This window comes from Saccopteryx leptura, chromosome 2, assembly GCF_036850995.1.
Source record: "Saccopteryx leptura isolate mSacLep1 chromosome 2, mSacLep1_pri_phased_curated, whole genome shotgun sequence".
Classification (NCBI taxonomy): Eukaryota; Metazoa; Chordata; class Mammalia; order Chiroptera; family Emballonuridae; genus Saccopteryx; species Saccopteryx leptura.
In genome coordinates, this window is record NC_089504.1 from 343,064,980 (window position 1) to 343,176,137 (window position 111,158).

General features: G+C 51.1%; 5 protein-coding genes and 1 pseudogene across 18 annotated transcripts; 4 read left to right on the plus strand and 2 right to left on the minus strand.

The window, feature by feature from the left end:
• Window positions 1-1,617: 1,617 nt before the first annotated feature.
• Window positions 1,618-11,301, plus strand: FAM171A2 (family with sequence similarity 171 member A2). 3 transcript variants are annotated; one of them, XM_066363964.1, is made up of 9 exons: window positions 1,650-1,885; window positions 2,712-2,746; window positions 5,215-5,442; window positions 5,672-5,764; window positions 7,859-8,017; window positions 8,095-8,274; window positions 8,368-8,484; window positions 8,610-8,736; window positions 9,322-11,301. In XM_066363964.1, the coding sequence occupies exons 3-9, from the start codon at window positions 5,298-5,300 to the stop codon at window positions 10,802-10,804; spliced, it is 2,304 nt and encodes a 767-aa protein (XP_066220061.1). In that variant the 5' UTR covers window positions 1,650-1,885; window positions 2,712-2,746; window positions 5,215-5,297; the 3' UTR covers window positions 10,805-11,301. The 3 variants fall into 3 exon arrangements, with proteins under 3 accessions (XP_066220059.1, XP_066220060.1, XP_066220061.1); XM_066363962.1 differs by lacking the exon at window positions 2,712-2,746 and having other exon boundaries at window positions 1,618-1,885; XM_066363963.1 differs by lacking the exon at window positions 2,712-2,746 and having other exon boundaries at window positions 1,618-1,885; window positions 8,631-8,736.
• A 111-nt stretch (window positions 11,302-11,412) lies between these two features.
• GRN (granulin precursor) lies at window positions 11,413-17,912 on the minus strand. Of its 2 annotated transcripts, XM_066363966.1 has the most exons (14): window positions 17,830-17,880; window positions 16,200-16,351; window positions 15,208-15,352; window positions 14,966-15,088; window positions 14,774-14,858; window positions 14,172-14,284; window positions 13,942-14,077; window positions 13,754-13,848; window positions 13,397-13,523; window positions 13,045-13,142; window positions 12,709-12,954; window positions 12,269-12,499; window positions 11,952-12,182; window positions 11,413-11,862 (listed from the first exon to the last, which is right to left on the minus strand). In XM_066363966.1, the coding sequence occupies exons 3-14, from the start codon at window positions 15,343-15,345 to the stop codon at window positions 11,725-11,727; spliced, it is 1,761 nt and encodes a 586-aa protein (XP_066220063.1). In that variant the 5' UTR covers window positions 15,346-15,352; window positions 16,200-16,351; window positions 17,830-17,880; the 3' UTR covers window positions 11,413-11,724. The 2 variants fall into 2 exon arrangements, with proteins under 2 accessions (XP_066220063.1, XP_066220062.1); XM_066363965.1 differs by lacking the exon at window positions 16,200-16,351 and having other exon boundaries at window positions 17,830-17,912.
• Window positions 17,913-36,744: 18,832 nt separating this feature from the next.
• Window positions 36,745-41,421, plus strand: SLC25A39 (solute carrier family 25 member 39). Of its 3 annotated transcripts, none has more exons than XM_066363975.1 (12): window positions 36,745-36,901; window positions 37,788-37,887; window positions 38,020-38,079; window positions 38,203-38,247; window positions 38,491-38,621; window positions 39,322-39,389; window positions 39,523-39,647; window positions 39,820-39,993; window positions 40,334-40,443; window positions 40,603-40,684; window positions 40,763-40,843; window positions 40,930-41,421. In XM_066363975.1, exons 2-12 carry the CDS (start codon window positions 37,803-37,805, stop codon window positions 41,043-41,045), a joined length of 1,077 nt encoding a protein of 358 aa, XP_066220072.1. In that variant the 5' UTR covers window positions 36,745-36,901; window positions 37,788-37,802; the 3' UTR covers window positions 41,046-41,421. The 3 variants fall into 3 exon arrangements, with proteins under 3 accessions (XP_066220072.1, XP_066220074.1, XP_066220073.1); XM_066363977.1 differs by having other exon boundaries at window positions 38,512-38,621; XM_066363976.1 differs by having other exon boundaries at window positions 36,755-36,895; window positions 37,786-37,887.
• Window positions 41,422-42,082: 661 nt separating this feature from the next.
• Window positions 42,083-52,551, minus strand: RUNDC3A (RUN domain containing 3A). Of its 7 annotated transcripts, none has more exons than XM_066363969.1 (12): window positions 52,206-52,551; window positions 47,279-47,394; window positions 46,779-46,912; window positions 46,510-46,595; window positions 45,653-45,742; window positions 45,486-45,566; window positions 45,001-45,166; window positions 44,735-44,892; window positions 43,860-43,997; window positions 43,643-43,749; window positions 42,577-42,674; window positions 42,083-42,369 (listed from the first exon to the last, which is right to left on the minus strand). In XM_066363969.1, the coding sequence occupies exons 1-12, from the start codon at window positions 52,310-52,312 to the stop codon at window positions 42,274-42,276; spliced, it is 1,377 nt and encodes a 458-aa protein (XP_066220066.1). In that variant the 5' UTR covers window positions 52,313-52,551; the 3' UTR covers window positions 42,083-42,273. The 7 variants fall into 7 exon arrangements, with proteins under 7 accessions (XP_066220066.1, XP_066220065.1, XP_066220064.1 ...); XM_066363968.1 differs by having other exon boundaries at window positions 46,779-46,915; XM_066363967.1 differs by having other exon boundaries at window positions 46,779-46,927.
• Window positions 52,552-56,883: 4,332 nt separating this feature from the next.
• LOC136392318 (vesicle transport through interaction with t-SNAREs homolog 1B pseudogene) lies at window positions 56,884-65,604 on the plus strand (annotated as a pseudogene).
• A 17,629-nt stretch (window positions 65,605-83,233) lies between these two features.
• SLC4A1 (solute carrier family 4 member 1 (Diego blood group)) lies at window positions 83,234-99,716 on the plus strand. Of its 3 annotated transcripts, XM_066363979.1 has the most exons (20): window positions 83,234-83,373; window positions 87,789-87,871; window positions 87,996-88,086; window positions 89,036-89,097; window positions 90,123-90,303; window positions 90,403-90,538; window positions 90,960-91,083; window positions 91,206-91,290; window positions 91,448-91,632; window positions 92,113-92,323; window positions 92,562-92,774; window positions 92,951-93,099; window positions 93,206-93,400; window positions 94,148-94,321; window positions 94,778-94,867; window positions 95,345-95,511; window positions 96,035-96,288; window positions 97,147-97,316; window positions 97,408-97,584; window positions 98,243-99,716. In XM_066363979.1, the coding sequence occupies exons 2-20, from the start codon at window positions 87,857-87,859 to the stop codon at window positions 98,321-98,323; spliced, it is 2,760 nt and encodes a 919-aa protein (XP_066220076.1). In that variant the 5' UTR covers window positions 83,234-83,373; window positions 87,789-87,856; the 3' UTR covers window positions 98,324-99,716. The 3 variants fall into 3 exon arrangements, with proteins under 3 accessions (XP_066220076.1, XP_066220077.1, XP_066220078.1); XM_066363980.1 differs by lacking the exons at window positions 83,234-83,373; window positions 87,789-87,871; window positions 87,996-88,086 and adding an exon at window positions 88,654-88,714; XM_066363981.1 differs by lacking the exons at window positions 83,234-83,373; window positions 87,789-87,871; window positions 87,996-88,086 and adding an exon at window positions 88,726-88,784.
• Window positions 99,717-111,158: the final 11,442 nt, after the last annotated feature.

Sequence of the window (111,158 nt, forward strand, 5' to 3'; positions counted from 1 at the left end):
AGAAAGAGAGAGAGAGCCTGACCAGGTGGTGGCGCAGTGGATAGAGCGTCAGACTGGGATGCGGAAGGACCCAGGTTCGAGACCCTGAGGTCGCCAGCTTGAGCGCGGGCTCATCTGGCTTGAGCAAAGAGCTCACCAGCTTAGACCCAAGGTCACTGGCTCCAGCAGGGGGTTACTTGGTCTGCTGAAGGCCCGCGGTCAAGGCACATGTGAGAAAGCAATCAATGAACACTAAGAAGTCGCAACGCGCAACGAGAAGCTGATGATTGATGCTTCTCATCTCTCTCCGTTCCTGTCTGTCTGTCCCTGTCTATCTCTGCCTCTGTAAAAAAAAAAAAAAAAAAAAGAGAGAAAGAAAGAAAGAAAGAAAGAAAGAAAGAAAAAAAGAAAGAAAGAAAAAGAAATTGGTGGTTTTGTCCACAATCTCAAAACAAGATCCTCTTACTTCAGATGACCCAAGTCAGAGGACCCAACCAGGAGAGAAGCCCGCGTTCCTTAGGTCCTTGCCATAGGTATCCAACCCCCTCCAGGGCACCACATTTTGAGAAAGAAAAGGTAACAAATCAGAGAGAACCCGGAGAGGGATACCAGATGAGATGAGGATTTGGCCACCCAGACACTGGAAGGAAAGAGAGCTTGGCTGGGGCTAGAGGGCAGGCCAATAGCTATCTTCAAATGTGGGGTTCAGTGGCTGAGGAAGAAGGAAAAGCCTCAGACTGTCATTCATGAACCAGAACTGGTGGGACCAAGCAGTGATTCCCAGTGGGAGAAACAGGCTGTTTCTACCTCTACAACTTCCTAATCATTATGATAGCCCATCAATGGATCTTAGCACCTGCTCAGGCATGTTCGACCCTTTACATAATTTTCTCACTTAATCTTTACAACAAGCCCACGAGGTAGAGATTACAATTTTCACTTTAAAGGAAAGCTGCCTGACCTGTGGTGGCGCAGTGGATAAAGCCGTTGACCTAGAACGCTGAGGTCGCAGGTTCGAAATCCTGGGCTTGCCTGGTCAAGGCACATACGGGAAGCAACTACAGTACTACGAGTTGATGCGTCTCACTTCTCCAGTCTTCTCTCTCTCTCTCTCTCTCTCTCTCTCTCTCTCTCTCTCTCTCTCAACAACAAAAATAAATAAATAAAGGAAGGCTAAGTAACTTGCTCACGGCTTAGTAAGAGGCAGGAACTAGACAAGAACCAGGACATTACCAAGGCACTGCCCCTTATCTCCCCAGCATTGAACTAATGTTGTGTGGAGAGAGGAGAGCAGTAATGCAGGGCAGTTCTTAACTTTTGGAGACATTCATGACGGTATCAACCTCTTTGAGTGTGTTGCACGCAGTAGCTATTCATTCTCTCCCACCCGACCCCCCCAAAATTTTTTGCACCAAATTTCGGGGGCCCTGGAGCTCCCAAGTACCCTTGCGATTGGACCGTGTTCCCTACACTCCCTTGCAGCTCTGGGTCTGGGAGCCGCAGGATGGTGGCCGCGGGGTGGGCTGAGCTCAGACGGGGCCCGCGGTGGCGGGCGGAGCGGGATGGTGAAGAGGCGGTGAGGGGGCGGTGCCCGGAGGCCCGCAGGGTGGGGCGCCGCCTGCAGGGGGAGCTGGCGGCGGCTCCGGGCGGAGACAATCGCGCTGAGCTGCCGCCGCAGCCAGAGCGGGAGCCGGAACGGCGCGGCGCGGCGCAGAGCTGGGCTGAGCGGGGCGGCCGAGCGGGGCCGGGCGGGCGCCATGGGCCGCTAGGGCCGGGCCGAGCCCCGCGATGCCGCCGCCGAGTGGCCCCAGCGTCCTTGCGCGGCTACTACCGCTGTTGGGACTGCTGCTCGGCGGCGCCTCCCGGGCTCCCGGCAAGTCGCCCCCGGAGTCCCCCAGCCCGCAGGGTGAGTCTCTTCCAGGAGGGCCCGACCCCCCCCCACCCCCATCGGATCCCCGCCCGCCAGCCCCCTCTCGGCGGCGCTCGTGAATTGGGGGCTATTCTATTCCCTGGATTTGGGTGGGGGAGACAGGCGACCTGGGTTCGGCGCTTACCGGGGAGAGGAGGACCACCGGGGAGAGGGTCTCGGGAAGACACAATAGGGAGGGCGGGGGTCCCCAGGCTCTGCGCCGCCGCCCCCCGCCTGCCTTGTTTTTCTCCCTCCTGGTCAGCAAGGCGCTGCTGCCTGAGCCATTGTCTACCGAAGACACCCGCCCAGGGGCGGACTGGGGCGGGCGCCCCCTCCGCAGCCCCCTGCGGGTTCCTCGCTCCAGACCCCGGCTGGGTGGGGGCGTAGACATCGGCTGCCACCCTGGGCCCGGACGGGGGCTGGGCGCCTAGAGCTAGGTTCGATGGGGGGAGGGGAGAAGGGGGAGTGGGTGAGGCTGTGGGCGGCTTGACTGTTCGAATGGGGTTCTTCGCCTTAGAGCCTGACAACCCGTAGCCGGACCCCCAGGTTCGGATTTTGGGGTGCACCAAAGAAACGCTGCTCAGCCCATGAAGGAGAAGGGGCTGCAGTCGGGGGTGGCTCTGAAAACGGGGTACATTGTGATTCCCAGCTTAAAGCGCATGGCAGGGCTTTGATGGTGGAGCCATGCTGAGCAGGCTAGCTGGCTGTGGGCAGTGCCGGCTGGGAGGGCAGGTGCCTGGGTCCCGTCCAGCAGGCCTCCGGCCACTCCTGTCCCCAGTCCGCTCCCAGATCACCCCCTCCTCATCTCACCTTTCCATCGCAGTGGAGGAGACCCTCCCAGCGCCTCACCAGGCCCAGGTGGGTGTGTGAGGTGGGGGTGGGGTCCGCTCCTGCAGCGGGAGAGGGTGGGAGAGCTAGACCATGACTCCCTCCATAGCTTGGGTTCTGAGGGTACTCCGCTCACTCCAGCCCTGCACCCCTCTTCTAGCCTCCTGCCCCCACCACCCTTGCTGCTGCTCTCCCCTCTCCCACCTCTGGGCCCCTTCCCTGTCAGAACCTGACGGGTGCTCTCCACTCCTTGCCTTCCCACCAAGGAGCTGGCAGGAAAAGCAGGGTGGGGGCATCTGGATGAGGGAAGTAGGTCCGGATGAAGGGAGGGGGTCGGATTTCCTCCTGGAATGAGGCAGGACTGAAGCCTGGAGAAGCGGATACTGGATGGAATGTCAGGTTTTGGGGAATGGGGAAGGATCTCCTCTGGCCTCAGTCTTCCCCGTACTCTGGGGGACAAGAGGAGCTTTGATGGCTACCAATGGGCCCTAGTTTCTCAGAAAGCCTTTCTCAAGTCCTGCCACCCGAGGGGAGGGGACCCAGGGAATTAGCTGGAATAGAGCCAGGATCAAGGCTCTCCCAGACTGCTGGCTGGAAGCCCAGCTGAGGGGAAGGGGAAAGGCTATCTACTAGGCACCTGCCCCCTCACCCTCAGTTTGGCACTGATGCCTCCTTTAGGCCTTACCTGCTCACTGCTGTTTTGTTCCCTGGGCTCTCTTTCCTTTTCTGTGGACCTGGCCTTTCAACCCAATACATTTCCTCAAATAACCACAATGCATACTCCTGGGTTCCCTCTTCCCAGCTGCTCCTAGCCTGGGGTGAGGGTAGGGAGTAGCCAGGCTCCTCTAGCTTCTCAGAATTCCTACCAGGGCTTGGAGGGAAAGCTGCCAGTTCCTGGCAGTACCAGAAAGAAGGAAAGAGTCATATGTGTGCATCCACCCTGCAGAGTTGGGCTTTGGCCTGTGAGAGGAGAGGGTGGTGGGTTCAGGAACAGCTGGATGGGGTGCCAGGGGCAGGCATGGCGCTGACCTGGGGTTGGAAGCCTGAGATAGGACACCTGTCACTGTTAAGTGTTAGGCTTCACCCGTTAGGCACCCTGACCTTCCCATGCCCTGCGACCCTCAGCCCCCTAAGCTTTGGCTCTTGCCTCTGTACTTAGACTCCTCTAGTTTTGTGTCCAGCACCCAGCCCACTCCCCACCTGACTCCTGGGGCCCACACTCAGGTTTCTGTACCTTTCCAAGTATGACACCTCCTCCCCATTATTAGCAGCAAGGTAGGAAAGAGACATGCTCTCGTGGGAAGGACTGCGCTTAGTGGGAAGGGGTAGATGGTGCTCTGGATCAAAGAGGCTGCTGGGGAATCCATGAGAACAACTCTAGGCCTGGGTTCCTCCCTCTCCTCACCCCATCTGAGATCAGGACACCTACAGGCCCATGCCAGCTAGACCGTCCATGGGCTAGGGGCAAAGTAGGAAAGCAAAGGACTTGGACTGCCCTTCCCAGCCCCCTTCACACCAGTTTCCTTTGGGCCTGGGTCACTGCCCCCTCCCCCCAGGTCTCTTTCCCTTACCAGGGCCTCAGCTCCCTGCCCATCTCTTGGGAGGAATGAGGGCGTTGCCATGGTGACTGCCTGTAGCTGACCAGCTGGGAGGGGGCCAGCAGTACACATGTGAGGAGGAGGGGTCAGGAGGTACTTGTTTGGGCTTCCAGGTTGGGGTGAATCCCTACATCTGAAGAGAAACAGGTTTGTGCAAAGTGTTCTGGGAAAAGGATGAATGATGGGAATGACCAATTCCCTAGTTTCCCCTTCTTAGTTTTTTCCTGAGAACCCAAACTCTGACCTAGTGCCCCATCCTTTCTTCCAAAGGGCTGAACCTTGACTTCTCTCCTCTCCACTTGTAGCCCCTGGTTCTCCCTCCACTTACTCATTCTTTCTCAGGCCTCCCTTCCCTCTCCTCTCTGACATCAGCCCCATAAGGTCCAGTGGTTAAGAAGTTGGGTCTAAAAAAAAAAGAATTTGGGTTTAGAGGTCGATTTCCAGGTTTAGATCCTAGATCTCTCACTTAACTGCACTGCCAGTATATAAATTCTTTGAGGCTCAATTTCTTTATCTGTAAAATGGTCTAAGAGCATGTTTTATCAAGTTAAATGCATCATCGACTGGAAATGCATCATTATTTCATGCACCAGTAAGAAAGGGGGGGAAATGCTGCCAATTATAATTATGACATCATCATAGGCATAGCCTGAGTTCAGAAATGTAAAAATGTGGAAAATGTCTTGATGAAATATGGTAATAGTACCACCTACCTCTAGGCTGATGTGAAATGAAGTTTAATTGAGGGATCTGTAAATGCTGGCTTTTATAATATCTTGTGTAGCCCTGGCCCCAGAGTTGCTCCCAACCCACAGCCCCCTCCGTTGATCTTGGAGCTCCCCCTACTTCTCTCATCCCCTCTCCCTCCTCCTCACTCTCCTCACCCCATCTTGCCCACAGAGATCCTGATCAAGGTGCAGGTGTATGTGAGCGGGGAGCTGGTGCCTTTGGCCCGGGCCTCCGTGGATGTGTTTGGAAATCGAATGCTGCTAGCCACTGGCACCACAGACTCAGAGGGCGTGGCCACACTGCCCCTCAGTTACCGCTTGGGCACCTGGGTGCTGGTCACTGCTGCCCGCCCTGGCTTCCTCACCAACTCCGTGCCCTGGCGTGTTGACAAGCTGCCCTGTGAGTGCAGGGGCAGGTGGAGGGGGGAACAGCAGCTGACCCCATCAACCCCTTCCCAAAATAGTCCTCCGGGGTGGAGGGGGTAGGCTTTCCAGCAGCTGCTGCCTGGGCTGGGGTATGCAGAGGGGACTGAAGGAGGATGAAGTCACTAGGTTTCGGATGGAGGGAGTGCCCTATCTGGGGGTGGGCAGGGACTTTCTCTGGAGCTGACAGGCCACCCCTCCCACAGTGTATGCGTCAGTCAGCCTCTACCTGCTCCCCGAGCGGCCGGCCACCCTCATCCTCTATGAGGACCTGGTGCACATCCTCTTGGGTTCTCCTGGTAAGGCTCCCCTCTACCCACCCCCCAGCTCCTCTTCCTCCCCCCTGACCTGGGTATAGAGAGCTCTGCTCTTCCATACTAGCTGGGTACCCTTGGGCAAGTCACTTAGCCTCCGAGCCTCAGATTGTTCATCTCTAAGATGTGGATATTGATAGTATCTGCATCATCAAATTGAGGTAAGGATCAAATATTATCAAGCATGCAGAAAATAGTAAAGAAGGTGGTCAATAAATGTTTATTGTTACTGGGGCTTCTCGTGGTTTCTATTCTCCCTCTACTCCTACCATTAGAATCCCCACTCCCTGCCACCTTTACCTTTAGGGGGTCTTCTCATCCTTGTGCACCTACTGGGAGCCTGGCCATGTTAGAACACCACAAGAGGGTTATTCCAAGGTATTGAACCCCGATGTAGTGTAAGGTCTGGGGCAATCTTATAGTGGCCCTGGTGTACCCAAGCTCTCAGACTCATCCAACTAAGACTTACCGCAGCACCTAGGCTGTGCCAGGCACTGTGTCTGATGCTGGGAACAAGGGTAAGGAAAAAAAGACATGCTTCCTGCCTTGTGGAGTTCACAGACAAGCAGGAAGACACACAAACCCTGAAGTAATTATAGAGCAGGCGGGGCAGTGGAGTAAGAGGGCAGCTGCATTCAGTATTGAGAAAACTCTATCCTGTGAGTGCTGCAGGATGAGAAATTTTGGTGAAGGGAGCTGTGGAACTACACGGGCTTGGGAGTTGAAGAGGGAGCAAAGACACCTTCACTGGAGAGGACAGCCTGGGGGCGTCTTCCAGATACAGGGGCAGAGGGAGATAGGAATTTTTCAGGGAATGCTCCTGGTCTGGCTGTGCAGGAGGGGCACCTGGTGCAGACTGGCTGATGAAGCTTGGCGAAGGGGAGACTCCATCTAGGTAGTACTAGGGAGCCACAGTAGGTTATAGAGTAAGAGAAGCCCCTCCTCAATTTATATTTTTAGCTTGAGCCCTTGTCTCCAAATTACTTATTTGCTCATCATCATCTCTCTGATCCTGAGCCTTCCTCCTAGAAGTCCCTCTCCACTTGCATTCCTGGTTCTTACTTACCCTGCAAGGTGCCAAAGGGCCTTCCCAAGCTGAGAGGGCAAAACTGCCTTTGCATCCTGCTATTGTAATAACGAGGCAGGATGGAATGATGGGTGGCAGGATGTCTCCAGACACCAGACTGTCTGGGCTTCAGTCAGGCTCCAGGACCAGGATCTTGGGCAAGTTACTGAACTTCTCCCACCTCCATTTCTGCATCTATAAAATGGGATTGACCTATGTCAGGACTGTTGAGCGGATTACAGGGGTTTTAATATAGGTAACTGGCTTAGAATAGTACCTAGTATATCAAAGCTTAACAAATGTTAGCTATTACCACATTGTATCAGAATTCTGTTTCATGTTGTCTCCACCCCAAGACAGGCAGATACACACACAAGCGCACACATAGCCTAAGCTGTACCAGTAGCTACTAGCCACATTTAGCTATTTAAATTTAAATAAATTTAAAATTCATTAAAAATTCAAAATAAATCTATTTCCTCAGTCACACTACACTAGCCACATTTTAAGTATTTAATAGCCATGTGTGTCTGGTGGGTACCGTAATGGGCATGACAGATATAGAACATTTCTATCTATCACAGAAGAAAGTTCTAATGGACACCCTGATAGACCATACCACATTAGACTGTGATCTTGAAGCCAGGGAATTATGAATTGTATCTTACTCATTTTTATAACCCCAGCACCTAACACAGTGCCTATCACACAGTAGACAGTACTTGTTCGAGGACCTGAACCTCATCACTTCATAGATTAGTAAGGAAACTGTTTCAGAGAGCAAGTAACTTGCTCAGAGTCACACACCCAGGACTAGGAGATTTCTGGTCCATGTCCCTTCCAAATTAACATCTTGTGACTGCCCAGTTCTCTCCCCAAGTCACCGTCCTCACTAGTCTCCAAGTAACCTGACCCAATGGCTCCCCCTCTCCTTAGATACTTGCTTTCTTCTCCAGTTCCTGGGCAACCTTGTTCCTGGCCAGGCCCCTGCAGCCCCTCCTCTCTCCATCCAGGTGCCCGCTCCCAGCCCTGGGTGCAGTTTCAGCGGCGGGCTGCCCGCCTGCCTGTCAGCTCCACCTACAGCCAGCTCTGGGCCTCACTTACACCTGCCAGCACCCAGCAGGAAATGAGGGCTTTCCCTGCCTTCCTGGGCACTGAGGCCTCCAGCTCAGGTATGCTGGGTGCCAGGCATGGAAGGGATGCCCCCCACCAAGGATTCAGCCCTCAGCCCTGTGTCCCTTTTCCCCAGGAAATGGTTCCTGGCTGGAGCTGATGCCCCTGGCTGCAGTCAGCGTGCACCTGCTGACAGGCAATGGAACAGAGGTGCCACTCTCAGGCCCCATTCATCTGTCCCTGCCTGTGCCCTCAGAGCCTCGTGCCCTTGCTGTGGGCACCAGCATTCCAGCCTGGCGTTTTGACCCCAAGAGTGGTGAGTGCCTCAGGAGGTTGCCTGGGCTGGAGTTTGGGCATAGAGACTTAGATGGCAGGACATCGAGTCTGATGCAACCACTGCCTCTCCCAGGGTTGTGGGTACGCAATGGCACTGGTGTGATCCGGAAGGAAGGTCGGCAGCTCTACTGGACCTTCGTCTCCCCTCAGCTGGGGTACTGGGCAGCTGCCATGGCCTCCCCCACAGCGGGTGAGAGTGTGTGTGTGGGATGGGATGACCGGGTAGTGGGAGAAGGGTAGGCTGGGAGTGTGGACTCCTTCTGAAAGGCAGGAAGGGCACCCACACCTGGAACACTAAGCCCTTACCTGGCACAGGGCTTGTCACCATCACATCAGGCATCCAGGATATCGGCACCTACCATACCATCTTCCTGCTCACCATCCTGGCAGCCCTGGCCCTGCTGGTGCTCATTCTGCTGTGTCTGCTCATCTACTATTGCCGGTGAGTGCTGCCCAGATCCCCACCTTCTCTCATCCCATGCAGACGGAGCCCTGCTCTAGGCCTGGCTTTGTGTTGGGCATTCAGGCCCCCAAAATGCAGAAAAGTAGAGCCTGATCCTCAAGGTGCTTACAAGAAATCAGGGCATATGCACATTGACTTGGCAAAAACTGAAAGACTGGTGGCTTGAGAAAAGTGGGAGAGAGGAGGCAGAACCTGCAGGCCATGCCCCTCCTGAGACAGCCTGCAGCTGCTCCTACCAGCCCAGCTCGCATCCAGGGGTCCTCAAGCCCTGGTTGGCTTAGGCACGCTCCCCAAGTTCTCACTGCACCTCCTACATGCGAAGCGTGCAATTTACCCCAGAGGGGACCCAGCCTGCACAGCCAATGCGCTGGCTGGACCTCCCACATGCAAGCTCTTTACACAAACCTCTCCCAAGAGGTTTTTGTTTGTTTTGTTTTTTTGAGCCGCAGGCATTGTCCTGACCCCTCCAACTGTGTCAATACCTCCTCCTGAACCTGTGAGGGTCAGGAAACTGCTCTGGCTTTACCCTTTCCTAAGGGTCCCGGTCTGCCTCCTCCTCTCCAGGAGGCGCTGCCTGAAGCCGAGGCAACAGCACCGCAAACTGCAGCTCTCCGTTCCCTCTGACGGCAACAAACGAGACCAGGCCACCTCGATGTCCCAGTTACATCTCATCTGTGGGGGACCCCTGGAGCCCGCCCCGTCGGGGGACCCCGAGGCTCCACCTCCAGGCCCCCTCCACTCCGCCTTCTCCAGCTCCCGCGACTTGGCCGCGTCCCGGGATGACTTCTTCCGTGTGAAGCCGCGTTCTGCCTGCCGTCCAGCCACAGAGCCTGCCGGTGCCCGCGGGGGCGAGGGCGCTGGGCTGAAGGGCGCCCGCTCCGTTGAGGGGCCTTGTGGGCTGGAGCCAGGCCTAGAGGAGTACCGGCGGGGGCCCTCTGGGGCCACTGCCTTCCTGCCCGAGCCGCCCTCACCGCCGCCGCCCTTCGAGCACTACCTGGGCCACAAGGGGGCGGCCGAGAGCAAGACCCCCGACTTCTTGCTCTCTCAGTCGGTGGACCAGCTGGCACGGCCGCCGTCGCTCAGCCAGGCCGGGCAGCTCATCTTCTGCGGCTCCATCGACCACCTCAAGGACAGTGTCTACCGCAACGTCATGCCAACCCTCGTGATCCCCGCGCACTACGTGCGCCTGGGCGGCGAGACGGGAGCCGCGGGGGCAACCGATGAGCCTATCCCGCCAGAGGGCACGACCCCCGGCCCAGCGCGCCCTTTTCCGCAGCCTGACCCCCAGCGCCCGCTGATGCAGGGCCACTCGGGCGCGGGAGGCGACGGCAGCGGGGGCGGCGGCGGCGAGAGCTGGGGTGGCGGGCGCTCAGCGCCGGTCAGCGGTTCGGTCACCATCCCGGTGCTGTTCAACGAGTCCACGATGGCACAGCTCAACGGGGAGCTGCAGGCGCTGACCGAGAAGAAGCTGCTCGAACTGGGCGTGAAGCCGCACCCTCGCGCCTGGTTCGTGTCCCTGGACGGGCGCTCCAACTCGCAGGTGCGCCACTCCTACATCGACCTGCAGGCGGGCGGCGGCGGCGGCAGCGGCCGGAGCACCGATGCCAGCCTGGACTCGGGCGTCGACGTGCACGAGGCGCGGCCTGCGCGCCGGCGGCCCTTACGCGAAGAGCGGGAGCGCGCCCCGACGGCCGCCCCGCCGCCGCCGCCGCCGCCCCCGCCCGCGCCCCCGCGCCTGGCTCTCAGCGAGGACACGGAGCCGAGCAGCAGCGAGAGCCGCACGGGCCTCTGCTCCCCTGAGGACAACTCGCTTACACCGCTGCTGGACGAAGTGGTGGCGCCCGAGGGCCGGGCGGCCACGGTACCACGGGGTCGAGGCCGCAGCCGCGGGGACAGTTCCCGCAGCAGCGCCAGCGAGCTGCGTCGCGACTCGCTCACCAGCCCCGAGGACGAACTGGGGGTTGAGGTGGGTGATGAGGCCGGCGACAAGAAGAGCCCTTGGCAGCGGCGGGAGGAGCGGCCGCTGATGGTATTCAACGTCAAATAGGGCCTCTTTCGGGCCTGGCATCGCCCCATCCGCCTGGGCCCATGCCCAGGGTGCGCGCCCCAGGGGGTCGCCGGGCACTAGCTTTTAGCCCTAGGCTTTGAAAGGTGTCCAGGGGCCTGCAGAACTGTCCTGTGGCATGTGCTGGGTAATGTCTTGGAAGGGACCCCATGTCCGCCTCGAAGAGGGCGGTGGGAGGGGTCCAAACCCCCATTGGGAGGTGCTGGGGAGAAGGGCTGGGTGGGGGGAAGCAGTGCCTGTATAAACGTGGCTGTACATAGAAAGTTCTATTGTGGGAAAGCAGGAAGGGCAACCAGGCCTCAGCTGCTAGTGTGAGGGCCAGAAAGGGAGGGGCATTCTGTGGACCCCTGGGAGGGGAGGGGTGCTGCTTGCTGACTAGCCTGCCTTTGGGCTATCAAGTCACAGGGCTGGTGGCTGGGGCGGCTCTGGGGAACAGGCTAATGTGATGGGAATCACTGTGGGCAGCAGCAAATATAAAACTGGTGAAATTAACTGTGTCTCTGGAGTTGTGGGAATGTGGGTACTGGATGGGGCTCTTGCTCCGGGGTCCCGTGGGGAGGGCAGGCAGGGTAGCCAAATCAGACAGTTAAGAAAGTGTACAAACTTTATTGCAGCACACACACATACACACACACATACACACCTGTGGATAGGGAAGAGCACCTGGCCACAGGGTCCACAAATTGGGGGAGGGGATGGCAGCTTGTAATGTGGCTTTTGCCACAACCCCCCATCTGATAGGGAAGGCCTTAGATTGAGGCCCCACCTCAATGACAGGGGACTCAGAATGGGGGGAACCTAGGAAAATTTGGTGAGGGAGTGGTGCTAGGAGGCCTGAGCAGTGGGTACTCTCTGAGCAGGGTCCCAAGTGCTATGTGTCCTCGGTCCTCAGTTCTTCCTCCTCACAGCAGCTGTCTTGGGACTGGGTTCCTCAAAGGAATGTCCCAGCGCAGGGGTTTCCTGCGTAAACACTTGGTGCCCTTGGCCCCACAGCGGAAGCCAGTCGGACAGCAGTGACGCTTATCTGCGCAACAGGTGCCCTGGATGGTCAGAGGAGGATATGAGAGTTAGACGAAACAGGACCTGGCCCAGGCCCACACCCAGCCCCAGAGAAGGGGGTGGCACTGACCTGGCGATACGGACAGCAGGCCCAACTCTCCTGCCTATCTCGGCAGCAAGTCTGGTTGTCATGGCAGAAGTGCCCTTCCCCACACTCCACATTCCCCACACCCACATGAGGGCGGAGGGTCAGCTGGGCAGCATGGTGGGCAGAATCCACCTCCTTCTCACAGGTTCGGGCCTTCACATTGCAGGTGTACCCAGTCGGGCAACAATGCTGGCGGTCCTCACAGCACACGGCCTGGGGTGACAGTGGCATTATGCTCTTGTCCCCCTCTCCCCTGGGAATCAGCTCCCCTCTCCAGGGGCAGGCAGGTGGGCACTCACATGGGGTAACTGGCAGCAGGCCCAGCTCTTACTCAGGCTTGGGCAGCAGGTCTGCCCAACTGGGCAGCTAGTGTTGTCACAGCCCAGGTCTTTGGATTGGGACAAGGAAGTCTGATGGGCAGGCATCTTCTCCAGTCCAGCCACCATCTTGTTTCCCTTCTGACACTGCCCCTCAGTCAAGCACGTGTAGCCCTGGGGGCAACAGTACAGGTGGTCCGGGCAGCAGACAGCCTGTGGGGGAGGGGGCAGAAAGGCTGGTCTAGGAAGCTACACCATGTGGATGGAGCAGAGTCCCTACCTACCCCCCAGCTGGGAATAAAATCTGAGAGCTGGTATGCCGCTGGGCTAGGCAAAGAGCGGAAGAGCAAGGTAACAAGAGTCTGGCCACCTGCCTAGGCCAAAGCACTGCTCCCCCCCATGATATCACCCTACCCATGCACCTCTGGGACGGGGCAGCAACCCCACTCTCCAGATGTGAGTCGACAGCAGGTACTAGAGGAGGGGCAGCTGGTGACATTATCACAGGGGACGTCACTCTCCATGGCCTGGGGGTCTGGCAGGCTGAGGTGAGCTGGGGACTGCTCCATCCAGGGCAGCTGATGGGCTTCCTGTTCACAGGTACCCTTCTGTGAGTCACACTTAAACCCAGCTGGGCAGCAGTGTACATGGTCCTCACAGCACACAGCCTAGGATGGATAGAGAGGGGACAGTAGGCACAGGGGCCTAGCTGGCTGCCACCCTCTGCTCAGCCCAGCCCACCTACCACGCCTGGGTACCTGGTCAAAAGGGCAGCAGCCCCACGCCCCCGTCGCTAGGCGGCAGCAGGTGTAACCATCTGGGCAGCTCATCTCCATGTCACATTTTACCTCCTGCACTGAGTTAGGCAAAGAGGACAGGTCAGCAGTGGCACTGGGGACCCTCTGGGGTGCCTACCCTTTGCCTGCTCCAAAGGTGGAACCAGATGTTGAGCATGGAGGGCCACCCCTGGCAGTGATCCTAAGGTGAAGCTCAATGTGGAGAAAAGGGGGCTGTACCTGCCCGGCCCCCATGTGTTCCTGGAATAGCCCGGGGGGGGGGGGGCTCCTCCTCAGCGTGTAGGGGCAGTAGGCTGTGGCCTGCTTCTGGTACCTGTGTGTGCTGGCAGCTTGGTGAGAAGGTCCATAGTAGCGTTCTCCTTTGAAAGGCACTTACTCAGGACCAGGTCACACACAGTGTCCTGAGGGCAGCAGTGCAGGTGGTCGGAGCAGCAGATGGCCTGGGTGGAAGCAGGGGTGTGTCTTTGTGACTTCCAGTCTCCACTGAGCAGAGAGCAGGCTGACAGCTGGCACTGCCCCAATACCCCACTAGGGGGTAGCATAAGTCCTCAGCAGCCAGACTCCCAGCAACAGGTCAGCCTGCCTCACTCCCCTGGAGTCCCTTCGAGGTAGGTGTCCAGGTTAGGTGGGTGTGGGCAAGTAGCCCAGCTGGCTGTGGCCCCTCACTCACATTAGGCATTGGGCAGCAGCCATACTTCCCACTAGTCAGCTCACAGCAGGTAGAACCATCCGGGCACTGGGACTGTCCATCTGGGCACATGACCCCTGGAGGGGAGAGAGGTGTGAGGGGCCGCTAGAAGCCAGGCAAGACCTCTCCTCACTCCCAACCCCAACCCCAATGTTCTCCCACCTCCTCACCTGCTCTATCAGTCCTTCGGGCGGGGATCTTCTTTGCCAAGGGGTGAGTGCCCGTGGCCGTGAGGCAGCGGGCATGAACCAGATCACAGGAAGTACCATAGGGGCAGCAGTGTACCTTGTCTTCACAGCAAGAAGCCTGAGAAGAGAGGGCCCTTACTCTGTCTTTGCCCCCTCCAGCCCCTCACTTTGCCTCTGCTGCTCCCCCACCCACCATCTTCCCAAACCCGTACCTGGGGCATGGGGCAACATCCCCAGGAGCCATCAAGCGTAGCGCAGCATGTGGAGGAGTTAGGGCACTCGAACTGGCTGTCAGGGCACTGGACAGCGCCCGGGGAGTTGGTATCTGTTGATAGGATGACCCAAGATTCCACCACCCAGTCAGAGAAGGTCATTGCCCCGATCACTCAAGGAGCTGTGGGCACCAGGCCCTGCAGACCCAGTGACAGAAGAGTGGGGGGCTGGCACTAGGGCTGTGTTCTCTCAGGCACTCTTAAACCTTTCTCCCAAAGCCAGGACTTGCCTAGGCAATGTGGCACAGGCCAGGGGAATCCGTTGACTGGGTTGGCATTAAAGCAGCCCAGCTTGGCCCCTCTCCACCCTGGCAATGCCTGGCCCCAGGTCAGGGGTCGTGTATTCTCTCCTACCCTCCTAACCCCAGTGCTGCCCCTCTGTCCACAGCAGGAGGGCTGCTTAGTATAGATGCCACATGAATGAGGGCACGAGAGCAGGGATCAGGGTCTAGCTTTGATTACTCCCAGCCAGCTAGACTCCTGGGTGCTCAAGCTCTACATGCTGCCCGTCTGCATGCCCTCCACCTCCACCCTTATTGCACCTGATCTTCGGAAACAGGACTGCCCGTCGACACTGCAGTGGAAGCCCCGTGGGCAGCAGTGGCGGCCATCCGCACATGACACGGCCTGTGGAACAGAAACACCTGCATTGACTAGGCCCTTTTACCTGGTGGTGGAGGAGTGCAGGAAACATGTAAACACAGACCCCTCCATTGAGCTAATGGTACCCTCACCTCTGGGAATGGGCAGCAGCTTGAGGTCCCTGAGACAGTGAGGAGACAGGAGTAGCCAGGAGAACAGTGGGCATCGATCTGGCAGGGTCTTCCCAGATGCCTGCTCAGCACTGTGGGCTTGTCCTAGGGAGAGAGGAGAGGATAAATCAAAGGTACAGAGTTTGGCCCCTTCCTCTGGCCCATCCGAGATGACCCTTGGTACATCCCAGCTGCCAGCTCCTGCCAGGGCTGAGGGCACTCACTGGAATGGGATTGCAGCAGCTGTAGGTGGCTCCTCCTGGGTCCAAGCAGCAGGCCACAGGGCAAAGCTGACCATCTGGGCACTGCGTTCCAGCCACCAGCCCTGTCACTAAGGCCACCAAGCTCACCAGGGGCCACATGGTCTACCTGCAAAATATTAAGAGGCATTTGGCAACTAGCTCAAGTCCATGCCACCCTGATTCTAGGACCAGTCTCCCCCAGACCCAGGCCCGGGTCCGGGACTACCGGAGCCCCCCACACAACTCATTCTCCAAAGAGGAAGCAGGATGAGGGCCTGAGATTCAGCTTCCTACATGTGTCCTGTGTGTGTGTGTCACATGTACGCTAACATGTATACACCCATGAGCTACACCCATGAACATGAATGCTGGCAGGAGTGTGTGTGAATCTGTGTCCCAACCTGAGTCTCTGTGGGTGAGTGGGCAGAGATGTGGTCATGTGAGAGGAAGAAGATTTGTGGGTTTTGTGGGTCTGATCTGTGGAAACAGGGGCCACCTCTGGGGCGTGGGGGAGGCATCAGTAGCCATGGGAGGACGTGGCTGGAGGGCAAGGAGGGGCTCCTCCTCTGAAGAAAAGCCAGGGTTCCACTTCCTCAGCTAGCCCCGCTGTTGCCTCCTCGCTTGATCTGTGCTCACACCTGCACACTGCTAAGGCCTGTTGGTGGGAGAAGGTATGTCACATGACGACACGGGAAACCACAGGGTGGAGAAAGTTGAGAAAAGGGAAGTAAAGTGGTCAGTGGAGTCTGGGCTGCCCTCCCTAGAGGCGAGCCACCATCTGCTCACTGACTGTCCCCTCCTCACCAAGGGGAAGGGACACATGGGCTAGGTCAGCCTTTGAGACACTGTGTTCTAAGGGCCTCCAACACCACCAGTACCTTTCAGACTCCCCAGACACCACCCACTCACCCCTGCCTCTCTCGCTATCTGGGAGCCAAAACCCAGTGCACATAAGAGAAACCACAAGAGCCTACCCCGCTGCAGCTCTGGAGTCAGCACAAGGAACCAGCCTCAGTCCAGTCCAAGAGGGGGTAATGTGCTGCCTCTTACTTCCTAAACAGCTTTCCCCTCAAGATCAGCTGACCCCACTAGCTCAATGGGGCAGGCCCAGGGGATGTTACCCTGCCTAGAAGGGCAAAAACAGTAATGTTTGCTGAGCCTCTTGGGAGCAAAATTCAACAGCCTACATTATTTTCTTTCTTCTTTGCAACCACTATTCAAAGTAGTAATTACTACCCTTACTTTTCAAAGGAGGAAACTGAGGCTTAGAGAGCTTTGAGTAACACACCCATAGTATGTATCAAGTCATAGAGATACAGGCTTTGATGGCTCCAGAGCATATTGTACCTGGGTTCATTTCACATGTGACACCACAGACAGTGCCTGGGAAAAGACCCCAGACCCCAGGAGGGTCCAAGCAGAGGAGGGGGACAGAAGCATTTCCTGGGCAGGTGGACAAGGCAGGACAGAAACCCGGAGAACAGAAGCTGCCTGGATACTGCACTTGGGTCCTAGTCCTAGAATTGCCACCAGTTATTGTGAGGGACTCAGAGTTGCTCCCTGTCTCAGTGTCCCCTCCACACCTCAAAGGGCATTCCCAGGAGACCATCTCCTAGCCAGGTAAGGATGAAGAAGGCCTCAGCCCCTTATCACTCTTTCCTCCACACCCACAGCTCCCAGGCAAGGCAGCCAGAGCTGGCCCCAGCAGCTGGCCCCACCCACTGCTTGGCTGAGGCCAGAGGGGTGCTTGACTGTACAGATCTCAGGTTGTTTGCATCCTAGTGATTTATTTATGTTTATTTTCCTTCTTGGGTATCCTGAGGTGAGGAAACATAGTGTATGCCTCTATGAGTATGCATGCAAGCACATATACACTCAGGACCAGGGATGAGGTGGTGGGGCCCAATTGCTCAGGAGGGTTTTGAGGGGGGGGCCCTCTCTCACTGCACCCCATCCACACTGCCATAACAGAGGGTGGACAGGAGCCTCGTTAAGACCCCAGCTCTGTCATCTTCCACTAGGTGGCACCCCCCCCCAACTATGAGTGTCGGGAGCAAAAGATTCCTAAAATGCGAACCGGCCCAACTGCGAGGCCAGTGAGCAGGAAAAAAAGAGTGGCCAGGAGAGGCGGAAGTTCGCTTGTCCCACCCTGCAAGAGAGGAAGTAAGGGACAGCCAGACACAACCATTCCCAAGTCCTTTGAAGAGGCCAGGGTCTCAAGTCCCACCTCCAGTCCTCTCAGCTCTGGAACCAGGACGGGCACCTCTCCTACCTACCTACCACCACAACCACCACCAGGCGGGGGGCGGAGCCGGATCAAAAACAGAGTGGTTGGTCCCTGCTTTGGGGGAAGGGGCTGCAGCTTCCGGGGACGCTAGAAGGTAGACGCAGAGTGCCCCTTCTAATGGGGGTCACTGCCATTCTGTTTATTCCCACCCTTCATAAAACTCTATCCAGTGCATCGCAAACCCTGAATAAGACTCTCTAAGCGAGCCCTCTCTTGCCTCCTAAATAAACCCCCGGAGGAACCTCATGTCCCCACACCCCCATGGCCGGGGCCTTCAGATGGAGAAAGCGAGAGATCTGTGCTGCCGACCCCCTTACCTGCGTCCGGCTGTACGCTCGCTGAATAGCAGCTACCCTGCAGCTCTCTGACCTGGGCCTGGCAGCGCGATGGCCCACCCACCTCAGTTTCTATTGGCCAGGTATACGGGCTGTCGCGCTCCGGTTGGCTACTTGACGTAGAGGCGGGGCCATCTGGAATGCTGTAGGTTTCTATTCAATTTACTCTCCTCCCTCCCTGCGTCTCTCTCCCTACCCCCCCATTTCTAAGGATCATGTGATTGGAGAATCATGTGATGGATGCCGGGGCTTGCTCCTTGCCTCCTGCGGGCGCGTGGTAGTTTGCCGGAGGTGCGGCCGCGGCTGTCTGGAGACATTGACAGGCAAAGGATCTGCCCCTTAGAGTGCGCCTTCAAGAGCGTTTGCAGGATGTCTGCTTCTGGGTTTTGGGACACTTGTGCATCTTGGGTTTTGGGGTGTTTTTTTTTTTCTATTCAACAAACTCAAAAATTAAACTTTGGGGTTGAAGGAGAGTTGTGAGGGCAGGGATAAACAGTCCTCAGGCCCTTTCTTCAAGGTGCTCACTCACATCGGGGATGGGTGGCGAAGGAAGAAAGACCAGATTCCATCTAATTTAAGGTACATGATTGTGTGCCAAGTGCATGGATGAGTGTAGGGAAAAGGTAGTAGAGTTAGCTCTAGGCAGGAAGAAGAGATTTAATTGCACCTTAGGTTTACCTTTTTGAGCTGAGTCTGGGAGGATTTTAACGCAGGTGGGAGAAGTTGTATAAGTGGTTAGACAGCGGGTGTTGGAAAGAGCATTAGGAAACCAGATAGAAAAGGCAGCCTTGGGCAAGGATTGAATGCCAAGTTCAATGTAATGGGACTTACGGAGCTGTTGCTGGGTGCCTGGTACAAGGCCAGGCAGGGGGATGGGTGCATAGTAGAAGTAGCTTTGTAGTTTCAGATGGCATTGCCTCCCAGGAATTGACATGGCTGGTGAAGGTAGAAAAATCTACTACACAGGACAGAGTAGCCAACAATACTAGCCGGGCTGTTCAGTGCCTGGCCCAGGAAGAGAGGGATGATGAAAGATGCACCAGGAGGGAGGAGAGGCCCAGAGAAAGCCTGGGGCTGGAATGGAGGAAGGAGTGGAGACGGCTTCAGCTTAAGCAAAGAACTTGCGCTGAAGGTGAGGCGGGGGTAGGGGACAAATCCAAGTCTGGGTAAGGAGGGAGTGGCAGGATTGAGGAACTGTGTGGCAGTGGTGCTGCGCCTGGAGCTAGTGAGGGTCCAGACAGTGGAGAAGGCTTCTCCTGAGAATTGGGACTAGACAGCACACTGGTGACATTTGTGCATATTTACCTTCCTGTGTGTCCTGAGGCAAGAGGGTACATACAGCTTTTGCTTCTATCGATGAAGCATGCACATGCACACACACACATACACAATTTCAATAAAATGTTAGGAAAATCAATAAAGGAACCTATTAATCACAACCACACAGAATCAGAAGAAAAAGAAAACCAGAGTGACTGAAACAAGTCCACCCAGCATGTCAGTTCCATATTTCATGTGTTCAACCAACTGCAGATCAAAAATATTTGAAAAAATGTTACATTGTTGCTGACATGTACTATGTAGTTTGGCCTATAATGGTTGTGAACATATACAGACTTTTTCTTATTATTCTCTAAACAATACAGTGTAACAACTGTTTACATGGCATTTACATTGTATTAGGTATTATAAGTAATCAGAGATGATTTCAAGTATATAGGAGGCTGTGCATAGGTTACATACAAACACTACACCGTTTAATATAAGGGCTTTGAGCATCCATGAATTTTGGTATCTGTGGGGGGTTCTGAAACCAATTCCAGCACTGATACTGAGGGATGATTGTATCACAAAATTCTTTTTTTTAATTGTTTTTCTTACTTATTAATTTTAGAGAGAAAGGGAGAGGGAACATAGATGTTTCTGTATGTGTTCTGAGCAGGGATTGAACTGGCAAACTTTGCACTTCAGGACTACATTCTAGCCAACAGAGCTGTCTGGGCAGGGCTGTATCACAAAATTCTTAAAGGGATAATTTGCCCACCAGGGACATTTGGCAGTGTGTGGAGACATTCTGGGTTGTCACAACTGGGTGGAAATGCTATTGGCATCTAGTGGGCAGAGGCCAGGATGCTTGTAAATACCCTACAAAGCACAGGACAGATGCCCCCAGCAAAAATTATTCTGCCCCCAATGTCAGTAGTGTTGAGGTTGAGAAATCCTCTTTTTTTTTTAAATTTAAAAAATAATCTGCTTCGAACACTGCCACATCTGTTTGGGAAGGCACATACCCCTCGATGTAGCTCTTGTCCGCCAGGTAGTCGTTGAGCACCTGGAGGCCGGTGGGGCTTTTCAGGTCTCCAAAACCCATGACGTGGGCTGACCCGGGAGCTGGCGGCAGCGGAGGAAAGGGAAAAGCCGGCCACCCGCGCTGAGCGCTAAGGGGAAAAGAAAGGGCGAGAAATCCTCTCTTAATCGGTCATAAACTTTCTCCCTGAAAGAACTCAAAGTTTTCCTCACACAGAGGAAAATGTATTTCATACATTTTATTTTATTTATTTATTTTATTTAGAAAATTAAATTTAACAGGGTGACACTGATCAATAAGAGCACATAGGTTTCAGGTAAACATTCCTATAGCATTTAAACTGTTGATTATGTTGTATACCCATCGCCCAAAGTCAAATCATCCTCTGTCACCTTATATTTGTCCCTCTTTATACCCTTCTGCCCACCCCCTATTTCATATATTTTAAATAAATGTTTTCATCTGATTTCTTATCATCAGTAGACTATAGAAAGATCAGGAGATGTGTAACTGCATTGAAGTTTCGAGAAGCAGTCACTTTGACTTTACCAAGGATTGAAAGAATTCAATAGGGAAAAATGCAAAAAGAAGACTAAAGAACATAGAAGCCAAACATCCTGAGGACGCTGAATATAGGAACACACCGTCCTGGATGACTCAATGGGATATATGGGCATAACTCTTAGAGAATAGTAATGAGTAGTCAAGGTATGAGCCTGAACATTCAGAAAAATTGGAATCAGCAGCAGCCCCTCTGATTACTATGGCAAAGAAATGTGAAATATATTTACTAAAATAGTTGGTCAAAAACAAATGCAGTGAACCTCCACTTCTGTGGAGAGGGTACAAGTTGCCCAGGGACTGCAGAACCTCTCCCTGTTCCTCAAGAAACACTCCAGTGTCCCACATCCTCTGATTCAGGAATCTCTCCCCCCCCCCCCCTGCTTTTTGCTTTCAAGGAGAGAGAATCATTTTGTGACCAGGGAAGCAAAAAAGAAGCAAATTTCTAGAATCACTATCAAAGAGTCCATCCCCATCTGCCCTATTCCCTGAGCTCTCCCAGCCCCCTTTGACCAGGCCTTGTGATATTTAATTTTGACAAAATCAATTGACTGTAAATATTTCCAGACTCTCAATTCTATTCCATTAATCTATGTGTCTGTCCTTATGTCAGAACCAGACTGTCCTTTTTTATTTTTTTTTATTTTTAAGGCAGTATTTATTCACTTTAGAGAGAGAGAGAGAGAGAGAGAAGGAGGAGGAGGAGGAGGAGCAGGAGGAGGAGGAGGAGCAGGAGGAGGAGGAGGAGCAGGAGGAGGAGGAGGAAGCTTCAACTCTCATTTGTGCCTTGACCACGCAAGCCCAGCGTTTTGAACTGGCAACTTAGTGTTCCAGGTTGATGCTTTATTCACTGCACCACAGGCAGTACCAGACTGTCTTGATTACCATAGCTTTGTAGCAAGTTTTAGGAGAAGTGGGAGTCTTCCACCTTCTTTTTCAAGATTTTTCTTTTGGTTATTCTGAGTTCCTCAAATTTGTTTGTGAATTTTAGGACCAGTTTCTGCAAAGAAGACAGCTGAGATTTTGATAGAGAATGCACTGAATCTGTAGATTAATTTAGGGGATATTGTCGCCTTAATGATATTAAATCTTCCTATCCATGAATATGGGATGTATTCCCATTTATTTATTTCCATTAGTCTATTTTTGGCCGTTGCCAAGTATTTCATGCTATAAATGCTACATAGCTTATTTAACCAGTCTCACGTAATGAGCTTTTATGTATTTCCAATGTTTTAAAGTTACAAATAATTTTTTTGTGTGTGACAGAGAGAGAGAGAGAGAGGGACAGACAGACAGGAAGGGACATGAGAACCATCAATTCTTTGTTGTGGCACCTTACTTGTTCACTGATTGCTTTCTCATATGTGCCTTGACCCTGGGGAATACAGCAGAGCCAGTGACCCCTTGCTCAAGCCAGCAACCTTGGGCTTCAAGCCAGCAACGTTTGGGCTCAAGCCAGTGACCTTTGGGCTCAAGTCAGCAACCTTGGGGTCATGTCTATGATTCCACACTCAAGCCAGCATCCCTGGGCTCAAGCTAGTGAGCCTGCACTCAAGTCAGATGAGCCAATGCTTAAGCCGGTGAGTGTAGGGTTTCGAACCTGGGTTCTCCGTGTCCCGGTTTGACACTCTATCCACTGTGCCACCACCTGGTCAGGCTAAAGTTACAAAAATAATTATGTGATGAATATTTGTGAACATTTGCCTGAGAATGCACATGTGAGGGTTAAATTCCTAAATGTAAAATGCTGAGTAAAGGGTCTGCACATTTGAAATATCAATGTCAAATTGCCTTAAAGTTTTCCAATTTACACTTCAGTCATGGTATTTGGGGGGACCTTATTTCCCATCTACTGAGCAACATTGGGTATGTCAGTTTAATTCTTCTTTTTTGGCTAGTCTTATGACAGAAGATATTTCCTGATTGTTTTATCGGCATCTCCCCACTCTCTAGGGACGCTGATTATTTGTGCGTATGCTTATTCTGCTCATGTGTTTCTTCTGTGAATCACCTGTTCTTATTCATATTACCAGTAGTCAGGGTTCTCCAGAGAAACAGAACCAATTGCTGTGTGTATAGAAAGAGATCTGTTAAAAGGAATTGACTCACATGATTATGGGAGCTGGCAAGTCAAAATCTGCAGTGTTAACCAGCAGGCTGGAGAGCGGATGGTGCAGATGAAGTTCAAAGGCAGCTGCTGAAGAATTTCCTCTTGCTTGGAGAGGCCAGGCTTTTTGTTCTATTCAGTCAACCCTTCAACTATTTGGGGATGGCCCACTCACATTATAGTGGGCAATTGCTTTAGCCAAAATTTATCATATTAAATATTAATCTCATCCAGAAACACCCTCCAAGTTGATAGATAAAACTATTTCATTATCCTTTTGTTCATTTTTCTTTTTTAAAAAAAATTTATTTGTTTGTTTATTTATTTCAGAGACAGAGCGAGAGTCAGAGAGAGGAATAGATAGGGACAGACAGACAGGAACGGAAAGAGATGAGGAGCATCAATCATCAGCTTTTCGTTGCAACACTTTAGTTATTCATTGATTGCTTTCTCACATGTGCCTTGACCGTGGGCCTTCAGCAGACCAAGTAAACCCTTGCTTGAGTCAGCACCTTGGGTCCAAGCTGGTGAGCTTTTTGCTCAAACCAGATGAGCCCGCACTCAAGCTGGCGAGCTCCGGGTCTCGAACCTGGGTCCTCTGCATCCCAGTCCGACACTCCATCCACTGCGCCACCGCCTGGTCAGGCCTTTTGTTCATTTTTTGACAGAGTTTGACTTTTTCTTCTTGAACTGTGGGAGCTCTTTATACATTTTGGATATTACAAATGTTGCAGATGCCATTTGTCTTTCATCTTTGTTTATGATAACTTCTGTAGTCAGAAGTTGTGTTACTGTTATGTCACCTGAAATGTTGCATTCTTTTCCTTTTTGACTTCTGCCTTTCTCCTCCTTACTTAAGAACTTACAAATATGTTCTTTCTAGTCCATTTCTATTCCTGCTGCAGCCCCAGCTGGACTAGACCTCAGATGCTATGCCTGTGCTGGATTGAGGCACCACAAGTGACAGGAGGTCCCCCTCAGGAACCTGGTGTGGAGAGATTCCTGGATGTGTCCCTCTGGCTAAGAGGTTCCTGTAGGGCAACCCTAGGGTTGCTTTCAGAGCTGGTGGTCTGGACAAAGAGTTAGAGAGCTCCTCTCTCTCTTCCTCTTTCCACTTCTCTCAATCTTTCTGTTTCTCTCAACCGCCCCCTTCAAGGTTTTCTTCTAGAGTTACTGTTCTGTTCCCATAGAAGAGTCATAGCTGCCCCAGAGTAGGGCCTTTTCCCCTGAGATCCTGAGTTGTCAGAACTTTTTTTTAAAGCATAAGAATGTCTCAAGTGGCCCTGGCCTGGACAGGTAGCTCAGTTGGTTAGAGCATCATTCTGATGCATCAAGGTTGCGGGTTCAATCCCTGGTCAGGGCACATACAAGAAACAACCAACGAATGTATAAATGGGTGGAACAACAAATCGATGCTCCTCTCTTTCTCTCTCTCTCTCCCTTCCTCTCTCACTAAAATCAATAAATAAGCCTGACCTGTGGTGGCGCAGTGGGATAAAGCGTCGATCTGGAACACTGAGGTTGCTGGTTCGAAACCCTGGGCTTGCCTGGTCAAGGCACATATGGGAGTTGATGCTTCCTGCTCCTCCCCCTTCTCTCTCTCTCCCCTCTCTCTAAAAATCAATAAATAAAATATTTTAAAATATATATATAATCAATAAATAAAAATTTTAGCCTGACCAGGCAGTGGCGCAGTGGACAGAGTGTCGGACTGGGATGCAGAGGACCCAGGTTCGAGACCCCAAGGTCACCAGCTTGAGTGCAGGCTCATCTGGTTTGAGCAAAAGCTCACCAGCTTGAACCCAAGGTCGGTGGCTCAAGCAAGGGGTTACTCGGTTTGCTGAAGGCCCACGGTCAAGGAATATATGAGAAAGCAATCAATGAACAATTAAGGTGTTGCAACGTGCAATGAAAAACTGATGATTGATGCTTCTCATCTCTCTCCGTTCCTGTCTGTCCCTGTCTATCCCTCTCTCTGACTCTCTCTGTCTCTGTAAAAAAAAATTTTTTTAAAAGAATGTCTTATATATACTTACACTTAAAAATTACTCATTGTGGCCTGACCAGGTGGTGGCACAGTGGATAGAGCTTCAGACTGGGACACAAGGTCCCATGTTCGAAACCCCAAGGTCACCTGCTTGAGTGCGAGCTCATCTGGTTTGAGCACAGGTTCACCAGCTTGAGCGTGGGGTCACTGGTTTGAGCGTGAGATCATAGACATGACCCCATGGTCACTGGCTTGAGCCCAAAGGTCCCTGGCTTGAGCCCAAGGTTGCTGGCTTGAGCAAGGGGTCACTTGCCCTGCTGTAGCTCCCGTCATTCCCCACCCCTTAAGGCACATATGAGAAAGCAGTCTATGAACAACTAAGGTGATGCAATGAAGAATTGATGCTTCTGCCTGACTTGTGGTGGCGCAGTGAATAAAGTGTCGACCTGGAACGCTGAGGTTGCCTGTTTGAAACTCTGGGCTTGCCCAGTCAAGGCACATATGGGAGTTGATGCTTCCTGCCCCTCCCCCTCCTCTCTCTCCCACCTTCTCTAAAATAAATAAATAAAATCTTAAAAAAAAAAAAGAATTGATGCTTCTTACCTCTCTCCCTTCCTGTCTGTCTGTTCCTATCTGTCCCTCTCTCTGACTCTCTATCTCTGTCAAAAATTAAAAAAATTAAAAAAAAATACTCAATGTGTATCTCAAGTTCAAATTTAACTGGATATCTTGTATTTTTATTTGCTAAATCTGGCAACCCTGAAGACTAAGGCTGGAGTGGGGGCATGGAATCAGCCTCTCCCCTCCTGCCTGAGTCACCTTGGGATGAGCAATAGTTGCCCCAGTTCCTGAGGCACCCACCCTCATCATCAGGCACCTGACTGGTGCCTGTGGGGCTGGGCTGGGCCTTCCAGTCCTCTGCTGGGTGTGGGGGAGGGGAGTCAGAAACAGGCCAGTGTCCCTGCCAGAGGTTATGGATGGATGCTTGGTAACAAAGGTGCTGCATCAGGTCAGGAGACCTGGGCTCCTGTCCCAGCATAGTCTGTGAGCTTTTCCAGCGCCATTGGGCAGGCCACGTTCTTTGTTGTTGTTTTTTAATGAATTACTGTTTTACCAAAGTATAACATGCAAATAAATTGTAGTCAAAACACAAAGTAGCACTCTTGTATCCACTTTCCAACCACAGTTTCTTCTGTGACTTTTTCTTGCATCTCTAAATCAGTGTGCCGATGCAATGCGGGAGAATGAACACTTGATTTGCCCTTGGCCTCAGTGTGTTCACTGGGCAGTGGGTGAGCCCTGCCCTGCTCCCTGTCAGTTGAGAGATTCAGAGTCTACTGTGAGCTGCCACGACTCCACCTGGCCCTGCGGGCAGACCACAGCTTTCTGTGGGTAGAGTGGTGCTGCGTGGTATCTTTAAATCTAGCTGTGGGGTGCAAGATGCAGGGTGGAGTGAATGGGGAAGGGGAAGGCAGGTTAAAGAAGCCTGGGAAGGGAGTGGTTTACTTGGCTCTGCAGAGGCCCCGGCTGGAAAGGCCTTCAGGGCCCCTCTGGCCCAGGGTTCTCAGCCCCAGATGCCCGCTGGAATCACCTTGTGCATTTGTAGCCGCAGAGGATCTGATGCGCAGGTCTGAGGCCCCCTCAATAGCTGAACCCCTTCCTATGCAGCAGGAAACCGGTGCTAGTGAGGAAACTCCTCTTGGTTCCTCTTCCTCTTGTGAGCTATGTGATTTGATTTATCCGCCCTGCCTCATTGTCCTGATCTGTACGTTGAGGACATAGACAATGAGATCCTCCCCTCCATGGAGTGAGTTAATTCCTGCAGAGCCCACTGGCAAAGGACCTGAGACAAGTGGGAGCTCAAATAACAAAGCTGCGCCACCACCGTTGTGATGACTCCTCCCCTTCGGCACTCCCAGCACCCCACCCCACCCCCCTACCCACACCTTAACCTGGGAGAGTGCTCACCTGCTCCTTGGCCCGCCTCGAACTCTCCTCCCTAGCCCTGGCATATGTGTTTCCCCTCTCAGAAACCTACCTGGATCCCCTATGTGGCTGCACCCTTTCCCATTCTGCTGCTCTGATGTTCAGAATTCTGTCCACCTGGGGCAATTTGCACCTGGTCCATTTCAGAGTCCTGTGCAGGGCACCTCTCACTCTGGAGCCATCCATTTCCCTTAGCCAGACAAGGGCAGAGGTGGCAGAAGAAGACTCAATCCCTCAGCGATGGGATCAGTTGGGGGAAGACAATGGGGTGGGGTGGGGTGGGTGGGGCTGACTTCTCCCATCCAGATGTGGGAGCATCTTCCTCCTACAGGAGACAGATGGCATATTGCTGGGTTAAAGTTTCAGTTTCTGATATTCTGAGAGCAGTGGATGATCTGAAGAACTTTTCAGTGGAGGCAAACACTGATCCCAGCGAGTCTCCAGGAAGCCAGAGTGGCCTCTGAGACAGGCAGGTGGCAGGTGGCAGATGGCAGGGGACAGGAGTCTGCTCTTCCCTGGAAACCTGGACAATGGGCTGTGATCTGAGCGGCAGGACCACATCATTGCCTGCTGAGCTCAAATTTCAGTTTGCTTCTTACCAGCCAGGTGACTTTGGCCTATTCTCTGACCCTAAATGCCTTCATCTGTGAAGTGAAGTAATTGTAGTGACCCCCCAGGGTGTTCGGAAGCACTGACTGTGCTGACATTTCTATGTAAGTGTCTGGCACACTCATTTTCTTCTCCATCACCCCTATATCTGAAAGAATTTTGACAACCAAATTGCACTTACTTAGAACTAAGAAATTCATTTTCCTATTAAAATTGACAAGATCAACGATATAAAATCTGACACCACTAGAGTGAGAAAAAGAAAATTCAGACAAACCCCGTGACAGGGGCTCAGGTCTGACAAACACTTCCCAAGCTCCTCCAGGATGCATGCGCTGGCCTACATGCAAGGACACCCCTGGCCCTCCCCCGGAAGGGGGTGGCCACTGGTCTAGGAAGGCTTGGGAGGTGCAGGGCCCTGTTGGCGGTTCAGCCAGGGTCATGCCTCCTGGTGGACACAGGGAGTAACTCTTCCCCACCCCGTGCCCTTTCCTGAACTTGAGATTTCCTGAGGGCAGCTATGCCCCTGAGCAGTTGCTGCATTGCTGATGGACTCCAGCTGTTGGAGCCCAGCTTTCATCAAGGGCAGCAGCAGACAGGTCCGGCCTGGAAAGGAAAAGACCGCGTGGGTGGTGGGTACTTAGTTACTCTCTGGAGCCAGGACATTAATGAGCTGAATTAGGGTGATGTTTTGCATGCCTGCTCTGTACACATCACTGAGTTTTTATAACAACATTGCAGAGTATTATCTCCATTCCACAGATGTAGGAGACGTTCAGGGTCTTGTCTCCTAGCTACTAAGCAGTGGTGTTAGTTCCAAGTCAATCGTAACCCAGAGCTTTTCCCCACAACAGCAGGCTCCACTGAATACTGACAGTGGCCCAGCTCCACCCCCCCCCCCAGGCCTTCCAGCCCACCTTGAGCTTCCCTGGTCCTTCTCCCTGTAGGCCCCGTACGGGAAATATCTGCTCCAAGTTACTTGGACAGGTCACTAAACTCCTTCAAAATTCAGTTTCCTCACCTGTAAAATGGGTACAAAGTAACTCCCACTTGCCCTCTACACAGTCATGTGAGGTTCAAATAAAGATGATGAATATGATGAGACCTTATAAACTGGCACATTAAAAACAGGAGGAATTCTTTTTAGGACATCAAAGGGGTTCCTCTCATAAATCAGATGATCTGTCTCTGCAGCATGGGGCCAGGGCTTAGGTGAGGAAACCGCCCTCCCTACTCACCCAGCTCAGAGAGGTCAGGTCAGAGTCGTTGCCAGTGGCCCCAGGAGGAGCAGACAGGAGGCAGCTGCCAGGGGGGTCGGAGGGGAAACAGAAACTGCCCAGGGGGGCACCCTTTCCCAGTCACAGATCTCCTTCACACATCTTATCTGTCTATAGCTAAAGTTCTCAGCGGTCCTGGGGGGGGGGGGAGCAGAAATATACATACTTACTCTTCCCATTTTAAAAATGAAGAAAATGAGGCCCAGAAAGGAGACAAGTTCCCCCAACAAGTTAGCAGGAAAATCTGTACTCAAATGCACTTCAGGAGACTTTAATTCAGTCTCATATTAGGATGATTGCTGGTATACTTAATTTCTTTCTCTCTTTCTATCTTTTTTTAGTTATTCAGTGAGCAGAGGGGAGGCAGAGAAACTCCCACATGCGGCCCCACTGAGATCCACCTGGCAAGCCCACTAGGGGGCGATGCTCTGCCCATCTGGGGCTTGCTTTGTTGCTCAACAACCGAGCTCTTCTTAGTGTCTGAGGTGGAGGCCATGGAGCCACCCTCAGTGCCTGGAGCCAACTCCTTCCAATCAGCCATGGCTGCAGGAAGGGGAGAGAGAGAGAGAGAAAAGCAAGAGAGGGAGGGGTAGATAAGCAAATGGGTACTTCTCCTGTGTGCCCTGACCAGGAATTGAACCCAGGACATTCAAATACTTAATTTCTGTGTTTTAAGGAAGGGTCTTGCTAATGTTTAAGATTCACATTGTGCCAGGTTCTCTACTAAATACTCCTATAATCTCTAACACAACCTTGCCAGGTAAAGTACAGTTATCATTCGTGTCTTACAATGAAAGGAGTAAGACTCGGACAGGTTAAGCAACTTTACTGAGGTCGTGCAGTTAAAAATGCATGAAGCCAGAAATGAAATCCAGGTCTGGCCCAGAGCCTGAGTGTGTAACCGTCACAATATGCCTTCAATGTAAGTCACTGTGACATCCGGCCCTGCAGCTGAGCGCTTCCTTTCCGCCCAGCCTGCCGCCCTCCCCGGCCTTCCCCTCGGGCTCATCTCCAGCCGTGTCCCCTGACCCCTAGTTCTCCCTTTTTCTAAGCCATCTCAGGCATTCTCTGTCACGCGACCTGTTCTCTGGCCCTCACAGATGTCATTGCTGTATGCAATGGTCTTATTTACTCCTTCATTGCCATCTCAGGCATTCTCTGTCACGCGACCTGTTCTCTTGCCCTCACAGATGTCATTGCTGTATGCAATGGTCTTATTTACTCCTTCATTTGTGTCTCCTGCACTAGATAGTGTGAGCAGGGACCTTTTGTGGTTTGTTCCCTGATGCCTCCAAGTGTCTACAACAGTAGCTGGCATGCATCAAACACTCAAAAATTAAAAAGGAAAAATAGAAATCCTCAATAAATCAAGAGAGAGAGAGAGAGAGAGAGAGAGAGAGAGAGAGAGAGGCCAAGGCTTTGTTCCAGACCCAGCTGGAACATCGTCTCCTCAGTCTGGGTCACCATGACCAGGGCTCAGCTTTGGCCTGGCCACACTGGGCAGGTGGCCAACAGACTCCACACTGCCTTGGTCAAACTAAGAAGCAGAACCTCCATCCCCCAAAGGCAAGACACTCCATGGGACTGGAGAGTGCTTGGTGAGCTCGTGGCCCTTTCTGAGGACCTTATTATATGTTTTGAAACTCTCATTTAATACATCTTCAGAAACGAAATTCATAGACAATATAAATTTCCTATGCATCGTGTTTTTAGAAATCTCTATAAACTTTATATATACAATACTTATATTATGCACATACATTGTATGAAGTATTTTACACATAATATACTACATAAAGTAATATAGAGGAAAAATTAGAAGAACGTATTTAGAATAAAATAGTACGTATTTCTGTATATGAAAGCTCAGGCTCAATCCCACGAGAGAACAGAAACTTGTGAATGTACATGGATCACTGGCATTGAAAACCAGAACCATAATTGTAGACCCATGCTGGAGTGTCTGTTAGTAACTCAGCTCACACAGGCCAGGTGCTCACAGGGATAAAATTTTTTAAAATTCTGAGTGAGCCTTGATAAAGTTTTAATGGCCCTGGCCAGATAGCTTGGTTGGTTAGAGCATCCTCCTGAAGCACAAAGGTTGTTGGTTTGATCCTGGGTCAGGGCATGTACAGGAACAGATAGATGTTCCCACCACTTTCCTCTATCTATCTATTTATCTATCTCTTCCTCTCTCACTAAAATCAGTAAATTAAAAAAAAAAAAATTTTTTTTTAAGTTTTAATGAAGACAACGCCAAATTCTCCCTAGGATTTTATAGTAGATTTATTGCTGGAAATTTCAAAGTGTTTTAAAACCATTAAAAAAAAATGTGGGTGAAATAGAGCTAGCTTCCACATCAGGTAATGAACAGCTTTCTCATGTATGTAACTGCCCAGAAATACAGAGAAAAGTTTAGGGGTGTACGGGACAGTTCCTTGATGTGTCAAACTGTTCAACGCGTTATAGGACATTTAGCATCCCTGTCCTGCAATCTTTCAAATGCCAAATGCCAGGGGCCCCAATCTTTTGACCAGGGCAAACAACCTCATTAATTTCCAAAATGTCCCCTAGGGGGCGGTAGCGCTCCGGTCGAGAACAACTGCCTGGCACTTTCTCCAGCGCTCTGCTTTTTAATTTAACTCTACCTTTGAGATTGTTTTACATCCTGATGTGGAGATCTGCATCCCTTTCAAGGCTGAGTGGTATTCCTATTCCGTTATATCAAGGAACTGCCATGCAGTTCTCTTTCCATAGTCTTCTGCTGTTACAAACGAGGCTGCGGTAAAGGTCACTTCGCACATGTGGAAGCCCATGGGTAGAGGAGAGGAATTCTGAGAAGCGGCCAGGCTGGGTCTCACTCAGCATTTGGACAGTTGGAATTCTGATAGTTATGGTCAAAACTGTCTTCCATGGAGGTAGATTAATCTACACTCCCTCAGCAGAGCAGGAGAGATCCTTTCCCAAAGCTCTGGGAGTCAGGCCGGAGTGGAGGGTGGGTTGTTAATTCGGGAAAATCTCAACCAGGACACTTACCCTCTGTGGGCCTCCTTCTCAGACCACATCAGCCCCCCCCCACACACACACACACCCAGTAAAACCTTGTCCAGAAACTCCCCAACCCACCTTCTCAGGCCATGGGCAAAAGGAAGTTTGGAAGGCCTTTCTCTAGATAAGTTGATCCTATTGTGTTTTTTTTTAACCTAAAAAAACATAAAAAGCAAAACCACCTTTGTTGCTCTTCTGATTCTGGAAGTAATCCCGGGTGAAGCAAAAGTACATCTACAGTTCTGCATATGTGAAACACAGAGTTTATTCTTGTATTATTATTAGTTTTTTAAGGATATTATTTTTTTATTGTACTGATTGAGGAGAGAAGGGTGGGGCGGAATGAGAAGTAACAACTCATAGTTGCTTCACTTTAGTTGTTCATTGATTGCTGGTGGTATGTGCCTTGACCCGGCAAGCCAGGGTTTCGAACTGAGGACCTCAGCATTCCAGGTTGATGCTCTATCCACTGTGCTACCACAGGTCAGGCTGTTTACTAATTATTGTACTATTTTTCATATAAACAACTTTTACCACACTGTATTTCTTTATCAATTTCCCCTCTGTACATCTATTTCAGAGGGGAAATCCCTTTTCCCACCATTTTATTTATTTATTTATTCATTTATTTATTTATTTTTGAACAAGAGGGACAGACAGGAAGGGAGAAATAAGAAGTATTAACTTGTAGTTGTGTCACTTTAGTTGCTCAATGATTGCTTCTCATATGTTTCTTGACTGGGGGGGCTTAAACCAAGCCAGTGACCCCTTGCTCAAGCCAGTGACCTTGGGCTTCAAGACAGCGACCATAAGATTATGTCAATGACCCTGCATTCAAGCTGGTGAATTTGGGATTTTGAACCTGGGTCTTCAGCTTCCCAGGTCAATGCTCTATCCACTGCACCACCACCGGTCAGGTACCCTACCAAAGTTTTATTTTGAAAACTTAAAAACTTCAGAAAAAGCGCAAGAATGGAAAAAAAAAAAAGCACAAGAATGGCACAGTAAGCACCCACATACTCTTCACCCTGAGTCACCAGTTGTTCACATTTTGCTACATTGGCATTATCCTTTTTTTCCTGAACCATTTGAGACTAAGTTGCAGAATACACTTCAGTGTGTTTCTGAACACTTCAGTGTGCATTTCCTAAGAACAAGAATGTTCTACAAAACCACAGTGTGTGAAAAGAAATTTAACATTGATAAAGTAATGTCTAGTATACAGGCCTCACTCAATTTTCTCCAGTTGTCCCAATAAAGTCTACTATAACCCCCTCCACCTACCACCACCCTGCCCTCAGGGGTTCAAGACCTGACTTGGCATTTAGCTATGAGCCTGGAGTTTGGATTTCTCCTCTTGGAGTCAGTGGTCCCCAAGCTCCTTGGCCCTGCCTCCAGAAAGGAAGTGCCAAGTGGGGACGGTTTGGCCCTGAACTCAGAGTTGTGGGTGGGGTCCAGAGGCGAGACCTGAGCCTTACTTCAGCCCCATAAATATCTTCCCAGGCCCTGAGGATGCAAGCTGGAGGGGACACTGCCCCAGGGCTTGCCCTGGAAAAAGTCAGCCTCACAATAAACTACCTTGTTTATGTTACTCTCCAAGTGCTAGGCAAGGACTGGTCTCTTAGTTCCCACTATAACCTGGGGCTGGTACCATTCTCTCCCCTTTTACAGCTGAAAGGAGTTTCTGTTTCCCCATCTGATGAGGAATCCAGTGATGGCTATAGGAGGCCACATGATGACTCTGGAAGAACCATTGGGTGTGTAGTCAGTGTGAACTGTGGCCAAGTCAGCCAGGACACTGGCCACCTTCTCCCTCAGGGCTCCAGGGTTGCTCCTCTGGGCAGACAAGCCTAGCCAGAGCTCTAAAGCTTCATGGGCATCTCAAGGCCCCTGCTGCACCCTGCAGCCACCACAATCATCCTTCAGAAATGCCTCCACTGGCTCGTGGTGTCTCATCGGCCAGATACCCTCTTGGGCCTGCCTAGACTGCTGCCACTACACTGGACTTTGGTCAACACCAATGACACCCTAAGGTTTTTCAGCCTCAGAGCATTTAACATTGGGGGAAGGCAGAGACTGTGATCCGCTCAGCTCTGTGACCCCAACAGGCGCCACATAACCGTTTGTTGATTCTTTACATAGCTTTTATAGATGTGACTCTAGCCAAGAGTTTGTAAGGTAGGCAGGACAGGTGACGTCTTTATTTTCAGATAAGGAAACTGAGGTGTAGTGACAAATCCCAGAGGCATCCTATTACAAGAAGAGAACCAGAAATGAAGTACAAGTCCCTCGTTCTACTGTGGGGGAAACTGAGGCTCAGAGGTCCAGGTTAGAGTCTGGCTCTGCTACTTTGCAGCTGTGTGATCTTCTCTCTGGGAAGGTGTAAGAAGTTATAACTATCTGTGGCTGCATTTGGAGGTAGAAGTAGGACCAGAAACAGAACCTGGTTGCTCTAAAGGCCCTTTCCAGAACTTTCTGTGCCACAGGTTCTGGGAGGCAATCAATAACAATAATAAAAATAATAGTTATTGAGTGGTTGTCATCTGTCAGAGAATGGTCTAAGCCCCTACTCGGCAAACTGCGGCTCGCAAGCCACATGCAGCTCTTTGGCCCCTTGAGTGTGGCTCTTCCACAAAATACCACATGCAGGCGCTACCTCAATAAGGAATGTCCCTATCTATATAGTTTAAATTTAAAAAATTTGGCTTTCAAAAGAAATTTCAATCGTTGTACTGTTGATATTTGGATCTGTTGACTAATGAGCTTGCCGACCACTGGTCTAAGCATTTTATAGCTATTAACTCATTAAATCCTCACATAATTCCTGTGATGATGCAGGTACATTATTATCCTCATCAGCTCATTTTGTAAATGGGGAGACTAAGGCTTAGAAGGCATTAAGATACTAGCCAGAGGTCTCACAGCTGCTGCAGGAGGAAATTGGAGCCAAGTCCCTGCCTCCCAGGTGCTCTGATTTTGAGGCAGATGAGAGGTGCACCCTGGCATACACTGTCCTTTTTGGAGTTCTTGGGGCCTGAAGCCTGAGTACATGATACAAATGAGCAGGTCACTGCAGGGATCAGAGCGCTGGATTGAGAATTGGATGGCGTGGGAGCTTCTCTGGACTCAGACAGGTGGAGGTTTGAATTCTGGCTATTTGACCTCTGGGGTCTCCGATTTTTTCATTTGTAAAGTGGGAAACTGCATGGGAGAAACTTGGGTTTTGCTTCACATTAGAGTCATTACCTGCAAGGACGGCTATTCCCTCTTCTGTAAAATAGGGAGAGCAGTCTCTTGGCTGGTGGCTGTGAAACTGTTCGGGTAAACCATAACTTTGAGGCTGTAAAGGTCCTTAATAGAAGCTGGGTTTTCTCCCAGAACAAGTTTATAAAATGATTTTGTGTTATTTCAGACCTCAGCTTGGTTTGGGAAGTAAATGGAAACGGTGCCCCACCTCATGCCTCACCCACTCGCACCCCGCACACCCACTCACTCTCCCCTTTAGGCCAGCTGCCACTTCTCCAGTCACAGATTGCACTCTCCACGCCCCCTGATTCAGGCTTCCCAGAGGCGGGAAGTCGCAAAGTCTTTACTGGGGAAAGAGGATGGTAGGCCTCTAGAAATCCACGTGCTAACCCCGCGTGCGCTGGCTGGCTGGGTGGCTCCAGGTCCAGACGCGACTAGTTCTAGGCGTCAGGGGCGGGGAAGCTAGTTACGTCAAATTCGTGGCCTACCCTTCTTAAAGGCGCAGGCTTACACTCCGTGTTCCTTTTTTTCCTGTTAGAACAAACTATATATTACGGATGCACAAGTTTTAAAGACGAGGCAGGTGGTGGGGTCTCGGTGGCAGGCCTGCTCGGCAGAGAAATGTGTCTCCCTGGGAAGCGGGATCAGAGACATCAATGTAGGGTGTAAGCCCATATGTCACCCCGGTGGGCAGGGGCAAAGTCCCTGGCTGGTTTCAATTCTGAGCTCTTAACTTCGAGCCTCAGTTTCATCTTCTGTAAAATAGGGTGAATAAATAGCCTACTTCTAAAAGTTTTGAGCCTGACCTGTGGTGGTGCAGTGAATAAAGCGTCGACCTGGAACGCTGAGGTCGCGGGTTAGAAACCCTGGACTTACCTGGTCAAGGCATGACGAAAAGCAACTATAAGTGTATGCTTCCCGCTCCCAACCGCTCTCTCTCTCTCTCTCTTTCTCTCTCTCTCTCTTTCCTCTCTCTAGAATCACTAAATAAAAAAATCTTTTTAAAAAGTCCTGAGACTCAGGAGAAATAACGATATGAGAGTAACCAACAACAAAAAATGTTGGTCCCATTTTCCCCTATTCATCTCTAGTGCGGAGGACCGCGAACCTCCGAGCGGGTTGAAATGCCCAAGGTCATAAGGAGATGGGACAGAGCCCAGGTTAAGCCAGGTGGAACCTGGGGCTTCTGGACTAACCTTTTCTCTGACCAGCCCGCCTACCCCCGTTTGCAACTCGTCTAACCCCCTTACCTACAAGCGCACAGCACCCTCCTGTTTGTCAAGTGGTTTTGGAGCTGAGTACCAGACGATTATCTGTAAAAGGGGGATGATGTTAATTCCTCTTTGATGCGGTCCCCTTAAAGTTGTAAAAACGCATCTCAGCAAGTAACTATTTGCTATCACTCTCTGATCGTACACGGCTTTGGAATGGATTCAACCGCCCCACCGCCACGCAGACTAGGCCACTGAAGAAGAGAGGGGAATGTAATAGCCACGCTGGTCTAGCAGGTTAGTGGGAGCGCTGGGATTCCCCGTGCAGTGCTCGGCCGGGGGAAGGGAACACTAGTTGGTGGAGGTTGTAAGAATACGCTGTCAATGCGGTGCTACCGACACGTCACGCGCGACGTGGAGACCTGCGACCTTGGTGCAGTGGCCGGCGGGGTACCAGCAGCTTAGGGGAAAAGAGCCCAGCTGCTCCCCGTGGAGTCTCGAGTGGGCGGGGCCGGAGCACTCCGGACGTACGACTAGTCGGCCCTTTGGGGGCGGGGCCTCACGGAGAGGTTTGGACGGTGCTGTCTCTGTAGCCTTTCTTCTTGGTCTTGGGGCGAGGCGAGCGCGCGCGGTTCCCGCACCGGCCGCGGAGCCGCCATGGGCCCGCCCGCCCCTGGGCACCGTGCTGCGCGGGTACCGGCCTAGAGCCAGGTAGGCGGGGCGGAACCCAGGCTCAAGGCCGGTTAGGAACGGAGGCCGTAGTCGGGTCTTGGAATTCCGGCAAGCCAAGCCGGGGCTGGGCTGGGGGCGTGAAGTCGCGAGCGGTTGAGTCGACCGAGTCGGCTCCGCCGGGCGCCCCCTGCACGCGTGGCGGGACAGAGTGCTGCCGAGGGGCGAGGAGAGGTCCTGTCTCCCCGTTCCTACTTGCTCTCTCGGTCCAGTCCCTCGGCCTGTAATTTGGGGGGGAGAGAACAGAGAGATCGTCATCCAGTTCTGGAGCTTGGGGCCTGGCCCTTCCGGCCTGGGAGGAGGTGCGGGGAGTGGGGACCTGCGCCCGGCTGTGGTACGGAAAGAGCGGACTGACCTTTCGCCACTAGCGGACTTGTTTACACATTTCTTTCACTGCTGGGCCCCCCGTTTTGGTGACTCGGGGCTAGCATGTGCTCGCCTCGCGACTGGTGCTGGAATAGGGAGACGCAGGGGGATGGCTAAGGCGTTTTGATCTTTAGGACCCTGGGGCCCAACTGGCACCCTCGCAGAGGTGGTGCCCAGTAAGCCTGTATGGTGTGGATGAGGAATTGGCAGTGGGCCATTATTGCCCATTAACCAACCGGTCACTATCCCAGCTTTCTTCCTAGTTACACCCAGCATGACCTTGGGCAGGTCACTTCACCTTTTCTGAGCTTCATTCTTTCCATTGGCAAGGTGGAGATGACAATAACTGCTTTAAAAGGTTATTGTGAAGATCACTTGAGCTCCTAGTGAGTGAATGGGGTCAGGGGTCAGAATAAAGTTCCAAAGTGCTCTGCCTCAGGTTTCCCCAGCCACTGACCTGTTTTGTAAGCTAACAGTTCCTTAACTGAGCTTTGTTTTTCAGAATTGAAGCTACGACATGGCTAATGAGGACCCTGGGGGCATTAGCCCCCTTCAACAAATGGTGGCCTCAGGCACTGGGGCTATAGTCACCTCCCTCTTCAGTAAGACCTTGGGAGGTGGGGGGGGGCAGCTAGGGTCTGGGGAAAGATCAGAAATTGGAGGTGTCTTGGTCTTGGAGGAGGGGTCAGGAGTGGAGTCTTGAAAGGAGCTTTCAGACCTGCCCTTTCCCCCAGTGACCCCTCTGGACGTGGTGAAGATTCGCCTGCAGTCTCAACGCCCCTCATTGACCAACAGTGAGTGTCCGACCCTGGAGCCAGTAGAGGGTGGTGCCTGGGCAAAGCAAGGCTCTCCCAGGGATGGGACCCCTGGGGCCGGTGGGGGACTCTCCTGACTTGAGGGACTGCCTTGTATTCTAGAGCTGATGCCTCCTGCCAGACACTGGAGCCTCTCTTACGCCAAATGTGAGTGCCCCAAGCCACAGGGAACCTGTGAGGATCAGGGGAGGCAGTGTTCCAGTCTCCCTAGGGCACCCCACAGTTTTGAACTAGCACTTGCTTCCAGGTTCTATCAGCCAGATCTCTGTCCTGTACTAGAATCTCTGGCTAGGGACCCCAGCCTCTGCTAGCCTTCTAGGGACAGGGCCTCGCCACCTCCCTATAGGGTGCCAGGGCCACGGCATCCTAATGCTTCCTCCCTTTCCCCAGTGCCCTCTCTCCGACCCACAGGGAAGTGCCTCCTGTACTGCAGCGATGTCCTGGAGCCCCTGTATCTGTGCCCAAATGGTGCCCGCTGTGCCACCTGGTTTCAGGACCCCACTCGCTTCACTGGTACCATGGTGAGGAGCGGCTGTGCCCTAAGCTGGGTCTGTCAGCTTTCCTGAGGGATTTAGATTGCTTGGGCTCAAACCCAGGAAAGAATGGATTCTGCAAAGCATGTGGGCACAGGCAGTTTGGGAAAGGTTTCCTTGAGGAGGTAGTGTCTCTGTGAGGAATTTTGTTTGTTTGTTTGTTTGATTTTTAATGAGGGGTGAAGGGAGAGAGAGGGACAGACAGGGATAGACAGGAAGGGAGAGAGATGAGAAGCATCAACTCGTATTTGTGCCACCTTAGTTTTTCATAAGGTGACTGCTTTCTCATACACGCCTTGACTGGGAGACTGCAGCTGAGCCAGTGACCCCTTGCTCAAGCCAGCGACCAATGGGGTCACGTCTGAACCCCGCAAGCAAGCTGGTGAGCCTGCATGCAAGCTGGCGACCTCAGGGTTTAAAACCTGGATCCTCAGCATCCCAGGCTGACATTATCCACTGCGCCACTACTGGTCGGGCCTTCGTGAGGTTTCTAAGGGTGAACAGGAGTCCACCTGGAACTAAATGGGGAATAGCATGTGTGAAGGCCTGAGGGATACTGCTTCCCAATAGGACCCAGGGCTGTGGGCAGAGGGGAGAGGATCAGGCTAGGGTTCAGCCTGGGCCACCCCCTTCACAGTCCTTGTTCATGTTTATCCTTTCTGCCCTGGGCTCATGTCCTCTTGGCCAGGATGCCTTTGTGAAGATTGTGAGACACGAGGGCACTAGGACCCTGTGGAGTGGCCTCCCAGCCACCCTGTGAGTACCCCAGTTCTGCATGTTGTCTTCCCTTGTGCCCTGCTTATCTCCTGCTCCCCTGTTGGCTGACTGGGTAGGGCAGGGGAGGCCTGGGAGGTGTAGGAGTCCCAGCTAACATCTGTTCACACCCCAGGGTGATGACTGTGCCAGCCACTGCCATCTACTTCACCGCCTACGACCAACTCAAGGCCTTCCTGTGTGGTCGAACCCTGACCTCTGACATCTATGTGCCCATGGTGGCTGGTGCACTGGCCCGCTGTGAGCACAGTCCTGGGCCCTTGACCTCCCTTTGACTTCTACCTCTGCCTGAGCTCAGTCCTAGCTCCCAGCTCCACTCTGCCCATTTGGGATGGGAAATGTCTTGGGCTCTCAGACCCTGGGGCAAGCTGCCATTAGGACCTGTGAGCTGATCCCCCACTGTTCCCCACAGTGGGCACTGTGACTGTGATCAGCCCCCTAGAGCTGGTACGGACAAAGCTGCAGGCTCAGCATGTATCATACCGGGAGTTGGGTGCCTGTGTCCGAGCTGCTGTGGCTCAGGGTGGCTGGCGCTCACTGTGGCTGGGCTGGGGCCCCACTGCTCTTCGGGATGTGCCCTTTTCAGGTAGGTACCAGGGATGCAGGGGATGGGGTAAGGGAGCCCTTGGATGATGCACAGTATGTCTATGGCCAAGTCCCTACTTTGGTACTACTGACCTTGAAATCACCTAACTTCTCTGAGCCCTCACTATCTCATCTGTGAAAGGGACTCAGCAAACAGTGTTCACCCAGGTTTTCACCAGATAATTCCTGCAGAGAGCTAGTTATAGAAACTGATGTGTAGCGGGCAGCCTCTTAACTGGGAGGGAGCGGTTGTCATGGTATAGGTCAATGGAAGGTGGGTGGTATGGGGCCCACTCTTCTGCCCTCTCAGTCTCTAATGAATGTCCCCTCTGCTCCCCAAGCCCTGTATTGGTTCAACTATGAGCTGATGAAGAGCTGGTTGAGTGGGCTCAGGCCAAAGGACCAGACGTCAGTGGGCATCAGCTTTGTGGCTGGTGGCATCTCAGGGACGGTGAGTTGATCAGGCTGGAGGGTGAGACTTCAAGAGGTGTCCTTGCATGGCAGTGCATCAGCTTCCTGCTGAGAAGCAAGCTCACCTCCCTGGTACTATGCTGGATGCAAGGGTTGGGGTTCCTGAGAATGGAGATGAACCTTCTCCCCATCCAACCAGGTGGCGGCCATCCTGACTCTACCCTTTGATGTGGTGAAGACTCAACGTCAGGTTGCACTGGGGGCTGTGGAGGCTGTGAGAGGTGAGTGGTTTGGCTGGCGTGGGGTGGGGGCAGGGGGGACCCAGGGGGGGTCTTACGGGGCCATGCCTGTGTCTGCAGTGCCGCCCCTGCACGCGAACTCCACCTGGCTGCTGCTGCGCAGGATCCTGGCGGAGTCCGGCACCAGGGGACTCTTCGCAGGTGAGAGGCTGTGTGACCAAGCCCCGGGGGCAGGTTGAGGCCCTCTAGGACCCAGCCTCTGACCCAGGCCTTGTCCTCCCCTGCAGGCTTCCTCCCGAGGATCATCAAGGCCGCCCCCTCCTGTGCCATCATGATCAGCACATACGAGTTGGGCAAAAGCTTTTTTCAGAGGCTCAACCTGGAACAGTCTCTGGGCCAGTAAGAGGAGTTAGGGGGATGGGACCTCATCTCTTCCATGGATGGGGTGAGGCAGGACGAGACTGAGCCAAGTGCCTTGTCCTCAGGGGAGAGGCCTCATTTTTCTTTCCTCTCAACTCTGAGCCCCAGGGTAGTGGCCCGCCCCTTTGGGCTGCCCAGGCCCTGCTCAGCTTCCTGCTGGTCCAAACCCCAAGCCCCAAGGATCATCACTTTTCCACCCCACCCCCAAGTTCAAGACCAAATCTGTTAACTCCCCCACCTTTGCCCATTTCCTGTGTGTTTGTTGTAGCTGGGCCTGCCCCCAAGGGCCACAAACCCTGGGCCTGGCTAATCTGAACCCACCCTGTTAATTTCTTGAATCTTTAAAGATGATGAACTTATCTCCGGTGCCTGTGACTGCAGTGGCAGGGGCAGTGGTGTTGGGGGAAGCAGGATTTTTTGAGATGATTTGCACAGAGGTGGCCTGGAAGGGACTTTGGTGTAGGCTTTGGCTGTTCATGCGATGCCCGTGTAGAGGACCCCCCCTCCATTTAGTGAGGACCCAGAGCTGATAGTGTTAGGGCCAGAGTGGAGGGTGATGAGACCTCGCCCCAAGGGCATACTTAAGTGATGACAGAGGAGGGTTGCTTCACTGCCAGGCTTTGGCCTAATGGAAGGGTCTGCAACTTTGGGCCAAAGCCGGATTGCTCAGGATGATAGAAGGAAAACAGCCCTGTCGGGTCTGCATTCTGCCTCCATTTCCCCCAACTCTACCCCGGATGTTCAGTCTTTTCTCTGCCTGGCATTGAGCAAGTTCTTAAAGAGTATCAGGTTGAAGGAGTACCCTCATGTGTTGGTCCTGCTTTGGGTGGACCTAATACTCAGGACACTCTACAAGTCACCTACTTTTAAATTATTCTGACCTGCCTGCCTACGCCCACAGGGCACACACTGAGTTTACGTGGTCCAGCATCACACTGGTTATGGCCCAGCATTGGCTCTGCCATATTCCGTCAACCTCAGGATAGGGCTCTGTCCCAGCCCCCACAGACAAGGCTCTCCTCAGTCCTCTGGTTTTTATTTGCCTGATCCCCTCAGAGCCCCTACACTGGGGGCTGAGGAAGTGACTCCCGGGGATGAATACAGGGACAGACAATGGGGGAGGTGAAGTCCCAAGGTTGGGTCACAAGCGCCTAAAGAAGGTGGAGGAGATAGTGAAGGAGAGTCCCAAGATGGAGCCACACAGGCATCAGTCACCAGAAGGATGGAACAAGCTTCCCCAAGGGCTCTCTGGCCTCGGTGACCCCAACTTCCTGCCCAGCAGGTTCCCCTTGGCAGCCCTGGCTTCCCTGGGTAGGAAGCAAAAACCAGAAGCCAAAGGTTTTTTCCCCAAGAGACCCTTGGCTGAGTGGGCAGCATTTTCTGGAAGGGTGGCCTAGATTGGGGGACTCTGAGGAAGGGTGGCAGGTGTTTGTACCCCTGGCAGGTGGAGCTGGCACAACCCACACTGCTCAGCTAGGGCTCAGTGCTGGGCTGCCCTCAGGACTGTCGCTCACCAGGCACTCGTTGGATTTGAAGCTCGCCAGGGACTTGCAGCTGGGGATGGAGGCCAGGGAGCCGCAGAGGCCCAGCATGGAGGGCGTGGGGTCCTTCCCTGGGGAGAGAGGGTGGGTGAGGCCAGCCCAGCCAGTCTGCATGTGTGGGGGCTGTGGGCTCAGGCTGTGAAGGGGGCAGCCCCTCAGGTCGCACCTCCCCCCAGGAGACTTTCCTCATTTCTGCAACATTTGCCACTTCAGTGAACCTTAATAAGCACCTGCCAATGCCATGCACAGCGCTGGGAACACTATTGTAATCGTCAGTTTATGTTTCTGTCTCCCCTTGAGGTTTATCCTCTGTCCATTTATTAAACACACAGTGAGCACTTGTTCTGTTCCAAGCACTGGGGATACAGAGAACAGACGAGACAGTCCCTGCCCTCAAGGAGCTCACAGTCTGGTGGGGAGACAGACACGGACAATCACAAACAGTGTGGCAAGGTCACATATCCATAGCCCGCTGTGTCTCAGACAAGATCTAGGGTCATCCAGTGCAGTGGTTTTTAGAAAAGATATGACGTCCAGGCATTGGGAAAACTAGGGTGGGAAACCAAGGCGAAGCCACAGGGAGGGCAATACAAAATGCATGCGTTGATGTCCTGGACATTCGCTTGAAGGGTGCCACTAATTTGGTTCTGAGCTTCCTGGCAGCCAAAGAAAAGGGGGAAACAGGTCAGGCAAGAGGTTCAAAGTGAAGGAGATAATGAGCAAATTAGGCAAAGAACTCCCTGAGAATTTGAACCCCTTGATGTCACGATAGAGTTAAACCCCTACCACATGCCAACGCTGGTGATCACCTGAACCAGCACCCCCCATTTTACAGAGGAGAAGGACTTGGCAAGGTGACTAGTTGACCAAACTCCACACCCAAAGGAGGGGCAGCTGGGATTTGCTCCAAGCTCTGCCCCATACCCCAAGCCAAACTCAATTGTCCTAACCTCTCTGGAAGGGCTGAGTGAATTGGTCTGACTACAAGGCCTGGCCTGGGCCATTTCTGGAGACATGCTGGGTACAGTGGGGAGCTCACCGATGGGGCCCCAGGGCTCCTCGTCCTGCTTGCCCTCTCCCAGGCGCTGGGAGTCTGAGCTCAGACTGGCTTCAACTGATAGCGGCTCCGTGCTCATGAAACTGTGTCTGTGGCAGAGCAGAGAGCTGGTGTACCGGCAGAGGCTTGCCACTCCCCACAACCCTCTTCCCTGAAAGGGACCAGTACTCAGGCCCAAGCTGGGCCTGGCTGCACTTACCTCCGGTAGAGCTTGGGATTGCTGACACCCTCAGCCCCATTGAGCGTTCCCAGTGACGGCCATTGGTTGACCAGGGATGTGGTGAGTTCCTTGGAACCCTGGGCCAGGGGAGCGTGGTCACCAGGGATCAGACCTGTCCTGGGATGAGGAGGGGTGTCAGGTTGGCTGGGAGAGGGAGCAGAAGTAGAGAAGGGGGTCTCAGTGGGGGATGGGAGAGGGAGGTTAGGATTGAAACCTAGGTAGCAGAAATGGAGACAGGTAGCAGAAATGGAGAATGTTGATCAGTGGGGCAGATTTCTGGGAGTTAGTGGAGGGTACTGGGGGTCAGAGGCTTCAGGGATTAGTGCACCTCATGTTGGGGGCCAGAGGAAGTAAAGGTGTGGGAGTCAGGGTAACGAGAATAATGTAGGAATCCTGAAGTGTAATGGATGTGGGGGTCCTTGGGGAATCATACTAGGAGGTCATAAGGTGATGAAAAGGTTTAGTGGGGAAACGTCAGATCACCATGGGTGATGAAAATCGGTGGGCACATATAGGTCAGAGGAAATAACTCAATCACGTTGCAGGTCGCTGAGTAACATCCTTGTGAATAGTGTCGGGGTCCCTGGAGTAATTAATGTTGGATGGCCATTGTAGCTGGTGTCGGGTAACAGGATGAAATGAGCAGGTTTTTGGAGGGAGCCTAGGATCTTGGTTGAGGATAGTGTTAGACGGTCACTGGGAGGTTCTCAGGGTAGAGGTGATAGGGGACAGTGGCCTAATGACGGTTGGTTGAGTTGGGTACAGGTAGCAGGAATGAGGTGCGAGTCAGTGGGGGTTCCCAGAGGTGATGTGGTCAGGTTGGCCGGGGTCAGGGAAGCGGCGGGAGCGCTCACAGCTGCTCCTGCAGCTCCAGGATCACGCCTTCCAGCTCCCGCTTCTCGCGCTGGTTCTGTGCGGCCGCCTCCTCCAGTTGCCGCTGTAGCCGTCGGTTCTCCGCCTCCAGGTCCTTCAGCTGCGACTCGCGCAGACGCACCAGCTCCTCCAGGTAGCCCTGCGGAGCTCGTGCTCAGCCTAGGCGGCGGAAGCAGAGTCCCTGCAGCCGCCTGGGCCACCCCCTTTTCCTCCCAGCTGCCGGTCATCCTCGCGGCGCAGCGCTCACCTTCTGCGCATAGACGATGCGGAACTTCTGTTCCATCTTGTGCCACTTGTTGTACCAGCTGTCCTCGTCGGTGACGAGCGGCAGGTACGGGTGCTCGGGCGAGTTGTCCTCGCTGGTGCTGCTCTCTGCGCTGTGCCGCTCCTCCTCATCAGTCAGGTAGTCGTAGCTTGAGGGAGGGAGCAACGCGCACCGGCTTGTTCGCCCCATCCTTGGCGTCCCACGCTGCCCCCCTCCTCGCGTGGAGCAACGTGTACCGGCCTGCTCTCCCAGTCCATGTGTCCCACGCTGCCCTCCTTGGCCCCTGCGCCCCCCCCCCATGGGAGGGAGCAGTGGCCACCACCCCGCTCGCCCGTCGGTGTGTCCCACGCTGCCTCTCCCCCCCCCCCCCCCCCGTGGACTGGGGGCTGTGGTGCCTGCCCAGCCAGTCCCCTGCCGCCCTCCGGGAGTGGTCTGCCCACACCCACCACAGCAATCAGGCTTCTCACCTCTGGGTGAACTTTAGGTAGGGCGTGTAATCGATGACCACGGGAGTCTTCCCGTCCAGCACTTCACCCTTTAGGCAGAAGCTGGGGACAGAGAACCCACAGGATTGGGGGTGGGTATGAGGGGATGGGGGTATGGATGTTCACCGCCACTGACACCCAGACCCCACCTGAAGTCTATGGCGCTCAGTCCTATCAGCATCCCGGTGAGAACGGTCGCTTCCTCCCTTAGCATGATGGCTCCTGAGTCATAGAAACGTCTGTGGGGAGAAGAGGGGTGACTGATGGTGCAGCATCCTCTCAGGGAGCCTCCATCCCTCCTGTTGGCTTACTACAAACCTTTCCTAGAGGAAGGAGGTATCTGCTTCCTGCTCATCCCTCAGGTGTGGGTCTTGTGTCTCAGACTGGGGCCCACTGGGAATAGCACTGGTATTTCCCACCTATTAGAACGTGTGTCCTCAGGGGTGAGAATAGACTCTCCTCAATCCTCTGTATTACATCTTTTCCACCAAGTACTAGGTCACCCAGATCCTTAAAACCAGGAAGCACACCAGTCCCCATGGGCACATCCTGCCTGTGCCCTTGCCCTGGACACTGCAGGGAAGCTCTGCGTGCTGGGGCTCTGCAGCTCATGGGTAGCAAGTACACACTGCTGCCATTGTTCCGGGAGCAGGTAGGCCTGTGCCTTGTAGGGCATGGAGGAAGGCCAACAAGTAACATGATACATAGTCGGGACTTGTACAGATGTGTGTCTAAAAGGTAGAGCTGTGTTTGGGACTGGTGCTGGGAAGTGATGGGGGACAATGAATTTTACGTGGAAGAGGTGATGGTGATGCCAAAGGTGTGTTTTGGTTCTGCAGGCTGGGCTGACCTGTGAACAGTCTGGGAGAGAGGGAAACCAGGGGTGCATGCTGGAAGTGGTAGTCCAGATGGGAAAGGTTGCTGCAGGAACTTAAAGATCAAGTGTGTTTGGGCAATGAACATAGACACTGGGACCTGTGGTCTGAGCTGACTGAGAGGGTCTGACCTGGTGGTCCGGGTGTCCCGCAGAGCTGTGGTGATGTATTCCGACATGCGCTTCTCCATCAGTGCTACCCGGATCCATGCTCGGCCCTGGAAAGCATGCTCACCTTTACTTGCAGCCCTGAAGGGACCTGTGTGCTCACCATTGGGTCTGGACCTCCTATGGCTTTTCTCCCCACTACCCATGGCAGGGTGAGGACCAAGGAGCAGACAGTCCCCTGTATCCAGAGCAGGGAGCAGCTGTACTGGCCCTGCTCATCGCAGGCCGCTCACCTTGGCTCGGGCTGTGCTGATGTTCTCCATGTTCTCAATGCTGCTCACACAGTTGTTGGGCACTTTGCTGCAGGCTAGCCGGATATAGTCCCAGAAGCCCCGCTGCCCATCTGAGCTGAACCAGCTCACTGGACCTGCTGGGGCACAGGCTGAGCCAGGGCAGGGAGGGGGCTCAGCATGACAAGAAAGTTTGGAGAGGGTCCATGTAATGGGGCACAAAAATGCATAAGTATAACCCGCCACACACATACACAGTGCCTGCCCCAAACATGTGCACACATGCATGTCCACAAAGGGCACACCAGCATATAACTATATGCCCAGAAGACCCCTTCTCCTCTTCAAAGCTCTGTGCATGAGCGTCTGTGCGTGGCCCAGAACTGGGACCAGAGTCAGTGATGGGGTTCAGAAAGCCACAGAGTTAATCAGAGTGGGGTGGCTGGGAGCTAAATGCTGGTGGTCTGGAGAGCTGAGCAGTAAGAACAGGAATGTGGGCCCACCTTTGAAACGATGGCTGAGGATCTGCTCTAAGATGGCTGCAAAATTCACAAACTCCTCAGATGAGTCATCGATGGGCTCTGCTGTGTACTTCTCCAGCAGGGTTTTCACAGAGAACCTGGGCGAGGGTAGGGAGAAGGGGCAGTGGGGTGTCGGGTGAGAAGACAGGGTGATGGTGGCAGGGGAAGGACATCAGACAGAGAAACAGAGGGCGGAGAAGAGGGCATGAAGTGCATGGATGTAGAGGGGCGGCAGAGGGAAAGGGTGGGAGACGTGAGAGTACAGTGACCACAGAGGTCCTGTGACATGGAAGTGCTAGGGTGGCAGGCGGGAGAATGACTGACAAAGTGACAGGAAAGGTGACAGCCAGCGGAAGGAAGCTTCAGGAACAAGGTATGAGAGGGGATGAGACAATAGGTAGAAAGTCCAGGCACCTAGAACCAGAGGCTGTCCCAGAGCCCCTCCTCCTTGCCCACCCTCCGGAGTTGCGTTCTCTATGTGTGTGGGCTGGGGTTGGCTAAGAATTCGAAGCCAGACCCCTGCCCTGAGCTGTCTTCTGCTCTTGCTGGAACAACCTTCAGTCCCTCCTGGGGTGGGGGATCACCTGCGCAGGGGCTTGTGAATTAGCACCCTGAACATGGGGTTTGGACATGCAGGTGGCCAAGGGGGCTCTCAGCAGGAGGCCCTCCTCCCCCCTTTTCCTTCCCAGCCTGGCTGCCGGCTGCCCACACACCAGCTGCCCAGGACCAGGTGGTACAGAGCTGGGCTGGGGGATGTGCAGGGTGTGGGGCTGACAGACACACTGGTGGCAGGGAGCCTTGTGCAGGTCCTGGAAGGGGCCTTGCAAGTCCTGACACCTGGCTTCTCAGAGAGGAATGGAGCCAAGGGAAGCCAGCAGGGCTGAGGGACTGGGGCCCAGCAGCCCCCACCCCCTCTCCAGTCCTGCTTAAAGCCTCAGTTCCCTCTGCAACCCCTGCCCTTAATCCCTACCTCCTGCCATGGCTGCAGTGGGATAGGGCAGTGCTGAGGGCACAGCTCTCAGCATCCTATTATTGCCCTGTTGTGGTGGCAAAGCAGACACCGGAGCTGCTTGGAACTGTTCTGTTATTTTTTTTTCTTCATTTTTTAAATTTATTGATTTTTTTTTTTTTTTTTTTTTTTTTTTGCCAGAGAGGAAGGGAGAAAGAGAGAGAGACAGGAACATTGATTGGTCCATTCCTGTATGTGCTCTGACTGGGGATTGAACTGGCAACCTCTGTGCTTTGGGCCAATGCTCTAACAACCAAGCTATCCGGCCAGGGCAGAACTGTCCTTTTTTAGCTAAGCTTATTAAGCCCTGTAATGTGCCAAGTACTATACTTTGCATGTATCATCTCATCTGTTGGGTAAAAAAAAGTTTGTAAAGTATGATTTTTAAGTTTGCTCACTTTTATTGTTAAAAATAGTGCTGGGCAGAGCCAGGTCTGTGAGCTGTGAAATTACTAATTACCTTCCTGCTTGGGACGGGCCATTGTTATGCTAATGTTGCTGGAGGAGAAGTTTTAGAACCAGAAAAGTTTTAAAAGGAAGGAGAAGCCTGACAGGGTGGTGGCGCAGTGGATAGAGCATCAGACTGGGATGCGGAAAACCCAGGTTCGAGACCCCGAGGTCGCCAGCTTGAGCGAGGGCTCATCTGGTTTGAGCAAAAAGCTCACCAGGCTTGAGCCCAAGCTCACCAGCTTGAGCCCAAGCTCACCAGCTTGAGCCCAAGCTTGCTGGCTCGAGCAAGGGGTTACTCTGTCTGCTGAAGGCCCGCAGTCAAGGCACATATGAGAAAGCAATCAATGAACAATTAAGGTGTCACAACGTGAACAAAAAACTAGTGATTGATGCTTCTCATCTCTCCATTCCTGTCTGTCCCTGTCTATCCCTCTCTCTGACTCTCTCTCTGTAAAAAAAAAAAAAAAAAAAGGAAGGAGAAGAAGGAAAAGAGAGAGAGAAGCCAAGACAGCAGGGAATGAGAGAGAAGCCAGTTTTGCAGAGAAAGAAGCCATATTAGCAGAGTGAGTGCAAATAGGGAGCCAGAGGTGAGGGGCTTTGCGAGCTCTGCTGTGACTGATGGGGCCTTTGGTTCTAGGAGGAACCGGAGAAGATTCTCCTGGTTGTGGAATTAGATAATGTGTTAGGGCTTTATGATCTCTGAGTGAAAGGGAAGTGTTTTCCCTGTGTGTTTGCTTGTCGGCCGGTGCGAGACTTTAATAAAGGAATGGGCCACCATTTTTGGCTCCACTATTTCTTTACCGTCTGTCCAAATCTAATGGGAACCTGCATGTGCATGGCCACAATGACTGTGGCAGCGGCCCCTGGTCCTACATCATCCATACCTACAACAGTCCTGGGAAGTAGTTCCTCCCCTATTTCATAGATAAGGTAACTGATGGTCCAAGTGGTTGACTGATCTGTTCAGAGTCATATCACACAGCTTGGGAGGATTTGAGTAGGTATGGCTGATTCCAAAGCCTTTGCTCTTTCTGCTACATCTTGTGGCCTCTTGCTGGCTGTCAAATTCCCAAGGACCTGAGCAGCCCCTGCTTCCTCTGCCCTTTGTCCTCAACTTTGCAGGCTCCCGCCCTGGGGCACTGGCCTCCCTGGCTCTCACCAATGGTACAGCTGAGCTCACCGGCCTCCCTCCCTTTCCTTTGGGCTTAGCATTGGTCTGGCCTGAGATCAGAGCCAGGTCAGTGTTGGAGTTGCACTAAGAGGAGGCCACCTGGTGGACTCAAGTCCTGTTTCTTAGTGATACCTGTGTGGTTTTGGACAAGTCATTTAATGTCTCAGAGTCCCATTGTCTCAGATGCAAACAGGAATACTGTAATAGTATCTGCCTCATTAAATTTTGGTTCAGATCCCAGGCAGGACTGAGAGAAGGTGGTGAGGAGCTGGGCCATTAATGGGAAGCTTGGGCCTGCCAGAAGGAGCCTGTGTTTAGGGCATTATTTGGGCTTCATTATGCAGCTCCCCACACCCCAGTGATTTCTCCTGGTCATCTGGGTCAGACCACAGTTGGGGCTTGAGACTGGTTTTAGCTTGGCAGCCATCTGCCCTCTGTCCTCAGGGGTGCTACAGAGCTGGTCATTGCCCCAGGGAGCCCTATGGTGTGCTCCCTATTAGGAGGTGCAGTCGCTGCTGCAGGTTACCATGGAGACAGGAAGGCCAGGGCCCAGGGGAACCCTCAGTCTACTAAAGGGAACTGTTCTGGGAGCTGGAGGCAAACCATGTGACAGTGATGAGGCAGCAGAGGCCCGAGGGGTTTCTGGACCTCTCGTGCCCCATCCCTCCAAACTCGCTCTTACACCACAGCTCGAAGCCTACTTTCAATCTGCCAGGACCTCTGCTTCTGCAGCCCTAGGCCAAGAGGAGTTCCCCCCTTCCTCACACACTCAAGAGGCCCAGCTGTCCTGGCAGGCAAGAGAAAGAAAAGGAACCTAGGAGGTCAAGAGGGAGGAGAGGAACAAGAAGAGTGTCATCAGGACAGGGCTATTGTATGCCAGGGACTGGGCTAGACTCCTACCTGAATTATGTCATTACCATTCCGTGGCATGGCTGTTACATCTACAATGGTGATGATGAGGCACCCAAGGCCTGGAATGAGTAGGAGACTTTACCAACGTTGCACAGCTAATTACTGATGAAAAACAAGCTTGAACCTAGGATGGTCTGGCCCTGAAGGCAGAAGTCTTTGTTTCACACCACACTGGCAGGGTTTGGGATGTGAGGGTGGAGGCAGTGGCCTGTACTTTGCACTCATTCCTTCTATAATATTTCAGGCATTTTTACAGAGGTCAGGTGTGCACAGCACTCTGCTAGGCACTAGGGACACAGTGTTGTGAGACAGACACAGCGTAGTTAGGTGTGAGCCCAGGAAAGTAGAAGGAGCTATAGGGCACAGTAGCTAGGGCATCCACTGATTCCTGAGTGCAGGCAGGTGGGGCTGGCAAGGGAAGATTGCTGAGATGTTCCCTGAGATGTGCACTGGGGGAGGTGGCATGGACGGGGTGGAAGGGCAGATGGCAGAGGGGGAAAGAACTGGCATGGGGATCCTAAAGGGAGACATGAATGTAGGTGGGGGTTGAGGTAAAGAGGCTGAGCAAATGGCCATTCCTGGCTTCAGGGCAGGGCAAGGAGGGTAAGTCTCTGCAGGTCTGAAGTGGGAAGGTTCACTTTGTGGCTCCAAGAAAGCAGACTAATCTTCCCAACACTGCGACAGCCCCACCCTCAGGGACCAATGAGCCTGCCCTCCCAAACTCCTCCCCTTCACCAAAGAGACCCCGGTTTCTGCAGCCAGGACCTTCATCCTTCCCAGGGCGGGACAGCACCCCTTGCCCTTCACTGGATGACTTCAGGGTCTTTTCCCACATGCCTAGTTGACTCCGCCACAGGCTGAAGCTGCTCAGGGGACAGCATTCCTGCTTCAAGATTAGAGCATTGGAAAATCTCACAGAAAAGCCCACTCCAGAGGGGCTAAGCTGTTGGGTAGGAGTGAGGGTAGGCTTGGAGGGTGGTCACCCCCATACCCCATCACTTCACGGAGGCCCATTGCCTCCCTGCCCCCAGCAAGGGATCCAACAATCACCACCCCTCCCCCTCACGCACAATGTCACTTCCTGGTTCTCACAGGAAGCTGCAGTACCAATTAAACACCCCTCACCCTCCAGGCCCCAGGCTGGGCATAGGCCTGGCTTGGCCTAGAAGAATAGGGACCAGACCTCCAATTCCCCTCCCTGGTCTGGGCCTCCTAGGGACAGCGGAGAAACTCCTCTTAACCTTGTGCCGCCTCCCATTTCTCTGTGGCTGTGTGCATCCTCCCGCCAGCACGCTCATCTAGGTTTCCAAAGCCCATCCTGACGCTTGTCCCCGACCACCCCATCCCCACGCGCCAGCAGAGCCCACCTGCACACGGTAATCAGGTTCCTACGTTCCACAGCCACATTGCGGGAAGATGCTTTCTTTGAGGACAGCCCCAGAGCCATGGTGGTCTGGACGAAGCTCGCTTCCATCCAGATGTGAAGCCACTGCTGCCGCTGCCAGCTGCCCCTTATTCCGCCTGGCGCCCCGGCCGCCCGCTGGATCACGGCTGGGCCCTCTGCCCGTCGAGGCCTCTCGACCCCTCTACGGCCATCCCCCTGCCACTGCGCCGGTGCCCGGCCCCTTGGCTCCCTCCCCAGGCGGCGATTCCGGAGCAAAACAAGGCCGGGGAGGGAGCTCTCCGAGGTGCTGAGCCGGGGCCCGTCACCCCCTCCCCTAGCCGCCTGCCCCCCCTCGGCCAGTGACGTCAAGGCCCTCGGGCCCCGCCCCCGGCAGGTCGGGGACCAATCCGCAGAGGGTACAGGATTTCGAGGCTGGTGGGAGAGAAGAAAACCAAGGCCCCAGGGAGGGCGGAGGGGGTCCCTTGAAAAGGCAGCGATTGAAAGGAGTAAGAGGGGCCATCTGGTTTGCCTCCACCCCCACCTACAGAGCCCGGGACCCCGCGCCTTGCATTTCCGAGCTCCGACACCTACTCTCCTGTTTCTGACTTGTGATCAGTGGTGTCTATCTCAGAATTCTTCACTAGCTGCCTGGGAAATGGAGGTCCTCACCTTCTGTACCCTCATCCCAGCGCCCCCACCACCACCACCACTACCACACGCACACACACTTCAGTATCAGCACTCCTAGCGAGACCAGGGTCAAGTCTGTGTCCAGAGAGCGCAGGTGGATCTACACTGCTGACTCAGAAACCCAAGGAGCAGTCAGAGACTGCATATCTGTCTCAGGCCAGGCTCGACTTTGGCTGCGCCAGCCGCAGGCATTGTCTACAACTCCTAGGGTGGGGGATGGGAATCCAGAATCAACCGTAGGAGCCCTGAGCCCCGGAACGTCTCAAGACCGACAGTGAGTGCAGAGTAGACAGACAGCTAAAGGCCTGGGCTCTGCGGAGGCTCCCAGCAATAGAGCTGGTGTTCACCGTAGTGTCAAGGCTACTGGAGGGGATACAGCCAAGGCACCGCTTCCCCTAGAAGGAGTCTATACCCTCACACTGCTAGAGGGACATCTGGCTTTCAGTTGACCTCTTGGCTGCCAGCGTTGCTGCGTGGTGCCATCAACCCTCTCTGCAGAGCTGAGGAGGTCCCCGCAAAGCTGGTTGCATCTTTTTCAGGGAGGTGGGGGAAACAGAGGCACTGGCTTCCCTGCTGCCCTTTGCCTCCCAGTTGCACAGCCTGGCTCCCACCTGCACCATTCCCCAATTTGATCTGTCCTCTTTCACCCACTGAAATCCCCAGCTTCCACGGAAAGTCCTTCTGTGTTGACTAAAGGGTCTTTACCCAACTTCTCTCTCTGGCCTCAGGAATGTCCATCCCAGGGCTCAGCGCATATCTATTCACCAACTCTGCCTAACTACTGAATTTACTCTACTCTGCTAATGGAGTCAACATCTCCACCCACTTGTGAATAGGCGCAGCAGACAGGGGTCCTCTGTTAGCACTAACAGAGGAGGAGGAGATGAAAGACTGACAGAGAAGTTACCAACCCTGGTCTGACTCCCTGGGGGCTGGGGAGAAGGTCCTGACTCCCAGCTTAAGTCTCGTGTTCACTCAGCACCAGCCTCAATTCTTGGCTTCTGGGACAGCAGACTCAGTGTATTCTGTCCCTCATTTGCCTTTTCCCTGTTGCGTCATCTCTGAAAGTCCTTCCTAGTATCCTCCTGCCTCCAGACTCATAGCCAGTGGCAATCATGATGTTCTTTTGTTTTTCAATTGCAAGATCTATCTTATGCACAAAAGAGCACATAAAACACTAATGTGCAGTTTAAAGGATATTGACAAAGCAAACACTTGTGTCATCACCTCAAAGATCAAGAAATAGAACATTATCAACATCCAGGACCTCCATATGCTTCTCCCAGATCTCATCTTTGCCCATCCCCCAAGAGATAACCACTATCCTGAAATCTGTGATAATTGTTTCCTTGCTATTCTTTATAGTTTTATCATCTACATAACTACATATATATAGCTTAATGTTACCAGTGTTTAAACTGTGTAGAAATGAAGTCATACTGTATGAATTCAGTTGTAATTTGCTTCTTGCAGTATTATTTGAGGAAGATTCATTTTCCTTGTAAACTATTCCAGTGTGGTATGTCAATACCATAGTTATCTATTCTATCACTGAGGGTAAGTTTGTATATCAGATAGGGCCTAATCAGAAAACTAGAAACAACATTATGTATTTAAAATAGAGGGGATTGGTTACATAGGAATTGAGGAACTAAAAGAGTGAAAAGAGAAAAGCCCTGATCAGGTAACTCAGTTGGTTAGAGCATCATCCCCATAAGCCAAGGTTGCAGGTTCAATCCCTGGTTCAAGCACATACAAGAATCAACCAGGCCCTGGCCGGTTGGCTCAGTGGTGGAGCATTGGCCTGAAGTGCAGAGGTCCCGGGTTCGATTCCCCGCCAGGGCACACAGGAGAAGCGCCCATCTGCTTCTCCACCCCTCCCCCTCTCCTTCCTCTCTGTCTCTCTCTTCCCCTCCCGCAGCCGAGGCTCCATTGGAGCAAAGATGGCCCCGGGCGCTGGGGATGGCTCCTTGGCCTCTGCCCCAGGCACTGGAGTGGCTCTGGTCACAACAGAGCGACGCCCTGGAGGGGCAGAGCATCACCCCCTGGTGGGCGTGCCGGATGGATCCCGGTCAGGCGCATGCGGGAGTCTGTCTGACTGTCTCTCCCCATTTCCAGCTTCAGAAAAATACAAAAAAAAAAAAAAGAATCAACCAATGAATGCATTAAAAAGTGGAACAACAAATCAATGTTTCTCTCTCTCTCTCTCTCTCCCTTCCTCTCTCTTTCTAAAATCAATCAAGAGAAAGAGAGAGAGAGAGAGAGAACACTGAAACAACCTGGAACTAATAACTAAAGGAAGCAGCAAGGGCTGAAGAAGCACAGGGAAGAGGTGGGATTAGTATGACCTAACAGACCAGGTGGGGCCCCTGCAGAGTTGAAACTCAAAGGCAGACAAAGCCACCAGGAGCTGCTGTTCTCTCCTTAGAAGAGCCATCTATAAAGCTGGTTTTTGGAATGTAGAAAAAAGTCAACTTCCAATGATAAAGTGACTATAAACAAGACAAAAAAAAATGAGAAGAGTCTCTCTCCTTTTGCCTTCCATAGTGCCTTCTATTAGCAGAACCTAGCAGAAAGCCAGTTAGTAAGAGTCTGGGAAACAAGTTTGAAGAGTCCCAGCCCCACCCAAAAACAGAAAGAAGAAACAGGAAAAATGGATTTGGAGCAGAAAGGCAAGGAGTAAATAATTGACACAGTCAACCCCCTTTACTGCTCAGCCTTTACACACACCTTTCTATACATATTTGAACAGTAATAATTTCATGGTTTTACCTAACCAGATGCAATTATCCTTTGCACAAAGATGCTCCAGCACCCTTCTCCTAAAGTGGAGATGCAAAGTCTCTATAGTAACAGTATCTATCTCTGGGTGATGCTAATATCTCTCCCAGTTCAGCCACATTTCCTCTAGTGGATTCTGTAACCTAAATACTATATCATAAAGTTCACTACCAACAGCAATCATATATATAAAATAAATAAGGGAAAGAAAGGAGGGGAAAATTAATATATAGAAAGAGTATATAATATAAAACAAGCAAGAAAGAAAATACCCATAACTTCTCCGATCCTTATTTACGTAACTTGTCAGAAGTTGATATTTATAGCTTTCCTCTTTCATTGCTGATTGTATTTTCACTTTGACTTTGCCCAAAAAAAGCACTTCAGTTTGTTTGTGTTTTAACCAGGTCAGGTGACCAAACCTTTATTCTTTTTTTTTTTTTTAAGATTTTATTTGTTGATTTTAGAGAGGCAAGGGAGGGAGCGAGATCATAGTTGCTTCACTTTAGTTGTTCATTTGATTGCTTCTTGTATGTGCCTTGACCAGGCAAGCCCCAGGTTTTGAACCAGCAACCTCAGTACTCCAGGTCAAGGCTCTATCCACTGTGCCACCACATATCAGGCCAAACTTTTATCCTTGAAGAATCTAAATCCTCAGAATTGAGTTGCTACCATTTTTCTTTAACTTTTACTACTGGATGTGGAAGAAGGAAGAGGCACATGGGGGAATCCCATGAGTTCCAGAAATAGTGTTCCCTACTTTCACTGTGTGGCTACAACCCAGTGTCCCCTTGGTATCTGGGATCAGTCACCTCAGAAAGTAACCTTCTTCTTTGCTGTGAGCCCAGGTTAGTGTCTTAATTTCCATTTTAGTGGAACCATTGTTGTATTTAGTGAAGGGACTTCTCCTTTGGCATAGTAGGTTATATATTTAAAGACCCAGCAAGTCAGGGCCTTGGTGGAGAAGAAGTAGGACCCTGACATCTGGAACCCCCAGATTTTCCTGAACCCTTTGGACCAGCAGAAGTGACCTCTCCCCCTTGCTGAAGGAGAGTAGTCTCTCTTTGCCTGAATATCATACAAAGCCCTCACTTGAGGCAAATGCCTCACAAGATGATACTGACCCACATCAAGATCTGACCCTGACTTTCTCTGTGATTGTAGACCAATAGCTATGGTCAAGTCTCATCATGAGCCAAGTGGGGAAGTACTACCCCAGCTACGGGAAGTAAGCGATTGTTCACCAAAAGAGCTTCAGGATCTGGCTGACATGTAGCAGCAGAATTTGGGATGGAATATTTTGGAATGGATCTTGAGGGTGCTGGACTGGGTTTGGGGGTGGAATATAGGGCTGAATAATGAAGAGTTTGTTGATCTGGGATATTCTCCATGACTGAGGATTTAACATTGTAAGGGCATGGCAAAGACACCTGAATCTAATTGCAACATGCCACTGAACTAGATCTTCAAAGTCTAAGATAAACTCTGCATTATAGAAAATGGGGTGGAGATGCTGGAACTTCCATCAGAGGACCAGAGAAGGGGTCAAAAGGCTCAGAGTGGTTTGCACACCAGAAGGAGATTATGATTATTTGACTTTGGGTGATGGGCGCACAATGCAATCAACAGTTCAAATGCTATAGAGATGTTTACCTGAAACCTATGGACTCTTACTGATCCATGTCACCCCATTACATTTAATTTCTAAATTAAAAAAAAAGAAATTATCATTATATATGATCAGAGAACCTTCCAGCCGACTGTGTTTCTCATGCAGGCCCAGAGATAGTCCCCTCAATAAAATGAGAAACTAGTTTGGTGGAGAGTCCCTGGCACCATTTGCAGCTCAGCAGTGGCTATCCTCTGCAGGGCAAAGTGGATGGTAGCAGAAGCTGCTATGGAACTGGGCTTCACAGAGTCAGTGGGTATGAGAGGAGCTCAGAACAGAGGCCAGGTTACAGCACTGAGTCATCAGATTCAAGGCGGACACATTTCCTGGAACGGGCAGAAAGACAAAATGGTAAGCTGAGATGTAGTATGACGGCCAATAGACAGTGGTCTTTCTAGGTAGATGGGCAGCCAAGGAGGGCATTTCTTGACTTATATAGTCACAAATTAGCAAGAATGAGTGAACATAAGGCTGCTGTCAACCACTGCAAAGGAAAATCATGATCTGTCACCCCATGTCCAGACCCAAACCATTTTTTGGCTGCAGAGTCCCTTGATTGAAGGGGAGGCCAGCTTCCTTTACAAGAAAAATTTTGCAATGCCACAGCAAGCTTATGTCATAGTAACTATTTCACTCCTCCCCCAAAGGTTCTCACGGCCACTTATCAGAGCAACTGTACCCTGAGGAAAGGGGAATACTCAGATCTTTCAAGGCTTTGGATACAGGGTTTGAGCTGACATTGGTACTAGAGGACCGAAATGCCATTAAGAACATATATCAGGGCCTGACCTGTGGTGGCGCAGTGGATAAAGCGTCGACCTGGAAATGCTGAGGTCGCCGGTTCGAAACCCTGGGCTTACCTGGTCAAGGCACATATGGGAGTTGATGCTTCCAGCTCCTCCCCCCTTCTCTCTCTCTCTGTCTCTCCTCTCTCTCTCTCTCTCTCTCTCTGTCTGTCTCTCCCTCTCCTCTCTAAAATGAATAAATAAAAAATAAATTAAAAAAAAAAAAAGAACATAGATCAGAATGGGGCATACACAGGCCAGGTAATAAAAGGAGACCTGGCTAAGTCCATCCCCCAGTGGATGCAATAGGTCCACATACTCACCTGACGGTTATTTCCCTGGACCCTGAATCCATAACTAGAATAGATGTATAATACTGAACAGCTAGCAGAACTCTCACACTGGTTAAAATAAGAGCCATTGGCATAGAAATGGATGAGTGGAAACTGCCCTCTATTCTAGCCAAGATTGTAAGTCAGAAGAAATACCCCATCCCAAGGGGAATGGTGGTGATTATAGACACCCACAGAGGATGCAGCAGTGGTGGACCCTGTTATATCTTCATTTAACTCATTACTCTGGCCCTTAGCAAAAGCAGGATAATGTTGGGCAAAACCAAATGGTAGCCCCGATTTAGCTGCTGTGCAGTTTTCCTAAAACATATCAATATAGCCCCTGACGTTTAGGACGTTAGGATGTGGTTCTTCATTTGGTGAAGAAAAATTGATTGGAATCTTACAAAAGTATACTTCCATATCCTCTCACCCTGACTTTAAATATTGTTGTTATACATTGTATTTCAGTTGGCATTTCCATTGCTTATTAATGAGATTGAGCATTTTTTTTCACGTGCTTATTGGACATTTGTTTTTTTATCTACTGTGAAGTTCCTATTCAAAACATTTTTCTCAGCCTGACCTGTGGTGGCACAGTGGATAGAGCATCAACTTGGAACACTGAGGTCGCTGGTTCAAAACCCTGGGCTTGCCTGGTCAAGGCACATATGGGAGTTGATGCTTCCTGCTCTTCCCTCTTCTCTCTCTCTCTCTCTTTTCTAAAATGAATAAATAAAAATAATTTTTAAAAAAACAAAACATTTTTCTCATTTTGCCTCGGATTTTTTTTAAAGGTACTTGTATCTTTTGTAGCATATATGTACTACAAATATCTTCTCACATTCTGTGGCTTGCCATTTGGTCCTCTTTATGAACAGAATTTTTTTTTGTTTTATAGAGAGTACATTGAGAAGAGGGTGGGGAGGAGCAGGAAGCACCATCTCATAGTACTATAGTAGCTTCCCATATGTGCCTTGACCCCGCAAGCCCGGCGTTTCAAGCCCAGGGATTCAAGCCCAGCGACCTCAGCATTCCAGGTGAATGCTTTATTTACTGCGCCACCACAGGTCAGGACAATTATTAAAACTTTATAATGTCTTTTTTTTTTTTTTTTTTTTTTTTTGTATTTTTCTGAAGCTGGAAATGGGGAGAGACAGTCAGACAGACTCCCGCATGCGCCCGACCGGGATCCACCCGGCACGCCCACCAGGGGTGATGCTCTGCCGCGACCAGAGCCACTCTAGCGCCTGGGGCAGAGGCCAAGGAGCCATCCCCAGCGCCCGGGCCATCTCTGCTCCAATGGAGCCTTGGCTGCGGGAGGGGAAGAGAGAGACAGAGAGGAAGGAGGGGGTGGGGGTGGAGAAGCAAATGGGCGCTTCTCCTATGTGCCCTGGCCGGGAATGGAACCCGGGTCCCCCGCACGCCAGGCCGGTGCTCTACCGCTGAGCCAACCGGTCAGGGTCTATAATGTCTTAATGACTGGTAAAGCAAGTCCTCCCATCTTATCTTTTTCTTGGCCCCTTGCATTTCCATAATAATTTTAGAATTAGTTTCACAAGAGCAACAAAACAAATAACCTTAGTAGGATTTATACTGGAATTATGATTGCATTAAATTTAGAGATTAATTTGGATCGAATTGACATTTTAATAACACTGAGTCTTCCAATCTTTCAATACAATACCTATACCTCTCTTTTTAAAAAAAAAAAATTTTTATTTATTGATTTTAGTGAGAAAGGAAGAAAGAGAGAGGGAGACAGGAACATAGATCTGTTCTTGTACGTGCCCTGACCAGTGATCAAAAGGGCAACCTCTGTGCTTCAGGGTTATACTCTAACCCAGTGATTTTCAACATTTTTTTGGGTCACGGACCATTTTAATGTCAGAAAATATTTTCACAGACCGACCTTTAGGGTGGGACGGATAAATGCACAAAATAAAATTATGCGACCGGCGTAAAAACTGTGGTATTTTTAAATATAATTGTCGAACTTATGAGACAAGCGTCAAGAGTGAGTCTTAGACGGATGTAACAGAGGGAATCTGGTCATTTTTTAAAAATAAAACATCGTTCAGACTTAAATATAAATAAAACGGAAATAATGTAAGTTATTTATTCTTTCTCTGCGACCGGTACCAAATGGCCCACGGACTGGTACTGGTCCGTGGCCCGGGGATTGGGGACCACTGCTCTAACCAACCAAGCTATCCCTCCAGGGCCATGTATCTCTCTCTTTTTATTTACCTTGTCACTTTTTCCTTCTTCTTCTTTTCTTACATGCACCCTGGCCAGGATCCACCCAGCAATCCCATCTGAGGTTGATGCTCTGCCCATCTTGGGTCATGCTCACAACTGAGGTTCCATGGAACCATCCTCAGTGCCTGGGCAATGCACTTGAACCTAGGCAATGCTCTTGAACCAATCAAGCTATGGCTGTGAAAGGGGAAGAGAGAAAGATAAAAAGAGAAGAGAAAGGGGAGGGGTGGAGAAGAAGATGGTCGCTTCTCCTGTGTGCCCCAACTGGGAATCAAACCCAGATGTCCACATACTGCCTAATGCTCTACCACTGAGCAAACTGGCCAGGGCCTATTTACCTTGTCTTTAAAATTTGTCAAAATTTTATCATTTTCTCCAAAGAAGTATTATACATATTTTATTATTAGGTTATTTATATCTTTTGTGCTATTTTTAAAAGTACCGTATTCAAATTTTATTTTCTAATTGTTTCTGATATAGATAAGCAATTAGTTTTTTGTGTTAAAATTTATATAACATGAGATTTGCCATTTTAACCATTTTTAAGTGTACAATTCAGTGGTTTTAATTACATTGACAATGTTGTACAACCATCACCACTACCTATTTCCAAAACACTTTCATCACCCTTCATCATATTGCAATGAACATTTGTGTACAAGTATCTGCTTAAATCCATGTTTTCAGTTCTTTTGAATTGCTATGTTAATTGGTAATTCTATGATTAACATTTTAAGGAACAGTCAGATTGTTTCTATAATGGCTGAATCATTTTACATTCCCATCAATAATGTACAAGTGTTCCAATTTCTCCACAGTCTCACCAACACTTGCTATTTCCACTTTTTATAATAGTCACCCTAGGCACAGTGGCTAGAGTGTCAGACTGGGATGCAGAGGACTCAGGTTCGAGACCCCGAGGTCGCCAGCTTGAGCGTGGGCTCATCTGATTTGAGCAAAGCTCACCAGCTTGGACCCAAGGTCTCTGGCTCAAGCAAGGGGTTACTCAGTCTGCTGAAGGCCCGCGGTCAAGGCACATATGAGAAAGCAATCAATGAACAACTAAGGTGTCACAACAAAAAACTGATGATCAATGCTTCTCATCTCTCTGTCCCTATCTATCCCTCTCTCTGACTCTCTCTCTCTGTCTCTGTAAAAATAATAATAATAATAATAGTCACCCTAGTACATGCAAAGTGGTATCTATTTGTGATTTTGATTTGCATTTCCCTAATGGCTGATGATGTTGAGCATTTTCCCATATATTTATTAGCCATTTGTATATCTTTTTTGGAGAAAATGTCTATTCAAGTCCTTTGACCATTTTTTAATTTGGTTGTTTGTCTTTACATATAATTAATTTTCAAGCTGATTTTGCTAATGTATTAAACATTTCCATAAATTGAAATAATTTATCTGTAACCTCTTTTGGATTTTCTTGCTACACACTTATTTATTAACAAATAACAGGTTTGTTTCTTCCTAACCAAATCAGACACGCCCTGTTTCTGACGTCAGAAGGAAAGATTCCAATATGAAATGTGATGTTTGCTGGAGGTGTTTTATAGATATCCCTCATCAGGTTATAGACATTCTCATCCATTCTTAATTTGCTCAAAGTGTTAATTAGTAATGGATGGTAAATTTTATCAAATGTGTTTTTTGTTTTTGAGATCAATATTTTTTTTATTCTTTATTTATGTGGAGGATTACATGAATTGAATTTTCTAATGTTATCAAACTCCATTTCTGGGATAACCCATTTGAGTCATGATATATTATCCTCTTATATGTTACCTGTTTCAGTTTGCTAATGTTTTGTTTATTCAAGATTTTAAAATTTATGTTCATGAGTGATATTGACCTGTTATTTCAATATATTTTCCTTTCTTGTATTATCCATGACAGGTTTTGGTATTAAGATTATGTTGTTAAACAAGAGAAGAAGTATTCCCTTTTATGCTATATCCTGGAATAATTTATGAATGTTTAGCAGTATTTGTTTCTTGAACATGTAATGGAATTTAACAATGAAGCTATTTTGTCATGGAACTAGATTTGTGGAAATATCTTTGACTACTGATTCAATTTCTTTTCTAGTTGTAGATGATTTAAGTATTCTATTTTTGTGTGTGTGTGTGACAGAGACAGAGAGAGTCAGAGAGAGGGACAGTTAGGGACAGACAGACAGGAAGGGAGAGAGATGAGAAGCGTCAATTCTTCCTTGCGGCACATTAGTTGTTCATTGATTGCTTTTTCATATGTGCCTTGACTGGGGGGGGCTCCAGCAGACTGAGTTACCCCTTGCTTGAGCCAGCGACCTTTGGCTCAAGCGGGTGAGCCTTGCTCAAACCAGATGAGCCCGCGCTCAAGCTGGGCACCTCAGGGTCTCGAACCTGGGTCCTCTGCGTGCCAGTCCGATGCTTTATCCACTGTGCCACTGCCTGATCAGGCTGTATTTATTTTTTATTCTCATGTTTTTATTTTTATTTTGTCAATTGTTTCCTCCGTTTTGAAAAATCAACCTTATAAAAGTACAATTTATATACAATAAGTGCATCCATGTTAATTGTACAAGTCAATGAGTTTTGACAAATGTATCCACTCACAATTAAGACTGGAAATATTTCCATCACCAAGAAAGTTCTCTTGTGCCTCTTCCCAGACAATCTCCAGCCCCACCTTTCACTCCAGGAAATCCTACATCTCTTTTCTGTCCCTGTACTCTAGTTTTTTAAAGAATTTTGTCTAAATTATATGGGCTGTGCTATTTTACGTTTGGCTTTTTTCATTCAGCATAACATCTTGGAAATGCATTCTGGTTGTTACAAGTATCATCAATTCATTACTTATTATTGCTGTGTAATATTCCATTGTGTGGATGTACCACATATTATTTATCTAGTCACTTGTTGAGAGACATTATGGTTTTTCCCATTCTTTTTACTATTGTGGCTACAGCTGCATAAATGTAATTATATACAGTTTGTGTAATCAAGTATTTTCATTTCTTGTGGGTAAATACCTAGAAGTGGAATTGCTGTTAATGTTTAGAAGTGGAAAATGAGAAGTATGGGTTTAACTTTATAAGAAACTTCTAGCCTGACCAGGCGGTGGTGCAGTGGATAGAGCGGTGGACTGGGACGCGGAGGACCCAGGTTCAAAACCCTGAAGTTGCCGGCTTGAGTGCGGACACACCAGCTTGTGTGCAGGGTCACTGCCTTGAGCCCAAAGGTCTCTGGCTTAAAGCCCAAGGTCGCTAGCTTGAGCAAGGGTCACTAACTCTGCTGGAGCCCCCTGGTCAAGGCACATATGAGAAAGCAGTCAATGAACAACTATGGTACCACAACGAAGAAGTGATGCTTCTCATCTATCTCCCTTCTTGTCTGTCTGTCCCTATCTGTCCCTCTCTCTGTTTCTCTCTCTGTCTCTGTCACAAAAAGAAAAAAGAAACTTCCAAACTTCCAAAATTGTTGTACCACTTTACATTCTCACCATCATCATATAAGAGGTCCAGTTTTGTCTGACCAGGCAGTGGCATTGGTTTGGGACACTGAGGACCCAAGTTTGAAACCCCAGTGTCACAAGGTTGAGTGCAGTTTCATCCAGCTTGAGTGTGGGCTCACCAGCTCCAGTGCAGCGTGGCCGGCTTGAGAGTGGGATCCTAGATGTGACCCACGGTCCCTGGCTTGAAGGCTAAGGTTGCTGGCTTGAGCTCAAGGTCACTGGTTTGAGCAAGGGGTCACTGACTCTGCTGGAGCCCCCCGGTTAAGGAACATATGAGAAAGCAATTAATGAACAACTAAGGTGCCACAACTACTCTATGAAGGGAGCTGGAGTGGGTTTTGGGGACTAGAGGGACAAAAGAGAAGATACTGATCAGAGATTTTGCTGACAAGCAACAGGAAGCAAATGAAATAAATGTTGGCAGAGATGAAGGAGGAACTACGTTATGCCCCCCATCCTTTTTTCTTTTTTACTTATTTATTTATTTCTTCTTAAGTGAGAAGCGGGGAAGCAGAGAGACAGACTCCCGCATGTGCTCTGACCAGGACCATCCATCAAACCCACTTAAGGGGAGATACTCTGCCCATCTGAAGCCATTGCTCCATTGCTTGGCAACCGTGATATTTTTAGCCGCATTGAGACAAGGTCATGGAGCCATCCTCAGTGCCTGGGGCCAACTCCAACCAAGCCATAGCTGCAGGAGAGGAAGAGAGGATTGAGAGTGAGAGAGAAAGAGAAGGGAGAGGGGGAGGGGTGGAGGAGCAGATGGTCACTTCTCCTGTGTGCCCTGACCGGGTATCGAACCCAGGACGTTCACACGCCAGGCTAACGCTCAATCACTGAGCCAACCGGCCAGGACCAATGCCCCCTATCTTTCTATAACCTTATGATGTCTAAGCTTCAAACCTACCAGAAGGACCTTGCCATACTCCACCCAGAAGTAAGAAGCACACCTTTGACAGTCAGACCTAGGGGCCAAGGAGATATGAAACATGGCACATACACTGCAGAGAATGACCATATGAGTTGGCAACAGTCTCAAAGAGGGTTGCTTTTGCAAGGCACTGACAATCTGAACTGGGCCACCCAGAGTACTAAGAATTCTCATGAGATTGGCATAGAGACTGACCAGATTGGCTTCAAAACCATAGAAGAGCTGGTGGAGGAACGTGACCTGCTGGAACATACCAAGAAGAGATTGGTAAACACAAGTGAAAACTTGAGCAAAAGTCAAAAGATTGTCCGGTCAATGTCAAAAAAGTGATAACCTACAAGCCTCTACTTTCCATTGTCCTCTTACTGGAGCTGGCCATCCTGGGAGACCTGGTTTATTACAGATTCTTTCGCAAGCACTAAACTTCCTGCAGGGAAGGGTTTATGGACCAGACCTTTGGCCCTGCAGAGGAATGGTGTTAGGGACATAGAATAAGCACATTGTTGATGTGAACTAATGGTTCAAGGACGCGCTGTGTAGCCAGAGTGTGGGAAGGCAGGAAGACGAAAAAACATTTACATGTGAAGTAACAGCAAGAAGACCAGTGTGATATACCAAGGTAATAAATGCTATCTACAACTTCATTAAAAAAATTAAAAAGGATTCTCCACTTTGAGTGGTCAAAATGTGACTATATACTAGCCTTCTGCAAGCTCTGGGAATTCTTTAGCTTACAGCACATCACTGACTCTCTCAGACGTGTGACTCCCTCACATGCATGGCTTAGTACTCAACGACAGTCTCAAAGACACATGGATGCATATTTCAGGAGCTCTTTCTCCATATAACTCCCTTTTCTTTAGTATTCCACCTCTCTTTGGCCATTGGGAACTGCATGGTCTATATCTCCTTGTCTTCTTACTTTTCCCTTTTAGCATTCACATTTGACAACAATTTATTGAGCACCTACTAAGTGTCATGTCTTGTGCAAATCATATAAGAATTACGTGTAGGTTAGTATATAAATGGAAGGAATGAAGAGAAAGGATGAAACTCAAAATTAGAACTATGGGATTAGAACATCAGCATTTGAACATTAGTAAGAGTGACAGGTTCTGATTTGGGCTTTAGAAAGGTCATCAGTTACAGGAAGTGAATAGACGGCTTCTTGGTGGTTGGCCAGATAAGGTGTTAGTTTGTCAGTCACTCCCAGGTTTATGGCTTGAGCAATGGGTGGACTAGGACGTCATTGGCTGAGACAGGGCACTTTGAAAGAGGGCCAAGTTACAAGAGTCTGCAGAGTGGAGGTAGAAGATAGCTCAGAGGAAACAGACTTGGGGGAGCACCGACATGGGGGGAGGTGATAGGAGGAAGATGAGCCAGCTGAGAAGATAGAGAAGAAACCTTCAGAGATAGGAGGGGAACTGAGACTAGATATTTCTGACAAGGGAGAGGCTGCATGTGTCAAACGCAACAGAGAAATCAGCTGAGGAGCTGGGGAGTGTCCAATAGATTTGGCAACAATTAGGTTATTAGTGGAAAGGGGAGATAGGGGAAGGGCTGGGCTGCCTTGAGCGTAGGAGGGATGAGAGCTGAGGAAGAAGAGAGAGTACTGTTTATTGAGGAATTGAGCTGTGAGGAGAACAGGGCAATTGCTATAAGGTTTAGGGAAGATTGTTTATTTTGATGGGATAGGCTTGAGCTCCTCAGGGTTGTGGGGAAGGAGCAAGTAGAGGAAGAGGGAGAGAGTTTTGGAAAGACGAAAGGAGGAAATCCAGAAGTGGTGTATGGTGTTGTGGTGGGGGCAGAGTGCTCAAGAGAGGTAGGGAGTCACATTAAACAGCCTGGGCCCCCTGGAGGACGGGTGGTGTCATTACACACAGGTTTACAGGCATTGGTGGAGGAGGGGTTATTTATTAAAGTCTTCAAAGTCCAGGGGCCTTTCCTAATGGAAAGAAATCCTCTACTAATACCTGAGCTTGGTTTCATGTTACTGTCTGTTAACCCTCTGGGTCTACTGAATAATTGATATTACTTAAACAATCAACATCTATCTAATAGTCACCCAAGTAAAAGTTAACACAGGAAATTGACAAATTAAATTTCTCCAAATATTTTAAATATAAATTACTAAAACAGTGACAATAACAATAGGCTCAATATTGCATTTACTTTGCATCCAGCACTGTTGGATGTGCCTTACATGCCTCGCTTCACTAAGCCTCACAGCAACCCCAAGAGGAAGCTACTATTAGATTGTTGTACATGGAAATAGAGTCACAAGAAATTCCTGATGGAATTCAGAGTTTGGCTAGTTATGCTGATGTTTGTGGTGACATGACTACAGTATATTAATAAATGTTGATTTTTTTGTTCAACAGTAAATGTGAATTCTTGTTCATGGAAAAATAAGACATCCCCTGAAAATAAGGCCTAGCGTGTCTTTAGGAGCAAAACTTAATGTAAGACACTGTCTTATTTTCAGGGAAACACGGTATTATCACCTGGTTCTTATTTTGCATGGGTGGAGACTGAAGCCCAGAGAGGTGAAGTAACTTGCCCAAGGTCACACAGCTAAGAGTTGAACTCAGTCACCTGGGCCATGAAGATTCTGTTATAGCTACACACTGTAATGAAAACATGATTGATTTTTCTGAACACTTTAAATGCCTTAAACAATTAACATAATATACACAAATAAAATTATATCCAAACATATTATGTCTGGTTATCAGGCAAACAGTGGCGTCTTTGCAATGAGGAGAGAACTTAAAGCCACTATGTAGAGGTATCTCTCATGTCTGGGCTCATCTTTTGCCTTTATTTTCTACTCCTCTGGGCACAAGGATGGTCATTTCTCATGCAGAGGCCTATCCACGGTCTGAAGCACCTTTGACCCTCTGGAAATCTCTGCTGCTTGTCACACCTGTCTTATTTCAGGTTCACCTAATTTTCCTTCTCTTACTGATACTCAGATTGTCCTGCCGGACAGAAAGACAGGAGCATTGCCCCTGACATCTTTGAAAGTTTTCTTGTTACCTCAGGACACAGCACTATCATCTGGGACTCTTATTTCCTTTCAGTGAAGTTGTTTCTTTTAGAAATATGTGTACTTTACTTCCAAAAGTGCCACATTTGGCCCTGGCCAGGTAGCTCATGGCCCTGGCCATGTTGGTTAGAGCATTGTCCCAACATGCTGAGGTTGAGGATTCAATCCTCAGACAGGGCACATATAACAAGCAACCAGAGATGGCATGAATAAGTGGAACAACAAAACATTGTTTCTCTCTTTCTCTCTGTCTCCCTTACTCTCTCTCTAAAAATTAATAATAATAATGATTAGTGTCACGTTTGACCTAAGCTATGACTTCCAGCAGTAGAGTCCCGGGTACAAGAGGATGCACTTATGGTGAGGCCATGCAAGGTTTGGGTTTTGCTGTGCAGATCAGGCAGAAGGATGAGGAAGCCTATATATTACAGGCACTGTCAGTCCTTCTTGGCATCTGCCCTCCAGGCCTCCCCATCCAAGATGGAGAAGGGACAGCAGGACCCAAGTTGCCAGCTCCATCCTTCATGGACACACCTGCTACAGGGCTTTGAGTGTATCTGTTTACCTCTTCGCTAAATCACGGAGGAATCCCTGCTCACTCTGGGGTTTGCTGGCTGAAATGACATGTGACATAGCGCACAGGAGGCCTCCCCAGGTTGTGAGCTGCTGCCTTCCCCAGCACAGTCCCAGAACCCCAGTGTTTATTCTCCCCCACACTCAGCGGCTCCCAGGACCCCATCCTGGGTTTCAGTCTTCTGAATCCCCAAGTGCCCCGCACAGCACCTGCCTGACACTTGAGTATGTGCAAAATAAATGTTGTGGGCCTACTTGAATGATTGAATGAACTTACTCCCCCATTTTCTCAAAGTTGAGCCTTAGGAAACCTCATGTCCTCCAGTCATCCAAAAGATAATCAGACTCAGTATTTTTTTTTCTCCAAGGCAGGATGGGTTAATGTTGTCCCCTCCCAGGTCTCCCAGCTGACAGCACTGGATCCTGAGATAGAGGCCTAGGCCCTGTAGAAACCACTCCCTATTCCCCAATCACCCCACCCCACCCCACACAGGGCCCCTTCTAAACCACTGGCCAGGCATCAGTTGAAATTAACCAGTGCTGGAGCAGAGCTGAGGCTCCAGGTCCTGATTGGCTGCACCAGGATCTATTCAAAAAGAAACAAGGGCCTAACCAGTGGTGGCTCAGTGGATAAAGCATAGACCTGGGATGCTGAGGTCCCAGGTTTGAAACCTCAAGGTTACCAGCTCGAGTGTGGGTTCATCTGGCTTGAGTGCAAGCTCGCCAGCTTGAGCACGAGGTTGCTGCCTTGAGCATAGGATTATCAACATGATCCCAAGGTCACTGGCTTGAGCAAAGGGTCACTGGCTCTGTTTGCGCCCCCTGGTCAAGGCATGTATGAGAAGCAATCAATGGACTTCTTAAGTGCTGCAACTACGAGTTGATGCTTCTCATCTCTCTCCCTTCCTGTCTCTTTCTTTCTCTCTCGCTAAAAAGAAAAGAAAAGAAAAGAAACAAGGAATGGTAGTGAGGGGGAGCCTGGCCCTGGGGACTCCCTGCTGTCTCCCAGGCTCTTGGGGGGCAGCTGAGTCATTGAGCTGAGTCTGCTGGAGTCCGGTCAGTCTCCCTCTCGGGGAGCAGAAGTACATGGGAGGGACAGAGGTCTTCTCAGAGCTCATCTTTCCTTTTGGGATTGGGTGTGGGCAGCCCAAGGTCTCCTGATTCAGACAGTCTACAAAGGAGGGGAAGCTAGGGTTAGAGGTTTGGGGACCCAGAAGCCTTGCTCCTTCCCTTTCTCATCAGCCAGGCCTTTGGGCCTCTACCTTCACTTGTTGGGAGCATCGAACCTCAAGAGACCCCATGCTGATTGGAGTTTTCTCCTAGCCGTGGCCATGGCTACTATTCACCACACTTTACTGTGTGCCTGGAGCTGTGCTAACGGCTGCCTGTACAATATCTCATTCTACTGGCACGTCTCTGGGAGGCTGGATGTTATGGATGAAGAATCTGCAACTTTAAAACATCATGGAAATTAACTCAAGGTCACAGAGCTAGTAAGAGGTCAGACCCAGTTGGTTGGACTCCAAAGCCATTGGCGTGAACACACACATACAGTGGGAGCCACACCCATAGGCCCAGACCCTGAGACAGACGCTGCCATCAGCTGTCAGGCAGAGGCCCCAAACATCTGGCTCAGCAGATAGGAGGGACCAAGAAGGGATGAAGCTGTTCCCTGTCCCTTAAGTCAGTCTTGGCCCTTTTCTGGGGGAACCATCTGTTCCCTCCTCCAGGAGGGATGGAGAGAGAAGGGGCCCTTGTGGGCTGGGAGGGGAGGCCCAGACTGACAAGCAAGACCCACCTGCCCTGAGGAGGGGTCAGAGAGAAATCCCAGAGGATGCCGTGAGAGACAAGCCAAGGGCAAGACAGAGGGAGGAGGGAAAGGGATCACCCCCAATCTTTCATCTGCCCCGGGGCACACCAGCAGCTGTCTTGCCACACAGACACGGCAGGCTCACATTCCCAAGAACCACCCCTGTAGGCCCTCCCCTCCTCCACCTGCCCCTTTAATCACCCACCCAGGCCCAGCCCAAGGAATGTGGCGCTCCAGTCAATTAGCTAACCCTCCAATAATACGGGGTTGAACTACGCGGGTCCACCTATATACAGATTTTTTTCCTAATAAATATACACTCAGCCACCCATATCTCTGGGTTTCACATCTGTGGATTTAATCCACTGTGGAAAACTGTATTTTGAATCCCCAGCTGGGAATCTGTGTGCGCGAAGGGCCGACTGTATGCAGTAGACTGTATTGTTCTACTTTTATTTTATGTGGGGGACTTGAGCCTCCACAAATTTTGGTATCTGCAGAGATCCTGGAACCAATCCCTGTGGATACAGAGAGACAACTGTAGTGAAGTTTTGGGAAATCAAAGTTATGCAGTACAAGGATTCTTGACTATGTGGGGGTTGGTGCCCCAAACCCCCCACATTGATCAACGGCCAGTTGTATTATTGCTGATGTGGGATCATAGCTGCAGTGATACATGTTTTATCGGCATTTGGTTGGTTTTAAATAAAGTGTGGAGGAAGGTGGCTGGGGGCAATCCCTCCTTAATGCTAAGATTTCTCTCACACAGTGCCCGTTGCTGGGGGTGGGTAGAGTGGGCCCTTCTAGATACAGCCGACATCACCACCATAGCTCCTGGCATCAGGGGCCCTCTGAACCTGGGTCTGACCCCCACTCTGAGCCCCTAGCAAAAGAGCTTGCTCCAAAGTTCAAAGGGCCGGACATGGGAGGAAGGGAAGGGCACATAGAGCCAGCTTCCCAGTGGGTGGTGGACAATCCAAGGCCAGCCCCTGCCACTTCTCGTCATGAGCTCCTACTGGGTGCAGGCCTGCCCTGGATGCAGAGGGGGCCTGAGCCACAGAGGGGCTCTCAGGGAGGGAGGAACACCGAGGTGGAGGGTGACAGGCGCGGAGAGGGACACTGCAATCTGTGCTGGTGGCAAGTCAACACAAGGGCAGGTGGCTGGGCTGGAGAGGGACTGGGCTCAACTCTAAACATTCAATCAGGGGAAGGGAGAGCACAGACACCAGGACCAGGAAGGCAGGGCCTGGGATCAGGAGGCCAGAACTAGGGGGTGACGGAAACCAGGTCAAAAGGAGGAATTCGGACTTTACTCTGAGGCTGCCAGGAGCAGCTGGGGGTGGGGTAGGGAGAGCAGTCAGTGGGCTCCTGGCATAGGAGCGTGGCCCCTACATGCCCTACCTACTGTGGGACCCAGGGCCTCTTTCCACCGGCCCTCCCCACACCAGAGGCCCCCAGGTGGGTCCCCTCCCTGCGCTGTCCCACCCACCGGGGTCTACCTCTCCACCCTGCAGGTTCTCTGCCCTTCCCACAGGTCCTTCCCGGTGGAGAACGCTCCAGTGTAGACCTGCATCCAGGGCCACCTGGGCAGTTGGACGGCAGAGCTGCCTCGGGCGAGTAGTACAGAACACGGCCTGTCCCAGCCCTTCTGTCCCAGCCCGTCCCTCCCATGCCCCAGGCTCTGGCAGTCTTCGGTCTGCTGCAGCCCTGCCTGAGCCCCAGCTGGAGGCCCACGTGTGCCCGTGCCTGGCTGCCTCAGGCCAGCTTGACCTTCATCTGTCACTGACCGGAAAGAGCCATTTCCTTGAAGGTTTTCCCTCCCTGCCCCCATCCCAAGCTTTGTACCCTGGCTGCTTGCATGTGAATCCTGTTCCAGCTCCCGTGCTTCTGAGCTGTGTGACCTCTGGGACGTCACACTACCTCACTGTGTCCCCTTTTCTTCAAGTATTGTGAGGATTAACCAAGAATAGTCTGTACTTAGAGACAGTTTCCCTTATTGGGTGGTCTTTGTGCTGCGTGGTGCAGGTTTTTTTGTATGGATGAGGAAGCAGAGGGTCAGAGGTTGCTAGTTAATGGGGCAGAGATGAGGCCTAGATTTCAGCCTCCTGCCCTGGGCTGGGGCTCCTTCCAAGACTAGAGTCTTCCTCATTTTGAAACCCTGCTGTATGCGGAGACTGGGGACTTGCGAGCCATCCTAGAGCAGCTCTCTCCACCTGTGGGTTATGTTTCACTCCCTGGGGACAGCAGCAGCTAGACAGTGGGATTAGTGATGGCTGAGGAAGCGCCGAAAAGGGTAGAAAGATGCGGGCAGAGCAGGTTGGGTTAGAAACTGGAAGGAACTCATGGGTCAGCACTGCAGGGGGCAGGGATAATACTGTCAAATGTTCTGCACCAGAGGATCCCACTTGTCTCTGTGTGTGTGTGTGTGTGTGTGTGTGTGTGTGTAACAGAGACAGAGACAGAGAGAGGGACAGATAGGAAGGGAGAGAGATGAGAGGCATCAATTCTTTGTTGCGACACCTTAGTTGTTCATTGACTGCTTTCTCCTATGTGCCTTGACAAGGGGGCTACAGCAGAATGAGTGACCCCTTGCTCAATCCAGCAACCTTGGGCTTCAAGCTAGGAACTTTTAGGCTCAAGCCAGTGACCTTGGAGCCATGTCTATGATCCCATGCTCAAGCCAGCGACTCCGTGCTCAAGCCCGATAAGGCCACGCTCAAGCCGGAGACCTTGGGTTTCGAATCTGGGTCTTCTGCATCCCAGTCCGACACTCTCCACTGCACCACTGCCTGGTAAAGCCCACTTGTCTTTTAAGATGTTCCCTTATTTAAAAAAAAATTTTTTTTTAATTTATTGACTTTAGAGAGAGGATACAGAGAAAGAAAGGTGGGGGGAAGAACAGGAAGCCTCAACTCATAGTAGTTGTTTCTCTTATGTGCCTTTGAATTGGTGACCTCAGCATTCCAGATCAACGCTTTTTCCACTGTGCCACCACAGGTCAGGCTCAAAATGCCACCTTCGCCTGACCTGTGGTGGCGCAATGGATAAAGTGTTGCCCTGGAAATGCTGAGGTCGCCGGTTCGAAACCCTGGGCTTGCTTGGTCAAGGCACATATGGGAGTTGATGCTTCCACCTCCTCCCCGCCCCCCCCCCCCGTTCTCTCTCTGTCTCTCCCTCTCCTCTCTAAAGAAATGAATATTAAAAAATTTTTAAAAAAAGCGTGTGGAGGACCCGGGTTCGATTCCCGGCCAGGGCACACAGGAGAAGCGCCCATTTGCTTCTCCACCCCTCCGCCGCGCTTTCCTCTCTGTCTCTCTCTTCCCCTCCCGCAGCCAAGGCTCCATTGGAGCAAAGATGGCCGGGTGCTGGGGGTGGCTCTGTGGCCTCTGCCTCAGGCCCTAGAGTGGCTCTGGTCGCAACATGGTGAAGCCCAGGATGGGCAGAGTATCGCCCCCTGGTGGGCAGAGCGTCGCCCCTGGTGGGCGTGCCGGGTGGATCCTGGTCGGGCGCATGCGGGAGTCTGTCTGACTGTCTCTCTCTGTTTCCAGCTTCAGAAAAATGAGAAAAAAAAAGAAAAGAAAAGAAAAGAAAAAAATTTTAAAAAAGATGCCACCTTCTTGATGCCTTCCTTGACTACTTCACTCTTTATTGGAGAGTTCCTGGGGCCTGAGAAGCTGCAGCTTTGCCTTGGCTAGCTGAGTGTTCCCTATTAATGCATTTGATAAGGGCGACCATCTTTTCATCATCTAGTCATTACTGGAGAGTTTTCCCATGTATTAGCTCATTTAACCCTCCTACAGCCTTGGGTCTACAACCACGTGCCTAAGGTTCAGGGACGTTTGGAAGTCTTGGAAGTTCGGCCTTCCTGGTTCCAAATCACACACATTCTATCCACTACAGGTTGGGGCTGCCTCTGGGCACTTAATTCAAACTCTGAATTTCCTGTCAGCAAGGTAAAAATAAAACCCTGACACGTTAGGTAGCCCTCTCTTGTCTGAAACAGAAACCGATCAGTTCATCTGAAGTTCCAGACTTTGTGCTACTGCTTAATTCCGGGAGGAATTTATTTCATGAATCCTATCCAACGTCCTTACCTAGTGATTTGCAGAAGGGTTCAGGAAACTTGTCCTGCCTTGTCCAGGTAGCTCAGTTGGTTAGATCGTTGTCCCGATACACCTAGATTTCGGGTTTCAACCCTGGTCAGGACACATACAAGAATCAACCAACTAATGCATAAATAAGTGGAACAACAAGTTAATGTTTTTATTCTCTCTCTCCCTTCCTTCTATCTAAAATCAATCAATAGGCCCTGGCCGGTTGGCTCAGTGGTGGAGCGTCGGCCTGGCGTGCGGGGGACCCGGGTTTGATTCCCGGCCAGGGCACATGAGAGAGGCGCCCATTTGCTTCTTCACCCCCACCCCCTCCTTCCTCTCTGTCTCTCTCTTCCCCTCCTGCAGCCGGGGCTCCATTGGAGCGAGGATGGCCCGGGCGCTGGGGATGGCTCCTTGGCCTCTGCCTTGGGCGCTGGAGTGGCTCTGGTCGCAGCGGAGCGGCGCCCCGGAGGGGCAGAGCATCGCCCCCTGGTGGGCAGAGCATCGCCCCTGGTGGGCGTGCCGGGTGGATCCCGGTCGGGCGCATGCGGGAGTCTGTCTGACTGTCTCTCCCCGTTTCCAGCTTCAGAAAAATAAAGAGAAAAAAATAAAATAAAATAAAATAAAATAAATCAATAAAAAGACACTTGTCCCAAACAACTCTTATGCTGGTTCCATTAGAAGCTAAAGGAATGACATAAGTGAGACCTTGATATGAAATTTTCCAGGGAAATGGCAGTAACAGGCTACAGGGGGTGGTTTCCTGGCTTCTAACTTGATCCACGGAGAAGCTGAGGATCCAGCATGAGAGGTGGAACAAGTTGAAAAAGCAAGGTTCAAATATTGGCCTCACTGCCTACTGTGAGATCTTAAGCAAGCAATAATCTCTCTGAGCCTCATTTTCCCTACCTGTAAAATGGGAATGAGAATGCAGCCCTCAAGTAATTAGTATGGAAAATTATTCAGTCATTTATTCAGTAAATATTCAAAGTCTACCTTGTGCCAGGAACTAATTGTGCTAGGTTCTAGAGATATAACAATGGACAACACTATTAAACTTGCCTTCATGGAGTTTATGTTTTAGTGGAGAGAGATAATAACAAATAAATAATTAACAGGAAACTATGAGCTGGTAAGAAAAATAAGAGAATTTATCAGGTAATGTTATTTTGGCTGAGATGACTGGATAGCCTCCCATTTTCTTTCTCCTCGTCTTCCTGTGTACTAGAACTCTGGACACATGACTTCCCAGAATAAAGACTACATTTCCCAGACTCCCTTAAACGAAGTGTCAATATGTGACTAAGTCCTGACTAATGGGATATGCACAGAAGCAACCTCTGAGAAATATTTTTAAAGCAAGAAGGCACATCTCTTCTGAAAACTTTCTCTTTTCTGCTGGCTGGAATGCAGAAGTGAAGGCTGAAGCTCAAGCAGCCACTTAGGAGCATGAAGAGAAAGCCACCTGCTAAAGATGTCACAAGATAGAAAATACTGACTGGGAGCTCCTGCCTCCAGACTTTTACATCAAAGAGAAATAAACTTCAGTCTTGTTTAAACCACCGAGAGTTTGGGTTTTCTCTTACACACGGCCCACCCTAATTTTCCAGTGATTGAGTTCTAGGGGTTATCTATAAATGGGTGGTCAAAGAAGGTGTTTTTTGGGGCAATGTATTTGATATGAGATCTGAACAACGAGAAGGAGCCAGCTGGGGGAGATTAGGCAAAAGCACCTAGACAGGGTGGGGAGAGACAGGAATGGCACTGGTGCCTTGGTGGAACAGAAGGAGGGGTGAGCAGAAGGCAGGAGTAACCCAGAGTAGGGAATAGATATTACTCCACATGAGGGGAAGTCATGAAGAATTTCTTGTAGTCCCTACATGCCCTACCTACATGCTCCTACATGCCCTACCTACCCAGGGTTCCACAAGTGATATTTTCTGGTTTATGATTCTAAAAGCTCACTCTGAGCCTGACCAGTAGTGGCACAGTGAATAGAGTATCGACCTGAGACATTGAGGTCTCAGGTTTGAAACTCAGCAGTCTCTAGCTTGAGCACAGGCTCACCAGCTTGACTGTGTGGTTTCTGGCTTGAGCATGGGATCATAGACATGACCCCATGGTCACTGACTTAAGCCCAAGGTCACTGGTTTGAGCAAGGGGTCACTGGCTTGGCTGAAGCCCCCTAGTCATATAAGAAGCAATCAATGAACAACTAAAGTTCTGCAACTACAAGTTGATGCTTCTCATCTATCTCCCTTCTTGTCTGTCCCTACACACACACACACACACACACACACACACACACACACACACACACACACACGCATAAATAAAAAATAAAAGACCACTCCGAGCGCTGGGTGGGACCTCATTGCAGGGGTTCTGAGTGAAGCCAGGATGCCAAATGGGAGGATCCTGGCGTGATGGAAAAGTGAGAGAGTGGGCCTCGGGTGGGACAGTGAAGACAGAGAGAAGAGGAGGGAATGTGGAGGTCTAGCTGATAGAATAAGTCTTCAGGGTTGAATGTGGGGGTGAGGGAAAGACAAGAATTAACAAAGCAGCTTGGTTTGGGGGCATGAGCACCCAAGTTAATGAAGGCAGCATGAGGCCCAGGGTTTGTTTCTTTGCTTAGAGGAAACAGAATTAAATAATACTGTTACTGTGTGTCCTCATATTATCTTTCTCAGATTGCCTCTATGCTTTCAGCAGTGGGGGTCAGAGACTGGTTTTTGATTGATTCCATTAGAAGTCAACAAACAATTATGAACTGTCAACTATAGACTGAGCTGTGGGCTAGGTTTAAGGGACTGAGCAATGTTCCCTGTCCTCGGGGTTCAGGGTCTGTGGAGGAGAAAGGCAGGGGCCATGGACCAACCCAGTAGAGCACAGACAGGCTAGGACACAAGTTGGGCTTGACTTGAGCCACCTCAATGTGCCAGGGCTGGGGGTTGGGAGGTTGTGGGAAGAAAGAGGCTTCACAGAGTCAGAGACGCAAGAGCTGAGCTCTGAAGGTTGAAGGCTCAGTCCAGCAGAGGGAAAAGAAGGATGTCTCAGGACGGAAACAGCACACGTGAAGACCCAGAAGCCCAGAGAACACAGAACCTAGGAGAAGGCAAGTGTCAAAACTGAGAGCTCCCAGCCCCACCTGGAGTCTCTCAAGAGATCCTACCGCCCCACCTCACTGAGCTCCCAGCTCTCTGAACCTGCTCTTTGACCTCCCTCTTCTTCCCCATCTGGGGAAACCCCCCACCCCTCCTTCCTTTTCCCTGAACACCAGCTCTCAGGGGATCCTATTCAAATCCTGGAAGGATACTCAGAGTGACTTATCTTTGTATAGACCTGATCCAGCTACCCCCAGATAGGCAGAAGCTTCCAAAATGCCCCCAGGCCCCGGGCTGAATAGTTCAGTTGGTTAGAGCATCGTCCTAAAGCACAGACGTTGACAGTTTGACCCTGGGTCAGGGCACATACAGGAACAGATTGATGTTCCTGTCTTTCTCTCACTCTCTCCCTTTCTCTCTCTCAAATCAATAAAGTGGTGGCGCAGTGGATAAAGTGTCGACCTAGAAATGCTGAGGTCGCCGGTTCAAAACCCTGGGCTTGCCTGGTCAGGGCACATATGGGAGCTGATGCTTCCAGCTCCTCCCCCCTGTCTCTCTCTCTCTGTCTCTCTCTCTCTCCTCTCTAAAGTGAATAAATTAAAAAAAAAATAAAAATAAAAAAATAAAGTGAACATTAAAAAACAAAAACAAAAAAGTCCTGCCTGACTAGGCAGTGGCACAGTGGATAGAGCGTCGGACTGGGATGCAGAGGACCCAGGTTCGAGACCCCGAGGTCGCCAGCTTGAGCACAGGCTCATCTGGTTTGAGCAAAAGCTCACCAGCTTGGACCCAAGGTCGCTGGCTCGAACAAGGGGTTGCTCAGTCTGCTGAAGGCCCGTGGTCAAGACACATACGAGAGAGCAATCAATGAACAACTAACGTCTCGCAACGAAAAACTGATGATTGATGCTTCTCATCTCTCTTCGTTCCTGTCTGTCTATTCCTGTCTATCCCTCTCTCTGACTCTCTCTCTCTGTCCCTGAAAAAGAGAAAAAAGCCCTGGATCTGATCAGTGGTGGCTCAGTGAATAGATAGATCATCGACCCAGGATGCTGAGGTTCCAGGTCCAAAACCCCAGAGTTGCTGGCTTGAGCGCAGGCCCATGAGCTTGAGTGTGGGGTCTCTGGCTTGAGTGTGGGATCATCAACATGACCCCATAGTCTCTGGCTTGAGCCCAAAGGTCACTGGCTTGAAGCCCAAGGCCACTGGTTTAAGCCTAATGTCAATGGCTTGAACAAGGGGTCACTGGCTTGGCTAAGCCCCCTTGTCCAAGGTATGAATGAGAAACCATCAATGAACAACTAAGGTGCCACAACAATGAGTTGATGCTTCTCCTCTCTCTCTTTTCCTGTCTGTCTCTCTCCCCCTACCTCTTTCTCTCCCTCTCAAACAAAAGCCCCTTGGTCCTAGCCAAGGGAGCTGGGGACGTGCTTAATGGGGTGCAAGATTCCAGAGGATGAGGACAGAACGGGCTCATCCCTGAGCACGTTTCCAGGCTCCAGGCCCAGGCCATCTCCCCTGCCCCCGACTCCTGCTCCCACACTTCCTTACACCTGCTGTTCTGATGACTGGCTCATTTATAATGTGCAGAGATGACTGTCCCACTTTCATTAGCCCCCAGGTTGCTATGTGTTTCCAACTCATAGTGCACCTTACATCTCTTGCTGTCACTTCTCCTGAAGAATTTTTCTAAGACAGCTCAGAGACTGCCTGGAGACATCCTCTTCACTTCCCTAATGATTTGCCCATCAGGCCCACATTCTTTGTTCACATCCCTTGTCATCACATTCTGATTCTTTTTCTTTTTTTTAAAAATTAATTTATTTATTTTAGAGAGGAGAGGGAGAGACAGAGAGAGAGAGAGAGAGAGGAGAGACAGAGAGAGAAGGAGGGGAGGAGCTGGAAGCATCAACTCCCACATGTGCCTTGACCAGGCAAGCCCAGGGTTTCGAACCGGCGACCTCAGCATTTCCAGGTTGACGCTTTATCCACTGCGCCACCACAGGTCAGGCCACATTCTGATTCTTATATACTGCTACCCACTCTTCCCACTGGACATGAACTCCTTATTCAGTCTCCATGACACCTTCTCCCCATTCACAACTCAGTTCCTTACCTGTGTCCAGAGATTACGTTCTCAGCTCCTTCCGTCTGTCATCCCATTTGGTCTTCACAACAGCCTAGAGAGGAAAACCAAGACCGAAGGGAAGATGTGGCCAGCTCAGTGTCACATAGCTCAGCAGTGCTTCTTGTCCCAGCAGTTGCACTGAACCCAAATATGTCCACCACAGAGCACTTCCTATCAGTACAGAATCCTAGTGGTCTGAGTCCCCAGTCCATGAGGATACAGAAAGCCATATTTTCAACAGGAAATATCTATGGATCCCTCCAGTCACCTGGCCAGACCTTATGCCCTCTGCCAGCCTCCTGGCTCCTTATAGTAGGTCACACATGCCATCTGGGCCTCTGTTCACCTTAGCTGCCAATATGAACCATAGCCTACTTTGCCCTGAATGTGGGCTCAGACTCTCTCTTTAGTTCCCAACAAACTGTCCAGCAAGGCTTTGCCGGAGTTTGGGAAGAACGGCTGAGATTCGCCCACTAGGCACCAAAAGCAGGTGTGAAATTATAAGATGGGTCTCTACTTCTGTGGTCACAGGTCCACAGTGCTCCACGTAGCACCTTATTGCGAAACCAGTTGCAAAGAACAGCTCACATAACTGCCACGAAACGCCCTCTCCCACCTGGAGTCTTAGCCTCTCCTTCAGGCCAAAAGAGAGAAAGCAGCCTCACCTTCCATGGCCCGGGGCCAAGCCCTCACATGTCACTGAGGACTGACTGCCTGCATCCCAGGATGATGGAAAATGAGAAAGTCTCGTCCCTTCAGGAGAACTTCAATCCCTGCCCACAGAGTCTCCCTTTGGGACAACTTGTCCCAACCCAGGGTCTGGGCTGTGTGGTCTAGAATAACATCATACTGGGTGCAATCAAATCACCGTGCAAGTCTGGCTCCCGCCACTCCGCCACCTCATTCCGGCTAACATTTGACCTTGGTTCCCAAACTTCTGCGAGCACAGACTTGGACTGAGAGCTTGAGAAGGGGTCCCGGTAGGCTCTTCCCTAGTGCTTTAGGCAATGGCATGGTACCGGTGGCAAGAGGGGGTCTCAGTGAATAGGATGACAGGGTGTGGGGTCCGATCAGGATACTTTGTCAAGGTGTCCTGGAGCTCCGCTCAATTCCCTCAAATGCCAGGTTTGCTGACCACCTCCACCCCACCCACTGGCACGGCTAGGGGAGGCAAGCCTCTGTCTTGTCACAATTCTCCAGCTCCAGCCTTGTGCCAGGCACACAGGGGCTTCAGATGAACTGAACTGACTCAAATCCAAACTGGAATAAAATGAGTGAGAGGAGCCATCGCTTCTTCCCGGAGCATACACAAGCGAAATGTGATGTCAGGCAGGTCTGGGGAGACACCTTCATCCAGTCAGGGCAACAAGAATAATAGAGCACGTGGTATGAATAGAAAGGACTAGATGCCAACCTGCTCTGCTGCTGCTTAGGTGTCTGGTGGACTGCAAGAGTGGTCCCTGCAGAACAGCTGGGCTGATGTTTACATTTGTCACCCCCTACCCAGCTAGCTGCTAGTCCTTTCGGGAGCCTGGGGCAGGCAGAGGGGCCATGTGCCTGGGCCCCCTGGGCTGTGGCGGGAAGGCAGAGCTACCACTTGGCATTTGCTGCCAAAGGCCACAGGAAGCAGTCCAGTCTGAGCCAGGGCTTGGGACCTATTCCGCCAGCCGGGAGAGTGAGCACCAACCTGGAATGAGAGGAGGCATCCCTCGGGTTCCTTTGGCCAGGGCCTCTCTGTCCCTGGCTGGTGTGGCAGTAGTGAGCACAGGGCTCAGCATGAGGCAGAATGAATCCTTGAGTCCTGCTCAGGCTCCACCAGCCCAGGGGCTGGGGTGAGCCGCCCACCTCTCCACTGTCAGCATCCTCATCTGTGAGAAGGAAATAACAGTAATTAAGAGTGCCTTACTCAGAAGGGCTTGGTAAACTCAGAGAGAGAATGCATGTGAGCCGCTGGGCACAGTGCCCTGCACAGAGCTGGTACCCATCCATGGGTTACTCTTGTCACTGGGAGGCCACGTTACCTCTCTGTCGTGTTAGTTTCCTCCTCTGTAAAATGGGAGGTGGGAAGGAGTAAGTGTGACCAGCAGGTGAAGCCTCCAGCACAGTGCCTGGGACAGAAGCCCCATAAACAGGAGGATTGCAGCTCCGGTCAGTCCCTGCCCTCTTCTCTCTGCCAGGGCTCAGAGTGCGGGCTTGTGGCAGAGACCCAGGAAATGGTTGCAGAATTGCTGGATATGCCCATCTTTCTGTCCTTGTCTCTGAGTTTCTGTGTTTGGGATCTAAAGCAAGACTCCCCAAGCTGGCAGCCTCAGAATCTGCACTCTCCCTTTATAAACAATGACACTAAAGAACAGAGGACAGGCACTTGCCCAGGGTCCCACAGCCAATCAGTGGCAGAGAGGGGTTGGGATTTTCTGTCTCCACTGCCCGGAGCAGTGTCCACCAGACCTCCTTGCTGTCTGCTTTCAAACCTCTCCTCTTTGTTGCTAATCTGAACTTGCCTTTCAGTCTCTGCCTCCTTAGTAACCAGAGCCCAGGAATAGGTGACCAGCCTCAGCACCCCCAGGAGCAGAGACTGCCCCACTGGGGGAGTGTGGGGAAGGGCCCGGCGTGGGCCGAGAATGCAGGCTGCTCTGGGCCAGGTTGCCGACAGAGGAGCCAGTGTGCCCAGACATTGGGGCTTTGTGAGCTCTGAGCTCCTGTGTGGGGAAGGTTGTTTTGTTGACCTGACATTGTTTCAGGCTGACTGAGAAGCAGCGTCTTAACGCCCAGGGGTGAGCTCTTTGGAGCCAACCAGGGTCTTGGGGAGAGAGTGGCCAGGGTACCCTCTTCTGGAATAAGAAGAATAGGGGGCTGTCTGGGCCCTGTGAGCACTGAGCAGATACCCATGGGCAAGGCTGCAGAGGAAGAGCCAGTCCTGAGGGAGGACACCAAGAGAGGAGAGACGAGAGAGGAGAAGGCGCCGTGCAACTTGGAACCAGAGCAGAGGGGCCTGGCCAGAGTGAGAATGGACAGAGGCAGGACGGGGGCATCCACAGGCTGGGCCAGACCTGCCGGGAAGCTGGGAGCTCTGAGAACCCAGCCATCAACGCTTAGTCCACAAAGGAAGACCAGGAGAATCCCAGGGGCCAGGGAGGTGGGGGCTGGCCAGCCAGGGTGGGGTGGACCAGACTCACAGCTGTCCAGATGTGTGTGAAAGATAAATCTGTTTATTTGGCACCCAGTGGATGCAGAGCGGGTGGTGAGAAGGGCTCCTATGGCCCATGGGGTGGGTAGATTAGGAGGCGGGGGCATGAGTCAGGGGTTTGCAAGCTGCCCCTGGGGCGGAGGAACGAGAACCTGGCTGGCGCTGTTAGAGCTGGTGTGAGCTCAGCTGGTCACAGAGGGCACCAGCAACTGCAGGAGTTCCCGGAGGGACCCCAAGACTCGTGAGCAGGTGAGCAGGGCCCGAAGGGGCTAGGGTAGGTCCTGTGGTGCCTGTCATGAGGGTTTCTGCAGGTGCCCATCTAAATCTTTGTTCAAGTGGGCAGCACAGGTGTCCTGACCTACACGGGGGGTGCAGGTGGGTGGGGTGAGAACATTGCAGTGTGTGTTGTTACCCCTAAGGACACAGACCCGTTGGCACCTGCAGCTGGAGCAAGCTGGGCAGCCAATGTTAAGAAAACCAGCCAGTGTTAGGGAAAAGAGGCTGGCACGTGGCAGCAGAGGTGTGTGTGGCTGGTGTGTAAATGTTTGTGAGGGGCCCTGGCGGGCTCCGATTTACCAGCCTCTCAGGTCCTACAGATTCGGGTCCCACCCCCCAGTTCCCTGTTTCCCCCATGTATGGGGATCCCCAGGCCACCTCATCACCCTCTAAGGAGAAATGTCAGTTGACACTGCTTCCCATTGGGACATTTCAGGAAGTCTACCAGGGAGGCCTGGCACTGTCCCTACTCTAGGGAGTGTTTGGAGGGAAAGGAGTCTCCTACCACCTGAGGGTCTCAAAGCATTTCTGCTAAAGTCTATTGGAACTGGAAAAGCAGAAGTGGATGAAGATAGCAAGTCTAATCTTGATACCCAGTAACAAGGATAATGATGGCAAACTTTTACATAGAGCTCCTTATGTGCCAGGCAATATTTTAAATGCTTTATACACAAGAACTTAGGGCTGTAACAAGTCTGTGAGGTAGATATTATTGCCCCATTTTACAAATGAAAAAACTAGCTGAGAGGTTGAGTCGCTTGTCCTAGGTCACACAAGTCACACAATTAGTAAATGGCAGGGCTGGGATTTGAACCCAGGCAGTCCGACTGCAGAGTCCATGCTCTTAACCTCTAACCTAAACCAGCCAATAGCTGTTTTCTCTTCTGGGGGCACCTCAGTCTAATGATTAGAGGTGTAGCCAGAGTTTGGCAGGCCAGAGTTAAATCCTGTCTCTGATCTCTACCTACGAAAGGACTGAAGCAGGTAAACCTCTCTGAACTTCAGCTTTCTCATCTGTGAAACGGGGCTAATGACATTACCCACTTCACAGAGTGGTTTGGGATTATAAGAGATAGGGCAGTACAGCTTGACACAATGTGGGGGCAATTACACAAAGGTGGTGTTATGCCACCAGGGAGCCCTCCCTGCCATCTGGTCACTGCCTCCCCCAGCCTCTTCCAGCTGTTCTCCACCTCCTGGGCTCCAGATGCCCCGCTCGCCCTTATCTGCCTTACCCTGGCTGGGCGGCCGGTCAGGTGTTTGGTGCTCTTCCAGACTCAGGGCTGCGATCAGGGACCAGGTTCTTATCAGTGTCAGGCAGAGCAAGGCCTGCAGCTGGAGGGTGGCTGGGCCTAGTCTAGCAGTAGCAGCAATCTGGGTTATGGGTTCAGTCTCTAAGGTCCGGGATAAGCACAAGGCACCTACGTCCTGCCCTCTTCTCTCTCACTGATGTTTCAGAACCCTGGTAGGAAGCCCCTCTTGTTATACAGATGGAATGACCAAGACCTAGAGAGAGCTGAGAGCTGCCCAAGGCCTTTCAGCCAGTTGGGTCAGAGAGGCTGACTGAACCTCTGGATTCTCTGGTGCTAGAGGGCCCTTCCGACCATCCAGTCCTCAGATGGGAAGCAGGCCAGATTCCTTGAGTGGGATTTTTTTTTTTTAAGTGAGAGAAGGAGAGATAGAGACAGACTGTCGCATGTGCCCCAACCAGGATCCACCTAGCAACCCCTGTCTGGTTGATGCTTAATCAACCAAGCTATCCTCAGCACCCGGGGCCAACACTCGAACCAAATGAGCCACTGCAAGAGGGAGAGAGATAGAGAAGGGGGAGAGGGAGGGAGGAGAAGCAGATGGCTGCTTCTCATGTGTGCCTGGACCCAGGATCAAACCTGGGATGTTCACACGAAAAGCTGATGTTCTATCTCCTGAGTAGGCTGTCCAGGGCCATGGGTGGGATTTTAATCCCAAGTTTTTTATGGGTTTTTTTTTTTAATTTATTAATTTTAAGAGAGAGAGGAGAGGCAGGAAGCATCAACTTGTAGTAGTTGCTTCCCGCATGTGCCTTGACCGGGCAAGCCCAGGGTTTTGAACCAGCGACCTCAGTATTCCAGATTGACACTCTATCCACTGCACCACCACAGTCAGGCAACACCTAAATTTCAATACCCTTGAGAAGGGTGTTAGGGATCTGAGGCCCAGGCAGAGGCAAGGCCAGGGAAGAAAGAGAGCAAAGATGGGAGAAGAGGCAGGCAGGGAAACCGGGGAGAAGGGCACAGGGAAGGACAGAAGAGGGAGAGAAAGGATCTGTGATCAGCATTTTCCAGGGGCAAGTCCTATGCAGTAGGAACCTTCCCATTCTCAGGCTCTGGGTCCCTTCCGTTGCCACCACTGGTCCTACCACCCCAATGCAGAGAGCCCTCCCTTTCCAGTTTGGTGGGTCAGCACCCCCCATCTCTAAGGACTGCAGAGCCATCCATTCCTCAGAAAGGAAGTTCTTTGTACAGTTCTTTCTGTCTGTACTCCCTGCCCTACTCCCTCATTCAACACGGAGCCCGTCTTTGCCTGGTCCTAGCTCTGCCCCTTGCCCACCATTTCTCACACCTGGTTTATCCCTCTCCACCCCTCAGACTTTCACATCCTCCTGTTTCTAGGCCCAGTCCCAGTGCCCCCTCCTCCAGAGACGTTCCATCCCCCACCTGGCCAGACAGATCCTTGGCACCCAGCACATTCCGCTCCTGACTCGTGTTTGTCTGAGGGACATGTTATCTCCTGACCCACTCAGCCTATCCCATATTCACGGCCCTCTCCCCAGTCAGGGCTGGGAGCTCCTCGAGAGAAGGGACAGTGTCTTGTATTTGTCAACCTGACCAAATCTCTGCTGCTACAATGCCCTGTGCTGCAGTGGGTGAAGGGGGAAAGGAGGTCCCTCCATACCCGGCCTGGGGCAATCCTAGGGGACCTCCACCCTCCCCTTGGGCTCGTGCTCACATGTCTGTGGTGGGCATACCTTTCTCTCTGCTGGAGACACAACTGGAAGAATGAAAGCTCAGGACTCAATGGTCTCCTGGCTGGGTCCAAGTCACTGATTCCTCAGTCCCAGAGCCCCATGCCTGCAAGGGACATACATTCTTACATTCATTCAACATGGATTTATTGATTACTATGTATAACCGTTCTGTTAGGAGTGGGGAATTCAGGGTCTTTGAGATATGCAGGGTCTTTGCTCTCATGTATCTTCCCTTTTGGGAAATCATCAGACAGAAGTATATGCACAAATGAATCAAGAAACCAGAAAATGACCCTGGCCGGTTGGCTCAGTGGTAGAGCGTTGGCCCGGCGTGTGGAAGTCTCAGGTTCAATTCCCGGCCAGGGCACACAGGAGAAGCACCTATCTGCTTCTCCACCTCTCCCCCTCTCCTTTCTATCTCTCTCTCTCCTCCCCTTCTGCACCCAAGGCTCTACTGGATCAAAGTTGGCCCGGGTGCTGAGAATGGCTCCATGGCCTCCGCCTCAGGCGCTAGAATGGCTCTGATTGCAGCAGAGCAACACCCCAGATGGGCTGAGCATCGTCCCCTGGTGGGCATGCCGGGTAGATCTCAGTCGGGTGCATGTGGGATTCTGTCTGTCTGGCCTCCTCCCCCCCTTCCCGGCTTCTCACTTGGGGGAAAAAAAAGAAACAGAAAATGACAAATTTAGTTAGTGCATGTTAGGGTGGTCAGGGAAGGAATCTGAAGTAGTAACATTTGAGCTGAGATGTGAGAGGGGCTGATGTAGGGGGGAGGGGCATCCAGAATGTGGGGAAACTGCACGTGCAATGGCACTGTGGCAGGAAAGGAGGCCAATGGGATAAGTGAGAAGACAGCAAAAGAGACAGAGCCTAAGATGAGGTGGGAGAGAGAAACAGAGCCATCTCATCTAGGACCTGTGGGCCACTCCCAAAGATGTTACAGCCCCATTCCCAGTGCGAAGCAGTAATTTCTGGGAGAAGAGAGTGTGTTGTGGAGACTCTCAAAGAAGCTAAGCCTCTAAAGAGGGACAGGTCATGCTACCCTGGGGTTGGCCGAGTCCCAGGGATGGGCAGAAAAAGAAGTCAGGTGAATGGAGAAAGAAATCAGATTTGAAGGACACACCCATCCTTCTCCAACATCCTTACCAGCCAAGCTTCCTCTTCCCTGCACTGACCCATCTCTTGTGGCCCCTGCACACTGATCCTCATATCTACAAATTCAGTTCCTTTCTCCAAACCTCCACCCATACCACCTTCCTCTGACTCCACTGTCTCCCAATCCCCGGGATCCCCCCTCACTCTAATGCAGCCTCCTCTAAGGAGGGGCCGGGAGACCCCAGGATGCCCTGTGCTTCATTCAGCCTCTGTCCCTCTCCTACAGGGACCCGCAGCGCGGGTTATGCTGGGAGCTCGGATCCCTGTGGATAATTGGACAATCAGGACAGCACCATGGGGGATTTGCAGGTGAGTTTTTCGTGACATCTGCAGGGCTCCTACCTGGGGGCTCTGGGAACCTGGCTCTGAACTCCTACCTTTACGGAGACTCAAGGAGCCCCTCCAGCCCAGTCATGATGGCCACTTCCCACAGGAGGATTATGAAGAGGGCCTGGAAGAGATCCTAGAGCAGGAAGAGTATGAAGCGCCAGGCGTCCCTGTGTACCAGGAGGAGGCGCCGGAAGGTGAGCCCCGTCTCCCTTTCTTTGCTGGGTTGAGCTGCTGAGCCCCAGATAGGGACATTTGGAGAACTTGTCCTCCCCCCTTCTCTGAATTCCCTCCCCCTCTGCCCCAACCCCAAGGCCAGTTTTCCCACAATCCTGGCTGATTGAAGGATAAACAGAGTTTTGTTTTGAAATGATCACAGGAGGGGCTGGGGGTGGGGTCAGGACCAGTCACCCATCACCGTCACCATGTCCCTGAGGTTTGTGAGAAAATGGCAGGAGTCCACCTGCACCCAAGCCTGTCCGATGCTGGCTTCTAGGCCAGGCACTTGGCCTTGTTCAGGGAACGTTGTTCTGTTTGGGGGTCTAGAGGTCCTGAGAAATGGGGGCCCTGGGGATCCCTAGGGCAGAGAGACATCAGGAAACCTTCCTTGGTCTGTCCAAGGTCTTAGTTGGGGAGTGCCAAGCAGGCACCTATTTACTGTCAACAGGACTTAAGTGCAGGCAATTGGTAATGAAGACAAGAGGCCCCTCTGGGAAATGAGGGCTGGGGTGGGGGGTTTAGGGCAATATAAGGGCAGACCCCACCCTGGTGCCCAGAACGCAGCTTGGCGGCTGTGAGAAACTATGGCCTGGCAGAATTGTTGAGGCAGGTGACCAGGTCCCAGAAGGGGGCATGAAGAGGAAACCCTGAGAGAATCCTGAACATTGCCACTCAGGTTTCTCTGGTCACCCGGGATATGATCCTCCTGATTCTCACTGAGGATCAGTCCCAGGGTCCCCCACAATGCTCAGATGTGGAGTGACAGGCTGGGCCGAGAACGGGAGTGGGGAGCCACAGCCCAATGAGCAGCAGGGGTGGGGTGGGGGGACCAGGGTCCCAGCGGTACATTGCGCGGCACTGGTTTTGCGGCTGATGGCGGGGGCTCAGGACTCTATGGGCAGCACTAACCGGCCTCTGGATTTTCAGCTTACCTTGCCGAGCCAACAGCCACAGACTACCACACCACATCACAACCAGGCACCCACGAGGTGAGGACCCCCGCCTCCCCCCATTCTTCTGTATGCCCTTGGGACCCACCATTCTACCAGGGGAAGGGAGGAGTGGCGGGACAGGCACAGCTTCAAGCAGGCCATGAAAAGGCTGAGAAGGAGTGGGGACCCTGAGAAACCAGGAGAAGGGAAGAGGACAGCCACCCTGTGCAGGGACCCATGCCCCCTTCCACTGAGGAACAATCTTCAGGGCAGAGAGAAGCTGCCCACTGGAGGTCTGAGCCCACAGGCCCTGTGGCCCTGGCTGGGTTGTCAGGTGCTCCCAGGGGAAGCACAGAAGTAAATAATGCTCTCCTCTGGCCTGGTCCTTACATCTCCGTTGGCCCTAGACTGTCCAGCTGGTTAGGAAATTGGTTCTGCCCTTAGCTAGGCCCTTGAGAATGGCCACTTGGCTCCAAAGAAACCCAAGAACAAGCTGAACAATAAATACATCCACTCAACAGTCTGAAAGGCAGGAGATGACCCAATGACCCAATGACCCAAAGCCTTCCTGCCCCTTTCCCTCCTAAATGCCCAATCTAGCACTCCTTTTGGTCCAGAGGTTCCCAAATGCCTCTGAAATGGGGTCAGGGGCCTGGTCAGGAAGTGGAGGAATAGAGTCAGACAGAGGCAGATTAAGGTCAGTTGAGGCCCCCAGCACAGAAGAAAATATTGGGCCCCTTACATTAGAAGTGTAAAGTTGGGGTTTTGCGGGGCCCTTTAGAAGTCAAGGCTGAGGGTGCGCGCCTGGTGCACCTGCCATTAAATCCACCTCTATAGCCAGAAGTGTGGCTGTACCTAAGGGACCCTCAAGCATCTCCCCACACTTCCTACCTCACTTACACTGCAGGCTGGAGCTCTGGACCATCCCTCTGAGCTCAGGATCTGCCCCAAATGCTCCAGGGCCCTGGGCCTCCTACAAACATCTCTCAGAGTCTGCTGCGTGTCCACCATGCCCTAGGCTGCCAGGCTCCCGTGGCCCTGCTCTGAGCCTGGAAGATTAACTCAGGTCTGTGGGGCCACAGGTCTATGTGGAGCTGCAGGAACTGGTGATGGATGGGAAGAACCAGGAGCTGCGGTGGATGGAGGCAGCACGCTGGGTGCGGCTGGAGGAGAACGTGGGTGAGGACGGGGCCTGGGGCCGCCCGCACCTCTCTTACCTCACCTTCTGGAGCCTCCTGAAGCTGCAGAGAGCCTTTGCCAAGGGTGAGCCCCGCCGGGTCCCTCCGGGATCACCACATGGGAGGCTTGGTGGGGAGGAGGGCCATAGTCCGGCTGGCCAGCTGACCCCTTCACTGCCTGCAGGCACTGTCCTCCTGGATCTGCCCGAGACCTCCCTGGCTGGAGTGGCGAACCAGCTGCTGGACAGGTTTATCTACGAGGAGCAGATCCGGCCGCAGCACCGGGAGGAGCTGCTCCGGGTCCTGCTGCTCAAACACAGGTGCCCCTGCCTGCCTGGACCTGGTCCCCGCTCCCAGAGGGCCTACCTCCTGCCCCCCTGCCCCATGCTCGCCCTGGGAGTCCAAATGGACCGTCCCCTGCTAGTTTGGGGCCTACTTTTCTTCAAGGATGGCTCCTGCCTCTGACACCTCCTGAGGGGTGGCCATGCCTCCCTGATCAGATGAAGAGGGCAGACTCTTAAGACTCTTCCCTCCGTGTATTCTTCCAGCTCCATCTAGGCATCCCGGACAGGCCACCTGCTTACGTCCCGCAGCCTCCTTCAGCAGAGCCGGACTCTCCTCCTGCCCCGTCTCTCTAGTCTAGTCACTGGGAAGACCTGGTTAATCCCTCCCACCACCAGTGCTCTGCCCATGGCCCAACCCGAAAGCCGGCTCAGCCCGTGTCCCCTTTGTGTCCCGCAGCCATGCTGGAGACCTAGAGGCCCTGGAGGGTGTGAAGCCCACGGTACTGACCCGTTCCGGGGACCCCTCTCAGCCTCTGCTCCCCCAACAGCCCTCACTGGAGACCCAGCTATTCTGTGACCAGGTGAGGTCATACCAGGGGTGTCTGGGGAGAACCGGCAAGCCTCCCCCTGCACCTGGCTAGACATGAGAGTAGGGAGGGGAGGAGGCGGCTGAACGCTCTCCTTACCACCCTCCTTCCAACAGGGAGTGGGGGGCAAAGACGGCCGCTCACCATCTGGAGTTTTAGAAAAGATCCCCCCGGATTCAGAGGCCACCCTGGTGCTAGTGGGTAAGCAGTGGTGTCCCCTACCCGCTCACCCTCCACAACCCCTGCTTCCACCTCCTGGCCTGGCCCAGCCTGCTTCTCCCGAAACCTGGACCCCAACAGTAGCCCCCCCAGCCTGGCCTGACCACCTTCGCCACCCCCCCTCCCCCCTGCCCTGCAGGCCGAGCAGCCTTCCTGGAGCAGCCCGTCCTGGGCTTTGTGCGGCTGCAGGAGGCCGTGGAGCTAGAGAACGCAGTGGAGCTGCCTGTGCCCGTGCGCTTCCTCCTTGTGCTGCTGGGACCCGAGGCCCCGCACACGGACTACACCCAGCTTGGCCGGGCAGCCGCCACCCTCATGTCAGAGAGGGTAATGAGGGGCGACGCGGGCTGGGGGAACTGGGAGCTGAGCAGTAGTGAGACCCATTCTCCTCCCTGACTGGCTTGGGTCACTTTAGTTTCACTAGTTTGGCCCATTCCGTCTAATCCAGCTGCTTCTGACCTGTCTGGCCCAAGTAATCTGGCCCAGCCCTGCCTGACTTGGCTTGGCTTGGCCTAATCTGGCCCACTCTGACCTGGTTCTTCCTGGTCAAGACTGGCCTGGTATGGCCTAGGCTGCTCTGGCTTCATCTGGGCTGCTGTAAACCAACCGGTTTGCTTTAGTTCTTCCTCCTTTCCTCACTCAGGGTCGTGTCTGCCTCCCCCAAGCCCTTTCATAGTGGGAGATAAAGAAGGTGGGCAAGGAACCTGGGTGGCAGTGTGCTGACCCTCAGGGCTCCGGCTGTGGGCTCCCGGGTCTCTTCACCCAGCGGCAGGTCCAGGCAGCCCCAACGCTTTCTCTGGCCCCCAGGTGTTCCGCATGGATGCGTACCTGGCCCAGAGTCGGCAAGATCTGCTGTGCTCCCTGGAGGGCTTCCTGGACTGCAGCCTGGTGTTGCCGCCCTCAGACGCCCCCTCCGAGCAGGCCCTACTCAGCCTGGTGCCCGTGCAGAGGGAGCTGCTACGGAGACGCTACCTGTCCAGCTCTGCCAAGCCAGACCCCAGCTTCTACAAGGGCCTAGGTACCTGCCCTGCCCTGCCCTGTGTGGCCCAAGGGCTCACAGACCCTCAGACACCCCAACTCAACCCTGTGAGCCCCTGCCTCCCCTCCTCCCATTAAATACCCTGGCGTCCCTGTTCCTTGTCCTCACGCCACCAGCCTCTTTGGCCACCCATTCCCATCAGAGGACACCTCCTCACCTCGCCTCTCCCAAACCTCCCCGATACCCCCTATGACCATGGTCCTATTCTTCATTACAGATTTAAATGGGGGTACAGGGGTCCCAGGTGATCCAGATGACCCTCTGCGAAGAACAGGCATGCTCTTCGGAGGCCTGGTGCGTGACATAAAGCGGCGCTACCCTCGCTACTTGAGTGACATCACGGATGCACTGAACCCCCAGGTCCTGGCTGCCGTCATCTTCATCTATTTTGCTGCCCTGTCACCTGCCATCACCTTTGGCGGCCTCCTGGGTCAGTGCGCTGCCTTCCCCCCGACCCTTTCCTCTGACCCTCTGGCCTCTGCGGAGGTCCTGACTTCTGACCCGACCTGACGCCCTGGACCCCTGCATCAGCCTGCCCATGAAATGCCCCACTGGCCCCCGGAAATGATCTCTCGGGCTTGACCCTACCGTAACCTCTGCCTACAGGAGAGAAGACGCAGAACCAGATGGGGGTGTCAGAGCTGCTCATCTCCACTGCGGTGCAGGGTGTCCTCTTTGCCCTGCTGGCAGCTCAGCCCCTGCTCGTGCTCGGCTTCTCGGGGCCCCTGCTGGTGTTTGAGGAAGCCTTCTTCTCGGTAGCTCTGTTCTGGCCCCGCTGTGACCCTGTAACTGGCCCCACCTGCCTGATGCACAGGGCCGGGCCCACTTGTCTGACCCCGGCGCCCTCTGACCACCCCGTAGTTCTGCGAGAGGAATGGCCTGGAGTATATCGTGGGTCGCACGTGGATCGGCTTTTGGCTCATCCTGCTGGTGATACTGGTGGTGGCTTTCGAGGGCAGCTTCCTGGTCCGCTTCATCTCCCGCTACACCCAGGAGATCTTCTCCTTCCTCATCTCCCTCATCTTCATCTATGAGACGTTCGTCAAGCTGATCAAGGTGGGAGTGTGAACAAGCATGGGGATGTGCACGTGTGAGACTGAGCATAAATTATGTGCCTGTACGTGTCACTGCACACCTGTCTGCATGGCATTTGTGTGGCTGTGTTTTCACGGCATATGACTATGACCACATACATGTTGACACTTGCTGCCGGTATCCCTGCCATGACTTGGCAAGAGAGGGCCCCCCTATGTGTACACGTCCACACACAGTAACTCATGGGTAAGTATGTGTGTGAGACTGAAAGGGGACAATGCGTGCATGGTTGAGCAGCGGGAGGTATTGAAGTCCCTCCTCCCTCTGCTGCACTTGCCATCAAGAACCGAGGTCATGATGATGGAACCTCCTGTCACTTTAAACTATGCCTGCCTCTGTGTTTGCATTTTATATGGAGGGACGTTGGACACTATATGTCTGCCCCTCATTCTGTTGGTTGGTGGGTCTTCCCAAGTCCTTGAAGCGCTGTACTCCAGCCTTCTCTCGTCTCCCAGGCCCTGGGAGATCACACTCTCTCTCTCTCTCTCTCTCTCTCCCTCTCTCTCTCCTTCTCTCTCATTGCCTTTATGACCCACCCAAGCTTAACCTGGTCTTTACACCTGAAAACTAAGCTGTAGAATCCCATTGCCCCTCTGTTACCACGTCAGCTGAGGAAGAAGACAGGTGGATGGATGGTGGATGGATGATGGATGATTGACAGAGGTGGATGGATGGGAGGGAATAAGATGCCTTGGTTTTCTGCTGCAGATCTTCCAGAGCCACCCACTAAAGAAACATTATGCTCACAACGTGACACTAGAGCCCAAAGCTCAAGACCAGCTGCCCAACACAGCCCTCCTCTCCCTTGTGCTCATGGCGGGCACCTTCTTCTTCGCCATGATGCTGCGCAAGTTCAAGAACAGCTCCTACTTCCCTGGCAAGGTCAGCACACTGTCTGCACCTGCCCTTGCTTATACTGCCCTATCCCAGTCCAAAGCACACACCCCCACCCCCAGCTTCTCCAGTGCTATTAGCTCTTCTTCTTACCCCAGATTCCCATTCCCGATTCCAAGCCTCCCTGGTCCCTTCCTCATCCAGAATCTTACTCTTCAGGCAAGCCCATGTCCCTTTCTCAGCATGCCCAGGCTGAGAACCCAGTGGGGAACCAAGGACAGTGCTAGGAAAGGGGTGGAGAAATGGTGGGGCCAGGGGTGGGGCTGGTCCAAGGGAAGAAGAAACATTGGTCCAAGTACATTGAGGTGCAAGACAGGGCATTAAATGCCAACAAATCCCCTGGGAAAAGCAGGGTCCTCTGGGTGAAAATGGGGATGAAGTGGGGGCCAGTGGGAGGTGGGGAGCAACTGGGCACTCACCACTGGTTCCCTCACCTGCCTTCAGCTGCGACGGGTCATCGGGGACTTTGGGGTTCCCATATCCATCTTGGTCATGGTCACAGTGGATTTCTTCATCCAAGATACCTACACCCAGGTGACCCTCTCCTTCCACTCTCATTTCATTTCCTCAGCTTGCCCTTCCCCAGAAAGGCTTTCCTAAACCTGAAGCCAGCTAGAACTGCCCCATCCCTGCCTCCCCTGGGAGCCCCACATTCCCCCCACAGCATTTCAGGACCCCTCTGGCTACAGCAAGGGCCTGGGGCAGGTGGTCCTCTTTGATCCTTAACCCAGGGCAGCGGGGAAGAATCTGCTTTGGAACCAGGCAGATCTGAGTATGACTCTCACTCTGCCACCAAATGGTTGTGTGATTCACACCAAGTCTCATAACCTCTCTGACCCTGTTTTCTATCTATAAAGTTGGGATTAAGATATAGATAAAAGGTTCTATATTGGGACCGAATACAAAGGAGGTGCACAATATAAGTGAGTTCCCAAGTGTCCAGGACCCTGTCCCCCGTCTCCTTCCCCACCCCCTCCCCCCAGTGTTTTTACCAGCATCCCTTTCCCACAGAAACTCAGCGTGCCTTCAGGCCTCAAGGTGTCCAACTCCTCAGCCCGGGGCTGGATCATCCACCCCCTGGGCTTGCATTCCGAGTTTCCCATCTGGATGATGTTTGCCTCCGCTCTGCCAGCCCTGCTGGTCTTCATCCTTATCTTTCTTGAGTCCCAGATCACCACGTAAGAGCCAGGATGGGGCTGGGCCTGGGAGAGTCTGAGGCAGGGAAAGGGACAGGTTCCAGGCAGGCAACACTAAGGACTGATGCTATTTAGTCTCAGCAGAACGTGTGGTCCTCCCTACTTGCAGAAAGCATGGTCAGACAGGGGCAGGGCCAGGTTTTGTGGGACCTGACAATGTATAATTTGGGGAGCCTTTTTAAAGAAAAAGAACACAAAATGAGACTACAAAATAAGGTGCCGGATCTTGGAAGGGGCTTGTACCAGTGATGCTCCCTGGAGCCTATGCTTCATTAGCTTCAGAGTAAATCTGCCTGTGGATGTTCTAAGTGGTGTCTGGAGGCATTTCTGCTCTCAGAGTCTGGATTCTCAAGATGGGGTGGGAGGGAGGGGAGCAAGGAACTCCAGGGAGATAGGCACAGATGGATAAACTGAGGTACAGAGAAACTCAAGTATGGGGAAGGAAGGAGGGGGCCGCGGGGGTGGGGGGAGAGTCCTGCTTATCCCCTCACCCCCACTCCCCCAGGCTGATCATCAGCAAACCAGAGCGCAAGATGGTCAAGGGCTCTGGCTTCCACCTGGACCTGCTGCTGGTCATTGGCATCGGTGGGCTGGCCACTCTCTTTGGGATGCCCTGGCTCAGTGCCACTACCGTCCGCTCTGTCACCCATGCCAATGCCCTCACCGTCATGGGCAAGGCCAGCACCCCAGGGGCTGCAGCCCAGATCCAGGAGGTCAAGGAGCAGCGGATCAGCGGACTCCTGGTCTCTGTGCTTGTGGGTGAGTGAGGGCTGGCCACAGTTTATCACCTTCTGGCCCTGCCCCTGGCCTCCAGCCCCTGCCCCTTAGGATACAGCCCCCGCCAGCCCTCCTGACATCTCCCCAGTATGTTATTCACGTAATAGAATTCTGGAGGAGATGGGCATCTAAGCAGGGAGGAAGGAGGGCCTTCATTACTAAAACCTTCTCTAGACAGAAGTTCAATGAACTGTGGGTTCCAGCCCTGCCTTGCTGCTAACTCAGTAACCTTTTTTGTTCCCGAGCCTCAGTTTGCCTTTCTGCTCCATTAGACAGTTCATTATATGCCCCCTGAGGTTTCTCTAGCCCAGCTGCTCTATGAGTGATGCAAGAGTAGTGCTTCAGGCATAATCTGGGGGTGATGGAGGAGAAGACAGAGGGCCACTGGGCTTGATCCATGTCTACGGCAGCTGAGAGTCTATGCTGGGCAGCACTGTGGTCACTGAGAGAGGCCAGGGACGTTTCTTAAAGGAGGTGAAGCTGTTAGCTAGAGGAGGGTTAGGATTTGGATAAGTAGAGGGTGATGGAGACATTCTGGGCCGGGGGGGAGGAAAAAGGTGAGCTTTTCTCAATTCTGTGACACCCCCCACCCCCAGGTTAAAGGAATAGGCTTTGAAGTCAGGCGGGCTAGAGCTTGGCTCCCTGCCCTGCCAGTTACTAGCTGTGTGGCCTTAGGCAAGTTGCTTCACCTTTCTGAGTCTGTTTCTTCATCTCTAAAAAGGGGGCAGTTCCTACTAAAATGATCCACAGGAAGGGTTCCACATGGCACCCGTGGCTTCATTCCCCAGACCCTGCTGGTGCCGGTCAAGTAGGGCTGACAATTCCGGATCCTCCCTGCAGGTCTGTCCATCCTCATGGGGCCCATCCTGTCCTACATCCCCCTGGCTGTGCTGTTCGGCATCTTCCTCTATATGGGGGTCACGTCCCTCAGCGGCATCCAGCTCTTTGACCGCATCTTGCTTCTCTTCAAGCCGCCCAAGTACCACCCGGATGTGCCCTACGTCAAACGGGTACAGGGCCCTCTGGTTGTCTAGCCCAGGGTGGGGAGGGAGTACTGGGTGCAAGGGTAGGGCAGGCGATGACACCAGCCTCTGCCCACAGGTAAAAACCTGGCGCATGCACTTGTTCACGGGCATCCAAATCGTCTGCCTGGCAGTGCTCTGGGCAGTGAAATCCTTCCAGGAAACCTCGTTGGCCCTGCCCTTCGTGCTCATCCTCACAGTGCCCCTGCGCCGATTCCTGCTGCCGCTCCTCTTCAGGAACCTGGAGCTCCAGTGTGTGAGTGGCTGTTCCCACCCCTGCACCTCCAGGCGGGGGACAGAGTGGGGGTAGAAGGGAGGGGGCAGAGGGGGCAGGACTCCACCAGACGGGGTGAGTCTCAGAATTAAGGAGGGCAGAGAGCTGAATGGTTAAGGTCTGGATCTGGGACCTGCGTTCAAATCCTGACACTGCCACATCCTGGTGTAAAACCTGAAGCAAGTGGCCTCATTTTTCTGTGCCTTGAGTTTGCTTGCCTGTAAAAAAAAAAAAAAGTAATGACAGGGTTGGTGAGAGGGATAAGAGGCACACAGGGTGTGTTCCATGCGAGCTATTCTGACCACTAAGTGGCTGGTCTTATGGTCGTTTTAGAAGAGTCGCTCTTCCAGTAGAATTCTTCTAAGAAGTGACACAGGTCACTGTGGGGCTGCCCTGGTGAAGGAGTCCCCCGCCTGCCTTGTGGATATCTGCCCCCTGCAGAAGGCACCAGACCCCCAGGGGGTCCCTACCCTTTGGAAATCTCTCCTGTTGACCAACTCTAGGGTCTGCTGGACAGGACTAGTCCAAGGTTGAAAGAGAGCGAGGTCCTCTCCTAACTTGAGAGGTGCCTCCTGGTGCTGGGGGAAGGCTTGTCTGGCCGCTGGGCCACTCACCCTCTCCCTCCCACCCCATCCTCCAGCTTGATGCTGATGATGTCAAGCCAACCTTTGATGAGGAGGAAGGTCGGGACGAATACGACGAGGTGCCCATGCCCGTGTAAGAGGAGGGCCTGGGCCCCAGACCTCTCCACCATTCCACTGCGCCACTTTCTCAGGACAACCAGAAGTTCAGGGGCACCTCATGGGCTCCCAGGTCCCTCCTGGGGCAGCAGCTGAGGCCCTGAGGCCACAGGTGGGGGAAGGACATGTCTAGGAAACCTTTCACAATGGATAGACTGGCTTCTCTGGCTGGAAATGGCCGGCGGAGCCCACATTAGGGCATTCACTATATAGCCCCTCTGGCTGCCCCAGTGCCACGTGGGGATACCCTGGACTTAGATCTGAGTCCCAGTTCCTCATGGCACAGACAGGGGCGATGGCAAAGGAGGGAGTTGGGGGTGGGTGGGTTCAGGTTCCTGCTTGCTGTGTGACATTGAGAAAGTCCCTTAACCTCTCCAGCCTCTGCTTCCTCTTCTATAAAATGGGTACATTGATAATAATCTCCACATTATAGGATGGTTACTGAGGACCAAAGATAAATGTGATCAAAGGGCTCTGTAAATTCTGAAAGGACTATGATGCTGTAGTTATCACTCATCTTTAAGCCTGCCCAAGGTCACACAGCTCCTGAGCCATACAGCGGGGATTGGAACCAGGTCTTCTGATTCTGAAGACAGAGCTCTGTGCTCGACTTCAGTCATCCATCTCCCATGCTTAGAGATGCCCCTGCTGACTTCTCCTTTTCCCTTCTCTACTCCCACCCCCTACCTGGGACCCTCTTCTCTGGAGCAGAGGGAGGTGTCCTGGTGAGGGGAAGGTGTGGGTGAGGAGACAAGCAGGGCTGGGACTCAGGATTCCTAAGGGCTTGCTCCCCTTCCCCCGTGCTTTCGTCCACTCACCCATTCATTCCACATTTACTGAGCCCCTGGACCCTGTGGACACGGAAGTGACTGAGACAAGGCCTTGCCCAAGGATGGGGAATAATGGGCAACTCATAGTCTGTTCTAGATTTGGATGGGGGGGGAGGGAGGAGGTGGGGAAAGGGAGGAAGAATTTTAACTTATTGATTGTGCATTTCCTCAGAGCTGTCATTGTACTTTGGCTTCACCCAGGCCCAGGCCCCCCATTAGAGACCCACTGCCCCCATCATGGGGTAGAAGACAGGGGGTTCTGCAAAATATGGGCAAAATCTATTTTTTTTAAAAATTAAAATATAAAAAGAGTTGGATGAACTTGAAATGGTAAGAGATGGTTGAAACTGAGAATCATGGTGTGACAGAAAAGAAAGGACAAGCCCTGGCCGGGTAGCTCTGTTGGTTGGAGCATCTTTCCTGTACACCAAGGTTGCGGGTTCGATATTCGGTCAGGGCACAGACAAAAATCAACCAATGAATGCATAAATAAGTGGAACAACAAATCGGTGTTTCTTTCTTTCTCTCTCTCTCTCTCTCTCTCTTTCTCTCAAATAAAATAATTTTTTTTTTTAAAAAAGAAAAGAAAAGGAGGCTTTGAACTCCTGATGGAAGGCCCTGGGGCACATCCCTAAGGGCTGACAGCTGTCTCCCACCACTTCATTTTCTATGCTTCTATAAAACTGGAATGATAATGGTATCAATCTCTAGGGTTGTTATAAGGATTAAAGGAGATAGTACATATAAAGCCTTGCTTAACACAAAGCCTGGTCTCAGGCCTCAGAGGAAGAGCTCAATAAATGTTAGCCGCTGGTTTTGTTATTCTGCTCTGGGTGACTGACCCCTCCTCTCCCTCCCTCTGCTTCTTGAACACTGGGGAAAAATAGTCACCCACTTTGTTAGCACCCTTCCCCTTGATGCCTAGGAATACACTTTGCCAATAAATGCAACTGTAGTGGAGTGACTGCCTTGCTGAAATTCCCCTCCCAGAGTCCAAGGGGCCTTGGCTGGACCAGGTGGATGTAGTAAGTGTGGTGTGGACCCGGTGCAGGGCCGCAGCCCTGCGGGTCAAAGAGAGCCAGGCTGGGGGTGGCACTGGAGCTGGGGAGGGGCAAGGCTGCTGGCCCCGGAGCTCTAGGGACAGAGAGGGCCAGCGCACAGTGAGGTGCGGAGAGCAAGGGGAAACAAGTTCATACTCAGGACATCCTTCCTTTCTAGAGTAAGCAAGAGCCATCGGGGTGGGGAGAGGGACTGTAAAGGGGCCTGGCCCCTGCCTCAGGAACTGTGGACGTCCCCCACATCCCTTTGAACTAGTTAGTCCCTTCACCTGAACTCTTCACGCAGAGCAACATCTCTGAGAGGGACCAGCAGAGAGGAAATGCCGTTGTCAGTCACAGAGGAGCAGCATCTCTGACCAGCTTCCCACTAACCCCCACTCTGAGCCCTCTGGAGACTCCCTCCCCCCAATCCCTCCACCCTGCCTCCAGCCACTTCCAGCAATTTTAGGAAGCTTCTGGGCCAGGTGTCACCCAAGACCAGAGGGGAAGATGCCAGGACATACTCCCTTCCCACCCTCCCCAGCCCTCCAACAAGAGGTCAGTGCTGGACTGGGCCGCCTGGCTTCCTTCCCTGGATCTATATTTACTTGCTGCCTATCCCCAGCTGACCCCTCCCAGCCTGGCCAGAACAGCCGCTCAAGGACTGGAGAGATCCCGGAGCCCCAGGCAATCGCAGCTGCCCGCTTCGCACACACAGCAGCTTTGTGTCCCATTGCATTGGCCTGTCCAAGGCTCCCCAGAACCCCATTCCCTGTCTTGAACCAGAAAGGCAGCAGAAAAATGTGAAGACCACAGAAATCAATCAGAATCCGACTTCTGGCCTGGCCTGATGCCTCACTCCCCGCCCCCCCCAGCATTTCCTGCCCCTACACAGATGCCTGGGGTGCCCCCCTCCCTGCATTTCCTCTCATGGAAACTCCCCCAACATGAATTAACTGCCACAATAGGGTCCATCCTTTTAGGTGAACACAAAGTAACTCCACTCCTGGAAAGGGAATAGTTCAACAGAAGCTAAAAGCTCTAAACCTAAAGATATTCTTTGCAGAACTATCTATGAAAGCAAAACACCAGAAAGAACTCAAATTCTCAGAAATAGAAGAACAGTTAGTAAATCACCCTACATCAATATAAGGAACCACAAGCAGGCCTTAAAATTAATAATAATGGGCCTGACCTGTGGTGGCGCAGAGAATAAAGTGTTGACCTGGAAGTGCTGAGGTCGCTGGTTCAAAACCCTGCACCTGCCTGGTCAAGGCACATATGGGAGTTGATGTTTCCTGCTCCTCCCCATCTCTCTCTCTCTTTCTCCTCTCTCTCTCTCTAAAAATTAATAATAATAAAAAATGATGGTGGCGCAGTGGATAAAGCGTCGACCTGGAAATGCTGAGGTCGCCAGTTCGAAACCCTGGGCTTGCCTGGTCAAGGCACATATGGGAGTTGATGCTTCCTGCTCCTCCCCCCTTCTCTCTCTCTCTCTTCTTTCTAAAATGAATAAAAAAAAATGACGATGATGATGAAGAAGCTGTTGGATCAGCTTGATGCAATCACATAATCCTGGGTGTTGGAGGCCATGGGTTTTGGAATTCCAGCTTTGTGATTCAGTAGGGAGTCGGACAAAGAACTTCCTCTCTGAGCTCAGTTTTCTACATCTGTAAAACGGAGATAATGAGATCACAGACCTACAGGTCCTAGCCCAGGGCTGGCATTTGGTGAACAATAGTTTATTCCTGTTACTTATGCAAGACACAAAGTGTTATAACTGTCATGGTGACAACTATGTAGAAAAGTATAGTGTGCACAGGAATGAAGGTTCGGGGTTTAAACAAAATTTAAGTGTCATGATGATTGAATTATAGGGGATATCATTCCCCCCTCTTCTTTTGGACTTTAGGGTTAAGTTAATCATCTTCCTTAGTTCCGGGCAAATAATAGCATATTAATGATTCTTTCTTTTCTTTTTTCTTTCTTTCTTTCTTTCTTTCTTTCTCTTTCTTTTTTCCTTCTTTCTTTCTTCCTTCCTTCCTTCCTTCCTTTCTTTCTTTCTTTCTTTCTTTCTTTCTTTCTTTCTTTCTTTCTTTCTTTCTTTCTTTCCTTTCTTTTCCTTCCTTCCTTCCTTCCTTCCTTCCTTCCTTCCTTCCTTCCTTCCTTCCTTTTTGTCCTCATTTCCTATTCTTATTTTCTTTCCCCTCCATAGACAATGACTCAACCATTTGTGTGTGGGGGTGTGGGTGTGTGTGAGACAGAGACAGTGAGAGAGACAGGGACAGATAGGGACAGACAGACAGGAAGGGAGAGAGATGAGAAGCATCAATTCTTCATTGCGGCTCCTTAGTTGTTCATTGATTGCTTTCTTGTATGTGCTTTGACCAGGGGACTACAGCAGAGCAAGTGACCCCTTGCTCAAGTGGCAACCTTGGGCTCAAGCCAGCGACCATGGGATCGTGTCTATGATCCCACACTCAAGCCAGCGACCCAGTGCTCAAGCTGGATGAGCCTATGCTCAAGTCTGCCCCTCAAGGTTTTGAACCTGGGTCCTCCGCGTCCCAGTCCAACCACTGCACCACCACGTGCTCAGGGCTCAAACATTTTTTTTTTTTGTATTTTTCTGAAGCTGGAAACGGGAGAGACAGTCAGACAGACTCCCGCATGCACCCGACCGGGATCCACCCGGCACGCCCACCAGGGGCGATGCTCTGCCCACCAGGGGGCAATGCTCTGCCCCTCCGGGGCGTCGCTCCGCCGCAACCAGAGCCACTCCAGCACCTGGGGCAGAGGTCAAGGAGCCATCCCCAGCGCCCGGGCCATCTTTGCTCCAATGGAGCCTTGGCTGCGGGAGGGGAAGAGAGAGACAGAGAGGAAGGGGGGGGGGGTGGAGAAGCAAATGGGTGCTTCTCCTATGTGCCCTGGCCGGGAATCGAACCCGGGTCCCCCGCACGCCAGGCCGACGCTCTACCACTGAGCCAACCGGCCAGGGCCTCAAACATTTTTTTTAAAGGTTTTATTTATTCATTTTAGAGAAGGGGGAGGGGGGGAGGAGCAGGAAGCATCAACTCCCATATGTGCCTTGACTGGGCAAGCCCAGGGTTTCGAACCAGCGACCTCAGCGTTCCAGGTCGACGCTTTATCCACTGCGCCACCACAGGTCAGGCGTCAAACATTTTTAATGTGTATCTTTTGGTGTGAACATGTTCTTGAAGATATATATCATTGATACTGTTTTAAATTTATTATAAAAGATTTAATACAGCCCTGGCTGGAGGTTGCTGGTTCAATCTCGGTCAGGGCACACACAGGAACAGATTAATGTTCCTGTCTCTCTCTTGCTCTCTCCCTTCCTCTCTCTAAAATTAATACAAAGTAAACATTAAAAAATATTTAATGCATACACCAAAGTAAAAACAGTAGTACAATAAACCATTATATACTCTTCTCCCAGACTCAATAATGATCAAGGTTTTGCCTTGAAGTTTGCTTAAACCTTTGCCTAATAAATACATTTGTTTCATCTTTCTCATTTTTCCCTTCACTGAAATAAATACTTTAAAGTCCACCATACTCTGGTTTCTCTTCAGATCATATAAATCTTTTACCTTTTAAAGTCCATACCAGCCCGACCAGGCAGTGGCGCAGTGAATAGAGCGTCGAACTGGGATGCGGAGGACCCAGGTTCGAGACCCTGAGGTCGCCAGCTTGAGCGAGGGATCATCTGGTTTGAGTAAAAAAGCTCACCAGCTTGAACCCAAGGTCACTGGCTCGAGCAAGGGGTTACTCAGTCTGCTGTAGCCCCGCGGTCAAGGCACATATGAGAAAGCAATTAATGAACAACTAAGGTGTCGCAACGAAAAACTGATGATTGATGCTTCTCATCTCTCTTTGTTCTTGTCTGTCTTCCCTATCTATCCCTCTCTCTGACTCTCTCTCTCTGTCTCTATAAAAAAATTAAATTAAATTAAATTTAAAAAAATAAATAAAGTCCATACCAGACATTATGCCATTTCACCCCTATATATATTTTTATTTTTATTTTTTCATTCAGTGAGAGGAAGGGATGTGGAGACAGATTCCTGCATGTGCCCCGAACGGATCTACCCAGCAATACCACTAGGGAGCAATGCTCTGTCCATCTGGGGCATTGCTCCAATGCTCAGCAACTGAGCTCTTCTTAGTGCCTGAGGCAGAAGCCATGGAGCCATCCTCAGTGCCTCAGGCCAGCTCACTCCAATGGAGCCATAGCTGCAGGAGGAAGAGAGAGAGAGAGAGAGAGAGAGAGAGAGGAGAGGAGGAGGGTGGATAAGCAAATGAACACTTCTCTTGTGTGCACTGACTGGGAATCAAACCCAGGATATATAGGTGCTAGGCCAACGCGCTACCACTGAGCCAACCAGCCAGGGCCTTACTCCTATATTTTTTAGCTATGCATCCCTCCAACACTGAACATTTTCTTACCTAATTGCAGCACCATCATCACACCCAACAAAATTAGCAATAAGACCAAAAAATAATACCCAATTCATAATCACATCTCCCAAAATGTCTCTTTGCAGTTGATTTGTGGTGTGTGTGTGTGTGTGTGTGTGTGTGTGTTTCTATATATTATCAGCGTTGTGTTATAGTACTCGCTCTGTTGGTCCTCTTTTCACCCAGCACTGTGGTTTTAACCAGCCAGGTTGCTATGTGAACATGGAGTTGCTTTAACTGCTGCTTGGTTCTCTGACAGGCATCCCCCACCTTTGGCCTCTCCATTTCTCCAGGGAGGGACACTCAACAGCACCCAACCCCTCCCCCTTGCAAATGATGCTATGTCTAAGGCCATACCACCCTGAAAGTGTCCAATCTCATCTGACTCAGAAGCTAACGATGCTGTAGCCTCATCCACAGTCTTATCCTCTTAGGGTGAGAATTCCTTTGGGTTTATGCCTAGGAGCCTGAAGTGGATTTACTAGATCATAGGGTATAAATATATTTGTCTCAATTATACTAGATACAGCAATACTTTTCTCGACAATGCCTGCAACAGTCCCTGCTCCCACAGGTAGTGCAGGAGTTTCCTATATTCCCGTATAATTGACATTATCCAGCTGTCTGATTTTTGCTAATCTGACCGAGCTATTATCTCACTATTGTTTTACTTGCATTTCTCTGATCACTAAAGAGTTTAAGGGTCTCGGCATTGCCGATTGTTTTTTTTGTTGTTGTTGTTAGTTTGTTTTTTTAATTTTTATTTATTTATTTATTACAGAGACAGAGTGACTCAGAGAGAGGAATAGACAGGGACAGACAGACAGGAACGGAGAGAGATGAGAAGCATCAATCATTAGTTTTTCATTGCGCGTTGCAACACCTTAGTTGTTCATTGATTGCTTTCTCATATGTGCCTTGACCGCGGGTCTTCAGCAGACCGAGTAACCCCTTGCTGGAGCCAGTGACCTTGGGTTCAAGCTGGTGGGCTTTTCCTCAAACCAGATGAGCCCGCACTCAAGCTGGCGACCTCGGGGTCTTGAACCCAGGTCCTCTGCATCCCAGTCCGACGCTCTATCCACTGCGCCACCGCCTGGTCAGGCTATTGTTTTTTTAATATCTATTTCCTCTTACATAAATTGTCTTCTCATATCATTTAGTCCTATTTCTGATGAGGTTGATGCCTTTTTGGGTGTTGATTTGTAAGAGATCCTGGAAAGTTCTATCCTTTGCTGATTTTATTTTATTTTATTTTATTTATTTATTTATTTATTTATTTATTTATTTATTTTAGAGAGGAGAGGGAGACACAGAGAGGAGAGACAGAGAGAGAGAAGAGGGGGAGGAGCTGGAAGCATCAACTCCCATATGTGCCTTGACCAGGCAAGCCCAGGGTTTCGAACCGGCGACCTCAGCATTTCCAGGTTGACGCTTTATCCATTGCGCCACCACAGGTCAGGCCCTTTGCAGATTTTAGACCTTGCAAAAATATTCTCCCATTTTGTCATCTTGCTCTTACCTTTGCCCATCCCAACTGGACAGAAATCTTTCCTTTTGATTTAATTAAATGTATCCAATAGCAAGAATTTGGACATGATTCAGTAGGCACTAGGGAGTCACTGAACTGGGGAGTGACATGAAGTGAGTCACTTGGGAGCTATATACAGGGAAATTGGCTGCAAGGAGGTAAATTGGGAATCTACAAGTAAGTGAGCCAATAGCAGACAGGTGGACACCAGCCCCTACCTTCGCAGGCGCTCCAGCCAGGTGTTCAGCAAGAGTAATGAGTCTTCTGCAGGGAGCGGTGGGAGCAGGAAGGGGGCAGGGTTAGGCAAGGCTTCCTGGAGACAGAGACATTTGCTTTGACTCCTGAGAGTCAAGTAAGAGCTGGCCCAGTAACAAGAGAGGGGGACTGTCTTCAGGTAATAAGGGTTTGAAAAATGGAAAACATCCAAGAAATATCCTGAAGATAAAGTGGGTGAAGTTGCTCAGCAAAATCAAATAACATTGTGGAAATCCTGCTGGATTGGCAAGCCACATGGTGACCACAGAAAGTTGTTTCTTTCCTAGGCACCGGGGCCCAAAGCCAGATGACAGAAGGTAAGGAAGGAAGGGCTGGTAAGGAAGCAGAAGCAGAAGGTGAGAGCCATGGTCTGGGAGTTTGGCAAGAGCAGGACAGGCAGGGAGCATCCAGTTGACCTTTTCCCGGGATGAACCAGAGAATATTCTGCAGGCTGGGAGGATGCATTCATAGCATGCAACCATCTCTCTCTTTCCTATAAAACCTATCTTTATTTATTAAAATTTCAAAAAGGATACATGTATATTATAAAATTATACTTAAAATTATGGAACTATTTAACATAGAGAATAAAAGCCTCCGATAACTGCCCCCAGTAACCACTGTTAATAATTCAGAGTATATTCCTCCAGCTTTGTTTTTATGTAACACTAATTTACATATATATTTTAGTAGGGCATATATAATTTTTAACAAAGCTTCAAGTACATAAAGCAAAACTGATGGAACTGAAGGGGGATATAGATAAACCCACACTCATTGTAGGAAACTATAAGCACTCTCTCAGTAATCCACAGACAAGGAGACAGAAAATTATTAAGGCTGTAGAACACCTGGAGAGCATTATCAACCTACTCGGCCTAATTTATTTATTTATTATTTTGTCTATTTATTTGAGAAAGGAAAGAGGGAGAAGGAGAGAGAGGGCAGGGGGAGAAGCAATACATAGTAGTTGCTTCTCATATGTGCCTTGACCAGGCAAACCCATGGTTTCGAACTGGTGATCCCAGCATTCCAGGTTCCTACTTTATCCACTGCGCTACCACAGGTCAGGCTACTTGGCCTAATTTATATTCACAGAACATTCCAACTAACAATAGCAAAATATTCATTCTCTTCAACTGCACATGGAGCATTCACCAAAATAGACCATATTGTGGGCCATAAAATAAACCTTAATAAATGTGAAAGAAATGAGATCATAGAAAGTATATTCTGCCCTCACCAGTTGGCTCAGTGGTAGAGCATTGGCCTGGAGTGTGAATATCCCAGGTTCAATTCCAGGTCAGGGCACACAGGAGAAGCGCCCATCTGCTTCTCCACTCCTCCCCCCCTCACTTCTCTCTCCCTCTCTTTCCCTCCTGCAGCCATGTCTCGATTGGAGCGAGTTGGCCCCAGGTGCTGAGGATGGCTCCATGGCCTTACCTCAGCCTAAGATAGCTCAGTTGCCAAGCAACAGAGCAGCGGCCCCAGATGGGCAGAGCATCAACCCAAGATTAGGGGGTTGCTGGGTGGATCCCAGACTGGGCACATGCAGGAATCTGTCTCTATCTCCTTGCCTCTCACTTAAAAAGAAAAGAAATATTTTGTGATTATAAAGAATTTCCAATACCCATAAAGTGGTATAGTGTTATTTGAAAATGAACTTAGATTAGTTTTTAATATACCATATTTCCCCGTGTATAAGATGTACCATTTTTCTAAAAATTTTGGGTCTAAAACGGGTGCATCTTATACAGTGGTTGTAGTTTTTTTTACTTTCATTTCTCATTTTTTCATCCAGATGAGGAGTTGTATGAATTTTATGATGAATAAAACCTGAGTTCAGCCTGACCAGGCGATGGTGCAGTGGACAGAGCGTTGGACTGGGATGAGGAGGACCCAGGTTCGAGACCCCAAGGTCGCCAGCTCGGCGTGAGCTCATCTGGTTTGAGCAAAGCTCACCAGCTTGGACCCAGGGTCACTGGCTCGAGCAAGGGGTTACTCGGTCTGCTGAAGGCCCACAGTCAAGGCACATATGAGAAAGCAATCAAGGAACAGCTAAGGTGTCGCAACAAAAAACTAATGATTGATGCTTCTCATCTCTCTCCGTTCCTGTCTGTCTGTCCCTATCTATCCCTCTCTCTCTCTCTCTGTCCCTGTAAAGAAAAAATAAATAATTAAAATAAATAAATAAAACCACAAAAGGCAGAAAACAATGTGGAAGACAAAAATAAAAAAGGCAGTAAATAGCCTGACCAAGCGGTGGCGCAGTGGATAGAGTGTCGGACTGGGATGCAGAGGATCCAGGTTCAAGACCCCGAGGTCGCCAGTTTGAGCGCAAGCTCATCTGGTTTGAGCAAAAGCCCAGCCTGAACCCAAGGTCGCTGGCTCCAGCAAGAGGTTACTCGGTCTGCTGAAGGCCCACGGTCAAGGCACATATGAGAAAGCAATCAATGAACAACTAAGGTGTTGCAACGTGCAATGGAAACTAATGATTGATGCTTCTCATCTCTCTCCGTTCCTGTCTGTCTGTCCCTGTCTATCCCTCTCTCTGAGTCACTCCCTGTCTCTGTAAAAAATAAATAAATAAAATTTTAAAAAAGGCAGTAAATAGAAAACAATAACTAATATGGAAGATATTAATTAATAATCACCTTAAATATCAGTGGTCTAAATACACCAATTAAATAACAGAGATTGTCAGAATAGATAAAAAAAACTAGATCAAACTATATATATATTACCTAAACCCACTTTAAATATTAGGACATATATATATTCACAGTAATGGTATAGAGAGAGACAGACCATGCTAACATTAATCAAACAAAGTGGAATAGCTATATTAATTTCAGAGTCAACTTGAGAGCAAGGGAATTTATCAAGGATAAAGATAAAGAATGACATTACTTAATAATAAAGGGGTCAATATTCCAAGAACACATAACAATATTTAATGTGTTTGGGCCTAACAACAGAGTATTGAAACACATGAGGCAAAAACTGATAGATTTGCAAAGAGAAATAGATGGTTCTACTATTGTAGTTGAAGACTAACACTCCTCTATAAGAAATGGACAGATCCAGCAGACGGAAAATCAGGAAGGACATAGTTCAACTCAACAGCACTGTCAATAAACTGTATAGAATTGACATCTATAGATTACTCATTCCATAACAGCAGATTACACCCAGATTCTCAAACTCTCATGGAATATTCACTGAGGTATAGCATATTCTGAGCCATAAAGCACACTTTAAAATTTTTTAAAATTAGAAATCATACAATGTCTACTTTCAGACCACAATAGAATTAAATAGAAATCAACAACAGAAAGATAGATGGAAAATCTCAAAACATTTGGAGATTAAACAGCACACTTCTAAATAACACATGGGCCTGACCTGTGGTAGTGCAGCGGATAACGCGCTGACCTGTAATACTGAGGTTGCTGGCTTGCTCAGTCAAGGCACATATCAAAAGCAACTACAAGTTGATGCTTCCGTTCCTTTCCCCAGCCTTTCTCGCTCTTTCATCTCTCTAAAATCAATAAAATATATATATATATAATATATAGATATATATATGAGAAGGGGATGTAGGGAGGCAGACAGACAGACTCCAGCATGCGCCCGACCAGGAGCCACCGGGCATGCCCACCAGGGGGCGATGTTTGGCCCCTCTGGGGTGTTGCTCCGCTGCAATCCGAGGCATTCTAGCGCCTGAGGCGAGGCCATGGAGCCACTCTCAGCGCCAGAGCCAACTTTTGCTCCAATGGAGCCTCGGCTGTGGCAGGAGAAGAGAGAGACAGAGAGAAAGGAGAGGGGGGAATGGGGAGAAGCAGATGGGCGTGTCCCCTGTGCGCCCTGGCCAAAATCGAACCCGGGCCTTCCACATGCCGGGCCAACGCTGTACTGCTGAGCCAACTGACTGAGGCTAATAAATAAAATATTTTAAATAAATAAATAACACATGAATCAAAGAACTCTCAAGAGAAATTTATTTAATATTTTGAAATAAATGAAAACAAAAATATTTATCAAATTGTGTAAGATGCAGCAAAAATATTGTTTAGAGGAAAATTTATATCATCAAATGCATGTATTATAAAAGAAGAAAGATCTGCCTGACTGGTGGTGGCGCAGTGGATAGAGCATTGACCTGGGATGCTAAAGACCCAGGTTCAAAACTCTGAGGTTGCCAACTCGAACACAGGCTCACCAACTTGAGTGTGGGGTCACGGGCTTGAGCATGGGATCATTGATCCCATGGTTGCTGGCTTAAGCCCAAAGGTCACTGGCATGAAACCCAAGGTCACTCACTGGCTTGAGCCCAAAATCAGAGGCTTGAGCAAGGGGTCACTGGCTCAGCTGAATCTCCCATCCTGCTCTCATCAAGGTACATATGAGAAGCAATCAATGAACAATTAAAAGTGCCACCTTCATGGCCCTGGCCGGTTGGCTCAGTGGTAGAGCTTCGGCCTGGCGTGCAGGAGTCCTGGGTTCGATTCCCAGCCAGGGCACACAGGAGGAAAAAAAATTAAAAAGTGCCACCTTCAGAAAGAAGAAAAAGAAGAGCAAAATTGAACAATTAAGGTGCAGCAATTACAAGTTGATGCTTCTCATCTCTCCCTTCCTGTCTGTCTGTCCCTGTCTGTCCCCCCACCTCACTAAAAAAAAAATAATA

What these genes read in the sequence shown, in the direction of transcription:
- SLC25A39 (XM_066363975.1), top strand. Translation starts at nt 37,803, where the DNA reads ATGGCTAATGAGGACCCTGGGGGCATTAGCCCCCTTCAACAAATGGTG. An exon ending in TATAGTCACCTCCCTCTTCA is followed by an intron (nt 37,888 to 38,019) that starts GTAAGACCTTGG and finishes CCTTTCCCCCAG; the next exon opens with TGACCCCTCTGGACGTGGTG. An exon ending in GGCTGGTGCACTGGCCCGCT is followed by an intron (nt 39,648 to 39,819) that starts GTGAGCACAGTC and finishes TGTTCCCCACAG; the next exon opens with TGGGCACTGTGACTGTGATC.
- SLC4A1 (XM_066363979.1), top strand. An exon ending in CCACCCTCATGTCAGAGAGG is followed by an intron (nt 91,633 to 92,112) that starts GTAATGAGGGGC and finishes TCTGGCCCCCAG; the next exon opens with GTGTTCCGCATGGATGCGTA. An exon ending in CCTGGTCTCTGTGCTTGTGG is followed by an intron (nt 96,289 to 97,146) that starts GTGAGTGAGGGC and finishes TCCTCCCTGCAG; the next exon opens with GTCTGTCCATCCTCATGGGG.
- FAM171A2 (XM_066363962.1), top strand. Translation starts at nt 1,768, where the DNA reads ATGCCGCCGCCGAGTGGCCCCAGCGTCCTTGCGCGGCTACTACCGCTG. An exon ending in GCGTTTTGACCCCAAGAGTG is followed by an intron (nt 8,275 to 8,367) that starts GTGAGTGCCTCA and finishes TGCCTCTCCCAG; the next exon opens with GGTTGTGGGTACGCAATGGC. An exon ending in CTGCTCATCTACTATTGCCG is followed by an intron (nt 8,737 to 9,321) that starts GTGAGTGCTGCC and finishes CCTCCTCTCCAG; the next exon opens with GAGGCGCTGCCTGAAGCCGA.
- RUNDC3A (XM_066363967.1), bottom strand. Translation starts at nt 52,312, where the DNA reads ATGGAAGCGAGCTTCGTCCAGACCACCATGGCTCTGGGGCTGTCCTCA. An exon ending in CTGAGCGCCATAGACTTCAG is followed by an intron (nt 45,567 to 45,652) that starts GTGGGGTCTGGG and finishes CTCTGTCCCCAG; the next exon opens with CTTCTGCCTAAAGGGTGAAG. An exon ending in GCATCGTCTATGCGCAGAAG is followed by an intron (nt 44,893 to 45,000) that starts GTGAGCGCTGCG and finishes CGAGCTCCGCAG; the next exon opens with GGCTACCTGGAGGAGCTGGT.
- GRN (XM_066363965.1), bottom strand. Translation starts at nt 15,345, where the DNA reads ATGTGGCCCCTGGTGAGCTTGGTGGCCTTAGTGACAGGGCTGGTGGCT. An exon ending in GCTGCTGCCCATTCCCAGAG is followed by an intron (nt 14,859 to 14,965) that starts GTGAGGGTACCA and finishes TCTGTTCCACAG; the next exon opens with GCCGTGTCATGTGCGGATGG. An exon ending in CCGAAGGACTGATAGAGCAG is followed by an intron (nt 13,849 to 13,941) that starts GTGAGGAGGTGG and finishes TCTCCCCTCCAG; the next exon opens with GGGTCATGTGCCCAGATGGA.